The sequence below is a fragment of the Neovison vison genome, chromosome 8, assembly GCF_020171115.1.
Source record: "Neovison vison isolate M4711 chromosome 8, ASM_NN_V1, whole genome shotgun sequence".
Lineage (NCBI taxonomy): Eukaryota > Metazoa > Chordata > Mammalia > Carnivora > Mustelidae > Neogale > Neogale vison.
Window position 1 is genome coordinate 27,175,480 of NC_058098.1, and position 121,828 is coordinate 27,297,307.

General features: G+C 45.3%; 2 protein-coding genes across 3 annotated transcripts; both read right to left on the reverse strand.

The window, feature by feature from the left end:
• Window positions 1-441: 441 nt before the first annotated feature.
• Window positions 442-55,942, reverse strand: CSNK2A1 (casein kinase 2 alpha 1). Of its 2 annotated transcripts, none has more exons than XM_044263304.1 (13): window positions 55,823-55,942; window positions 25,496-25,706; window positions 23,169-23,280; window positions 18,437-18,538; window positions 17,872-17,922; window positions 16,487-16,546; window positions 14,865-14,948; window positions 9,777-9,887; window positions 8,773-8,874; window positions 7,287-7,387; window positions 6,352-6,500; window positions 5,313-5,399; window positions 442-3,365 (listed from the first exon to the last, which is right to left on the reverse strand). In XM_044263304.1, the coding sequence occupies exons 2-13, from the start codon at window positions 25,594-25,596 to the stop codon at window positions 3,250-3,252; spliced, it is 1,176 nt and encodes a 391-aa protein (XP_044119239.1). In that variant the 5' UTR covers window positions 25,597-25,706; window positions 55,823-55,942; the 3' UTR covers window positions 442-3,249. The 2 variants fall into 2 exon arrangements, with proteins under 2 accessions (XP_044119239.1, XP_044119240.1); XM_044263305.1 differs by lacking the exon at window positions 55,823-55,942 and adding an exon at window positions 51,393-51,414.
• A 44,921-nt stretch (window positions 55,943-100,863) lies between these two features.
• On the reverse strand, window positions 100,864-106,422 carry TCF15 (transcription factor 15). Its single transcript, XM_044262361.1, has 2 exons — window positions 105,862-106,422; window positions 100,864-101,324 (listed from the first exon to the last, which is right to left on the reverse strand). The coding sequence occupies exons 1-2, from the start codon at window positions 106,393-106,395 to the stop codon at window positions 101,250-101,252; spliced, it is 609 nt and encodes a 202-aa protein (XP_044118296.1). The 5' UTR covers window positions 106,396-106,422; the 3' UTR covers window positions 100,864-101,249.
• Between the last annotated feature and the right edge of the window lie 15,406 nt (window positions 106,423-121,828).

Below are 121,828 nucleotides of genomic sequence, written 5' to 3' on the forward strand. Positions count from 1 at the left end.
CAGAGGAAGGATCGTACTGTGAATCACTTGCGAAGTCCGGGCCCAGAACCAATCCTCCAAACCAGGGGGCCTGGGGAATCAGGGTTATCAACAGCATAGCAGGTGCCTGATACTTGACATTTACTCTCAATTATTCAATCCCAAGAAAGCAGTGGCCCCATTTTATAGATGATGAAACAGATTCACAAGTTAAGTAACTTGCCAAGTAGCCAAGTAAGTGACAGGGCAGGAATGAAACCAATCCTGTTTAGCAACACCACCATGCTTTCTTCACTGACTCTTGAGGTCAAAAACTTTCACTTCAGTGCTCCTCAACCAATCTGAATCCATCCCACGTCACATCTCCATCAACCCAATATTAAATTCAGAGCACATGAGAACTAAGCCATCTATCACACACGGTGTCGGTTGGAGAAGCATACTGCTCAGGCTGCAGGGACATTTCATTTGTTTAAATGTTTTTATTTAAAAAAAATTAAAGACCTTCATGGCACAACTTCTTCCCAGCACAGTTATGTTTATGTTATACCAATTACAATACAATTACAACCAATAAATCAAGGGGGCGAAGGGGAACTTCTGACTTCAAACTTAAAAAAAAGGGGGGGGGACCACTTCAAACAAAATTAAAAAATACTTAAAAAACCTTTCAGAGTAATTGCCAACACAACTGTCTTATATTGGCATTCCATTTCCTGCCATCTCATCAACGCAGACACAGGTAGTGCTGAGAAATAAAGTGTCCCAATACAAGGTATACAGATGAGGTAATTTACAACAACACAGAAGTTGTTACTCTGTAAACCCTTGCCCCCCCCCACCCGCCCAACTGGGTCTTCTTTTTTTCATGCTTCTGCAGTGACTCCTTAAGTAGCATTTTTAAAACTTCTATTTATTTTAAAAGGCTCCCGGGTGGCATTTCAGAGTCCTCTGCATTCACCTTCCATCTCCCGCAAGGTCTGATGCGTGTTTAGGAGGTTCAGCTGTCTGCAGCTCCCCACATCAGCCTCAGCCACAACTAGATTCTCTGAGCTATAAGGGTGGGATGTGAAGTCCCGATTTACAACCCTCCTCCCCACCTCGAAAGGAAGAATTCATTAGTCGTAAGTGTCCTGTTCAAATCACAATCCAGTGCAAACGTATCACAAACTGCATCTCTGGCACATCTGGTGCTTTTAGCTTCTGCACAAATTCAATATGGTAACCCCCACAGCATTCCAGGGCATAAAAGGGTCAAGAACAATAAATATCCACTGTTAAGTGGCCACAAGAAAGAAAATCACCCTGCCACACAGAATGTTTTCCCTATGGTTGAGAAGCATTGTAAAAGGAGGCTTTAGCTTCCTCTAAAGTTTACCATTATATTCACAAAAGCCACCACCTTGATCAAGTTACTAGAGCCAAGATGGGTTATAAAGTTAGATTAGTTCATTAAATTCAACTCGTGAAACAATTACGCTTGTCTATGGCGCCCAGGCGAGAAAGGCTTATGATCTATAAAGGTAGGAGAAAAGGGAACTAAGACTTTAGGCCTTCAAATATGTTGGAAGAATTTTTCCTAGTTCCCACAAGCAGCTACTGTAATGAAAGAACAGGAGAAAATACAGAGCTGATGGTTTTGCTATTGTGCTTAAAAAACTAGGCTTCCTCAGTGAAGCACCTGATAAACTTAGGTGGTTGGATTACAGTGGAAAATCCACTTTACATACACACAAACACACAAAAACTGGCGACTTTTCCATCCCCAATCCCTGCACTGCTGAGACACAAAATGAGTTTTATGGCAAAGGATCCTTAATCCCCAGAGACGCTTTGGCTTGTGGTGCTTTTTTAAGGCCTCTCTGCCCTGCCCGGTACCATGGGTCGAATGAGGGGTGTATAAAAATGGGGGCCTTGGGAAGCCTCCACGGTACAGGGCTGCAGGCCCCTCGGATGTGAACGTGAGACACCCACCCAGCGAGACCTTTACACAGGGAACTTAAATCTAACCTTGATAAATAAAACCAAACGTTTATTTACACCAAAGAATTCCAACACTGGATCTTTCACATATGAAGGACAAAGTATTATATATATACACACAGCAAGGGGTGGCAGGGCTGTAACAAGAGAGTTCATAGTTTTCCCACAATTACAGGTCTACCATTTCAGGTTCACTGGAGATAGTGGCTCTGCTCCTACCTCTCAGATACATTTACAAGACTGAGGGGCAGGTCTTCTCACTGGATGACATGTGAAGGAAGGGGAATAAAGAAGAAAAGAAGGTAGAAAGCTTAAGATGAAACCTGGTGTGGCCACACCTTCCATTAGCTCTTAAAGAGTTGCTAGCATGAAACCTATACAGACAACGTTTTTCTTTTGTAAAAAGCAATAAGTTAAGCCCAGTAAGTAAGTGAATTCAAAATGGCCAAGTCAAAGAAAACTGGAAAAGATTTTTCCTTCCCCTCCCACCAGCTACAGAGCATGTGGGGAGATGAAAGAGGAGAGGACCAAGGTAAGGAGCCCGGGAGGGAAGGTATTAACAGAACCGAAAGTAAAAGCAGAAGTGAGCTGGATTTAGGGTTAGGTCAGTAAGACATGATTCATATTGAACAGAAGTTTTTAGGACCTGTCTGCACTTTGGGGAGATTTTCAGCATCTCAATGAAACAAAGACATATTTCCACTAAATTCACCAGGACAACCCCACTGAAGCACTTGGAGTAAAGTGAGGAAAAGTGACCAGCAGTACACTGCTCTTGTAGCTTGGCCTTAAGCTTGGGCTTCCTCCTTCCTTCCCACCTCCCTTGAAGAAGCTACATTTTTGTAATCTCTGGAGAAGAGCATGAGATATTAACCCCCCATAGTGTGGGATGGTGGGGGAGCAGTGGTGGACCTGGAAAAATATCTCCACCCAAATGCAGCAGCCGGGATTGAGGCTGGTTCATCTTTGTTCTTTAGTGATGAGAAACTGAATTTGAAAGGAGGGAAAATTTTTGTCCGTGAAATATTCCACCTGCAGGTAATTTTTCAGGGAATCCCCTGAGTTATGAAAAGTTCGAGTTTAAAAAAAAAAAAAAAAAAAGGAAAAAAAAAGAAAATCAGCCTATTATAATTTTTTTTTTATGACTGAACTACTATAAATCCACAAGCAACGGTTCAGACACGGTGCTTCTGAAGTATTTCACCCCTCCCCGCCAGGCGCAAGCTGCATCAAGGAGAGCGCAGACTCCCCCACCTCTGCTTAGGCATCAGGAGACAGAAGGGGCCGTTACTGCTGAGCGCCAGCGGCAGCTGGAACAGGCATCCCAAGGGGGTTGGCAGCAGCAATCACTGGTGAGCCTGCCAGAGGTCCAAGGGGTGAAGGGGTTGGCACTGAAGAAATCCCTGAAAGAAAACAGCTAACCATGAGCCAGATACTAACCACAGAAATCTCAGTCACCAGTTTTACATAGTACCTATTTCCAAAGTGACACATCAGTTATTTTCTCTCTTTCTTTGTAATCTCTACACCCCAGGTTGGGCCCCATAGGGCTAAAACTTAAAATCCCAAAGATCAAGAATCACACACTCTTCTGAGTGAGACAGCCATGCACCCCAGTAATTCTCTGAAGGCCTCTACTCACCCGGATTTCTACAAAGTAAAACTAATTTCAAATTAAAATTAATTTCTAATCAATTTAAAAGAAAAAAAATTTTTTTTAAAGAAATCCAAACTTGGAGAGTTTAAGAAGTCTGTACAAAGCACACAGTTAGTAAGTGGCAAACATGTCTGAATTAAAACTGATGCCTGTCTAGGCATCTATCCACCCAAATTTTCTGCTCTGTAACCTTTGTTAATACAGTGGTCACTACCCATGGGTGGCTACTGAGAACTTGCAATGTCGCACCAAGGAACCCTGCTTTAAATTTCATTCTATTTTAATTAATTTAAATAGTCACATATGGCGAGTCATGGCCCTACTGAACAGCACAAGGCTAAAGCCAGAGCTCACGTGTTCTTGTATCATGCTGCCTAGTTAGCTGGAAGCTTTCAAAATTACCAAAAGTCATCTTCAGTGAGGAAATGCTAAAACTGTGTTTTAGAATTTATTGCCATTTGGTTTCTTGTACTCATCTGAATTACCTATTAGACTGCCCTCTTCAATCAACCAGTTAATTTTCAAATTGTTATATATGTATTTTTAAAAATAGGTAATATATTCACATGGTACAAAATATCAAAGGTTCAGAAGAGTATATAGTAAAAAATTTCTCTTGCCCTTTTGCTTGTATCCTTCCTGAAATATTTTATGTGTAAACATGAATATAATTGTGTAACACTGTGCATATAAAAGTCATATATAAGGAATGTGGTTATAGAGTTATCTATTCTTGTCCACTCCTGGTCTTGGACATGGTTCTGCATTTTGCTCTTTTCATTTCACATTATTCTGCAGTTGGAGCTAAAAAAGAACATGAGATACTTACTCATTCTTTTCTCTGGCTATAGAGCTTTCCACTGAATGGATGTCCTAAAACTGATTTAACCAGTTCCTTACTGGGAGCTGTTTTCAATGCTTTGGTGTTATAAATAAGGCTACAATTAGCAGCCCTGGATATATAAAATTTTGCCCATAGGTAAGATAGCTAGAGGGTAAGTCCTAGAAGGTAGCTAGTTCTTAAAAAACAAAAAACCAATTGTGACAACAATTTAGTGAGGGTGTGTCAGTAAAATGTCCTCACTACCACAAGCACACCCACATGGATGTTGCCCACATGTATAATTCTTAGGGGATGAGCCTATAGTTTCTTTTAGAAAACTGTGTATTCTGTACACTCACTCACTCTTGATTCATGATGACTCAACAATAGTAAAAATTAATTGCATACAAGCCTTTACAAATTTACTAGGGACACTATAGGCGCTCTGGAGAACCATTCTTAGACACATTGTATAAACCCCATGCCGATGTATAAACCCCACCTTTATCTCCACCCCTAATTTCTTAATCTTGCTTGTGAGGATCATACAACCATGGTCATTCTAAAATAAAAGATAAAAAGATCTCTTTTTACTCTCCATGGGGACTTTGAAGTCCCTCTGGGAGAAATTTTTGGGACTCTGGCCTAGAAGAGACTGCTCATGCCCTCCTCAGTGTCACTAAGTACACCGGGTGTGAAACAGCACGCTGAAAGCTGGTGAGGAGACTGCACAGCGAAGTGCTGCCAAGAAGATAATCACTACGGAAAGGAGAAGGGCCACAAGAAATCAGGCCACAAAGAGAGAGCAAAACTAAGAATAATTACTGACTTCTACTTTTGTCCCCGCAGGGAAGTTACCAGTGAACTGACCTGACATCATATTGGCGCTGCTGACAGGCGTACTGCCCCCCGGCATGCTAGACGAGCCCATTCGAGCCTGGTCCTTCACAACAGTATCTAGAAAAGACAAAAAGGGTTAGGCTCTTCTATTCCAGAAGAACGTTAAGGTGGCAAGAGCCTTCACCATGAATTCAGACAAGTAATACAAAATAGGACTATCTTTCTTGTCAAACTGTGGTAGAGGCCAACTCTTAAACCAAATGGGAGGAAGGTGTGGTAAGTATCCACAGCAGAGCTAATTTAAAACAAAATGATTTTGTTAGGTTTTAATGAGACAATACAACCTAACCTGGCCAAGACAATAATATATTATCAGAGCGAATTGCTTTTATTGCAGTCCACAGCTCAGTTGGTCAAGCATGGTGCACAACTGGCCAAAGCTACAGGTTTTATGCAGGTTGATGCTATGATCAGATTTCACGCTCCATTTCAATTGGCCTGTCAGTTTGCTTTAGGTCTGAAGATTAGGTAGGATTATAATCAGTTTACTACAAAACCATCTCACCACTCCCCAGGAAGCAACTCAACATTGAAGCTAATGTCACAGTGAGGATAGTGTGGGACTAAGTGGCATTTTCACCCAGGACAGCAGTTAGTTGTGGTCACAGACCTAGGTTAAGCTGTTCATACAGTAGATGTTCAAGCCTCCTCGGTTTTCTCCAATGAATGAGTCCCAGACAAGGTCAGATGAAGGGCTGCTATGCTAATCCAACTACTCCAGACTCAAGAAGCATCACCCACACAGGAAGAAAAGCAGTTTACTCAGGAATGATCATGCGGCAGGCACACTGTTAGAAAACTACAGTCCTCCGAACAATTCTGTAAAACAGCTGCCATCACTATCTCCATGTGGAGAAACCAAGGCTCACTAACTTGACGGCCAGCTAAGGGAAGCTGGGATTTCAATTCTGCTGGGCCCAGAGCTTTCTTCACAACACATATTCTCCCCTGCCTTGTAGAGTCGGCTAGGTGGGCCTGCACAATCGGTGGATTGGACAGTTGGACTCACAGAAATAGGGGTGCTCCATGGCCTCTCTTGCCGTGAGCCGTGACTGGTGGTCGTATCGCAGCAGCTTGTCCAAGAAATCCAAGGCCTCAGGGCTGACAAGGTGCTGGTTTTCACTGTGGACAAAGCGTTCCCATCGCTTACGGGAGTGTCTGTAGAGCCAAATGGGGAATGAGAAATGGACCAATGGGCACAGAAGCCCAACATTTTACTTCTACATCTTTACTTCTAGGAGCCCAGCCACTAGCAAAGAGAGATCAAAACTCAAGAGGGTAGGTCTTCTACCACTCTGCCACTAGGAAGACAACAAAACTGAATGGAGAGACTAGAAATAGCAGTGTTGCAGAGAAGAGAAATCTGGACCCCCATGATTCTACAAAACATAATTCAGGTTACTATAGGACTAAGTGCTCCTGTGTAGCAAAGAGGTCAGGTGCTGGGTTAATCAGATCTTTCCTACCCCCACATAAAATTCGGACAACTCTGCAATTTGACCAGCAAAAGGCTTTTTGTCAGGCAAATCACCTAGTTAAGTGGTTGATGAATTTGTCTTTTGTCTAGTTCCTATTGTCAGAGTAGACTGCAAGTAAGTCTTGAAGAATGCATTTACTTTTCCTATTACTCTTAGGGTTGTGTCATTTGCTAAATCAAGAGATTTTGAGTTTTGACTCAACTGTAATCCTTCTCCTGAAACCTACAATTCATTCACTGACAGAATCTGCCATCCATATTCTCCACACTCAGAATGCTGGTAAGTGAATCTGGAAAATGGACCTTTCAGTTCAGTGCTTTTGCCACAAGCCAACCCATGCAACACTCTGCCTCACCAGACCACCGAGACACTTGCAGTGTTGGCAAAGAGAATGTAACTATTTTGAGGATCCAAAGTACCTGTTCACATCCAAGGCACAGAAGCACAATTTTGTTTTATGACTTACCTCCCTAAGATATCGTTGAAACGTGGATCTAATTCAATGTTGTATTTGTCAATATAGTCATATAAGTCTTCTGTCCCCAGAACCTTGGCTATCCTCACCAACTAGGATCAAAAAGAGACAAAAACCCACACCCCAAACACATTACATAATTCAGTCAACCAGCCATAAGTGAATTAACAGAAAAGGGTCACTATGGCTGAAGTTATGAATGTGAACTCCTCACAATTTATTTAAAATTTCTGGGTGCCACGGTGGCTCAGTTGGTTAAGCGTCTGCCTTTGGCTCAGGTCATGATCCCAGAGTCCTAGGATGGAGTTTTACATCAGGCTCCCTGCTTGGTGGGGAGTCTGCTTCTTCCTCTACCCCTCTCACCTGCTTGTGATCCCTCTCTCAAATAAATAAATAAAATCTAAAAAAAAAAAGTTTCTGTGCATGGCAGGAAGGGATTTCCATACAGAATTTCCTAATTATTACTCAATATGATGGTGTCAGGAAAAAGCAAAATGGTCTTATAACCTGGTTCCTTCCCCTTGAAACGTCTCCCTGGTCAAACTTTATTTCCTGCCTTCACAACCCAACTGAAGATGTCACTTCTTTTAGGAATATGCTCTTGTACTCAGACCACTCACTCCCACTAACTGCCTTTTGTAACTGGTCTACTCTGACATTTACGACTGCAACTTATTTCCTGGTATGTTCTGCTCCCTTACTGGATAGACTATGAACTATTTGAGAGAAGGGACTATTTTTTTCTACCCCCCACCCCATATTCTTCAATCCTGCATGGTCCTAACAATAGTTACTGATTTTAACTGAATTCAGGTGCTATTCTTTGACCCATTTAAAATGACCATTGTGCTCAAACAAGGTAACAGTACCTTCCATAAGGTCCTAGAATCATTCCAGATTCTTTTGAATGAAATGGCCCCTTGATCTTCAAGGGGAAGGGGAGCTAGTATAAAAAAACACCATCCATATTTTTACTGACAAACACCAACTTAATCCATAAAAAGAGACAAAAGGATCATAGAAATACCATATATAAATCAGTATGTTGGAGGAAACATTCCCAGCATGTTGGGGGAAACAACTCTAATGAAAGCTAACCACTTAGGAGATTCCAAGGTAATGTCCCATTTCTTAAACTACCGTTCTTTTATTTGTATGTATGTTTTATAAAATATTTTACATGTATATTTCACAATAAAACAAGCACATTAAAAAGGCTAGGAGGAAAATTCTGATTTCAAAAAGCTAAACTGGTAGCTCTCAAAACACCAATCTGAAAATCAATGTTGGTTTGGCTGAACAAGTGATAAACTGTAAAATATTTTAGGGGTCCACCCTAAGAGATTCTGAATCAAAAGGTCTTAAGTGGGGGCTGGTCATCTGTATTTTAGCAAGATCCATAGTTTCTAGTGGGTAGGCAGATCTGGCCAGCACTAAGTTAGCCCACTGGGTTCCTTAATGGGAACAACATTATCACCTGATCATAATTATCGTGTCCATGGAAAAATGGCTCCTTCCGGAAGATCATACTTGCCAGCATACAACCCAAGCTCCACATATCCAAACTATAATCATACATCTGCATTAAAGTAAAAAAGTCAGTTATCATACATAAGAATAAAATATTTTAAAATAAAAATTGCTCTTTATTTAAAAAAACAAACATATATATCGCTCCATTGACTCAAAATCTGAAAACCAGTAAAACATTCATGTATTTTCTGTTTTTTTTCTATGACCCCACCACATTTCAAAACAATCCATATTACTATCTGGAATTACTTTTTCCACTTACCTTAGAAGGTCCCAAAATGTTACAGCCCATGGGAAACTTTTAATGTATAGCATTTTTTTATTGAATAAATGTTTAAGACAGTGTTTTGTTTTTCATCACCATTATAAATAATGTTGTGAAGAATATTTTTATGCACAAGATGTTTTCTGAATTCAGGTTTATAGCCTCAGGATTCCAGAAAAGCAGTTTCTAGGACAGAGTCTGAACTTTCTATCTGATAACAACACCTGGGAGGACCAGGCATGAAAGGTACTTCTTCCAAGGACTTTGTTTCTGTGAGGAGAAAGAGGACTTTTTCCCTCCCCGCCCACCTCTGGCACACGGAAGGTCTTTAGAGTACAATTTAGGAAAATCACAAAAGAACATTTTTGAGTTTACCTTAACGTTGGTTAAACCTAGCACACAATTCTCAAACTAGCTCTGGAATTTCTGATTAGAGAAAGTATCTTTGGTGTGTCTTCTCTTCAGTTAGAGCAAATGCAGATCTATTCTGATTCTCCTGACATTATGATGATAAAAACAACATAAGTTATGATGGAGGAACAGAAGTGACTCATACTTTACACTCGAATGAAAGGGACAGCCATGTTGTGCATAAATAGCCTACTCAAAAGCACAAAACGGCATTTTTCACAAATTAAGTGAAAAATACAGGACTGAAATTTTATCTGCCCTTCTTTTCTCACCTGATAGTCTACAAGTAGCTCAGGACCTTTGAAGTATCGGGAAGCAACTCTGACATTATATTCTTGGCCAGGATGGTAAAACTCAGCCAAACCCCAGTCTATTAGTCGTAGCTGAAAGAAAAAAAGAGAATAAATCATGAGCAATTTTATTTTTCAAGCTACCCCTCAAACTGCCATCAGAGTATTCTTAAAAATACCAGCCATGTTACTCTTTTTTAAAAATTTTACTTATTTATTTGACAGAGAGAGAAAGATTACAAGTAGGCAGAGAGGCAGACAGAGAGAGGGGGGAAGCAGGCTCCCTGCTGAGCAGAAGGACTAATGTGGGGCTTGATCCCAGGACCCTGAGATCATGATCTGAGCCAAAGGCAGAGGCTTAACCCACTGAGCCACCCAGGCTCCTCGCCATGTCACTCTCTTTTAATTAAATACTTCCAGTAGACCACTTAAGTGTATTTAGGATGAAAATCAACCTTCTTGGGGTGCTTAACGGCTAAGTGTTAAGTGTCTGCCTTCCGCTCAGGTCATGATCCCAGGGTCCTGGGATTGAGTCCCACATTGGGCTCCTTGCTCAGTGGGGAGCCTGTTTCTCCCTCTACTTATGCTCATGCTCTAATAAAATCTTAAAAAAAAAAAAAAAAATCAAACTTCTTGGTTTGGCATACAGGGTTCTCCATGACCTAGCTCCTGTGCTCCAGTGAGATTTACAGTTCCTGAAAAACACCATCTCATTTTGTAAATCTGCACAATTTCTTGAATTGCTCCTCTGACTAGAAAGAATGCCTTCCATTGTCCAACCTAGACTAACTGAACATATCCCCATCTTTTGAGATATTAAAATTAGCCCTTCAATGAAGTCTTTTCTGATTATCTAAGTAGAATTAACCCTTGTCTTTAGCTTCCTGGACCTCAAATATATTTCTTTAACAGAATCTACAACTCTTTATTGTGTATTTGTTTTCTACCTTTCTTTTTCTTTTTTCTTTTTTTAAAGATTTTATTTATTCATTTGACAGAGACACAGCGAGAGAGGGAGCACAAGCAGGGGGAGTGGGAGAGGGAAAAGCAGGCTTCCCACTGAGCAGGAAGCCGATGGGAGGCTTAATCCCAGGACTCTGGGATCATGACCTGAGCCAAAGGCATAGGCTTAATGACTGAGCCACCCAGGTGACCCTTTACCTTCCTTTTTCAAATTTTGCACTATAAGCTCCTTGAGGGAAGAGACTATGTAATTCACTTCTCCAATTTTTAGAATTAACACAATGCCAGTACACAGAGGAAAAGTATTTGTGGGGTGCCTTGGTAGCTCAGTAGGCTGGGCATCCAACTCTTGATTTTGGCTCGGGTCATGGTCTCAGGTGTAGGATCTGGCCTTACATAAGGCTCCATGCTCAGAACAGAGTCTACTTGTCCCTCTCCTTCAGCTCCTCCCCCAGCTCTCTCTCTCTCATAAATCAATGAATGAATAAATAAAATCCTAAGAAAAAGAGTTTGCTGAGTGAATGAAGGGAAAAACCACACAAACCATTCTTATCAAAATATATTCACAAAATCAAAAGGAAGTAGGCAAGCCCAAGAGACACCCTTATTTGCCTACTTTGCCAAGCACAACAATGATCTGAAGTAGGAGTAGGAGGACCTGCTTGGTGCCATCACTCTGGCACCATCTTTCCAAGTTCACTGCTAACTAGGTACAGTGTTTTCCTTGTTTCAGTAATGAAGGAAAATGTAACAAAAGCAAGCATAGCCTTCGTATGCTTTTTCTTTTTACCCCCTTAACATTAATGCTTCAGAGTCTTCTTTGACCTTCTTATCAACAAGCTGTGGCTTCACAGAGAGCACCTCAGTCTTTTCCACCCATACTCGCTGGCCCACGTCTCCTACCAGCTGACTCTTGTAATCACCTAATAGACATATCAAAACTAAACATTTTTTTTCCCTAAGGTTTTTTTTTTTAAAAAGATTTTATTTATTTATTTGACAGATCACAAGTAGGCAGAGAAAGAGGCATATTCAGGTCAAAATTTTCACCCTGGATTCTTGTTTCCCTTACACTGCACTACAACTGCCAACTGTCTGTCAACTGACTATAGCATATTCTAACCAAAGTTATCACATCCACTGCCATCCCCACCTCTCGTCTGACTTACTGCAATAGCCCTTTTTCCTAACTGGTCTCCTTGCTTTCACTCCTGTCCTTTACCTCTATTCTCTACAGAGCAAAAAGCTTTCATTTAAAAATGTTTATAAAGTCACACAAAGTTGGAGATGCTCTGTATATCCTTCACCCAATTTCCCCTAAGGGTAACATCTTGCATAACTACAGTACAATATAAAAACATACTGGCACAATTCAGACAGATCTTATTTTCCAGTTTTACAGGCATGCAGGCATATAGTTCTTTGCAACTTTATCAATGCGCAGACTCACAGAACTTCCAGAAGATACAGAGCTGTTTCATCACCACAGGTGTCCCTTGTGCTATCCCTTCCCCCTCACTTCCTAACCCCTGGGGAAACCCCTGTTCTCAAGCTCCATTTTCGTTGTTTTGAAAATGGACTCATTAGCTTAACTTTTTGACTGCTTTTCCCTCCTCAGCATGAAATCTACCAAGTTGTTCATTATCACTAGGTTCTATCCTCTTTTTCTCTTTAAAGATTAGAGAAAGAGAGACACAGAGAGAGACAGAGCTCGTGCATGCATGAGTTGGGGGGGAAGGGTAGAGGGAGGAGAAGCAGACTCCAGGATGACTGGCTTGATCCCAGGATGCGGATATCATGACCTGAGTTGAAAGCAGACACGCAACCAACTGAGCTACCCAGGTGACCCAATCTGGCATTTTTCAAAATGGCTGTACCAATCCATGTTCCCACCAGCAATGCATGAGACTGACTTTTTCTGCATCCTTGCCAGTATGTGGTATTGCCATTTTAAAATTTTACTTGTTCCAATAGATATGTAATGAATGTTTTTAAAATGTTAAGTGAGAATATGTTAACCTTCTGCTTAAACCCTGCAAAAAAGCTCTGCATCTTCAGAGAAAAGGACTGACAACTATCTTTACAGTTTTACATGATCTGGTTCTCTCTACCTCTTTGATCTCATTTTGATCCGCTCCCACCTGTTCATTCTTTTTTTTTTTTCTTTCAAGATTTTATTTATTTATTTGACATAGAGAGATCACAAGTAGGCAGAGAGAGGGCAAAGCAGGCTCCCTGTTGAGTAGACAGTCCAATGCAGGGCTTGATTCCAGGACCCTGAGACCATGACCTAAGCTGAAGACAGAGGCTTAACCCACTGAGCCACCCAGGTGCCCCTCACCTGTTCATTCTATCTAGCTCTATCGGTTTCAACATGCCAGGCACATTCTTGCCTCAAGGCCTTTGCACCTGTGATTTCTTCCATCTGGGACACATTTATTTCTGTGATTACATGACTGGTTCCCTCCAAGTGTTGAAATGTCAACTTCCCAATGAAACTTTCCCTTTATAACCTTATTTAAAACTGCAATACCCTCCACTGTTCCCTATTCAGGATTTATTTCTCTTCCACATCACTGTTTTAACTTTTTTAGTATTTTTTTTTTAAAAAGATTTTATTATTTGACACAGATAGAGACAGACAGACAGACAGACAGACACACACACACACACGCACACACAGAGCCAAGAGAGGGAACACAAGCAGTGGGGAGTGGGAGAGGGAGAAGCAGGCTTTCTGCCAAGCAGGGAGCCTGATTCAGGGCTGGATCCCAGGACCCTGGGATTATGACCCAAGCCGAAGGCAGATGCTTAACAACTGAGCCACCCAGGCACCCCCACATCACTTCAAAAAAAAAAAAAAAAAAAAAAAAAAGTGTATGTGCAAGAAAGCATGCACACACACAGAAGTTGGGGAGGGGGAGAGAGAAAGGGGAAGCAAACGCCCCACTGAGCATGGAGCCTGAAATGGGGTTTGATTCTAGGACCCTGGAATCATGACCTGAGCCAAAGGCAGATGCTTAACTGACCAAGCAAGCCACCCAGGCGTCCTTCTTCCACTTCACTTTTAACCTTTCTATCCCATCATCCTCCCTCAAATGCAAGTTTCCTATAGACAAAAATTTTTTTTGTCTATTTGTCTCATGCCTGCATCTCCAGCCTCTAGAACAATACCTATTACATAGCGTGAGTCTAAAAGAATTATTAGCTGGTGAATAAATCAACTATGTCCCCAAAGTCTACAATGGATAGTCATCACTGCCTATAAAAGGTGGGCTTAAAGGTCACCTTAAAAAAAACACTATAAAGCTATCTGGTCAGTGCAGCTGTATTAAAACATCTGTAGAGCTCAGGGACCTCAAGACACTTGCTAATAAGCAGCTGCATTTTCTGAATATTTTATCTATATTACAACGGTGTATACTTCTCACAATAACCTGGTGACACACAAACCAAGTATTAGTATACCCATTTTACAAGTAAGAAAAGGGAAGCAAATGAGAAAGGAGTTTCCCCCAAGAGACTAGTTATTTAATGAATGGAACCAGAAGCCAGCTTCCCTGCCGAAAGCTAATGTTTTGTACACTAATTGGTTTCCTTCCTTTTTTTTTTTTTCCTCAAAGTAATCTCTATGCCCAACATGGGGCTTGAACTCAACCCCGAGATCAACAGCTGCATGTGTTACTGAGTCACCCAGCGCCCCAAATCTGTTTCCTTCTTCTTCTTTTTTTTCTTTTTAAAGATTTTTACCTATTTATTTCACAGAGAGAGATCACAAGTAGTTAGAGAGGCAGGCAGGGGGGCGGTGGGGAAGCAGGCCGCCCCACTAAGCGGAGCCCGATGCGGAACTCAATCCCAGAACTTCGAGATCATGACCTGAGCGGAAGGCAGAGGCTCAACCCACTGAGCTACCCAGGTGCCCAAATCTGTTTCCTTCTTCATAGTATTCGTAGGAATATGAATATTGATTTCAATATTCTGTTAACGAGTTCACTTACTAAACATTTATCAAGTGCTTAGTAGTTACCAGTGAATGGACAGATGTTGAAGATGGGCTGATTAACTCTATCATACAAATAAGTAACACTTGGTAGTCTATCACATTACCTTTCTGTGCTCATGATCAATCATGACATTATGGGGCTTCACATCTCTGTGCATAATTCCCATGCTGTGACAATAATCCAGGGCCTGTACGAGGAACAGGTAAGAAGGAAAGAGTTAGCTTGCTGAAAAGTGACTTTCTTAGGTCTTCTCTAACTTTTTCCTCCATAGTTTTCCTTCTAGCCTCAGCCCTAGGAGTCAAGATTAGGACAATCACTCCCACGTTACTCTTCAGACACCTGTACAAGATCCCACAGTCAGGCAAACTCACAGCCTCTGAACTTCAAGTTCTGTTCCTACACTGTTGTTTCAACTTCCTTTTTGTTCAAAAACACCCAAAGTGTATACCAACTGCATTACTTTCAATCTCTCCCTCTTGCCCAAAGGCTGGATCATTTTCACAAACATAAGCCCCTCAGAAGAAAACTGGTCTGTACCACAAACCTCTCATTCAAAGAACAATAATTCTTTAGCAGCTAGGAGTCCACAACAGAAGTTGGCAAACCACTGCCCATGGGCCAAATATGGCCTGCTGCCTGTTTTTGTGAGTAATGTTTTAGTGGAACACAGCCATACCTATTCGTTTGCATATCACCTCTGGCTGCTTCTGTGTTACCATAGCAGATATAAGTAGTGTGATAAAGACCCTATGGCTCACAAAGACAAAAATTTTACTGTTTGTCCCTGTACCTGATTTATGACATCAAATCTGATTTGAAAACCATGTCCAATCTGAAATTAAGGTGAAATGAATGGCATAACCTTTGGGGTTTGCTAATCCCAACCTTCAAGTCAGCTGATGTCACTGGCCAAATTCTTGTCCTTCCTGAAGGGCAACCTGGGCTCTTATGGTTCCCAGGGCTAGACAAGTATACCCTTAACTTTTGAGGTCCTGCTTGCCACAGTACTGCATAAACCAATGAAAAGATCAAATATCTCTGCTGGCATGGTTTCTTTATGGCACTACCAAGGCTCAAATGCAGGCTTTATAGCAACCCTCATTTGGTTAAGAAACTTTAGCCACCTCTTAGCAATTTTCTCATCTATAAAGCTGATCTTAATGCTGATTAGGAGCAAGATAATTGGTGATCCCACTTTATGAAATCAAAGTCCACTCTAAGTCAGCAATCTCTTAAGAAGAGATTTACATAATCCTTAGGACAATGATCCTGTGAGGACTGAGTTAGTTTACTGTTTTACTTGTTGAATTTTAAGTAAAATAAAGTATACCAGAAGCAAGCATACGAGAAATTATTTTTGTAAGTTTTAACAGTTTAATTGTAACTTTCCTAAGGGCATGACAGAGATAACCTATTTTTTTTTTTAAAGGGGCCCCAGCTCACTTCTAAATGCTGTTTCCAAAGCATTCTAAATTACATTCCTACTGGATTCTATTCCATAATGTTTATTACCACACTGGTTCTGATGCTATTAACTTACTAAAATTTTATATGAGGAGGCCCCTTCTTTCAACATACTTTTCAAAGCCAAGTCACAGACTTTTTCACAGTTAACTGGACTATTTAACAAACTATAGAAATGATCCCTGAAAGTATAGTCTTAACTGGACTATTTAACAAAAGGAAGATCAAACTAAAGATATTTAGTATTCCAGGTTCCCTTACCTTCAGAATCTCATACATGTAAAATCGAATATCATAGTCTGTTAACGTCTGGTACAATTGCTGTTAAAGACAAATGCAACAATTGAGCTCTGATAGGAAGGCAATTTCTCTTCTTTGTAGTAATTCAAACCAAGGCTTGGCTCATTTGCTACTGTTCCAAGATCTGTTTACTGGTCTCTACTTCTCCAACAGAAAATGTGCTTTTTAAAGGAGATACTTTGGGTCTTTAACACTGTATATAAAAATGAAGACTTACTTAAACTTGTATTGCTAAAGCTATACCCCACTGTTGGGAACATACCAATTTATATATGCAACATGTATTGATGTTATATATCTGCGATTTAGTCTGCTTTTCATTTATCTCCAGACCTTCTCATACAAGGCATTTTGGCATATACACGCCTCCTTAGCAGGGAACTAACCCATTTTTTGCTTACATAGTTATAGGCACTGTGGATTACCAATGGGTATGCAAGATGGCTTGCTGACAAATCCGTTAATTTAAAAGAACTATTCCTGTCCCAATTTAAAAGTAAACTCCAAATAACTTTCCAGGTTCCAAAAAGTTGCAGATTTTTTTTTACATCTACATATCATAAATGGTTAGTGATATCCTCTGACAGTTTTCCTTGAAGTTATCATTCTGATTCTGAAATAGGTTTTTTCTGTTTTTCCTCCTCTTAGCAAAGGATTCAACCATTTATTGATATGTAACATTCTTAATACTAGACCGGTGCAAAGGCCAAGTCAAAAACCTTTACAGCTTGTAACCCAAGAGAGTGTCCATATTCCTGTGCTGCACTGGAACTAGCAGTATTTATAATAGGCAAGCCACTGGATGGGATGCAAATCAGAGATCTATTGTAGAGGTTTGTATCATATCAATTTACACCACCCTTCTCTATCCACCCCTTTTTAATATCTACACCCGAGAGCTTCAGAGGAATCCCAAGGTATAAGCAGACCTTGCTTTACATATAAAATACATTCCTTCTTGAATATGGTTGTTTTAAACTGAAATGCCTTAAAACCAGATCCTGACTGAACATGTGCTATGGTCTTTTATTACGTTTGATATCTGAAGAAATAGTCAAATGAATGGTAAATGTGGTGAGAAGTAAATGTACTGGTAATTGAAAAGAGCACAAAACAAATATAAGAGCAAAATACCAAGATGTAGAAAGTGGACACTGCTTGTATAGGAGTTTCTCTACCTTAAAATTTAGCATGGTAAGGATGAAAAGCTCTTTTAAGCAAGTCAGAAGGAAGCTCTTCTTCTTTTTTTTTTTTAGAAGGAAGCTCTTCTAACAGTAACATCACTAAAAGCCTTTCTATGTGGTCTAAAAACCCAACACTTTGAAATGGTTGGTTATATATTATACCTTGAAGTCTGTGTTGTTTACGTGTTCAAAAACCAAGGCAGGGGTTCGTGACTAGGGGAGAGAAAAAGAAAACACACATTAGCAAGAGCCCCGGCAGTTTTAGTGGGCACAATGTTTGCGGATACTACGTGGTGAATTTGGTAGTCCTCGCCTTAGTAGCAGGAAACCCTCTACTGCTACAAGCCCTCCCCACTCTCATCATCACCACAATTAGGTCATTTTTGGGATGGATTTCAAACAGAAGACATGGAGCTGAAGTCTCACCAGGCTCTAGGCAGCCCGACAATGCGCCCATCGCCCATCGGCATCGGACCTGAGTTTGCAAAATGGATTAACACATTTCAGTTTCCAGTGCTATCAGTCTCTTAGCCTAGAAGAATAAGAAATAGTCTGTGGGTGGAGGTCTCTTTGAAAGAAAGACCCAAGCTAGTTAAATGGTATAGCTGATTAAGCACTTTTAAAGCAGGACTTAACGGTAGAGGGGGGAAAATAAAGAGGCCAGTTGTACTCTGGGTCAAACACCAGCTCAGCCCTAACGGGCCTTGCCAGCGCCTACTATACTCACCACAGGGTCTTTTACAATGTCTGCCAGTGTGATGATGTTGGGACCGCCTCGTAAATTCTCCAAAATCTTTATTTCACGCTTGATTTTCTTCTTCTTTACTGGCTAAAAGGGTAAAAATGTATTAGTGAAATTACTTCAGAGTATTTCAATACGTAACGTAATACATAAACGGCTTTCATATGAACGCTTTCAAGGATGGACATGTTTCAGTCTCATCTCTGAATCCCCTTATTCTAGCCCTGTGCCACGTATTCTGCATCCCAAAGACCAGATCCTCTGTAGAACTATAATTTAATTCCAGTTGTCAGTCTTAGCATGTCAACTTTTGAAAACTATACAAACTAGGAATGCAAATGGAAACACTAAGATATATCTTATAAAAATCTCCTTGTCAGTTAGGATGAAACATGGACTCTTTCCATTCCTTCCTCTAAGTCTATAAACACCCTAGGGGCACCTGAGTGGCTCAGCTGGTTGAACCTCTTGGTTTGGACTCAGGTCAGGATCTCAGTCGTGAGATTGAGCCCCATGCTGGGCTCTGTGCTCAAGGCAGTCTGCTCAGATTCTGTCTCTCTCCCTCTGCCTGTCCCTTGTGCACACTCTCTCCGCCTCTAAAATATGATAAATAAATAAATAAAATCTTAAAATAAGTCAGGACCAACAGCAAGGATGGCCAAACCATCTTTGTGTAGCGTAACTCTGTGGGTTAAATGCTGGCCTTGTAGTCAGACTGTATAAGGTGAATCGTACTTTCATTACCTGCCTGCTGTGTGCCAACAGCAAATTACACAAGTTCTCTAAGCCTCTCTTATGGGTAAAAATGATCAATAAGAATACATATATTTCAATATGGCTGGGACACAACCCATAATATCTGTCTAGCTTTATTGCCAATATTCCTATAAATGAATCCCTCCCTCCCTTTTAAAAACACCACTCTGCAGAGTCCTTTGAGTGTGTCTTCCATCTTCCTTCGCCTCCACCCATCATTTTTATATCCGTTCTCATACAGAAATTCCTTTCATTTTTCTGAGGAGGGCTTTGGTCCCAACTGCACTCCCTCCACAAAGCCTTCTTTCTAAATAGTCTCAAGTAGTGCTAGTCCAAAAGAAATACAATGCATGTATTTAAAGTACTTGTGTGTTTTAAATGTTCCAGTTACCACATTAAAAAAGTGGAAACAGAAAAAATTTTCAGTATCTTCTACAAAAATATATCCCAAATCTTATTCCAACATGTAAATCAATACAAAAATTACTGATAAGCACTTTTATATGTATTTTTTGTATTATACCTTTGAAATCGAGTGTATTTTATCTTCACAGCACATCTCAATTTGCACTAGTCACATTTCAAATACTAAGCAGCCACATGTGGCCCATGCCTGCTACCACGGACCATGCAGATAGGTCTTTCTGAGGGTGTCAGTCACCTCAGACTACTGATACAATGCATATGATTCTTAGAAATTATTCTGAATATGTATCTCTTCATCAACAAATCAGTGGTTACCTCATGATCAACAGTCACCTGGATTTTTAAATACATAGTTTCCCAGGCTCGACCTAGAACTGGTGAATCAGAATCTTGAGAATGGAGCTCGAGTGCAATTCTTAGGTACTTCCTAGGTTGATAACTCCAGGTCTAGGAACTACCAAATTGTACTGTAAACTTTTGTAACCTTGTCCTAAGACCTAAGCACATGGTATAGACATAAGCAAGCAAGTCTTCCATACAGACCATCCTCAAAATCTGGCTTTATAGCTCTGCAGCTTTGGGAAAAGCACTTAAATGTTTCTGAATTTACACTTGCCTTGAAGAGCTTTTGTAATGTAAATACCACAGTTAGAACGGGGGCCAATTCAAAGTAGACCATAAATGGAAACAGTTACTAATAGAGACTCCCACAGTCCACATTTAATTCAATCCACAGGGTTTAGGCTTGATATTAGAACTCAGTATAGGGGCGCCTGGGTGGCTCAGTGGGTTAAGCCACTGCCTTCGGCTCAGGTCATGATCCCAGGGTCCTGGGATCAAGTCCCGCATCGGGCTCTCTGCTCAGCAGGGAACCTACTTCCTCCTCTCTCTCTCTGCCTGCCTCTCTGCCTACTTGTGATCTCTCTCTGTCAAATAAATTAATAAATTCTTTAAAAAAAAAAAAAAAAAGAACTCAGTATACTCTGACTAGGAAGCAGGCTGATTAGAAGTTCTCTCTTTTTGCTCCAACTATCAGATCTTTGCAATCTGCTACAGTATCTGGGAGATCTTTCTACCCTCCAGGGACTAACTCATCAATCTAACCCATTTTCTATTAAATCACTATTTCCCAACTGCCAGTTTATAGCAAAAAGCTACTGGTTTATGAGAAGTTTCTTCTACAGAATCCTTAAAATCTATGAACTTACAAAGCTGGTTTGTGATAGACCAGGCAGATGACTTAAACCCTAATTTAATGTGACCAATGCAACTATTCTGTTTTAATAAACAGGTGGGAGAGATTAAAAATTTTAAATATAGTTTATGAATGAACTTCATCTACACTTATAACCATCTATATAATTACAGTAAAATATACAGTACAGTTAGGAAAAGACTGAGCTGAAATAGGTCTTTTCAACCCCCTCCCCATACTCAAAATACAATGACTCCCAACAACCTAGAAGAGATAAAAATCACATAACTTTTAACACTGGAAGGAAATGCAGAGATGGTATTTTCTAGGTGGCCACCAATTTAATCTCCATTCCCAAATACACATCTTCCATGTGAAACATTTCTCACTTGTTTCTTCCTCTTATGTTGTGCATTCTAAATTACACTTGCTCCTTCTCCACTCCCACAAACACCTATCCAAATCCTCCTCCTATTTAGGATCTGAAAACAGTTCCTGGGAGCTTTTCCTAACTGCTACCTTCTTCTGAACTGTGAAACCTACTATTTGTGCCTTTTATATGACTCTAGATAACCTATCACTTTATCATATCCTTATCCATATATCATCCTACAGTTACACAGTAGTTCAGCCTCCAAAAGTGTACTTCTATATGTAATTTTTTATTTGATCCTCATATCAATTCTGAGAAAGACAAAGCAAGATTATCTCATTTGCACAGATGAGCAAACATCTTAGATAGGTTAGAAGTACTACCAAGGTTAATTACTTTTAGAGTTTGGATTAGAACCCACACGTTTAGATTTCTAGCCTACTTCTCTTTCTATTTGTGATAAGACAGACATAAATACTCAAACTTTCTGGTTCCCAAAAGGTGTGCCATGACACCCTAGCAAATTCATAGGGTCTCTGTGAAATTTTTAATTTTTGAGGGAAATACCGATCAACATCCAGTATCTGCCAGATACAGAGTATACCACCAGCCTGAGGTAGTTCATAATTTCAGCATTAGATTGAACTACATTCTTTTTGATGGTGTATTTTTATGAAGCTGGGTTTTCACCCGTTGCTGTGATAAAAAGCAAATGCTGTACAAAAATCAATGTTGAGGGGTGCCTGGATGGCTCAGCGGGTTAGAGCACTTGTCTTCTGCTCAGGTCATGATCCCAGGGTCCTGGCACTGAGCCCCACATTGGGCTCTCTGCTCAGCAGGGAGCCTGCTTCCCCTGACCTCCTGCCTGCCTCTCTGCCTACTTGTGATCTCTGTCTGTCAAATAAATAAATAAAATCTTTTAAATAAAATGTTGAGAAGGAAATGAAGCTATCAGTGGCCAACTTATTCCAACATTTGAGAAGCTGTGCAGTGATTGACAAGTGTACGTACATATCCTAAAATTAATCAATTAAGGTTACATTAAGAATTATATCTTTCTTTCAATTTATGTATAGAACATTTTAAATGGCACCTAACCTAAATTAAACACTTTTTTTTTGTTATTTGGACTTAACTACTTAAAAGTTACTGACACAATATGGGTGGTTATAAATTGAGAAAGTCTGGGAACTTCTGCTTCTCAGTGTCAAATATATTAAAGTTCCTATGGCAAGAAATTATATGCTAAGTTCCCTGGCATATGATACTGCACAGTACAGTTGGAACTAACTTACAAGTTGCATATCGGTAGCCCATTGGCCAAACCAGGCCTACCTACAGAACATTTTTAAAAACTCTTGAGCCAACATTTAACCATCAGGATAATTCATATATAAATATAAATTTCTACTTCCATTTTGCAAAAGAGTATCAAGCAACATTAGACTTGCACTACTACAAACCAATTTTTAGCCATGGATGGAGCACATGCAGCAGTACCCATCACTCACATCCTCCAGTCATGGGCACTTCTACAGACTAGCTGCACTGATGGCATCTGCCTGCCATTTAAAGGCCTGCATTTCTGACTCTTCATCTTTAAACAGCAGAGGCAACAACTTCTTGAAAACAAAAGGATGGACTGTTAACTAAAAATCTAGGAAATCAGAATTAGGCAAAGTCCTAGGAGAGAGAAGACTGAATCTTTATTCCCTTCTCTACCACAATCTAGTTGTAGGACTCAAATCAAATCACTTCTCTTGCTTCAGTTTTCTGATCTGTCAAATAATCTCTTCTAACAACTTCACAGGATACAATAAAATAAAGGTGTTAAAACACTCCAAAAGCCCTTTCTGATGCTACTTTTAAAAAAGGTATTTAAAAAATAATTTAAAGTACTATTACCTAGAAAAAAAATCTAAATTCCAAATATCTCTGAAATTATAATCTTGCTCTTCTATACTCACCTTGAGAATTTTAACAACAACTTTTTCATTATTTGTGATGTTGATGGCTTCAAATACTTCACTGTATTTACCCCGGCCTAATTTTCGAACCAGCTGGTAGTCATCTTGATTACTGTAAACAGAAAGACTCAAAGTCACAATGATTTTAAAATTTCAAACCACTGGGCACTAATTAACTTTAAAAACTCTACTACCAGAGGAGTAAAAGAAATAAAAGGTATTTCAAATAATTTTTGTATTTTAAAAATTGGGCTATTAATTAAAAATGTGTGTTCCAAGTCCTGGAATTAGAAAAATTTAAGCCTTTCAATTATTCTTTCAAATACCAAATTGTTTGTATTTCTACTGGCATACCACACATAGCCAGCTTATATTAGGGTTTGTTGTGTGTGTTTGTGTCCAACAACAAACAGCTTTCCCTTGGAGAATAATTTTATATATTCCTATCCTCTCATGCCTGGCCCAGCAGAAAACACATATTATAGGAATATTTCAATTCAGATGCACTTTGGAGGCAGCTGATTTTTAATGGGCCTTTTTACAGGTAAGTGGCTTTCAATATATAGCCCTGACTTCCCACTTGCCCTCCAAGGCAAACCCTGAGAACAGTCCATACAGTGGAGTTTGCAAATCATGCCACAGATCAGGGGTCCCTTCCTCACTTTTATCCATATTCCATGACCACTAGCATCAGCAGATGTAAAAAAATAATAATAATAATAAAATAAGGGAAATGCCAACATTTTCTCCCTGTCTCTGATTACAACTTAGATGACTTTGCTTTAGAGAATGACAAACACGGTCCTTTTAATAGGCCTAAATTCTATTTACTCCTGCTGGAGACACTGAAAATCCAATTAACAAATTAGCTATGCAATTTCCTCAAGCAGCTAAAAACAAAGTGAATGAACAGATAAGGTAAAATATACTAAGGACAATGGACAATGAATTAAGGGAGGTCCAGGGAAGGAAGCTTTTAGGTTAGTTGAATTCTCCTGTGGGACGGGCACAGAAAACAAATGCAAGCAAGCAAACAGGACCATGCCAAAAACTCAGAAGGGCTGTTTATAGTGTTTTTTAAGCAAAACTAAGTGCAAAGCACTCAATCTGAACAGAGTGGTTGAAATTTCCTTAGCAAAACACAGGTATTCCTGGAGTCCAAAGCCTGTGATATGAAGGGAACTGTCAGAGTATCAATAATGATAGGTTCTTGATGGTATCTTTGAAGCACACTGTACCTCTTTGTGCAGAGGCAATAAACTTACTGGTAAAAATCATGGTCTCAGCAGGATGACAATATGCCCTTGTGCCAATTCTGGGAGATTACCTTCAACCACTTATAGGTTATGTACACCACATGTGAACAGACATAAAATGTAGCACATGGGAGCTGTAGCTTTATGTGCTTTCAAATACTTTCTTTTTTTTGTTTTTCTCAAGGTTTTTTTTTTTAAAGGATTTTATTTATTTCTTTGATAGACAGAGATCACAAGTAGGCAGAGAGGCAGGCAGAGAGAAAGAGGGGAAGCAGGCTCCCTGCTGAGCAGAGAGCCCGATGCAGGGCTTGATCCCAGGACCCTGGGATCATGACCCGAGCTGAAGGCAGAGGCTTTAACCCACTGAGCCACCCAGGTGCCCCTCAAATACTTTCCTTTGTAGTTGGTGTCCAAAGCCTTTTACCACAGTAAATATGACCTCATCAATTAACTACATACATGTTAGAGGAGAACAGATGCAAATATCCAAAAGAGACTGCATAGAAAATGAGGGGCAAACACAGCTGTTCAGGTAGACTGTAACTGTTCAAAATAGAATTTGGGCTGAATTCATGTTACACATGGCTAAACTCATGATAAGGGCAAATACTGATACAGGTTTAATTTTGCTTCTATCAGAAAGAGGACATCTTTTTGGAGAACTGTTTCATCCTTCAGTATCATCATGGGACAACATTCTCTGACCTCAAAAATATTTTATATAAGAGTCTGGTGTTTTTAAAGTCTCTCAAGTATTAATTCTCACCTAGCTGTGAAGCCTGTAGCTGAGATAAGCTGACAGGTAACTCTATGTTACCGGCCTTTCATCCAGAGTATGTGAGTACAAGGAAAGAGTAAGAGACAGAAATAATTTTTACATGATAAGCCAATCAAAACTCTTAATTTGCAAAGCAATACCTTGTTTCTCCACTGCAGAAGTAAACACAAATCAGGTTTCAATCTTGAGGTTTATAAATGTAGTCAGGAAGGATTCCTGATACAAATTACTCAACAAATCCATAAGAGTCAGCCCTTTTCAGTGTGCACAGTGAAGTAAAAAGAAACAATTACCCCCACTCCACCACGTGTGACTCATAATCCCAGTACTCTCGGGGTCTGTGCGTATTAACATCTGTGTAAACTCTGGCCCTGCTTGGCACGGGTCCCGACATGTCAGACAGGTTGGCGAACGAAGGTGGACTTGATGTTTGGAGATCTGGTGGTCACGGTGTTCAGAAGCAGCTGGGGGATAAGACCTTGTTTCAGACCTGTTTTCTTTAAACTGCGAATACAAAGTGCATAAAGGCCAAGGAATTATTTTCTTAAAAGCATATGGAGAAAAAAAATAAATCATCTTACAATAATGGCCTCAAATTAAAAAAAAAAAAAAACCCCACAAAAAAACAAAACCAATAATGTTCTCAAATATACCTCTGATTCTTCTACCTGTTAACAAATGACTAGATCCCCAATGTGTTAACCATAGTGTTTCCTGTAACTTGGGACAGAAAATAGTAATCATCATCATCATAGTAAACCCAGGAAACATAGTTTAAACTGATCCTAATCCAACTCTGCAGTTGCTTATTACCTCCTCATCTAAAGTCTGGATGTTCTTTATAAGATAGCCTGGAAGGGAAAAAATGGCATCAAGGATAGACCCATCTACATTACTACCATTTATACAATCCACAGAAATTACTGACAAGAACAGCTTTCTATAGCTCACTCTACAGTGTTAAAAGGCTCTAGAACAGTGGCAAAGCCAGGAGTATAAACCATCAGCCTGACTGTTCCTGGTTGATGAAACCAGGAAGGGAATAAAGACTTGTTCTCATACTTTGAAGTTCAATGTCTTTTTATATTGGTCTAAATCATTTAGGGAACCTTGCATAATAACTCAGTAGATCCTTAATTATCTCTTGAAGGCTCAAGTCATTAAATTTAAAAACAGAAATTTCCTTTTTTTAAAAAAAGATTTTATTTATTTATTTGACAGAGAGAGAGAGAAAGAGATATCTGAAGTAGGCAGAGAAGCAGGCAGAGAGAGGGGGAAGCAGGCTCCCCGCTGAGCAGACAGCCTGATGTGGGGCTCGATCCCAGGACCCTGAGATTATGAGCTGAAGGCAGAGGCTTACCCACTGAGCAACTCAGGCACTCCTAGAAATTTCCTCTTGATTTATTTAATATAGGAGCAAGCTTAATAAAAACTGGGAGAAGACAGTTATATTGCCTCAAATAATGCAAAATTTGATATAGAAGGAAAAGTGGTGGATTTTAGAAACATGCTTTCTACCAAATCGGTAAACTAAGTCTACCTATTGGTTAACTGTGATGTCTTCCCTGACCATTCCAATCTATTTATCTTCTTTTAAAAATTCCTGTAGCATTTGCTGATTCCCTTTACTCTGCATTGATTAAAAATGTACTAAGTCTCCAGATTTCATAACCCGAGAACACATCACCTATGCAGTCTTCTGGCCCAGACTGTATAATCTCAATTTAGTTACAAGGAAACACTGGACAAAGAGAAAACAAAGAAGTTTCTATAAGGGGGGGGAAGATACACTGTACTAAAAAATATCAGTATTATAAAACATAAAAAAGGCAGGCAGGATAGAGGAGACAGGACTATACACAGTGTCCTGTCCCTAGACTATATTCTCTACTGGAGCAGGGTAAATGATGTAAATAACAATACTATCATACCCATTGTCCCATGGCGGTCAGCCTCTCCTCTTCTGTCCTGCCTGCTGCTCCCTTCCAGTGTATTCAATAAACTTCTATCTCCTTTAGGGGTACATGGGTGGCTCAGTGCCTCTGCCTTCGGCTCAGGTCATGATCTCAGGGTCCTGGGAGAGAGCCCCATGCTGGGATCCTTGCTCAGCGGGGAGTCTGCTTCTCCCTCTCCCTGTCCCTCCCCAGCTCCTGCTATCTGTTTCAAATAAATGAATAAAATCTTTTTTAAAAAATTACAACAGGTAAATTCGAGTAAAGAGTTTACAGATGTTCCTTGTACCACTCTTTTGTTGAAACATGTTATTCATAAAAACTGTGGTAAAACATAAAATTTACCAATTTAACCATATTTTCTTGAAATAAATACAAAAATAATAGGAGCTGTAGCTAACTCCCAGCCTTAGAGGGACAATTCATGGGTGAACATGACATCACAAAATAAGACTTCATTTTTTCCTGGAAATCACCCGAGTCACATGGAAAACATTCCCCAACTCTCATTTACTAGTCTGTGTATCTCTCAGTTTTATCACCCAGTGTTCCTCTGCTTTCTTAAGGCCTTGGCATTCTCTGTGAAAAGCAGAGCAAGACTAATTCACTAATGAAACTCTGGAGATTCTCAAGTACTTGTTTGACTGACCCTTGCAGCTTTGTGCCTCATCAGCTGGGACCTAATTTATGAACTGGTGGACTTGATTTCCCACTGGGAGGACTACCAGCGGTTTTGCAGCACCCGAAGAGGTGGTTCACTTTACTAACATGCATACCAAATAATCTGCTTACAGTAAGAGAGTTGTTCGCATGAATGTCAAATGGTTGGCCTTCATTACATAGGGAGAAGAAATGCAAGAGTTCTTCAACTGTACTTCAGTAATCTCAGATAAAGTGGTGCGAAGAGGGATGGGGGAGAGTGTGATAGGCTAGGGATAAAGAGGGGGATGTGAAAAGATATGAAGGGAAAGTAATCAAAGATAAACATTATTATATTCAGAAATAGTATTTCACTTGCAACCTCTGTAAACGTGTATGTATATTCATATACAGCCTAACATGAAAGAAAGCGATGGGCTAAATTTCTCAATTATTGGCTGGTTCTTTCATACATTTCTTCTTTTGTCCATCCCTTAAATACATGAGCATCTACTATGAAAAAAATACTATGTCAGGCCTTGGGAATAAAAGGCAGAACAAATGTGAGACAAATACGCCTTTAAAAAGATTTTATCGGGCGCCTGGGTGGCTCAGTGGGTTAAGCCACTGCCTTCGGCTCAGGTCATGATCTCAGGGTCCTGGGATGGAGGCCCGCATCGGGCTCTCCGCTCGGCAGGGAGCCTGCTTCCTCCTCTCTCTCTGCCTGCCTCTCTGCCTGCTTGTGATCTCTCTCTGTCAAATAAATAAATAAATAAATAAAATCTTTAAAAAAAAAAAAAAAAAAAAGATTTTATCTGGGCGCCTCGGTGGCTCAGTGGGTTAGGCCACTGCCTTCAGTTCAGGTTATGATCTCAAGGTCCTGGTACTGAGGCTTTCTGCTCAGTGGGGAGCCTGCCTCCCTCTCTCTGTCTCTGCCTGCCTCTCTGCTTCCTTGTGATCTCTGTCTGTCAAATAAATAAATACATACATAAAATCTTTACAAAAATTTATCTGCAGCTAAGGATATGGAAACTCACTGAAGAGGTTTTTTTTTTTGTTGTTTTGTTTTGTTTTAAAAAGATTTTATTTATTTATTTGACAGAGAGATCAGGAGTAGGCAGACAGAGGAGGAAGCGGGCTCCCCACCAAGCAGAAAGCCCAACTGGGGGCTCGATCCCAGGACCCTGAGATCATGACCCGAGCTGTAGGCAGAGGCTTTAACCCACTGAGCCACCCAGGTGCCCCTCACTGAAGAGTTTTTTTTTTTTTTTTTAAAGATTTTTAAAAAATTTATTTGACAGAGTTCACAAGTAGGCAGAGAGGCAGGCAGAGAGAGAAAGAGGAGGAAGTAGGCTCCCCATGGAGCAGAGAGCCCGATGTGGGGCTCGATCCCAGGACCCCGGGATCATGACTTGAGCCAAAGGCAGAGGCTTAACCCACTGAGCCACCCAGGCACCCCTCACTGAAGAGTTTTAAGCAGAAAAGTGACCCATGTGCACATTCTGAAAAGTTCACTCTGGCTGGGTGTGGGACAAGCAGAGGAATAGACTTCGATAGAAAGGCTGTTAGAGTAGCTTATGCAAGAATGATGATGAAAGCTTGACCTATGGTGGTAGCAACGGAGGCAAGTGCAAAAATCTGAACAACGAAATTTATGGTATAAAATCAGTAACTCTGGATGTACTAGATAATGGGTTAAGAAGTGGGAGGTGGGGAACGCCTGGGTGGCTCAGTTGGTTAAGCAGCTGCCTTCGGCTCAGGTCATGATCCCAGCGTCCTGGGATAGAGTCCCACATCGGGCTCCTTGCTCGGCAGGGAGCCTGCTTCTCCCTCTGCCTGCCTCTCTGTCTGCCTGTGCTCGCTCTCTCTCCCTCTCTCTCTGACAAATAAATAAATAAAATCTTTAAAAAAAAAAAAAAAGAAGTGGGAGGTGACTTTCAGATTTCTGGCTAGAGATATTTTTAAAAAAGTTTTATTTTAGAGAGTGTGTATGCAAGAACAAGTAAGCATGAGAGCAGGGAGAGGGGGTAGAGAGAGAGAGAGAAGCAGATTGCCCCATGCAGAACTCGAGCCCACAACCCTGAGATCATGACTTCAACAAAAAAATCAAGAGTTGGACACTTAACCAACTGAGCCACCCAGGCACCCCAAAAGTACCTTAAAAAAAAAAAAAAGATTTTACTCATTTATTTGGCAGAGTCAGTGAGAGAGGGTATACAAGCGGGGAAGTGCGAGAGGGAGAAGCAGGCTTCCCGCTGAGCAGGAGCCCAACACAGGGCTTGATCCTATGATCCTGGGATCATGACCTGAGCCAAAGGCAGGAGCCCAATGACTGAGCCACCCAGGTGCCCCAGAAGTACTTTTGATATCACTTATGGGGGACAGAAAACTTCTGGAAGAGACCGCATAGGTCAGGTTTTGGACTAGGTTAAAATGGATGAGACATTAAAATGGATACTGAATAAGCAGTCTGGAGCTAAAAGAGCCTTCCCAAGCTTTAAATAGCTAACCCTCCCAGTTCTACGGTTAGACATTTCCTTCCCTTATCTACAAATAAGAAAACAGCCTAAATAAGTTCAGTTGCTTGGCCATGAATATCCAGGAGAGATTTGGGATTCAAAGCTTAGGTGGCTGGCCAATAAAGTTTTAAAAAACCTTAATTTCCTTATTAGGCACTTAGCTCTCTGAGGTCAAGATCCATGTCTGATTTATCCTTTGAATTTACAGAACACAGTTCAAGGCTCTGCACCTTACAGGGTGTTCTCTAAATATTATTTGCTGATGAAATCAAGGTTTGTTTACCCCCCGCCAAATGAAATGAAAATGAAGTTTACTTCCAGAAGATAGGGTGCCCCTATTTTGGCCATGTGGTACACAGCTAGGAGAACCGGAAGACTGACTCAAGGGTTCTGGAGTAGGTATCTCCTTTGCATACACATTCTCTCTCAGTATCACAGATTCCTCTCTTAAATAACAGGGCCATGGTTAAGATTTGTCTTTTTCTCCCCACAAGAGTTAAAACTAAGATAATACTGGCGAAACCTTATTTTAGCAATTTTTACAAAAAGCTTGTTTAGAAACTAGGTAGAATGTCTGAGTCCTAGATACCCTAAAGGTCAATTTTCCCATCTAGTGTTTATAATACAAGCATACCTTAAAAAAATCTGACTTACAGAAAAAGTATTAAATAACTTCCATTTTAAATGACCTAACTTCATCCTTACTGTTTTCACGTAATTGCATAAAAGGAGGTGTAACTTTGGCGTTTAATGATTTCATATGACTACTACCTAAAAAGCTTTCAGACTGATGCTGAAGACAATGGCTATATTTTGTTTAATACTTAGACTAATAGAAGCCAATTAATCAACTGAAAAATTCTGCCAACAAAATTTACCCTACTAAAGTCAGACCACACCTACAACCAAAGCCAGGTATACAGTTCTGTTTGACCTCTTCTTTAATAACATGCAAGGAAAACTCCATGCAACCAGAAGGTTACAATGTGTACTGCCAAAATCATGTTTATCAACATAAATGGAATACAGAACTAATTAATTTCAATAAAAATTCCCCTTGTCCTCAACGAATCTCTCCCTCTAATCTCTTCTACGCCGTATTTCTGTTTTTCAATCTAGCAACTAAAAAGAAAATTAGGGGCTTAGCAAATGATCCAATACCAGAAAACTGCATGTCTGATTAATCATCTGTGCCAATGTATTTTTTTCTAATGTTTCAATAACACTTTATTTACAAAATCAAAAATACATGCTGGATTTGGGCCAGTGAACTATATAGATTGTGCCAATGTATTTTTATAGATAAATTCCCTAATGAACTGGAAAAGATTATTCTCGAACTTTAAATTTTAAAAGTCTGATTTCAAATAATATGGTTTTATCAGTTCTTTAATCCTGATGTTTTTTAGAGTCTCCATCTTAAAAAAACCCACAAAAACCCTCCCATCCCTAGACCAACCACAGTGAATGAACAAGATCTCATAATCATCCAGACAGGGCAAAGATTTCTACAGTAAAGAATGAGGAATGTGCTTACATGGCACTGACTGCATGATTTAAGACTCATTCAGGGGAAAGCAGTTGTATAAGGAAAACAACACCTTCTTAGCACTGTTGCTACAGAGAATGAATTCTTCTTCCTAGTAATCGGGCAACATAAACTGGCAAGAGAAACAGGCTTTGTAGAACACACTCAAGAGAGAACGTAACTATACTTGCACCTGGTAAAAGCAAAGACAAATCATAGAAACTTGGCTTCCCCCGCCTTTCCCTCTTTTTAAACAGATTTTTGTTTTTAAGTAATCTCTACACCCAATATGGGCTCGAACCCACAGCCCCGAGACCAAGATTCACCCACTCCACAGACTGAGCCAGCCAGGCGCCCCACCTTTCACCCTTTCAAAATGGCACTGCTTAGAAGGCCAAATAAACACAAAAAAACAGTAGTTAGTACTACCCAAATTACTTGTTTCATGTATCCATAGTTGTCCTTAATCCCTCATTCTCTCTTCCTTTCAAATTAACAGCATAATGTTCACCCAGTAAGCATTTATTAAACAATTATTATGTACCAGGAAATGTGTGGCAAATGCCAGGAAGAGAGTCTTTCTCCAGGCCCTGGAAAATAAAGGGAAATCATCTCTGCCCTTGACAAAGGGTACAGTCCATCACATCACAAGTGACCAGTGCTTTAAAGAATTAAGTCATGGTGCTCTTGCAGGCATTGAAGGGAATTTAAGTCACCCACCCACCCACTACCATTCATTCAATAAATATTAATGGGGTACCCCCATATTTGGGGAAAGCTGCCAGGAAAAAAATAACATCTAAGCTTAGTTTTGAAGGCTGCATAGAACTATTTAGATGAAAAACAGTAAAACAAGAAAACTGCAAAGCACAAGACTTTAAACAAGTCAAGAATTTTATTTTATTTTATTTTAAAGATTTTATTTATTTATTTAACAGACAGAGATCACAAGTAGGCAGAGAGGCAAGCAGAGAGAGAGGAGGAAGCAGGCTCCCCGCTGAGCAAAGAGCCCAATGCGGGGCTTGATCCCAGGACCCTGGGATCATGACCCCAGCCGAAGGCAGAGGCTTTAACCCACTGAGCCACCCAGGTGCCCCAAGTCAAGAATTTTCAAGACAAGGAACATTATACCCTAAAACATTATACCCTCTGATAAGAGGCTGGCACAACTCATTATGTCCTATAAGAAAGAAGTACATAAGGGACGCCTGGGTGGCTCAGTTGGTTGAGCGGCTGCCTTCGGCTCAGGTCATGATCCCAGCATCCTGGGATCGAGTCCCGCATCGGGCTCCTTGCCTGGCAGGGAGCCTGCTTCTCCCTCTGCCTCTGCTTGCCACTCTGTTTGCCTATGCTTGCTCTTGCTTCTCTCTCTATGACAAATAAATAAAATAAAATCTTAAAAAAAAAAAAAAAAGAAAAGAAAAGAAAAAAAAGAAAGAAGTACATCAGACTAGCAAGACCCTTTAATATTGAATTTGGATAACACTGGAACATTCTGTTCCAGTAATTGTTACTAATGTGTGCCTTAAAAAAATGATTAACTTGGGGTACCTGGGATCAAGCCCCGCATCAGGATCTCTGCTCAGTGGGGAGCTTGCTTCCTCCTCTCTCTCTCTGCCTGCCTCTCTGCCTACTTGTGATCTGTCTGTCAAATAAATAAATAAATGAATCTTTAAAAAAAAATTATTAACTCATAACCATTGCAATTCAGATCTCGTTCTCTTCCTTTCTCTACTCATACAGATAAGTTCTACTACAGAGGTCACAAAGCAAATGCCTAGAAAGGACAAAGAGCTAGGGGGTTTAGATCCATGAGAGTGTAACTAGTGCTTCTCAGTTTTCAAAGAAACCAAGATTGTAGAAGGCAATTTTCCTGTTTTCAGTAAGGGCGGGCTAGGTTATTTGGGTCAATCTTCCCACTGAGAACAGCTAGAGAACAGATTAAACACACTTACACTCACTCACTCTCACACATACACACATTCTCATTTTCTCACTCTTAAATAAAACAGATAAACAATTATAGCCTACAGCGAAGAGAAAATGAGAACCCAGAGAAGGAAGGAAGTCCAAAGGGTCTTTGTTGATCCCTGAAAATTAGAATTTTGTCCTGATGGAAAGCACAGGGCCCTCACAAGGGGAGGAGTCTCAAAGGAGACCTTCATAATAAGCTGACTTCAGAGGGTTACAACCACAGGGTAAGACTAAATAGGAAGTGGAAGAGCCAGGGAAGAATTACATCCTTATGGAATACGGATGTAAGATACGAAGCTTGCTTTAAGGTGGTCCTTGGACCTGTAATGTCCAGATACCTCACATGAGTAAGCTCTCTGGGGGAGTGGGGAACCTTGCTATTAGGGGCCTCAAATGATTCCTACAAATTATTTTTCAAATATAATATGCAACCTGTAATCAAAGATAACTAGTTACTGAAGGAAAAGACTACAAGAATAAGAACTGGCAAAAAAAAAAAAAAAAGAACACAAAAGTCCCACAGAGACTTCTGATCTCATCAAACGCAAACTCCAAACAACCAGGCTGACTATGCTTATAGAAATAAGAGACAAGCTTCAGAATATATGAAGCAACAAGATACTACAGGTTTCAAGAAGTGAAAAGAACACAACAGAAGTTTTAAAAAGAAACTATGGAATGGTTTGGTATACTTTTGATCAGGACTACAAGAAAAAGAAAGAATGGGGGTACCTGGGTGGCTCAGTTAGTTAAGTGACTGCCTTTTGCTCAGGTCATGATCCCAGAGTCCTGGGATCGAGTCCTGCATCAGGCTCCCAGCTCAGCAGGGAGTCTGCTTCTCCCTCTGACTCTCCCCCACTCTTGTGCTCTCTCTCAAATAAATAAATAAAATCTAACAAAAAAAAAAAAAAAAGGAGAAAATGGCACAGGGGAAAGGTAATATTTATAAGAGGTATAATAGCTGAAAATTTCCCAGAAGCAATCAAACACAACCACATTCCAGAAGCCAGTAAATTCCAAAGAGAATAAATAAAAAGAAATCCACAACATACAATAATAAAACAGCAGAAAAATCAAAGCAAAGAAGCTGAAAAGCAAGAAGTCAGACTACATCCAAAGAAGCAACTCAGAACAGCTGATTTTCCAAAAGCAACAATGAAGCTTAAAGACAGTTTAATATCTACAGTGTGCTAAGAAAAAAAAAAAATTGCCAAATTATAATTCTATATCCAGCGAGTATCTCTAAATAAAGAAGATAAAGAACAATAATCCCTTCTGGAAGGTTTGTGTTGAAAGAGCGAAGAGCAAGCAAAATAAAAATGTATGGAAAAGTTCAAGCAAACACTGACCATTAATATCAGACTTTGGTAAATAACGGTTCCAAGTTCCAAGTTATTATCATCTATGATCGTACGACGTATTTCAACAGTAGAAAGGGGGGAAATGAAATGATAAAAAGAACCCCCAAAAAAGGTAAGAAAAAGAGAAAGAACCCCAGAACATAAGAAACAGTGAGAGAAAAGTTAAACTGAAATATGACTAATTATATTCCATAACTGAAATAAATTATCCAGGTAAAGATAAAGACTGTCAGACTAGATTAAAAAAAAAAAGAAGAAGATCCAGGGGCAACCCAGGTGGCTGAGTCGTGTTTAAGCATCTGCCTTTTGGCTTAGGTCATGATCTCAGGGTCCTGGGATTGAGTCCACTGTGCTCCCTGCTCAGCGGGGAGTTTGCATCTCCCTCTTCCTCTGCCTCTACCCAAACTCTCTGTCAAATAAATAAAGTTTTGTTTTTTTTTTAAAGATTTTATTTATTTATTTGACAGAGATCACAAGGAGGCAGAGAAGCAGGCAGAGAGAGAGAAGGATACAGGCTCCCTCTGAGCAGAGAGCCCAATGCTGGGCTCGATCCCAGGACTCTGGGATCATGACCTGAGCCAATGGCAGAGGCTTTAATCCACTGAGCCACCCAGGCGCCCCAAAAACATCTTAAAAAAAAAAAAAAATCCAAATGAACTAGAATAATCAGAACAGTTTTGAAAAAAAAAAATAACGCTGGGGGAATCACATAAATCTTAAGTTATTACAAAGTCACAGTTACTAAAACAGTGTGGTATTGGCAAAGGGCTAGAACAGATCAGTGGAACACAATGGGGAATACAGAGATAGAGCCATACAAATATGGCCTGTTGATTTTTGACAACGGTACAAAGGCAGTTCAATGGAGAAAGGGTAATATTTTCTCTAAGAGGTTTCGGAACATTTGCACATCCATATGCAAAATCATGTACTTCACCCTAAACCTTACACACATTATGTAAGAAGCAATTTATAATGAATGGTAGAACTAAATATAAAACATAACATTTTCAAACCTTTAGAAAAAAATCTTGTGATCTGGGGACCTGGAATTAGGATAAGGCAATGGTCTTAAAACATAATGCCGAAGCATAATCCATAAAAATAAAAATGGATAAACTGGACTTCATCATCAAGTATTAAAGTATTTCTTCTTTGTGAAAGGCACTGCTAAGAGAATGAAAAATAAACCCCAGATAGGGAAAATAAATTTGTAAATCACATATATGATAAAAGACCTAAATGTATAATATAAAAAGAACTCAAAAATAAAAACACAACCCAAATAACAAAGAGACAAGAGATCTATGGATAAAGATGCACAGTATTGTTAATCATTAGGGAAAGTCAAATTAAAATAAAAATGAAGGGATGCCTGGGTGGCTCAGCTGGTTAAGAATCTGCCTTCAGCTCAGGTCATGATTCCAGGGTCCTGACATTGAGCTCCTTGCTCAGCAGGGAGCCTGCTTCTCCCCCTGCCTGACGCTCACCCTGTGTGTGTACGCACGCACGCTCTCTCACAAATAAAATACAGATACACTACAGATCTACTAAAATGGTTAAAATTTAAAAATAAAATAAAATAAAAAGTCAATACCAAAAGCTGGTGAGGATGCAGAGTAACAAATTAATTCATTCCTGATGGGAATGCAACATGGTATGTATAGCCATCTTAGAAAAGTTTGGCAGTTTCTCAAAGTTAAACATATATTAACCGTACAACCTAGCAATTCCCACTCTTAGGTATTTTTTTCAAGTGAACTGAAAACCAATGCTCACACAAAAACCTATACCTGAATGTTGATAGCAGCTTTATATGTTAAGTGCAAAATAACTGAAACAATCAAGATGTACAACACATGAATGGATACACAAATGGTGGTACAAGCACACAGTGGAAAACAACTGATCTGAAGAACATGAAGAACAACTGATCTGAAGAACAGAACAATCTTAAATATATTTCTCTAAGTGAAGAAGCCAGATCCAAAAATCTACATACTGGGCGGCCTGGCTGGTTCAGCTGGTAAAGCATATGACTCTTGATCTTGAGGTTTTAAGTTCAAGCCCCATGCTGGATGTAGAGATGACTTAAAATCTTTAAAAAAGACAAGCTACATATTGCATACTTCCATTTATAGGACATTCTAGAAAAGGCGAACCATAAAGAGAGAACAGATGAGTGATTGCCCCATTACAATGAAATGTTCTGTATAACATTGTAGAGGTGGATTTGTTACTCAAAGCATTGTCAAAACCCACAGAATTGTACACAACAAAGTATTACTGAATGCAAATTCCTAGCTCTGTCCACTGAGAGCTACTAGAAATAGTGTCAAGGAGTAGCAATGACAGTTAATTAGTGCCCACATCTTGGTTTCTCAATAATTTTCTCTAATAAAAGGAATGACCATTCCTTGGAGAAGTGGTGGATTGTAGAATTTGGATTTGTAGTCAAAAATACATGGGAGCCAAATGGAAGTAACATCAACTGCCAAAGCTTGAACAATCTGAGTAATAATGATGGAATTAGATTGTGACCCTAAAGAGTAAAATAAATATCCACGAGTCCACACTAAGTAATTAAATTTTGAAAATCTTCCCTACATAAGAATTCCAACTTACATATACATCCAGAAAGAAAGAGAAAATTTCCATTAGACCAGCAACAGTAATTGCTGTAGTCAAGATCCACTGACAGATGCTAAACTTAGTAAAACTTTTAGGAGAAACAGAATTATCTGCATAGCCTCTAAGAATCTCTTCCAATCCTCATTAATTACTCTGGTGGTTTTAACATAGTCCATAAATCATTTGGTATGTCTCCTTCCAGGAGGTGGAACTTAATGTTCCTCCCCTTGAAATTGTCTTGGACTTAGGAAAGCCCTTCTAATAAATAAGTATGTAAAGGGAGAAATAATAATTCTAGAGTGGATAAACATGGAAGACACAACCTAAACATCACTAAAGATAAATTATATTAACATCACATAACCTTAATGCAATCATCGTGATGAGAAAGACATGTCACCTGCGGTATTCTCCAAAATTCATAACCATAATCTAATTATGAGAAAACATCAGTCAAACCTAAATTGAAAGGCATTCTACAATCTCACCAGTCTTCTCCAGAAGTGTCAGTCTTGCAAATCAAGGAAAGACTGAAAAATTACCACAGACTGAAGGAAACTAAGGAGACATGATGACTAATATAATGTGGTATCCTGGACCAGAGAAAGCACATAACTGGTAAAATCCAAATAAAGTCCATTTTAGTTAATAGTATTGTATTATTGTTTATTTCTTAGGTTTAATCAAGTGTCATGGTCACGTGAAATGTTAACCCTAGGTGAAACTGGGTGAAGAGCATTTGAGGACTCTATCTTCACAACTCTTCTGTAAATCTAAAAATTATTTAAAAATTAAAAGTATAATATTGAGGGACACCTGGGTGGCTCAGTTGGTTAAGCAGCTGCCTTCGGCTCAGGTCATGATCCCAGCATCCTGGGACCGAGTCCCTTGCTCGGCAGGGAGCCTGCTTCTCCCTCTGCCTGTCTGCCAGTGCGTGCGCGCTCTCTCTCTCTCTCTGACAAATAAATAAATATAATCTTAAAAAAAAAAAAAGTAAAATATTGACAATACTTGGTGCTAGAGAGGATGTGGAAAAGCTAACACATACTGATGGGAATGCAACATGGTATAGTTAGTTCTAGAAAACAACTTGGCAGTTACATTTTTCACACAACCCAGCAATCCCCATCACAACTGTGGTCCATCCATACAATGGAACACTACTGCTCAGCAATAAAAAGGAACGAACCATTGATTCAACTTCAATGAATCTCAAAGGCAACATGCTGTTTAAAAAAAGTGAGTTTCAAAATACTATATATTGTCTCATTTCATTTATATAACATTTCTGGAAAGATAAAACCACAGTAACTGAAAACAGAATAGTGACTACCAGAGAACAGGGGTAGGAGGCTGGGTGTGACTACGAGGGTACATGATGGAGGGGATATAATTAATTGCTCTGTCTTCGTTGTTATGGCGGTTACCCAAATCTCTCCATGTGTTAAAATCCACTGAACTGTACACACAAAAAGGAACCAATTTTATTTATATTAATTCTAAAAATAAAAATTTTAAAGAATTTATCATATGCTGTATTCTAAAACATAGGATAACTAAACACAGGATAACACAACCAACTTCATGCCAGTAAATCTGATATTCCTAGAGGAAAGACTTACCAAAACTAACACAAGAAGAAATGAAAACCTGAGTAGTCCCATAACCAGTTCAATCAGTACTGTAACTGAGTATCAGTTTACAACCTCTGCTCTATTCTAATGTCTTAGTTCTACTGTACAGCTTAACATTTCTAACACTTTTAAGAAGTTTTAAACTTTTAAAACATTAAGCAAATGAGTACTGAACATGCTTTTTCCTTCTCTGTGACTTTAATTTTATGACCTCCAATAATGCTTGCTAGGGGAAACTCCACTCACCCTTCAAGAAATCAGCCAGGTCTTACATCCATGATAAAGCCTTTCTATACCTCTCCAAAATGAGCCAAGTGCTCCTCTATGGGACCAAAGCACCCCCATATACTCATTACATTATCAATTGTCTTGTTTATGCAATTCTCTTTTCTAAATAGATTATAAACTCAAGGACTTAAAACATAATTTATTTCTCTTGGTATATGCCCTGTATTTATCACAGTGCCTAGCATGGGGATGTGTTCCATAAATGTTTCACAAACTATTAAGGTAACAATATACAGTATTTTGGCAAAAATCAACCTTGCTTGCACATGGACCTGCTCATGTTCAAAACTAAGAAAAGCAGTTTGGCTCTATGATGGGTATTTTTGATCTGCATCTAATTTTAAAGATGTTCTTTGGTCTTACATGTAAAGCACATCCATCACCAACACGAGTTTTAAAACAGTCATACTATTATTTCCCAATGAGATATGAAACCAGTCAGTATGTGTGAGAAATGTTTCTTTGGAAGCAAAAGCTTTTTTTTTTTTTTTTTTAAATTTGAGAAAGAGAGAGAGAGAGAGAGAGAGGATGAGTGGAGTATAGAGGGTAAGGGAGAAGCAGACTCCCCACTGAGCAGGGAGCCAACATAAGGCTCCATCCCATGACCCAGAGATCATGATTTGAACTTATGGCAGACACTTAACCGACTGAGCCACCCAGGTGCCCCTGGAGCCAAACATTTATGAGGCTATGTGATTTACCCATGTGATCAGCACAGTGTCTGACACTCCATGATAGAGCCACAGAAATTTATTACTGAAAGACATGAACCTTGGATTTATAAGGCACCAAGAGGTTATAGAAAGAATGGGAACACTGGAACCACTGAGAAGAAATACAACCCTGACTCTGTTATTGGATTATAGTGAGGAAACTGCAGAATATAAGGATTAATACCTACTTTTTCCTTTACTGTCATGGAGGTTACATAGGAGACAACCACATACTTCCTGTAGGTGACCAATAAACAGTAAACAACAGGGTGGGTTGTTCTAAACTTGCTAACAATAAAGAACAGGATGGAACTTAGGGCAGCAAACACTGGCTGGCTTCTAACTCTAATGATATATGAAAGCCTATGGAGGGTCAGTTACCGCTTCTTAGGATTTATATTTACTACTTTTAAACCTAACAAGTTGTAGGTAATATCCTCCCCATTTTACAGAAGGCAAACTGGAGTAATAGCTGTAAGGTCACAGAGAGGCAGTGATTTATTGTCTAGATCCACAGCTTATTCATTCTGTTCTACAGCAAACAATATCCCATTTGGCTCACACAGACTTTTTCTTTTCTTTTCTTTGAATAAGAGAGCTGGTTAAGAGACTGCCTTTGGCTCAGGTCATGATCATGGAGTCCCACACTGGGCTCTCTGCTCAGCAGGAGTCTGCTTCTCCCTCTGACCCTCCTCTCTCCTGCTCTCTCTCTCTCAAATAAATAAATAAAATCTTAAATTTAAAAAAAAAAAGGAAAACTCAAAACAAAATCCACACTACATAAAACTCACTTTTAAAGTGCACAATTCAATGGTTTTTAATATATTCACAATGTGCAACCATCATCACTATCTGATTCCAGAACATTTCTATCACATCAAAAAGAAACCAACCCAACACTCCACAGCAGTCATTCCTAATGCTCCACCACCCCTGCTAATTTGTTTCCTATCTCTATGGATTTGCCTATCCTGGACATTCCATACAAACTGAATCAATCACACAATGTGACCTTGTGTGGCTTCTTTCATTTCATTTAGTATGTTTTCAAGGTTCATCCATGTTGCAGTTTCTGTCACAGTAGTTCATTCCTTTATACAGCTGAATCTACTGTAAGCCTATACTACATTTTGTTCATCCATCAGTTGATAAGACATCTGCGCTGCTTCCTCTCTTTGGCCACTATAAACAATGCTGCTATGAAGAACATTCATATACAAGTTTTTCATGTTTTTTCAAAAAGTGAATCAGCTATGGGGGCCCCTGAGTTGCACAGTTGGTTCAGTGTCCAACTCTTGGTTTTGGCTCAGGTCACAATCTCAGGGTTGTGAGATTAAGCCTGCATTGGGCTCCCTGCTCAGCATGGAGTCTGTTTCCCCTGTTTCTCTGCCTCTCCCCCAACTCATGCATGCAAACACGCTCTTGCTCTTAAAAAAAAAAAAAAAAAAAACAAAACCCTTAAAAAAAGTCAATCAGCTATTACATATTATTATATATTACAATATTACATATTATAGTACAAAAGTTAAATTATGTACTAAAAATTTTCATTATAAATATTTAAGTGTGACTTAGCTGCCAACCCCAAAAAACAAAAAATTAACCTTCAATTTCTCAAAAGAAGAAGAAAAAGTAGGTAGGTCTGTTAGATTACGCCCGGATTTACAAAAAAATTCTAATGGTCAAGACCCTTCCTCTGCATTCCAATAGGACTCTTTGTTTACTCCTTCAATCTAGCACAGTCACTGTACTGTCACACATCCGTCTTTCTAGCTAAACAAAATTTCAAGGGCAGAAAATAGTGCCTCTGTACCCTCAGGAGTCTATCACAGAAAGCTGCATATGGTCCAGAAATGTCTGTTGAAAGAGCATAATACCGTGACAAATTATAAAGTCAGGCAAATGTTACAGAACTAAAAATAATAAAAGGGGAAATTATTATTTGGGCTACATAAATTATAGCATTGAAAACAGAGTCCATCCGGGGCGCCTGGGTGGCTCAGTGGGCTAAAGCCTCTCTGCCTTTGGCTCAGGTCATGATCTCAGGGTCCTGGGATCGAGCCCCGCATCAGGCTCCCTGCTCAGCTGGGAGCTTGCTTCCCCCCGCCCCCTCTGCCTGCCTCTCTACCTACTTGTGATCTCTGTCTGTCAAATAAATAAATAAACTCTTAAAAAAAAAAAAAAAAGAAAGAAAGAAAGAAAATGGAGTCCATCAATAGAGATTAGAGGCCCACAAAACTCTCTCCAAGTATATACAAAATGGCCTGTGGGCACCTGGGTGGCTCAGTGGGTTAGGCCTCTGCCTTCGGCTCAGGTCGTGATCTTGGGGTCCTGGGATCGAGTCCCACATCAGGCTCTCAGCTCAGCAGGGAGCCTGCTTCCCTCTCCCTCTCTCTCTGCCTGCCTCTCTGCCTGCTTGTGATCTCTGTCAAATAAATAAATAAAACCTTAAAAAAAAAAAAAAAGGCCTGTGCAGGTACATTTTTTGAAGGGAAGGTCTGCACTTTCTGTTACAGACTCAGAGGAATCTGTAAACCCCGGCCGAATTAAAAATCCTATTATTAACACTATAAAATTTCCATTTTAAAAGGTTAATTTGATAATTTACATAAATATTAAACAATTAAATTTCTCAAACTAAGTATATCCCATCCTTTCCTGAAAGGATAAGAGGAAGACAATGTATCCTAGGCTTCAATTTATGTTCTAGCATGAGGAGGAAGCTTGACAAATGATTAACAAAATGTCAGCTTCAGAAAAGATACAGTGGCAGAGTCACTGAGGTGAAGACAACAGTTTTAAGCAAGGGTACTCCAGTTTTTGCTTCACTGTATAAAAAAGTAAGAACATGAATTTCTTCACAAGTGTCTAAACTTATAGAATTTATAGTCTTTTTTTTTTTTAAAGATTTTATTTATTGAAAGAGTGAGGGTGTGTAAGTGGGGAGATGGGGGTAGGGAGGGAGAGAGAATCTTAAGCAGACTCCACACCTGCCGAGCACAGACCTACTATGGGGCTCCTCCTCACCACCCTGAGATCATGACCTGAGCTGAAATCAAGAGCTGGACACTTTATGGACCGAGCCACCCACATGCCCCTATAGTTCTTTTTAAAGTATCTCTTTTTTTTTGGGGGGGGGGAGGGATTTTCTTTTCTTTTTAAAAAAGATTTTATTCATTTATTTGACAGAGAAGAGAGACAGCGAGGGAGGGAGCATAAATAAGCCAGAGAAGTGGGAGAGGGAGAAGCAAGCTTCCCGCCAAACAGAGAGCTGGATTTAGGGCTTGATCTCAGGGCCCTGGGATTATGACCCAAGCCGAAGGCAAATGCTTAATGACTGAGCTACCCAGGTGTCCCCAAAAGATTTTATTTTCAAGCAATCTCCATATCCAACGTGGGACTAAATTTACATAATCCTGAGATAAGTTACAGGCTCTACCAAGTAAACCAGCCAGGTGTCCCAAGGTATATCTCCTGAATTGTATGTGGGAAGAGAATTACTTGAGGGTCTGAGAGATACTTTAAAATGGTCTTTTCTAAATTTAAAGTCAAGATTATTTTAAGATTTGTGGCCTTTTGTATCTTAAAACTGTTAAAAAAAAAAAAGAAAAAGAAAAAGTTACCAAATGTTCTCTAACAGTGCTTACTGCCTTTTTAAAGTCAAAACACCAAGGGAAAGTAGTATTTGTATGGCATACTGGGATGAGTGATTGAGACTTTTGGACCCAAGGTCATTGGCTTAGACACCCTGCAGCCTGCATGAATGGCCGGAGGGTTGAGGAGACCAGTACCTCAGCACATCTGTAACTCCTGCTGATGTAGTACATTGGCTGAAAAAATCCTGGTTTAAATGACATATAGAGATCAGAAGCTGAAATTGCCAAAATCCATGCAGTAGGCTGAAAAACCTATTTCGTAAGTCCCCTTGTTTCAAGGGGAATGCATGTAATCATCTTTTGAGCTTTTAGTCCAGATATACCATTAACGAGCAAAAAATTTCTTCTGAGAGACCATCTATTTGGATGGAAATCATTGGCACAAAAACAAACAAAAAACAAAAACAACAAATACAAACTAAACCACGCAACCCTGACTTGGAAGACTAAACCAAAAGAAAACAGGTTAAAGGTAAACTTGAATGTAACATTAAATGAAATTGCCTTTCTCCCTCCACTTTATGATTATTCTACTTTCTTGTCTCAAGGTCATGAACAATAATCTCCCTCACCTATCAAACTAAGCCATGTAAATAGTGGTATTTTTTTTAATTGGGGAAGAATATACAGGTCAAAAGGTTAACAATTAGCTCCTTGACCCCTTAACAGACTCTGACCTAGTGCACACTGAATAAACAGAAAAACTACCCGTTCAAAGCCAACAATGTAAGTTTTCTCTGTCCCTGTTAAAGGTCCAAATTCGGAATATAAATATTCACAATAAACCTGATTAACTCACAAAGTTATCACTTACACAAACCTGAAGGATATTAAAGACATTACAACCCTAACACATTACTGGGCCTTCTGTCTTTATTTCCATCTACAAAATTTACAACATTCCTTTTAAAAGGCAATACACTCAAGCTTTTCCATAAAACAAACAAGGGAGGATGGAGTAACAAAAAACATTACCATTTGGGCTCTCTGTATTTTATTTCTCTACCTTTAAGCCAGAAAAGGAATCAAAGTGTCAATGTTACATAAATAACAGCAACAGTTGGAGGTCTTCCAATGAAGAGAAGCACTGTAAGGAAAGCCAAGCAGTTTGACTTGAATTAACACAGCTCCACCTCAAACACCTGACAGAGTACTGTCTCCAACAATGCAGAATATAGTAAATCGCGGGCAAAGAAGTCTTCATCTGTATATCATTTTATCAGGTACCACAGTCAAAATAAAGTCATAATCTGAAACTTTATTCCACTGGCTAGGACCCTCTGGAACCCAAAGACAGAAAACTTCAACTGAGATCTAGAGCAATCTAAAATATAATCTAAAATATGTAATAACTACTGCTTTCCATTTGAATGCCTCTTATAAACCAGGCATGGGAGGAAATGTAAACTCCCATTTTAGAAACAAACAGGTGTAGGGGCACCTAGGCGGCTCAGCCCATTCATGCTGGACTCTTGATTTCGGCTCAGGTCATGTCTCAGGTCCTAAGACCAAGCCCTGCACCCAGGTGCTTGACATTCTCTCTCTCTCTCTCTCTCCAATTCTCCCTCTGCCCCTCCCCCATCCACATTCTCTCTTTCTCTAAAACAAATCTTTATAAAAAGAAGAAATAATAATAATAATAATTTTAAAAAGCAGGTTCAGAGGTGCCTGGGTGACTCAGCTGGTTAAGTACCCAACTCCTAACTTCAACTCAGGTCATGATCTCAGGGTTGTGAAACTGAGCCCCACAATGGGCATGGAACCTGCATTAACATTCTCCCTCTCCCCTTCCCACCACCCCACACCTTTCACTGTGCAAAAGAAAAGAAAAGAAGGAAGGAAGGAGGGAGAGGAAAGGAAAGGAAGGAGAGGAAAGGAAAGAAAGGAAGGAAGGAGGGAGAGGAAAGGAAAGGAAAGGGAGGAAGGAAAGGGAGGAAGAGAGAGAAAGAGGTTCAGCGGTTAAATGACCTGCCAAAGACCAAAGGACTACTAAATGATGGAGGCCAAATTTGAATCCTAGTATGTTTAGGATTCAAAACCTAAATAGGGGGGCGCCTGGGTGGCTCAGTGGGTTAAGCTGCTGCCTTCGGCTCAGGTCATGATCTCAGGGTCCTGGGATCGAGTCCCACATCGGGCTCTCTGCTCAGCAGGGAGCCTGCTTCCCTCTCTCTCTGCCTGCCTCTCCATCTACTTGTGATTTCTCTCTGTCAAATAAATAAATAAAATCTTTAAAAAAAAAAAAAAACCTAAATAGGTTATTTTCACTAATTCAACACTATTTCCATAATTCGGCACATTAATTTAATTAACAGCCTACCATAAATATTACAACGAAATGGGTTGCTTTAAAGGTGGAGGCAAGGGGTGCCTGGGTGGCTCAGTGGGTTAAAGCCTTTGCCATTTTTTTTTTAAAATATTATTTATTTATTTATTTATTTGACACAGAGAGAGAAAGATCACAAGTAGGCAGAGACACAGGCAGAGAGAGAGGAAGGGAAGCAGTCTCCCTGCTGAGCAGAGAGCCCGATGCGGGGCTCGATCCCAGGATCCTGGGATCATGACCCGAGCCAAAGGCAGAGGCTTTAACCCACTGAGCCACCCAGGTGCCCCTAAAGCCTTTGCCTTTGGCTCAGGTCATGATTCCAGGGTCCTGGGACTGAGACCTGCATTGGGCTCTCTGCTTGGCAGGGAGTCTGCTTCCCCCTCTCTCTCCGCCTACTTGTGATCTCTCTCCCTCTGTCAAATGAATAAATAAAAAAATCTAAAAAAATAAAAAAAAATTAATGTGGAGGCAAGATGAAGGGTGGGGATGTTTCAACAATCAGGAATCTTCATTAGTCTCTTACCTGAATGCGCTGGTTAGCAGGCCACAATGGTATAAAAATTGGGTTTTAAAAGATCGAAGACCGGGTGACTGGGTGGCTCAGTTGTTTAAGGGTCTGCCTTCAGCTCAGGTCATGATCTCAGAGTCTCGGGACAGAGCCCCTCAAGGGCTCCCTGCTCAGTGGGGAGTCAGCTTCTCCCTCTCCGCCCTCACCACCCCCCACAATGGCTTGTGCTCTCTTAAGTAAGACTAAAAAAAGAAATAAAAAAAGAAAAAAAAAAAAAGATGGGAGACCAACTCCAAAGCAGATGGTTATTTGTATTCAATCTATATAGTCAAAAATACACAGAATGCTTTATCACTTTAAAGTACTGATAAAGATAGGTTCATGCTCTGCCTACAGTGTGTGATTTAAGAATACAGAACAAACAGGGCACCTGGGTGGCTCAATTGGTTAAGCAACTGCCTTTGGCTCAGGCCATGATCCTGGAGACCAAGGACAGAGACCTGCGCCTCCGGCTCCCTGATCAGCAGGGAGTCTACTTCTCCCTCTGACCCTCCCCCACCTCATACGTTCTCCCTCTATCAAATAAATAAGTATCTTAAAAAAATACAGAACAAACAAAAAAATTAGTGGGTTACCTGAGAGACTAGGACATAAAGATGTTAATACAGGAATAACTACTCTAAACATATTCCTAACACATAATGCCCAAACCCAAGTAAACTATGATCAAAGAACCACTGGGAATTAAGACCTCTGATCCAGGTCCACAAGTCTCTAAGTGAGCAAACCTTGAACTTTCCCGGAGTCTGAGATGGGAACATTCACTTTGCTATCTAGATGAGAACCCCAGATTCACCAAAACTAGATAACCACTCTGGCAATGTACACTGTACTTGAGCAACTGAGGCAATCTACACTGGGTGTAACTTATATACCGACCCGGCCCTAACCAACACCAATTCAGAAGCTCACACTCACCCAGCAAGACACACCAGAAACAGGAAGTACAGGTCAAAAGTCCTCATTAAAAAATAAGAATTCCTAGCAGCAAAAAATAAAAATAAAGAGTAGCAGCACTGCAATAAACAAACACATTGTCTCCACTGACAGCAAAGAGAAAGAATTCATATTAGTCAGGCACCCAGCATTTTATAAAATAACTCTTTTCACCCTCACAGTAACCCAGAGAACACACTAACTGGTGCTTCAGTTATTAATCCTCACAAGAACACTCTGATGCAAGTACTATTTATATTCCCATTTTACAGATGAAGAAACTGAAGGTTAATAAACTGTCCATGGCAGTTGCTATCCCAATTGGAGAGATGGCAAAATCCAGGTTTAAGAGACCACATTTGGTCACCTCACCCCAAAGTTGGAGTTCTTTCCAACTATCCTCTGTGCCCCCTCCATTAAAATGAGAAATTCTCTGGGGCACCTGGGTGGCTCAGGTTAAGCCTCTGCCTTCAGCCCAGGTCATGATCTCAGGGTCCTGGGATCAAGCCCCACAACGGGCTCTCTGCTCAGCAGGGAGCCTGCTTCCCCCTCTCTCTCTGCCTGCTGCTCTGCCTACTTGTGATCTCTCCCCGTCAAATTAAAAAAAAAAAAAAAAAAGAAAGAGAGAGAGAGAGAGAGAGAATGAAATTCTCAATCCCTCCACTACGATTTCTGTAGCTGTTTCAGAAACCATACCCTCCCCCCAACAAAGATAAAAAGCCAATAGGAATTTTCATAAGAAAACATCTCAAAAAGCTACTACACTGTGAAAGCTACTAAGCTGTGGAATGATACATGCACTATTACAGAATGTCATTCAGTTGTAAGGTTGGGGACAGGGACTATCTAGAGATCCTTAGCACAGCACCTACGAGATATGTAACAGGCATTCCGCGGTTTGCTGAAGTAATAACATCTTCTGACCAGTTAGAAATTCAATTTTTTAACAAAAATAATTTATCCATTCATTTTTAACAGGGTTGCTTTCTTAAAATTTATAGCACATTAATGAGATACCTAAATTGAGAAATGGCCATTAGTGTATTAGTCATAACTTCAGAAAAATTCCAAGTGTTCACTTTTCCAAGCAGATTAAAATGTTTCAGCTAATAAAAACCTGTCAGAGAAATCCATGAGGCCAGAAAGTATAAAAAGAAAAGAAAAAAGTGGCCAAAATAAAGGCATTTAAGATGTGACACATATAAGTTATAAGAGATCATTCTTTTTTTTTTTTTAAAGATTTTATTTATTTATTTGACAGAGAGAAATCACAAGTAGATGGAGAGGCAGGCAGAGAGAGAGAGAGAGAGAGAAGCAGGCTCCCTGCCGAGCAGAGAGCCCGATGTGGGACTCGATCCCAGGACCCTGAGATCATGACCCGAGCTGAAGGCAGCGGCCCAACCCACTGAGCCACCCAGGCTCCCATAAGAGATCATTCTAAGTGTAACCTGGTATTTAACCCTAAAACCCTCACATCAGATAACCCAGTATTTTCTATAGATGAAAACATCACCACTAATGTAAAAAAAGCTTGTCCACCATAGCAACTGTGGCTAAGTAGGCGTCTCATATCTAAGGCTGAAAGACACAGGATTTGTAGAAACCAATGAAATACCACTCCCAGCGTGATTGTGAATTCTTTCACTGTAAACTTTTAAAGACTCAACCCGTGATTTCTATGTTGGGGGGAAAACGTGTATTGGTCAGCAACCAGGTCTGCTGAAACCTACCCCTGAGAATACCAAAAAAAAATTTTTTTTAAACTACCAATTATCTATAGCCTAATGTAAATATATCCCTTGTTACAATGACAGCAGTTCCTTTTCCTTAATCCTGGAGTAATTTCTTTGTCTGAAAGGCTAGCTGGCCCAGATTTCTAAGCAACAACTAAATGATATACCACTTTTGAAATTACCAATTTTAGGAGTTCAAAGACATTTAGGTGTACAAACGCACTAATTTTCTTGGGAAACAAACTTGGCCCAGGTCATCCAATGAATTGTGATATCAAAGATTAAATCCATTTCTCATTTTTTAAAAAAGATTTTATTTTTAAGTAATCTATACCCAACCTGGGGCTGAAACTCACAACCCTGTGATTAAGAGCTGCAAGCTCCCCTGACTGAGCCAGCCAGGTGCCCCAATCAGTTTCTCATTTTAAATCAAATATCACAAACATTATTACCTTAAAGTGCTAAGACTTTACCTTACACCTAACCCAATGCCAAGTCCCATCATGTGTCAGTTTCTGAACTAATACAAATTGACTGTATTATGCAGAGGTTGTCATAGAGTTGCCAAAACAATGACCATAAATGTTGTAACAGTTAACATCTATCTCTGGAGCACTTCATATGGTTGCTAAATATGTTACATTCACTGTGGCAATTCTCACAATGACTCCATGAGGAAAGTGAGGCACAGAGAGACAATCTGTCCAAGGTAAAACCTAGAAAAAGGGTAAGGCAGGGGTACACAGGGAATATGGTTCAAAAGCCATGTATCTCCATTGCCTGGACCAGGATTCTAGGCCAGCTCTAGAGCTGATACTTGCTTGAGCCACTTAACCTTCATGTGGCCCAATTTCCTTTATTCTAAACCCTACAGTCAAACACATAGTCTCAAAAGTCCTTCATACCCTGAAATGTTCTAATTTTATAATCATCTTTCTATTCAGGTAACGAACTCAAAAAGAATTGGGACTTCTTTCCTCCAACTTCTGAAGTCCTCACTGAAGTTGAGAGTCCACATTTTATCAATCTAATCAACAGGATACCACTGCCAAACAAAAACAAACAGCCTTTCTTAAAAGCTAGAGCACTCCATTCTGCAATTATAATTCCCCAATCTGACACCAATGATAACGATAATGACAAATGACAAATGATAACCTCAAATGATAATGACAGGGAGAAAAGACCTTACCATTATGGGTTGGGGTAGACGTAAAAAGAACGGACTACTGTACACGGGTGGTTATCAATTCACAAAAAAGGACCACCCATTTCCATCTCCTCTAAAAAGCTGGAAATAAGTCTTTAAAGGGCTCTAATATAAACTTACTCCTTCATTCAACCAATAAAAGGTAATGAAGAAATTATGTCACTAATCCAAGATATTTATTACAGGCATGGAAAAATCACCAATTTATAGGATAAATCCTACCAAAATGGGTTAGAGCTCTAGAATCGACATTTTACCAAGCTAGTCATCTAACCAATTCAAATTGCATTTAAGGACAATGACAGGATATTTAAACACCAAAGAAAAAAGGCATAGGTTCCACTTAATGTAATTACTATACGAAGTCTTCTAGGACCAAATCACTTCGCAAAATAATCCTTGGTACTTTTGTTCTTTAGAAAATCCCCCAATTCTTAAATAAAATCACCCCCCTCCCGGTTAGTTTTCTACTGTTGCTATAACAAATTACCACAAATATAAAACAACACAAATTTATTATCTCACAGTTTCTATAGGCCAGAAGTCAGGTGGGCTTGGCTGGGTCTTCTACTTAGGGTCCTACAAGACCAAAATCAAGATGTCCACTTTGCTCTGTTCCTTGCTGGAAAACTCCAGGGGAAAATCTGCTTTCAAGATCATTTAGATTGTTAGGTAAGTTTAGTTTCTTATGGTTGTATGACTGATGCCCCCATTTCCTTGCTGGCTGTCAGGCAGGGCTGCCCACATGCTTTCCATGAGGTCCCCTCCAGTAATGGTAGGCTGAGTCCCTCTCATGTTTTGAATCTCCAACTTGTTCTGCCCATTTCTCTGACTCCAGCTGGAGAAAGTTCTCTGCCTTCATGTTAGATTGGATCCACTCAGAAAATCCAGGGTAATCTTCCTATCTTAAGATACTTAAACCATAATTATATTTGCAAAGTTCCTTTTGCCACATAACGTTAATATATTCAGATTCCAGGGATTAGGGGAGGGGGACAGGGTATCATTTCATCTACCACAGCCTACCCTCTGACCTCCAGAGATTCACATCTCTCCCAAACGCAAAATACATTCCTCCCACATTCTGAGGTCTCATTCCATTATAGTATTAACTCGAAAGTCCAAAAAACTCACCTAAACCTGATCAATTAAAAAGTCCCAAATCTCATCTTTTAAATCAGGTGTGGATGAGGCCCTGGGCATAATACAATTAAGTACAACTCATGAGGCACAATTCCTGAAAACAAAAAAGTTATCTGCTCCCAACATACAATGGTGGGACAGACACAGGGCAACAGTTAAAGACATTCCAGTTCCAGCAAGAAAAATGGAAGACAAAACAGATCCACTGGTCCAAAGCAGTTTCAAAATCTGGACTAACTTTGCTCCTTTTCAAAGTTAAGGGGAAAATCCTCTATAGCTTTCAGCTCTACTTCTCTGCGCACTTGGTTCCACCCTCCGAGTCACCCACTTTTATTAATGAAAAGCAGCATACTCACGCTTGCGCTTTATCAGCCTGTTTCCTGCCTAGAACTTGGGGGTTTTAACAGCCTTCTTTAACTTTCTACTGTCTTTTTCAATCCAAGCTGGCATTGTTTCTGATAGTGTAAAATCCTCAAGGACCTCAGTGGCTTTCTATAAATTTCACAGGGGTTCACTCCATTAGTCAGACTCACATCCACAAACACACCAGACTGCACCTTCAACACTTGGCTTGGAAATCTCCTCTGCTGGATAGCCAGTTTCATCATTTGTCTACTATATTTACCAGTTCTCTTTTCCACATAACCAAAGGATACAATTCTAAACTTTTTTGGCCACTATGTAGCAAAGATCTTCTTTCCTCCAGTTTCCAAAGCCTACTTCATTGCCACCTGAGCCCTAGTTTGCAGTCAACACCCGTATTTCCACAATCTCTTCGAGGCCTTTTCTATTATATGCCTCAAAATTTTTCTGGCTTTCATCCATTTCCACGTTTTTAGGTAACAGTACCTCACTCTAGGTACCAAAAATCTATACTAGTGTTCTACTGCTGCCATAACAAATTACAGGAGTGGCTTAAAACAATAGAAATTTGTTCCAGTTTCTGTAGGTCAGAAGTTAGTTGGATGTGGCTATGTCTTCTGCTTAGGGTCCCACAAGGCTAAAATCAAGGAATATTCCCTGCTAGAAACTCTGGGCAAGAATCCACTTCCAAAGGGCGCCTGGGTGGCTCAGTCGGTTAAGTGGCTGCCTTCAGCTCAGGTCACGGTCCCAGAGTCCTGGGATCGAGCCCCACATTGGGCTCCTTGATCAGTGGAGAGCCTGCTTCTCCCTCTGCCTCCTGCTCTGCCTACTTGTGCTCTCTGTCAATAAATAAATAAATAAACTCTTTAAAGGGAAGAAACAGGGGGTTAAAAAAAACAATCCACTTCCAAGCTCATTCAGGTTGTTGGTCAGTTTCTCATGGTTGTAGGACTGAGGTCTCCATTTCCTTGCTGGTTGTCAGCTAGGGCTGGTCTTTGCTACTAAAGGCTGCTCGTATTCCTTCTCATGCTTCCCTGTGGCCCCCTCTAGCAACAGCAAATGGAATCCCTCTCATGATTGGAATCTCTGATTTCACCCTTTTGCCCTCTCTTGACTCCCAGGTGGAGAGACTTCTCTGCTTTTAAAGCCTCATGTGATTAGCCTGGGCCTACCCATGAAATGCAGACAGTCTTCCTATTTTAAGATTCCTAACCCTCGGGGCGCCTGGGTGGCTCAGTGGGTTAAGCCCCTGCCTTCGGCTCAGGTCATGATCTCAGAGTCCTGGGATGGAGTCCCGCATCGGGCTCTCTGCTCAGCAGGGAGCCTGCTTCCCTCTCTCTCTCTCTGCCTGCCTCTCTGCCTACTTGTGATTTCTCTCTGTCAAATAAATAAATAAAATTAAAAAAAAAAAAAAAAAGATTCCTAACCCTCATTAGACCTGTAAAGTCCCTTTTACCATGTAATATATTTATAGAACCTGGGAATTAAAGTACAGACATCTTTCTGGGGAGGGGTGGCATTCTGTCTACTATAAACACAAACCCCACGTAGGGCTTTAAACTCAGTTCCTGAAGAAAATTCCCCCTCTCTCCAAAAGACTGTGAAGTAAAGGTGTCTGTTCTGAGTAAAATCAAAGATTCACCCTGTAAGAGTGGCTAGGCAACAGGAGAACTAAAAATATACTGTGGGAAAGAAGCCGCCACTTGTTTCATCCCCAGACAGCAAGGCAATAAACCCTTTACGTAGAAATAACCCAATGTTCCCCTTAAATATATGCTTCTCTTCCTTACTTTATTCCATACAAGAGAACATAACTGGGCATGTTTTTGTTTTAACAAAAGTTGTGCCAGGGTGACCTAACTTTGTAATCAGTTGATAAATCAATCTAAGCCAACTTCAAATCTTTTCATTCTTTCTTGAAATCATGCACCCTCCCCCAATGGCACATGATAGTAAGTATTTCAAAGTCACAGAAGGGTAAACCTGTCCAGATAAAACAGCAGGTGAAGTTTTTCTAAATGACTTGGGAAAGACTGAGTTATTGGTACTAGTCTTTCAGTCAAAGGTCCACCAAGCCAATTAAGTCAACTGACTTACAACAAAAGAAAAAACTGCAACAATTACTACAAAAGTAACATTCTGAAGTCTTGCCTACTGTTAAATTGTTGACCACAAATTTTACCTAGAACAGAGAAAGCCCAAATATACCAGCTAGTCCCTTTAATCTATCAAGCACTTACTACCTGTCAGGCACTGTGATAAACACTTGACAAAAATTATCTTATTTATTGCTCACCATAACTGTATGATCTAGGAAATACTACCCCCACTTTACAGATAGGAAAACCAAGGATTACAAAGATTAGGGCACACAGCTAAGCATTAATGGCACTGATATTTGAGAACCCAAGCACTCTGGTTCTTTACCACTAGCCTGTATTGCCACTCCTTAGATGTAATGCAGTCTCCCAACTCCTAGAAAAATCGTCCCTTTCTAGTTTTCTTTTCCTGTCCTCTCCCCATGCCCTTCTCACAGAACTCAGTAGGAAAGGTAATCAAGTCTTTCCAAATTAATTTACCACCTTCTTTTCAGAACTCTTCCCTTCCCACAATAGCAAAAGTCAAGAAGCGACTTCTTCCGACCCTGACTTTGCTTTCCAAAAACAAACTACTGAAGCTCCACCCATCACCTGCCTAGACTAGTAACGTTCCAACGCTGCAAAATAACAAATAACAAAATAACCAAAACGAAAATAAAAGTCGTACTCTTTCAAAAGGTCACAAACTTAACATGTATACTGTTGGCCAAGCTTGCATTCTACATACTTCTCTTCCACCTAGGCTCCCAACTAACCTTTAACTCCAACTCCACCCATTCTGCCCCACTTCGTGGTCCCCTCCCCCTTTCTCCCCAGAGACCTCGCCCGGGGTTCCGTCCCCTCTGCACCCCAGTCTGCAGGTGGGAAGCCCAGCCTGGCCCAGAGGGACCCTTAGAAGGCCCCTACTCCAGCTGCTCCGCTCCACGGGAGGGTTCACCCCACCCTACCCAGCAGGCACCACTCCCCTAGGCACCCTCCTCCAGCATCCCCTAGTGGCCCCACCCCTCAAGCTCCCTTCCCCCTCCAGCAACCCCCTCTTCCAAGTTGCCCCCCTAGTCCCCGCCCCAGTCCAGCCCTCTCCCCAACAATTAGCGGGAGTCCCGAAAGCCAGTTCCCACCCTCACATCAGCCTCTGCCCCCTAAGCCTCGCTCCCTGTCCTGGAGGGTGGCCCCAGGCCTCCCCGATGGGCTGCAGGGGCCTCGGCTGATGTGTGCGGGAGGGGGGGGGGCAGGGGACGGCGACGGGCCGCTCCGGAGTCCGCTGGGAGCGCGAGGGGAGACCGCGCCCCGTTGTCCCATCCTGGGCCCACCTCCACACCCAAAGACCTCGCCTGGCGGCTCCCACCGTACCTGTGGTGGAAGCGGCAGCGGCGGTGGCCGCTCTCCCCTCTCCTCACACAGACAATATGGCGGCGGCGGAGGAGGAGACACACGGCTCGGCCGCCAGCCGCAGGGACCAGAGCGAGGCTGCGGCCGCCGCTGCCGGAAGCGGAAACCCCCTTCCTACCGGGGGGGGGCGGGATCTCTTCCGACTCCACCCCCAGCGGAATCCGCCTGAATGCGGCCATGCTGGGACGTGCTATTGTATCTCTGCAGTTGTGGTTCCGAAGTGGAGGACAAAATGGAAGACATTCTCAATGTAAAGCATAATAAACAGATTTGCAATAATTAAGCGCATTTTATTTCACTACTTGTGAAGAACTGACGAGGCAAAGAAGAAGAACCTCCCGTAGGTGTACAATTGGTTTGTCCCAAGCTAAGATGGCGGTCCCTATGTTTCCTGCACTTCACCCAGCTGACGGGTCGACAAGCCGGCAGGCCTTTCTTGAAGCATGCGCGACCCGCGGGGCTGTTCAGCGAAGCATTTTGGGAGTTGTAGTCTCTTGCTCGGACCCCTCGACTAGGGTTAGGGTTCCAGCAGCACATTTGCTCTGCTCAAACTTTGAGTTCGTGACAAACGAACGAAAACAGTTGAACCCTCGGAGTGGTGCGACGCTGGAGTCGAGGGAGTGATGATCCAAGCCCTATAGAGACTTGAGACCCAATTCCTGCCTCCTGCAGGAGTCCTATTTAGAACTGCCCACTAAAATAAAGGCTTTTCTTCCCGTCGGTTTGCCCTTCCTCCCCCTCCCCCGGCCCAGATAACTTCCCCAAAGCAGCCACGGGGCACTTTATATCTTGCAAACCTGATCATGGTGTCCTCATGGATAAAAATCTTCCAAGGCTCTCCTTTGTGCACCGAAGATAGCCTAAATTCTTCTCTTCACATCCAAATTCCTAGATAAATTGGACAGCCCACTCACTCCCCTTTCTGGCCTCCTATTGTGCCCCTCCCCTGTCATATTTCTGACGCTTCTACCCACTAAAACTGCCAGCTATTCCCCGAGCTTATCTGTGTTGCCTCCCTCCCTTTGTCGCTGGCGGTTACTTCTGTTACTGTTATCCCCTGAACTAGCTAACTTCCGTATGTCCATTGGATTAATTCAGGGATCCTTTCGTCTGGGGTTCTTCCCTGCCTTGAGCTTCCCCAGACGTTTGCACCATCATTCAGAAGCCTGACTGTTTCCTAACCTGTCTCCTCCATCAGACTCTGAGCCCCCAGTGGACAGGGCTGGGTCTGATGATCACTGTCCTCTCTGCAGGCCCTGCAAAAAACTGGTGTGTTACTTAGAGGAATTCAAGTATTAGCCTCACCTCCAGTGGGGCAGGGGTGTGAGGGCTGGAACAAGGGTGAGGAGGCTGGGTTATTTTGGTACCAGCTATTATCCCTGTGCTGCCTCAGAATAGCTGCCTGGCCCAGGAATGGGCCCTCCCACCCTCTCCAGCCCTCCTTTCACAGTTTGTCAGCTCACTGGCACCTCTGCTCCCAGAGGAGAGACAATCACCTCCCCTATAGAATGGGGATGGGCGCAACTGCAGACATGCAGCAATGATCGCCAGGAGGTGACCGTGACCTTTTCTGGGCTTATCTGCCAGACAGGTCTGCAGCATTTGACCCCAGGGGCTGAGAATCTACAGTAATGGCTTTCTGGGTGCTGGAAGGTGGGTCGATCCTCTTCTCTAGGCCTGTTTCTCCACCTGTGGACTGAGAAGTTTCAACAAAATGATCCCAAAGTTTTTATGAAGACCTTCCTAAGGAAATGACTGGCCTTCCACTTGGCTCATGGATCTTGTCTGTTTGTCTATCTGTTGAGCCAGCTGTCATGGATCCTTTGTTCATATCTATTCAGTTCACAGCTATTAGTTACTTGCTATGAGCCAGACACAGTGCTAAGTGCTGGGGTTGGGGTAAGAGCAAGACAGACACCAATTCCGTGTGGAGCTCACTTTCTAAAGTGAGAAACAATACATGGGTAAGCAAAGAAATAAACAACATAGTTTCCAGTAGCAGTGAATGCTATGAAGGAAAAAGATAAGTAGCTATGGAAAAGACTAAAAGGGGGAGCACTTTAGCTTGAGTGGTTTAGAAGTTCCCTCTGAGAAGGGAGCAGTGAGTACAAAGGTCCCGAGACAGGGAAGAGTTGGGTAAGTTTGAGAAGGAGACCAGGGTGGCTGAACCACTGTGAGTGAGGGAGAGAGGGTAAGGAATCCGATGGGAGAAGTGGGCAGGAAACTCGGGCCATGGTAAGGAGTCTGGGATTTCATGTGAGAAGAGTGGGGATATTGCTCAAGGCTTAGCCCTCCCACCTTCCTGTGGTCTCAGCCCCTCTTACAATGTCAGTTCTTCATTCTTCCACCCAGTTCTAGCGTCCATCCATGACCTCATTCAGAGAGTTCACACAGGCATACACATATAATCCTTCCCATTAAAGAGGACAGAAATGAGCCCCAACCCCTGCCATCTGCCTGGCCGCCTGGTATAGATCTCTTGTCCCAAGAAGTTCCCATTCTCCAATGTTCACCCAGTTAGGGAGGGTCCAAAAGATCAGCTCAGTTTTCTTTATTACTTATTCTTCCTGACACCCCACATTACAACTCTCAGTTGAGACTTCCTTCAAACAACAGTAGCAGTGATCCCATTTAAGAGCTAAAGCACTTGCCCTGGGCCTCACAGTGAATGTTCACCATCTCATTTAACACTGACATCAGCCTGATGAGGTAGGAACTAAAAGTAGCCTACTGCACAGACAAGGAAACTGAGACTAAGAGAGATTATGAGATATGACCCAGGGGACATGCAGTGACAGACCTTGCATTCCAACCTGGGTCATCCTCTCTGCACCAAACCCAAATGTATCAGCTTTCTACTGCTGCTTAACAAAGCACCCCAAGTACAGAGGGGCTTAAACCAACAATTATTTATTTGCTTCTGCTGGTGTGGATTGGTGGTTTGGACATTCTCAGCTAGGACAGTTTTCTTCTGCTGTGCATGATCTTACTCCCACATCTGTGGTCAGTGAGCATGATGACAAGCTGACTGGCTTCATTTACGTGTCTGCCCGCTGCCTGGGTCTGTTGGCTTGAGTGCCTGGGTTCTCCCTCACGTGGCTGCTTCAGCAGCTAGCTCAGGCTTCCTCACATCATGGCCTCCAAAAGGCAAGGAACAAAAGCAGCAAGGCCTCCCAAGGCCTAGGCTCAAAAGGGCTGGCACATCCCTCTCACTGCGTTTTATTGAGCAAAGCCTGTCCCATGGCCAGCTCAGGTTTAAGGAGGTTAGAAAGAGCGTTCATCTTTTGAAGAGAAAAACACCAAAGTCATCCTGCGAAGAGTCGTGTGTACCAGGATGGCCAGAACTGTTGTGGCTGACTTTGTGAACGCACCACACGAAGTGATCATATGTCTGGACCTGGTTAGATAAGTTATCATGTAGCTAAATGTGGAGCTGTGAACTACCAGAGCTAATATTTTGGGAGCACTTAGTATTCGTCAGACTCTATGCAAGAGGCCTTATGTGCATGAGCTCTTTTAATCCTCTTGACAGCTCTTGGTGGCAACAACATTTTTATCCCCATTCAGAGATGAAGCCCACCCAAGATTCAGAGAGGTTAAGCAACCTGCACAGGGTCACACAGCTAGTCAGTGGCAAAGCTGTTAAAAAGAATGACAATATACTATCCTGTCGTGGAAAGCTGGCTCTGTCACACTGTTATGTGATGAAAAGCAAGAGATGAAACAAAAGTTTGGTCAGAACACATTTAAAAACACATTTAAAAGTGGGTAAGATGTATATGAATTACAGAGTTTTAGACAACGTTCAGGAAGGTTTTACCACAGACTATTAATGGAGCTTATCTCAGAAGAGAGGAAGAGGAGGCAACTTGACTATAAACACTTCCGTCTGCATTGTGCAAATTTTTTATGTTTGAATTTTTTTTTGGGTAACAAACATGAATCCTTATTTCAACCCTCCATAAAGGAAAAAGATTTTTTAAAATGTCCTTTCGTTGGACTCTCACCTCTGTCTTCTTCTATTTGGTTTTTACGTTTACTGTTTCTTCCCCCTTTTTTTGACACTGCTCTGGTCCCTCCCGTATCAGTTCTGGCCTGAAGTTTTGTAACTACCTCCGGCAGCCCCTCCCCTCTCCCTCTCCGACGCATCCTGCACACACGCACACACACACACACACACACACACACACACACTGCCACTGGAGGAAAGTTTATTAACCACTATGTTCCTCTCTTGCTCAAGAGTTTTCAGTGGCATTTCATTGCCTTCATGGAAAGTCCAAATCCCTTGGCTTGGTGTCCATGACATTTGTAAATTTGATTCTAACTTGATTGGATTCCAGCTCTGTCATCTACTAGTAGCATAACCTTGTCACTTATTTGATCTTTCTGAGCCCTAGTTTACTTGTCTGCTTAAGAAAAAAAGAAAGAGGGTGCCTGGGTGGCTCAGTCAGTTAAGCATCTGACCAGTTTGGGTCAAGATCTTGGGGTCCTGGCATCAGGCCCTCCTTTGCTTCTCCCTCTCCCTCTCCCTCCCCTGCCAACCACCTGCTGGTGCACTTTCTCTCTCTCTCTCAGACAGAAAAATAAAATTTTTCAGAAGGGAAGAAAGAGAGGAAGAAAGAAAGAAAGAAAGAAAGAAAAGAAAGATAAAAAGAAAGGAAGAAAGAAAAGAAGAAGGAAGGAAGGAAGGAAAGAGGGCAGGAAGGAAAGAAACAAGAGAGGATGTAGCATGAAATATCTTGTGGCAGATTAGGTTACTACTTAGTGACTGACTGTCCTGTTCTTCCCCAGCCAGGGCTGATTATATACTCCTTACTCCACTGATCTTAAGCTCCGCCTAGGGGATGTGCTTTGGTGTGAAATGTAGATGAAAGTGACAATGTGTGAATTCCATCCTAAGCCTAAAGAGGTCTCCTGTTTTCTGTATCTCCCTGGGAGTTTCCTCCTCCACCATAAAGATGGGACTGTCATTGGTACATTGCGTCTTTTGAAACAGAGTTCAAGTCGAAGTTTCTGTAGGAAGGTACAGGTGAAGAAAGTTTTGTGTTTTGGTGTTGAGTTTGTATTAAACTTTAGAATGTATGTTTTCATGACCTCTATCCCTTTTGTGTGACAGAAGGCTAAACAGCTAGGAGGAGAATGTTCTATGTCTGTTTAGGGAACCTAGAGCTTCCCTCCAAAGCCCCAGCATCAAACAGTTTGGTGTCAAAGAGTGGAAGAAACACACAGCAAACATGACGTGGAGCCAAGCCCTGCAGAGCACAGCTGAGATCAGCCAAACCCCAAAAGACTGCAGATGAGAGAGGGAGAAATCAATATTTGCTGCTCTAAACCACAGACTTTGGGAGTGGTTTGTTGTGCAACATTATTATAGTAATGGCTAACTGGTAGACCCAGTTCATAGGGCTCTTGTCAGGATGAAATGACTGAATACAGTAAAATGCTTAAAAATATGCTGGCACCCAGCAAGGGTGCAATCAATGTGAGTCTTTATGATGGGGGTGTTACTGTGAACAAAATGAGGTCCCCGCTTTCACGACCTCACCATCCATGGAGAGACGGATGGCGTATCAGATGGCCATGAGCTCTGTGGAGAAAATAAGACAGGGAAGGGAGAGAGGAGTGCTGTGGTACAGCTTCGTATAAGTGGTCCATGGAAGGCTCACTGGGAAGGTGGTCCTTGAGCAAACAGCTGGAAGAGGTGAGGCAGGGAGGCTCGAGGGTATGTGGGAGAAGATTGTTCTAGGCATAGGCAACCGTATGGGCAAAGGCTGTGGAGGGGGCTTGTGTCTGGTGAGCAAAGGGACGGCCTGTGGATAGGGTGGCTGAGCTGAGCAAGTAAAGGGAAGATGACGTCAGGGAGACCCCGCCCCGGGGGCTGGACCATGCACAGCCTTGTGCATCACGGTCAGAACTCTGGCTTCTGCTCTGAGGGACGTGGGGTATAGCGCAGGGTTTTGACCAGAGGGAGGACAACCCCAGCTTTGTATTTCTACAGGATCTCACAGGCAGCGGGGGTGTAGAATAAACAGAACGAGAGTGAGGGCTGAAGCAGGGAGATCAGGTAAGAGGCCAAGGCCACAATCCAGACAAAAGATGGCTATGGTTTGAATCAAAGTTGGGCTCTGGGTTTATTTTGAAAGTAAAGCTGAAAGGACACGTTGGGGATGGGGTTGTGAGATAGAAAGGAATTGAGGGGGATCCCAAGGCTTTGGGTCAGAAGAATTGAAAGAAGGAATTTGCCACTCGCTGAGATGCGGAAGGCTACAGGAGAACTTTTTCAGGTAGGGAAAGGAGGGAGGGATTAGCAGTTCCATTGGAGACTTACTCCGTTGGAGGCACCATGAGCCCTCTAAGTGGAGAAGCCTAGTTCAAAGTTACATGCATGGCCCTGAGCGCAGGAGAGAAGTCCAGGCTGGAGATGTAATTTTGGCAGTTGTTATGGACTGAATTGTGTCTCCTCAAAATGCATATGTTGAAGCCCTAACCCCCAATGTACTGTATTTGGTGATAAAGCCTTTAGGAAGGTAATTAAGGTTTACTGAGGCCAGAAGGGTGGGGCCCTCATCCGGCAGGACTGGTGTCCTTGTAAGGAGAGAAAGAGACCTCAGAGCTCATTCTGTCTCTCTCTCTTTCTCTGTCTCTCTCTTCCTAGCTCTCTCTCTCTCTGTGTCTCTGAGTGTGTACAGAGGAAAGGCCATGTGAGGACACAAGGAAAAGGCAACCAGCCAGCAAGAGAGTTCTCACCAGAAACCAACCCTGCTGACACCTTGAGCTTCCAGAACCAGGAGAAATAAAAAATAAATTTCTTTTTTTTCTTTTAAGATTTTATTTATTTATCTGACAGACAAGAGATCACAAGTAGGCAGAGAGACTGGCAGAGACAGAGAGGGGGAAGCAGGCTCCCTGCTGAGCAGAGAGCCCGATGTGGGGCTCGATTCTAGGACCCTGAGATCATGACCTGAGCCAAAGGCAGAGGCTTAACCCACTGAGACACCCAGGCATCCCTAAAATATATTTCTGTTGTTAAGCCACTCAGTCTGTAGTCTCATGTTCTGGCAGCCCAAGTAGACTAATACAGGAGTCCTCATTGTAGAAATAGCTTTGAAAGCCATAAGACTGGGTGAGATCTCCAAGGAAGTGAACAGAGAGAGAAGAGGATGGAGGACTGAGCCTCGGGGCATCTGACATTAAGGGGAAGGGAAATTGAGGGAGAAGCCAGGGACAGACATCCTGAAAGCCAAGTCAGGAAAACATTTCAAGGCGGGGAGAATTGTTGGTCTGTCTCAAATCCTGTTGAGAAGTCAAGGAAGATGAGAACCCAGAGCTGATTTAGGAAAGTAGAGGGCATTGTGACTGGGACAGGAAAGAGTTTGTGTAGAATGGTAGGAGTCCAATGGAGTGGAATTTAGAGGGAGAAGAAGAAAATTTAAATGCATACGTCCAGGAAGACAGAAAGATAGGAAGAAAGGAAGGGAGGGAGGGAGGGAGGGAAAGCTCTTAAAAAAGAAAACAAAGATTTTATTTTTTAAAAATATTTTATTTATTTCTTTGGTAGAGAGAGAGAGAGAGATCACAAGTAGGCAGAGAGGCAGGCAGAGAGAGGGGGGGGGGAAGCAGGCTCCCTGCTGAGCAGAGTGCCCAACATGGGGCTCTATCCCAGGACCCTGAGATCATGACCTGAGCTGAAGGCAACGGCTTAATCCACTGAGCCACCCAGGCACCCCACAAAGATTTTATTTTTAAGTAATCTCTACACCCAACGTGGGGCTCAAACTCACAACCCCCAGAGCAAGAGTTGCATGCTCCACCGACTGAGCCAGCCAGGGGCCATCAGATAAGTAAGGGGAACCCAGTGCCCATGCTGCCTTCCATGCTGCATTCTCCAGCCACATTCCACTGCAGGGAAACAACCACAGAGGGAAAGAGCATTGGCATCCATCTGGGGGATATTTAACCAGAGAGGGACAGAGGCACCTTGGGGGGGGGTACAGTGCATGGGAATAAAGATGCCCATGGTCTTTAGCTGGCAAGAAAGGAAGTGAGGACATGAGGGAAAAGGTGGTAGGCTCCATGGGATCGGAGGTCCCACTGGGACGGAAGGATTTCTGGGGTTGGGCTACCAGAGGGATGAGCTGGAAGGATAGGAGGCGATCGTAATCCAGCTGGCTGCCTGAAATTGAAATACTGGAACGAATGCAGGTAACAAATGTAACAGGCCCACTGCCCTGGACCACCACGGACCACCATGGTGGAGAGGCCACATGTTGGTGCCCCCGGCCAAGAGGAAGCCACCGGAGCTTCAAATAACCACAGGCCTGACCAGCATTTGCCTGCAACGAAGCAGGAAGTGTTCAGTTGTTCCTTTCCCAAATTCCTGCCTCACGACGGCAAGGGAAAAAATAGTTGCGTGAAGCTGCTAAATTCTGGAGTGTTTCGTGCTGTAGCAAGAGCAACCGGACTGAGCCACTGGTTCTGCTGGAGTTCCAACAGCGTGTTGAGTCCTAATGTCCCACGATTTGGGTTTTCTGTGATGAAGTCACTTGTCCACCTCTCCCACTTGGTAGTTGGGGACATGAAGGTTCGGAGAGGTTTAGTGACTGCCTAACCTAACAGAGCTTTATTCTGTACTAGCCTAGCATACGAATGCTGTCCCCAGTGCATAGCCCGGTGTGTGGCACATGTAGGCTCATGCTGAACAGTGAATTGAATTGTGCCTGGGATCCCCTCTGCCTTCCACTTTCCCCCTTCAGGCTTGGATGTCTTGGATGTCTTCGTCCACTTGGTGGAGGAGACGAGCCATTCCCTCTCCTACGAGTGGCCGTTCCTGCCTGCAGTCCGCCATTCACCAGGTTTCCCGAGCACCTCTTCTGGGACAGAGACTTCTGGGTTCTCAGCACACAGCAGGAAACAGGTCAGTGTCCCTGGTCGGGTGGAGCTCAATCAAGTGGAGAGAAGATAATCAGACAAATCTGTTACAGCAAGCTGGGAGTCCTGCCAGGGGAGATGAGAGGGCTAGGCCAGAGGGTGGCATGGGAAGGAAAACTGTCATGTTGGAGGGAAGGAGAAAGGGAGGAAGGGTTTGCTCGGTGAAGGCAAGGACAGGGCTGCGTATGGGTTGATCAAGGAGGAGGAAGAATATGGGCACCGGTCCCAAGATAGGAACATGGCTAGTGTGTTAAAGGCACATGGAGGAGGCCAGTATGCCCTGAATGTACACGAGGCAGGTGGGAAAGTGGAGGGTGCATTCTGGGAAACGAGATGAGTGAAGTAGGTGAGGTCCCGGGCACTGTGTAGCAGCATTTGGCTTAGGAACAATAGGGAGCCGTGGAAGGTTTAAGCAATAGAGTAACTTCATATGATTTTACATTTATAAAAGATCTCCTTGGCTGCTGGGTGGGGAGTGAGGAGAAGGGAGGCAGAAGGTGATTATGGCCTAGACTTATATGGCAGCAGTAGGAGAGATGTAGAAGAATGGATTGATCTGGGATCTGTTTCAGAGCTGAAGTCCAGCACAGGGAAACTGGGGCACTGCTTTTGAGGACAGCATTTTCCAGCCCTCCTGGCCCATTGGGGGCTTTCAGATATTTCTTCCCTATGGGAGTCACATGGGGATGGATGGAATGAGAAATGACAAATGACCCCTAATCTTTGCCTACTGATCTGTGAATCTCAAATTGGGCTTTGAAGGAGTCTTGGGGAACTTACCGGGCAAAGGAGTGTGTCCTTACCTTCAAGGACCATTTCATACTCTTCCCTCCATTTCGCATAGGGTATGTCACTTCCCCTCTATGAGCCATTGTTTCCACACTGGTAACACGGAAAGGGACGGTACCTCCCACACTTTGGTGACCCATTTTACAGATGAGACCACCAAGCTTCAAAGATGGGGAATGTCTGTCCCAGGTTCACACGTGACACTGGCCCAGATTGGAACCCAGGACAGAACCTGTGCCCTTGACCACTCTTCTCCCCTTTGTAGCTCTCCACCCCTTCCTGGGGCCTTCTGATGCTCAGCTCACCCAACATGGTCTTTCCAGAAGGCCCAGAAAATCCAGGGCTGGATGCTGGATAATGGGGAGCATATGTTTGGATTCAATTTCCAGCTCTATCCAAGGGACTTTTTCTGTCTGAACCTCAGTCTCTCCCTCCGTAAAGTGGGATTGCCCCGAACATTGGGTAACACCTGGCGGAGGGACTGTTTGGAGGTGCTGATTCTCAGGTAAGTTGGTAAGTTGCTTAGCCAGCATGGTGACTTTTGAGGGGCTGAGGCTCCTGCCCCTGCGACCGTCCTACAGAGGAACCCTGGGCTGACCCCTGTGGGGGCCAGTGGTCCTCTTAACAGTTGCAAGGCTTCTTTTCTTCTCTCAGATGACATTCATGAATGACATAACCTACTGACGTATAACTTTAAACAAAGAAGACCATAATTGTAATATACAAGAAAACAAAATGAAAATAATTTAGAGTAAATTAATACGTAAATATTCAGTCACAATATATTTTAAAAAATCACATGGCTGAAGGTGGAATCACCTTGAATCTGGGACTGAATCAGGAGCTCTGGCAACTCAAACACAGCGACTGCGCGATGGTCCTGAATGTTTAGCAGTTTGAAGTGAAGTTCAGACTCAAGCACAACCTGGCCTGTTCCCAACTTAGGCGGAGGTCGCTTTCCTGGCAGATTCACTGTGTACTAAAACCAAGCATGCTATTTGCAATGACGTGGATGGAACTAGAGGCTATTATGCTAAGGGAAATAAGTCAATCAGAGAAGGACAAGTATCATATGATCTCACTGATCTGAGGAATTTGAGAAACAAGACAGAGGATCACAGGGGAAGGGGGGGAATTAAACAAGACGAAACCAGAGAGAGAAACAAACCATAAGAGACTCTTAATCTCAGGAAACAAACTGAGAGTTGCTGGAAGGGAGAGGGGGTGGGAGGAAAGGGGTAGCTAGGTGATGGACACTGGGGAGGGTGTGTGCTATGGTGAGTGCTGTGAATTGCATAAGAATGAATCACAGGGGCGCCTGGGTGGCTCAGTGGGTTAAAGCCTCTGCCTTTGGCTCAGGTCATGATCCCAGGGTCTTGGGATCGAGCCCCGCATCAGGCTCTCTGCTCAGCAGAAAGCCTGCTTCCTCCTCTCTTTCTGCCTGCCTCTCTGCTTACTTGTGATCTGTCAAATAAATAAATAAAGTCTTTAAAAAAAAAAAACTAATGAATCACAGACATGTACCCCTGAAACAAATAATACATTATATGTTAATTTAAAAAAAAAACTAAAAAAAAAACAAAAAAAACCACCAAACCAAGCAAAGACACACTGTGCTGGAGTGTCTGTGTGGCTCAGTTTGTCAAGCATCTGACTCTTGGTTTTGGTCATGATTGGGTCATGATCTCAGGGTCATGAGATTGAGCCCCGTGTTGGGCTCCATGCTCAGCGAGTTGTCTGCTGGGGATTCTGTCCATCTCCCTCTGCCCATTTTCCCCCCTCCCTCCCCCATTCACACTCACTCTCTCTCTCTCTCTCTCTCAAAAATAAATAAATAAAATCTTAAAAAAAGAATGCACCAATATCGGTTCAGTTGTAATGAATGCATCGCACTAATGCAAAGTGTTAATCAGGGGAGAAACTGTGGGTGTTGAGCAAAGGAAGTATAAGACTATTCTGAAATTTATGTACAATTTTTCTGCAAACCTAAAACTGTTCTAAAAAAACTAAGTCCATGAAAAATTAGTAAAGACCTAACAAACCCCCTAGACATCGTGTTTGCATACGAAACAGAATTTGGTCATGGGCTCAGATAATTAAAAACAGGATTTTCACCTGTGCTAATTACCAGAGAGATCTGAACACCTCAAAGGACTTAGTACCCATTGCAGATGTCTGCGTCCATGCTCCACTCCTGCTGTATACCCAGGTACCCCCTATTTGCTGGGAATTGCCCCACGCTCATGGAGGTGCCGTCCCACTTAGGATTTCAGCACAGGATTCTTGCCCTCTGTTTCTTTACCTTGACAAACATCCTTCAAACCTCACAACCTGCTTGCTGATCTTTTGTGATGGAAACATGGCAGCCTGGTCGAAAAGTCTTCCCAGCCTCAGGAACCCCAAGTCACACTTCAGCTTCCAAAACTTCTACTTCAAATCTAGATCCGAGCCACTTCTTCATTGTATGAACTTGAGGGAGTCCCATTGCATTGCTGAGCCTCAGTTTCCCCATTGGTGGGAAAGAGGGTGATAATACCTGCCTTATAGAGTATATTCATTCGGTATATATCTATCGAACACCCACTGTTTGTGCTGGGGATAGAGCAGCGAACGGAACAAACTATCATTCTTGTCTCATTGGAATTCCCAGTCTCATAAGAAAGATAGACAAAAGTCAAATAAATATGTGAACTAATGTCAGGGATGAAGAAAAAGAAGACAGGGTCATCGTCAGGGAGTAGGGCTGGAGCTCCTGAGTGTAGTCATGGAAAACTTCCCAGAGGAGGTGGCATTTGAACAGAGATCTGAGTGAAGTGAAGAAGCTAGCCATGCAAATCTGGAGGGAAGAGCATTACAAGCAGAGGGAAGAGCAATTGCCAAAGTTCTGAGAAACAGCAAGGAAGCTAGTGTGGCTGGCAGGGAGAGTGAGAAGGAAAGGAGAGAGGGAGAAAGAGCAGACTATAAGAAATCTGGTTTTATCCCAAGTGTAGCAAGAAGAAAACCTGAAGTTAATCACTGGGGAAGCCCTCCTATGTTGTGTGTCCTTGCGTGTGAGAAAAGCGGACAGGCGCACTCTAAAGCCACCCTCCTGTCCAAGACCCTAAAATGTGTCCTGCTGCCATCAAAAAGGGCTAGTTGTGGAAATAGTGTTCAGGATGTAGTTCCCAAGAAATACCACCAGGTGGCAACTCTGGGTCACGTTTCTAACTTGCAGATTATTGGAATGCAGAGCCCTGGTTCCCAACGTGGGCATCCTCAGCCTCACCTGGAGGGCTTGAAAAAACACAGATCGCTGAGTCCCACCCTCAGAGCATCTGATCTGCAGGTCTGGGATGGGGCCCAGGTCTGGACAAGTTCCAGATGATGCTGATACTGCTGGTTCCTGGACCACACTGTGAAAACCCCTGGTTGGAGCCCTGAGACATTGAAAGCAGGACCTTCCTTTCAGAGGTGGGGATAATGGAGGTATCTGACCAAAACATTTCATATCTTCCTATTATATTTATATTAATTTATATATTATATTATATTTATATTATATATGAAATCTGGGTCTTCTGCCAGATCTTCCTCTACCCCCACCACCCTCACCACCATTCAGGTCCTGCTGACTTTGCTCACATCATCTCCTGCCACTCTCTGAACAATGGCCACACTATTGCTCTCTCTTCCCTAAAGCCTGTTCCTGCACCAGGGCCTTTGCACACACTGTACCTAAGATGCCTTTCCTGCAAGTTTTCCATTGACTGGTATGCTCTCATTCCTCATGTCTGAGCTTGAATGTCCCCTCTCTTTAGGGAGGCTTTCCTCTCCTGGCGAGGAAGCTGGTGATTTGTAATGAGTTAACCTCTACCTTGGTTAATTTTCTGTCTTCTGTCTAGATCCTAGGCCCTCGAAGGCAGGGACTGGTCTATCTTATTTTCTGCTTCAACCCCAGTGCCCAGGACAGTGTGTGGCAGTGAGTAGGCCCCCAGGAAATCATTGTTGTGTAAATGAAACTAGAAAGACTTGTCCAGGCTGTCCCAGAGGGTCAGCAGGTGAGTGGGGGCTCTGTCTAAAGGACACTTCTGGATTGTGTGTGTCCAGCAGGGCTACACCCCAGTACTAGCCTTGCTGATCAGAGTGTTCTGGAAGGACTTAAAGATGAATAAGAAATAATTTGCGTCTATGCTACACAAATGAGCCAAGAGGCATTCAGCACTCTAAAATTTATCAGTTCCTCTTACTTCCATTATCTCACTACATTCTCGTGTTTAAAAAAAAAAAAAAAAGTGTGCCAAACTTGCAAATAATTCCAGAGAAGGGTCACCTGTCCTTTTAGCAACATGCTGGAATATTGTCCAACAGCCCTGCCTAATGGGTAGCTAACTCTCTGTGGGAAGAGAGATCTTTGTTTCACCTGTCATACACTAATTTTTAGGGTCCACACTTGGGGAAGTTGTATGTTCCCCTTGTAGATCATTTTTCTCTGGTAGAAAAAACCATGCTGAGGGTTATAGTTGTTCTGTCATGTATGACATTAGTCAGTCTCACAATCTTTTCTTTTTTCTAAGATTTGTTTCTTTATTTGAGAGAGAGAGAGAATAGAAGCAGGAGGGGCAGAAAAAGAGGGAGAGAATCTCAAGCAGAGTCTCTGCTGACCGTGGAGCCTGATTCGGGCCTTGATCTCATGACTCTGAGACCATGAGATCATGACCAGAGCTGGACACTTAGCCAATTGCGGCATTCAGGCGCCCCAACCAGTCTCATGATCTTACCTCCATGTTGTCTTCCATTGGCTATCGACATTCCAGCCTCTGTTAAATGTTTTGAATCAGCTTCACCGTTCTGCTGATGAGTTCATACTAATAAATTACATGATTTGGGCATAGGCCCACTTTTTTATTTGGATGCGAGTCATGGTTTTAACTTCTAAAAAAGTAAGGTTTGGGGGCCAGCACCATCTTTGTGAGAGGGGCTGATCGCCCCTGTTTTCCAGATGAGTTTAGTGAGGATCAGAGAGATGCAGAGTAATTGTCTCCATGAGCAAAAAGGGCAAAGTTGTCCCTTGGGCCTGGGTTGGCCTGAGCTCAGAGCCCCTAGTCCCTCAGTGATGCCTCACCTGTGTGCCCACTGTTGTTCTGGGCATTTTATAAACCGATGCAACATAATTCTCCCAGCTCAACAAATCTCATGAAGTGTGCTCTTTTCTTTTTTTTTTTTTAAAGATTTTATTCATTTATTTGACAGAGAGAGATCACAAGTAGACAGAGAGGCAGGCAGAGAGAGAGAGGGAAGCAGGCTCCCCGCTGAGCAGAGAGCCCGATGCGGGACTCGATCCCAGGACCCTGAGATCACGACCTAAGCGGAAGGCAGTGGCCCAACCCACTGAACCACCCAGGCGCCCCTGAAGTGTGCTCTTTTCATTTGAGAGAGGAAGAGACTGAGGAGTAGGGCTGGGAATGAAGTCACCCAACGTCAGAGCTCTTTGAAAGCACTCTGAAGTCAGACAGACCCGAGTCTCATCTCTTGCTTGCATTCCCCCTAGCTATGTGACCTTGTGTGAGTTGTTCATTTAGTTGCTCTGAGTCTCACTTGAAGATGGGAATAAGAGCCCAACCCGTGCGGTAGCAGTTGATAATATTTATGAACTAATCTAGACCTAGGGCTCCCCTCCCCCTCCCGAGGCTCTCTTGTTCTGGAATAAGGAGGGAAAGGGAAGTTGATCTGGCATTGGCCGTTCCCAGCCTGGATGGAATCAGAAGGCCCCTGGAAGGGTAGGCAAATGCCTGGGGAGAACGAGGGAGAGGAGATGCTGAGCAGGAGTTGCTGGGATGCTCAGATGGGCACAGGTATGGTGGGCTGGACAGGGACCCCGGCCTGTCAGCCAGGGACAGCAACTGGAGCCCAGGCTTTGGCTGGGTCAGGCACCTGAAGCTCTCTGGTTTCCAGCTTTTGAATCTTTAAACTGGAATAATAATGAAACTTCCCTGTGTTGCATTATGGCGAGGTGCCCTGGAGGATAGTGGGCTTAGCTGGAGGGGTGTTGTTCTAGAATGTTCTCTGAGACCTTACCCTTCTCTCAAAGGAGATGGACTTTGATGATGGCCTTTCTCAAACCTGAGGATGCTATCCAGGCTGTAACGATAAAGATAATGATGGTAGAGAACCCCTGGGATAGATTACGGGTCACTGGGAGGTTCTCCCTCAGAGTTCTGGGTTTGTTGGGTCAGAAACCCGGCATGAATCCACAGCCAAGTGTGCTTTAGGGCTTTGTAATTTACAAAGCTGGTCCACAGCATTGCATTGCATCCTCAAGTTAAGACCAGTTCTGACACACAGAGGGGTTAGTGATTTGCCTAAGGTTCTACAGCCAGCAAGCAGCACAGTGGAGACTGCAGCACAGGGCGCCTAGCTCCCTAGCTGGCCTCTGAGTGGAGAGATGGGTCACATGGCAAGGCAGGGGCTGAAAGATCTGTTGAGGCACCCAGCACTTCTGCCTGATCCCTGTTCCCGGACCTGTCCCCTGGAGGTGCCTGGAGGGGAAGGGAGGGGAGGAGTAGGGTGCTGAGCCTGAAGGGGAGGCTTTCAGGCCCAGGCCAGGAGGGCGGGGAAGGAGAAGATGGAGGGAGTTCCTTCTACCCACCCACCCACCCACCCCCAGCAGCTGAGGGGGAATATGAAGGCCAGAGGAGGCTCAGGCCAGAGGAAGAGGAGAGGAAGAGGTCTGGAACAGCTGCAGGGAGAGGAAGCAAAATCTGGAGTCCCAGGGGAGAGAGCTAGGGATGGGGTGGGAGCAGGCCAGGCCCTTGTCCCAGGCCCTCCTGCCACTGCAGACTCCTCAGGTAGCATGATCCTGAACCGGGGAGAGGTCTCCCTTCAACAGATGCCTCCATCATTCCTGTGCCAGGGGGTACTGGGGCCAGTGGGGAGCCCAGGGTTCCTGCCCTTCATGACTCACACAGGCTGGGCCCAGCTAAGTGACCCCATGAACACAGTCCTTGGCATGTAGTCACTCATTGATTTATTCATTCAAAAAGACTTATGGTGGGCTTACTGTGTGGCGGATTGGGCTCCCAGCAGGAAACAAGTCCCTCTGAAGAGAAAGAAAGGCTCCTATCTCATGGAGGGATGGACAAAACACAGAAAACAAGTCAGTGTACAATATCACATCAGACTGTGCAGTCAGTGAGGATATGATGAGCGGTTGGAGCAGAGCAATTTTATGAGAATGGTCAGGGAGGGCCTCTCTGAGGAGGTGACATTTGGGCAAAGACCCGAAGGAGGCAGAGCAGGGGAAGAACATTGTAGGCAAAAAGAACAGCCAGTGCAAAGGCCCTGGGGCAGGAGCATACCTGGCATAGGGGGAAGAGTTAAAGGCAAGGAAGCCAGTGTGGGTGGAGACTGGTGAGTGAAAGAAGTGATGGAAGATGAAAGCAGGCAGGAGGTGTTAGAGACAGAGCAGACAGGGCCTCAGCTCTTTCTCCCATGACATGGGGCAATGTTGGAGAGTTGGGTAATAGGATTCTCCACCACTGTGGATTCTCTTGGGTAATAGGATTCTCCACCACTGTGGCTGCCACTGGGGAGAAGATGAGGAGGTGGGGGCCGGTAAGGGCTGGAGCAGGGTCCCAGGAGGAGGCTGATGCTGCTGCCTGGTCATGGAGGATGGCAGCTTTGCCAACGACCAGGAGCACTGAATAGTAACAGAAATAAAAATGTATTGCCTCCTTACGATGGGTCAGGCACTCTGCTAAGTGCTTGACATTTACTGCTTTTTAAATCCTCACTCTACCTTTTAGGAAGATAGCTTTTTCCTTAATGCATGTGTCCATTTATATCTACATAGATGATCTCCTTTCCCCCCCTTTTCCTTTTTTATTGAGGTGAAATTCATATAACATGACATTAACCGTTTAAAGTGTACCTTTCCGTGGCATTTAGCACGTTCACATCGTTGCACAACTGCCACTCTTTCCCTGGTTCCAAAACATTTTAATCAGTGAAAGAAAACCCTGTATCCATTAAGGGTAACCAGTATTTTTTTTTCTTTTTTTTTTAGTAGGCTTCACATCCAATGTGGGGCTTAAACTCATGACCCCAAGATCAAGAGTCCTATGCTCTGACGCCCCAGGTGCCCCATGGGGTGAGCAGTATTTTTAATCCTTACTTTACAGATAAGCAGGCGGAGACACCGGCGGGTAGGGGCACCTGCCCCAGGTCACACAGCCAGGAAATGGAACCAGCCAAACTGGCTGCAGGTGTTGGGTGGAACGCCTCCAGAAACTCCGTCCAAGGACTCAGACCTCCTCGGGCTCCTCAGTGTAACAGCACCAAACTGCCTTCTAAGGAGGGTGTGCCTGTGCCCCTGCTGGTCTTTTGTTTTGAGGAAGGGGTGGGGAACCTTGGAGGCCAGGAAAGAGGGGACCCCTGGGAAGGCTGTCCAGGGGTTCCAGCACCCCCTCTCATGGGGCAGACTCCCACTTGCCAGTGATGCTCTCTTGAGCAAGAACCGCCCTCCTCGCCATACTCTGTTCTGTGAAGTGGGGATAAGAGCACCCTCGTTACTGTCACTGGGTGTTTAGGGGAAGGTGAGTTCCCCCCTTTGGAGAGCTCAGCGCTGCCCACGGTAGGTGCTCAGCACACAGGAGCCTGTGTTCACTTCGCTGCGCTGTTTGCTCCCCGAAACCAGAGAGGCAGGTGCCTACAGGCAACCTCAGGGCTGGGTCTTTGAACCCTCTGGGAAGTGGCACCCTCTAAGACTAGGGAAAAAAATGCAGTCTGACTCATAAGCAATCATAAATTCTCAGGGTTGGCAGGATGGTGCCAATTGTGTAGAAGAAGTGTATCAGGATGTCATTAACATAAAATCAGAGGTGCCCAAGGTTATCCATTTTAAGTGTATCTTTCCGTGAATTTTGACAAATGTATATATACCCCGGGTAACCACCACCTAATCAAGATGCAGAAAATTTCTGTCACCCCCCAAAAGCTCTCTTGGGTCCCTCACCCATCAATTCCACCTCCTGGCCCTCGGCCACCACTAATTGGGCTTCTGTCACTCTGTCTGTTTTGGCTCTTCTAGAATTTCTTGTAAGTGGAATCAGACAGCATGTACTCTTTGTGCCTGGCTTCTTTCCCTCCTCTTGATGTCTCTGGGGTTCCTCTATATTGCTGCACTGCTCACAGTCTCTTTCTTTTCATTGCCGAGCTGTGTCCTACCAAGCAGTGCTTGAACATCTCCAGTGGGTCGCTTTTCATTCTGTGCAGAGCCTCCCCTCAAGCAGGTCCAGAAACCCTATGCTTTCCCCTCCAGCTTCACCCCATGTGAAGGAGAGACCATCTCCGCAATCCCTCCCTCCCTCTTCATCTTTCTGCTGGACTGCTACGGCATGGAGACGCCAGTTTCGGACTTGAGAGCTGGTGGCCGGGGAGGATGAGGGGAGCAGATATGAGCTTGTAATGACACAGCTGGAGGCCCTCGGTCTAGACAGGGGTGCTGCCCAGGCTGTTCCTCACCGTGTGGTCTTCAGCCAGAGATCTTGGGTCCTTCCCTCATCTGCTTTCTTCTCCCTCCAGTGGGAGGAGTGTGTCCGCTTTGCTGGGCAATTGAGAAGTTCCCAGAAGATGACTTTGTTCATGGTGTGGGGAGGAGAAGCCTCCAGCAGGAGGCAAGGATTTTACTCCATAGGTATTTACTGAGCACTTACTACATGTCAGGCATTATGCTTCCGGGGGATGTGATGGCAGTCAAGAATGTCACTGTCCTTGTTGTCAGAGCTGTAATGATGGTAGGAGAATGGGGAGGCTGAGGGGGGCATCGCTGGCGGGGGACATGGTGAGGAGGCGTCACTGGAGTTCACTCAGTGGTGGCTGGCAGTGTAGAAATGGGGAGGGGGAGAAACAGTCTCCAACCCTAAGCTCTGGGAGAACATGTGAGAACCTCAGAAATCAAGTTCAGGTCATCTTGCCCAGAAAAGTGGGAACCCCTTTTGTATAGAGGGAAGGAAGGAGCTCTCCCTGCTTGGCTAGGGGGGCATCACCTGATCATGTCACATAACAGCTCTCGACTGGGACCCCCAGCCTTAGGCTGGGACCCTCCCCACCAGTGACCCACCTCCCCAACAGGCAAGGACCCTGACAGAATGTCTGGGGTGCTTATGACAACATGTCTCACCTGGACCCCCAAATGAATTCCTGCTTGGCCTCAGGGGGTGGCAGGAATCTCACCTTGTTGAGTCCCTAGGAGCCAGTTCTCTGCCTCTAAGGCTGGAGATGAGGGTCTGCCCTGCTTAAGAGTTAAAAAAGACCTGTGTGTGAGTGTGTGTGTGTGTGTGTGTGTGTGAGTGAACGCGTGAGCGCACACGTTCGTGTGAGTGGATGCGTGTGCGAGTATAAAGCATGAATGATTGCTTCTGCCCAGGGCCCAGCAGCTCGGCTAATAGTCCATTTCCCCCTGGTCTGGAGGCCTCCTCTGGGCCCCCAGCTGCCCTGATGGGCCAGGTTAGCCCCCCTCCACGGGAGCCCCCAGCCACTCCCCACTAGGCTTTCCTTGTATTGTGCACGGCCTGGTTCCTCGAGGAAATGGGGCGGCTGCTGGGTGCGGGGGCGGCCGCCAGCGGCCCCACCTCCTTCCCCCCATTGTCACTCCTGACTTTGGCCCCTAGCCCCTGCTGTGGACACTAAAAATAGTCCTGTTCACATTGAGACAGGCCGCACCCCTGAGCGGGCCTCCAGGCTGAGTGTGAGGTCCGGGTTGCCAGGATAGGGCTCTCCCCAGGGGGTAAGGTAGCTCCACCAAGTGACCTGGGTAAAAAACCACGTAAGAGCTGTGTGACCTCAGGTGGCCTTCTTCCCCTCTCTGGGCCTCTGTTTCCTCATCTGTAAAATGGGGGAAAACGACACCTACCTTCCGGGTTGCTCCTGAGAGTCAACAGTCCTAGTGTTCTGTTTTTGTCCTGCCTGGGTATTGGTTCTGCCTGAGTATCTGGAGGGCCAGGGACAAGAGGGCATAACACACCCCATTTACCCCATTTATCCTCACTCCTACCTGTAATGGCTCCCAAGGGGTCCCCAAACAGAGGAGCTTCTGAGCTGGAAGAGTCCACCTGAGAGTCCAGAAGCATCTACAGGCCTACCGAGTGAGACCTGGCAGGTTCTTTCTGTCCGAGATCATTGAAAGCTCACACTGTGAACCAAGTGGCTAGGCTGGGACTTGAACCCCCATCCCCAGCCTCCGAGGACTGTGTTTTTTCCGCTTTAAGGGGCTGCCTCCATGCTGATGACTATAAGCACTTCCTGTCTGGGTTAACCCTGCCTTTCAGTCCACAAACACATGATTCATGCAGAAGGAAGATGCTGGGCTGTGGATGTTGAAGTCTGAGCTGGGGGCTGGGCAGTTCCCCTCGAGCCTGAGTGGGTGGACAGCTGCCCTCAGATGCCCCCAGGGCCACAGAGCTGGGACTGCAAAGGAGTTTGCCGGAGTCAGCCTACAAGGTGCTCTCTCTCCCTCTTTTGTCTTCTTCTAATTCTTCTTCTTCTTTTTTTTTTTTAAAAGATTTTATTTATTTATTTGACAGACAGAGATCACAAGTAGGCAGCCAGGCAGGCAGAGAGAGTGGAGGGGTAGAAGCAGGCTCCCTGCTGAGCAGAGAGCCTGATGCAGGGCTTGATCCCAGGACCCTGGGATCATGACCTGAGCCAAAGGCAGAGACTTTAACCCACTGAGCCACCCAGGCACCCCTCATCTTCTTTTTTTAACCATGAGATATTTTAAACTTTCAAAAACTGTGTTTCCACCAGAGCCACAGCCATCTTTCCAGAATCCAAACTCTTTCTGAATATACATGGATATGAAAAAATAAAAAAAATTTAAAAAAGAAGGACTCGGGCGCCTGGGTGGCTCAGTGGGTTAAGCCGCTGTCTTCGGCTCAGGTCATGATCTCAGGGTCCTGGGATCGAGTGCCGCATCGGGCTCCCTGCTCAGCAGGGAGCCTGCTTCCTCCTCTCTCTCTCTGCCTGTCTCTCTGCCTATTTGTGATCTCTCTCTGTCAAATAAATAAATAAAATCTTTAAAAAAAAAAAAAAAAAAAGAAGGACTCGAAGTGTTGAGTGACAGGTCTCCCTCAAGTGCCAGAGATGACCACTGTGACCTATGTAGGGCCGCTTCTAGGCATTTGACGGCCATCGAGCAAATGTACATGGTACATGCCCAGTCTGGTTCGTACACGGACACTGGTGTATCCTGCTTTTTGTACTGCACTTAGCGTTGTGTTTTGACAATGTTCCAAGTCAGTATACAGAGGACTTCCCCATTTAAAAATAAAAATGGCCTCATATAAGGCAGGGGTTTTTCGCTTTTTGTACCATGAATTGCTTTAGTATCTGGGGAGGCAATGGACCCATTTTCATCACCATTTAAAAAAATTTTTTTTAATTTAAATTTAAATTTTTATTTTTCAAAGAATTTACTTATTTATTTGACAGAGAGAGAGGGAGAGCACAAGCAGGGGGAGTGGGAGAGGGAGAAGCAGGCTCCCCGCTGAGCAGGGAGCCTGATGATGCTGGGCTTGATCCCACGACCCTGGGATTGCAACCTGAGCTGAAAGCAAACGTTTAACTGGCTGAGCTGCCCAGTTGTCCTAATCACGTTTTTTTTTTTCCCATTTTTTTTTAAGTGCATAAAATAAAATACATAGGATCACAAAAGAACCCAGTTATCCTGAGATGCTATCACCACGGGAGTCACAATGGTCTGTGATATGGTAAGACATAGGTTTCTTTATTAGCACCTTTAATCAAATATGTGGATGCCCGTGTCAGGTCATGAGGAACATGAACCATTGGGGAGGCTGTCTGCATCCACTGCTTTAGTCAGACCAAAGTGCCTTGACCCCCTGTTGTGACAAGGTCACTGCTTAACTTTGCCATAGCTTGCGGTCCACGCTCACACTTGAAGGAAGTGTGGCACTGTAGACAGAGGCTAGTGAATACAACATTGTGAACTCTTTTCCCATTCAACTTCACAGAGTCTCTGAGTCTTGGACCCCAAATGAAGAACTAAAAAGTGTGACAGTTCCTCCCTTCATTCAACCCGTCTCCTAATGATAAGTCACCAGAAGTCAGCATTTCTTGAAATCTTGCCATTATACAGATGGGGACACTGAGACCCCAGCGGGAGAATGGGCTGGGGTGGCAGAGCCCAGTGTCCAGAATCCTGGCCCAGGCTCTTGCCCAGCTCCTACCCAAACAGGCTGGTGGCAGAGAGCCCATCCACCCGCCAGGAGCAGGTTGGCAGCTGGTGTTCTGTCCCCAGAGTGACCCGGCTCCGCCCGCGCCCTGCGCCCTGCCCTGGTCAGCACAGCTGTGGATGGACAGGAGGCTTGGCTCCGATTCACCCAGGCACATTCCTGGCCCAGCCACTATTTTTTTTTTTTTTTTTTTTTTGGTGACTCTTTCTCCCACACCACTCACCCTCACCCCCCTTTTCCTCAAAAATGCTCTGTCTCTCCCCAGAGGTTCCCTTTGGGCGGCGGCTCCTGGAGGGAAATGTGGCCTGGATTTCCTGGAACATGCGGAGCTGGAGTCCCAGCACTGGGAGGAGGGGAGCAGCTGGCGGCACAGCAACACCCCTGTGGCCAGCGTAGCTGGGGTCTCCTGAGCAAGGGGGTGAGCTGGGACCCCAGCAGTCCCGTGACTGTGCCCCCTGTGCCCTTTGAGCAGAGGTGCCTCCCACGGCAGTGATGGGCTGCTGAAGTGGAGGAGTGGGGGGTAAGACGCCCCCCAGGGAATCGGGGCACTGTGACCCTCAAGGCTCTATGACTTCACTGACCTCTGATTTCTTTGCTCCTGAGAGTGGGGTCTGTGGTCAGGACCTGCCAAGCCTGGTGGACAGTCCAGTGAGGTGATGGCCAGGGGTGGGCTTTCCCATACCTGAAAGCCAGGCACCAGCCAGGAAGGTCTTTGGGGGATGCCATGAGGGTGGAGGATTGGGGGCAGGGGACTGGAGATCTTTGGTCCTTCCTTCATTTGTTGTGTGACCAATGTTTGCTGTGCACTTGCTGTTCTGAGCACTAGGACTCAGTGGTAAACAGAAGGGACCAAGTGCCAGTTGTCCATGAAATGACCAGCCTGGGGGTCCTACAGGAGAAGCCTCTGTAGGGGCTGGGCTTTGAGGCCGACCAGCTGGGAACCCGGCCACAGTCCCCTCTGGGCTCTGCCAGAATGGGCAACGTGTTTTTCCTCCTTAAGCCTCAGTTTCATCCTCAGTAAAGCTCTTAGCATTTTACATGGTTAAGCATTTTAGCATTTTACATGGTTAAGAAGAAGTACCACAAAAGTCCACGATGGGTGCTGATCTTTCCTGGGTCTCCAAGGAGTGAAGCCACTCCCTTGGAGCCGAAGGCTGGCCTCGAACCCGGGTGTGGGTGCAGCTTTAAAGGAAGCTGCTCAGCTCTTAGGGACACGTGGGGTCATAACCTGGAATGGGGCTATCCCTGCATCATCTGTGGCTCTTCTTCTCTTCTGGGTATAGAGCTGGATTTAGGGGAGCCTTTGGGGTGAGAGGAGAGGAGGCAAGGAACCCGAGAGGCATGGGGGGAAAAGGAGGCCGGGGTCCCCCTGAGTTTCTCCCAGTCTTGGGTGCCCTTCCAACTACTACCCCTCTCTAGAAGGGATGGGGACCCACCTGGTGTGCTCTGTCTACTTTCCTCTCTCCCCTGCCCCGAGCCTCCGTTTCCTCATCTGTGAGATGCAACAAGTCCCAACTCTGACAGTGATGAGGAGGTTTGGGAAAGCAGTGGTTTGTCACTCATGAGGGGCTTGGACAGGACCCCACCGTCGAGAGGGGGGAAACCCGCTGCCAGGCACAGTGCCAAGCACTTTCATGCATTAGCTGTAAGCCGATGGGCTCATGTCCCTCCTCCTGCCATGGCTTCCCTTTGCTCTCTAGATAAAGGATAAACTCTTGTTCCAGGTGCACAGGCCTCCTGTCTCTTCTTAATGCCAACTTCTTCAGGCATCTGGACCTTTGCACGGCTCCCTGGACACCTTCCCCTTGGCCTAGTAAATGTCCACTCCCTGTTCAGCGCCATGTAACTGCCTCTTCGTAGAGGAAGGCCACCCTGACCTGTAGACCAGCTGGAGTCCGGTGTTGCAGAATCTCTCTCTCTCTTGTTTTTAGATTTTATTTATTTATTTGAGGGGGATGCAGAGAGAGAGGGAGAGAGAATCTGAAGCAGACTCCTTGCTGAGCAGGGAGGCCGGTGTGGGGCTTGATCCCACGACCCTGAGATCATGACCTGAACCAAAACCAAGAGTCAGATGCTCAACCAACTGAGCCACCCAGGTACCCCCAGTGTTCCACAGTCTTAATGGTGCTGCTTTCTCTCCCAGTAACCCCCGTCACTGTTGGAATGTTATGTCCTGGTACACTCACCTGGTTATTGACTCTCTCCATGTTAAGACTGTAGGTTCCATGAAGGCAGGAACACGGTCTCCTTTCCAGCTGTATCCCCAGCATCCAGCATAGTGCCCCGTAAATGCCTGCTGGCTGAATGGAGGGGTGGAATCCTCCTGACCACCAGAGGAGGGAGGTGGTGTTATTCCCCTTTTATAAAGACTCAAAAGCACAGAGAGGTTAAGTAACATGCCCTGAGGTCACACAGCAAGAAAACAGCCAGAATCAGATGGTGTCCATCTGGGGATGCTTTCCTGCCAGCAGAGCCCAGAAGGTGGGCAGATGGGGTGGTGTAGAAAGGAGCTGGGACCATCTAGACAGGGAAGGGGTGTTGGGGGAGCCCCACCCATCCGTGTTTTCTCTTCAGTGATGGTAGTTTGTGGCTGTTTTCCTCAAGAAGGACTCAGGTGACCTTCAGGTTGGGGCCTGCAGCAGTCCCAGGGGCCAGCTGGGTGGAGGGCCCGGTCTGGCCGGGTTGCTTTTCTCGCCCCTTTGCCCGCCCTCTGGCTTCACGCACAGATTACAACTTCCCCTCCTCGGCTGTCTTACGCAGGCCACCTCCGGAGGGCCATTGTCTCATTGTTTGCCGAGGGAAGCTCCAGGAGGAAATTAACCTGCTGCTCACCCCAAGCAGGGAGTTGCACCCCCAGTCCCCACTGGGAATGCCTGGGGGCCTGGCAGGAGGGGGGCAGAGATGCTAGTAGACAATACAACAGGCAACCTTGAAAGGGGTGAGATCCCAGGCAGAAAAAAATGCAAGCAGAGGCTACATTTACAGGCGAAGTTTATTAGGGCCCTATCATGGGTCAGGGACCTAGAGATGCAGATATGAATCAGAGATCTTAAGGATCCTGTCACTGATGTGGAGCCCTCCAAGCCAAATGCCTCTGGGCAGGTGACAGAAATCTAAAGGCATGTGGGCAATGGGGGTGGTGGGGCATTCGGCAAAATGAAGACGGCATGAGTCCCCTACAGGCCTTTAGATTCCACCTTCATTTTAAAAAAGTGCTGATGAAATGAATCCCCCAGACTCATGCAGCTTGTAGACTCCCAATCCAGATCTTTAGAAGGGAGTTTTTGTTCGGAGTACAATTGGATCAATCGTTGTTATCTGTGTCCCATACCTTATCCCTTCAGCCTACCACTGACTTTAGCCATAGCAGCAGTGCCCCCCACCTCGCCCCGCTGCCGCCAGCACAATGACAGCATCCCATTTCAAGGGCCCGTCATTAGGTTTCTCTGAAGACTTGGCACTTCTCTCAACCAGGACCTGGGAAGAGTCTGATGTTCCCAGGGGCAACGGGCCTTGGTGGGTAAATATCTCAGCCTCCTATCCATTGGAGGTGATTCTCCTTGGTGGCTCAGAAGATCAGGCACTAGTTGCCCATACTGGAAACTAGCACAATAGCTTACCTTCTGTTGGTTTTCCTCCCTTCTCTGTCTCTTTCAGATCCCTCTGGGCTTCCTGGACTAGTGGCACCACAATCCTTGCCTCAGGCTCTTCTTTCAGGGCCATCCAAACTAAGACAATCTAATGTTCTTTCTGAACACAGTTTATGATCCTAGTCTTTTGTGCTTCTAAAATTGAATGGCTTTAACTCTGTGATGTAAGTTCTCATTAGTTAAGCCATCTGTGATTCCAGAAAAATGTCATACTAGTATGGCCAAAACACACCTATCAGTCATGTTATACTGGTAATGTAACACCCCATTTTCTAACCATTAATTAATTAATTAAGTAAGTAAGTAAGTAATCTCTACACCCAACATGAGGTTTGAACTCATGACCCTGAGATCAAGAATCAGATGCTCTACCAATTAAGCCAGCCAGTCACCCCAACACCCCGTTTTATAACTGAATTTTGCTTCACCTGAGTACCTATTTTCCCTGATGCCAGAAAATGTAGATGTCAGTCACATCTAGACAAAAACCAGTCATTTCACATTTGAACACAATTGAGTCAAGCTTCCTCCCCACTTCCTCCTTTTTTTCCTGAGTTGATTTAAGTCCGGGATGGGTGGGGGCATCTTGACATAGGTTGGGAGTCGAGGTGTGTGTGGGGGGTATTTCTCAAGATGTAGCAGCCCATCTGGCCCGCCAGCATGCCTCCCCCTTGGTGTCCACTGGGAACGCTCCACCTGCACTGACAATTTAACATCTACCATCAAAGAAGCATGGTTCTTCCTAGGCCACTAACTCTAAGTAGTTACATCACCTGGGGGAAAAATGTGAAAATTTTCTGCACCTCGTGCAACCCTGGTACACAGTCTCATCACTTAATCAAATGTGTTTGCTGAGCATTTGTGTTGGGCATTGTGCCAAGCACTGGGGATGCAAAGATGAAAGGACGTATATGGTTCCTTCCCTCATATCATTCAGAAGCCAGATAAAGTGTATAGATTTATAGGTTACATATTATGAAGTCTGTTATAAAGGAGACTAAAAGGGTGGGCTGAAAATGTCTCTTTGCAGAGTTGTCACTTAAGCTAAGACTAAGAATATAGGATCAGGAGGAGCTACCAAAAGACTGAGCAGGAAAGGAAGAGGTCTGAGTTGTATCCATAGCTGAAAGATATTTTGTAATACTGACAACATCTCCTGCATTTCTCTGTACTAAGGTTTTGTTGGTGACCTCCGTCACCTTAGAGAAGGGATTATGAGGCAGAAATGGAAGAAATATTTTCTGAGTCTCAAAGGTCAAAGCTTTTGATTTGCAAGAGTCATGGACATTTAGTCAAAACCCTGAGTAATTCGAGGGTATATAATTTATGTCATAACTAAAAAGGTGAGGAAAATAGATGAGTCAAAATTGGTTTTCCTGTTTAGAAAATGAGATAAAGACTATCTGGGAGTGGGGAGGAAGTATGGCAGATATAGTCAGTGATCACGCAGGTCACGCAGTGATCTGACTTTTTCTCCTGGAGCTCCAGATGGCCACACAGCTCAAAACTACATTTCCCATTCTCCCTTGCAGGTAGGTGTGGCCACATGACTGGGCTCTGACAGGGTCTGTAAGCCTAGTGCTGTGTGCAACTTCTGTGTCATGTATTTAAAGAATAAAGGGACTTTCTCTTGGCCTTCCTCTTCTTTTGTTCCTGCCAACTAGAATCTGATACCGTGGTAGCAACTGCAGCACCCATCTTAGGTCACAGGATGGAAGCCACATATGAAGAAGGTCAGAGCAACAAAGTGGAAGGAGCCAGGGTCTCTGATGCCATGGGACTCCATGTCAGCCTGGACTGCTGATGGAGAAATCAACCTCAGTCGTAGGACACAGTTAGTTTGGACTGTGTTACATTAGCTGAATTAGCATCCCCAGTTAATACAGAGGGTTAGATAGAGGAAGCCATGATGAGGGGAGATACTGGTGTGTGACCCTGTAAAAGAACTCAGAGATGTGGGGTAATCGTGAGGGATTGGAGGGCAAGACCCAGGGCCTCAATCCTGAGTCAACGTCAGGAAGTCACACACCCAGAAGTCTGAGTGGGTGTGTAGGCCCCATGGACCAGGACCCTTTCTGCACAAATGAAAAACTGAAAAAAGATACCCAGGATTGATTAAGTTTCTACCACCCAGTGGAATGGAGGGTATGGACTGAGAGTGATATCTGCTTCACATTTTTTTCACTTTATTTATTTATTTGCTTCATATTATTACTATTACTACTACTACTACTACTTCTTGCTGTCACATCACTTCTCTGAGCCCAGGTGATCTCACTGGGCACATAAAGGAGTTGAACTTCAGAATGTCCAACATCATTGCTCTTTCTGCAATGATGTTCTGTGGTTCTTCTCTGTGTCTGACACTGAAGGAGTTTCAGGATATGTGTGATGAAGAGTCTCTGGTCCAATCCGTGGAGAGAGAAGACGCAAACACATGGGCATACACACACACACACACACACACACACACACACACAGACATGGATAGTCACACACGACAGTAGCCAAGAGGAAATACAGCATTAAGGTTTAAGACACAGGCTTTGGTATCGAACTAAGCAGAGTTACACCATTATCTTCATCAATAACTAGCTGGTGACTTTGGGCAAGTCACTGCACTTCTCTGAGTCTTGGCTGTGTCATATTTAAAATGAGATTAACAGTATCTACCTTTAGAGCTCTCATGGAAATAAAATGAGTTAATATATGTGGAGCTGCAAGACCAGTGCTGAGCACATGGTGGGTGTTCAGTAAATGGTCATGATGAAGATTGTGAATCATGGTAGGAACCAAATGAAAGGTAAAGAAAGGCAGAGGTAGGAGGTCTAGATCATACAAGAGAGAGATCCCTGAGGGCAAGGTTGTGGGGAGGCTGTTGGAGGAGGAAAGCCATGAACAGTGCAGGGATGTGTGAAATGGTTAGCAGAGGGGGATGTGGTACCACTGGCAATGTTGTCACAATGATTACTGGAGATGACATAAGTCAAGCACCCATGAAGATGCCTGGATCATGGAAGCTTATCAAATATCAGTTTCATTTCTGATGGAGTCATGAAATATCAAGGCTAGAAGGACTCACAAAATATCGGGGCTCAAAGAATATCTGTGGTAACACACACTTGAACTGTTTGTATATCATCCATCAATCTATCCAATGATCATTTATCCATTTCTCATATATCCATTAAAATGCGAACAATTCATTCATCACCTACTCACCATCCATCTAGCCAAATGTCCATTCATCCTTCACCCACCATCTATTTCTTATCCATCATCATGAATTATCCACTATCCATCTACCTATCCTCCATTCCATACCCATCAATCTATTTATCATCCATACATCTATTCCACCAGCCAGCAAGCTATTGTTATTCCATCTGTCTGTCCACTTACCATATATCCATCACTCATCTGTCCACCATTCACCAGTCACTAATAGCCATCCACCATCTCTCATGCATTCATCAGTTCTTCGTCCATCCATTATCTATGCATCTATTCATCTATTTATTCCTCACCCATCCACCCATTACTCCATTCATCATTTATCTACTCACCATCTCTCATGCATTGAGTATCCATCTAACGTATGTTCCTCATCCATTCCTTCGTCTCTACTTATCATTCACAAGCCAATCGTGAACTCATCAACCTATTCTTCATCCATTCCCCTTTCATTCCCCATCTATCCTTCATTCACTCTTTCACTAAATATATACTATTTATTAGCCACATCTATCATCATCCATGCATCTGACAATGATATAACCATGGGTAATTCATCTAATCACTTCATCACCCACCTGTATCTACTCATCCAGTCATCCATCCATTTATGTTTCATTTTCTGTATCACCTGCCAGCTAATCTGTACTAGGGATAGAGACTACATAAGCTGAAATCTGTCCTCAAGGGGCTCTGTCTAGTAGTGATAGTGATAGTGGAATGATAGAAATGGACATGGGGGGCAACTCTGCCACAGATGAGAAGACGACGTGTGAGCACCAGTATCCTCCACTGCGTGAAGGGTCCATAGGGAAAGACATCATCTCTCCCACTAGGCCCTGAGGGGGGCTATTTTAATCACCCTGATGTTTCTGGCAGCTTCTAGCACACACTGAAGGAAGATGACCTCTCAGATCCTGGATAGAAATTTGATGATTTGATGGCATCAGAACAAGTGGGTTAGAGGGTTTTTGCCTGGTGATGATCAAGGTGGGGAAGACTAAAGGTCAGGCCAGGCGCCTGAGAGGCAGCCAGCAACCACAGAGCAACACAGGAAGGTGACTTGCAAGGGGGCTGGATTGGGCGAAGGGGCAGAGAAGAGTCTGGAAAGGAGGAGGCAGTGTGGCTGGAGGGAGGGATGACTCAGTAATCACGGCTCTTCCTCAGTAGAATGCTCAGCAGTCTGCCTGGCATGTTGGCCTCTGTTACCTCATTGGTGAGGACAGGTGGTGCCTGAAGCTGGGGGTCGGGTGGGGGATGGGGGGCAGCTTCAGTACTCCTGCCTGCCCATTCTGTCAGAGGGAACCATTGCAGGTTTCCTTCTTCCTTTCCGTCCTTTTTCCCACCCTCTCTCTCCCTTTCTTTCTTTCCTCCTTCGTTTATTAAACTCGCCCCAGAAATTCGAATCCTTCTTCCAGAAAGGATTCCATTGTATACTGGGAGCTTCAAAGAGGTGTCCAGTCTGTTCTTAATGGGGCAGAACACAACCCATCCTATGTGTGTGTATACATAAACATAAACGCTAATATACCTGTGTATTTACACATGTACCCACATACATACACAGGCATGCCTAACCACTGGCATGTGTCAGGACGTACCATGTTGGTCTCTGAGAGACACAGTGGCGAGCAGGTCAGACAAGGTCCTTGCCTTCATGGAGCTTCATGGAGCTCATGGAGATAGGGAATACAAAAATAATTATTAAATTAGTACTACAGGAGGTACAGAATGCTATGAAAGCACATTTACTAATAATCCCAGCGTTGATTATACAAATATTTAACAAGAGAGATTATATGTGTTAGAGGATCATTTTTACAAGAGAATAAAATTATGCCTCTCATTCAAATATAATATGAACATGTTTCAAAGTTCTGATTTAAATCATTAATTTATGAGGGAACCAATGTTAAGAACCAGTTCAAAGGAGAATCCAGAGAGAAGACACGCACACATACATACACACACACGTAAATGAAGGAGGCTGAAATTAACTGGCTGAAGATGTAAAATTATTTTCTTCCAAGAGGGCTGGGAGGGATCCAGGTCAATTGTGTCTTGAGCAGATAAAATCTGTTTGCGCCTCTTTGGACAAGAAATACTTTTGTTACTATCAGTCTTGTTACAACGTACAGAGCTATATGACAGCTCAAAGATAGTGACAGGCAGAGACCACTGTAGAATCAGTTAACCCGAAATGAGGTGAAGACAATGCAAAATATTCCATAGGACATCCAGTAATCTTTAAAAAAAATTTTTTTTATACCATTTCAGACTCTCATAATTTTCCCTGATATGAGTCAGACCTGTGGTAATACAGAGGTGAGCCATACACACCCAGAACCTCTCAGGGGTTATACTATTCCTTTCTGTTCTAATTGTGGGCTAGAGGGCTGGGGGGCTGGGGAACAGACAGCATCTGGAAGCCAAACTGGGTCTTTCCCATTTTTTCTAACAGTCAGATTATAGAAGCACTTTGTAGGCTGAGAACTACCAGACCCCTCTGTCTAGTTCTAAATCCCCTAATAACCAAAGCCTGAGCCTTTCCTGTAAGTTACTGACTCTTTAACAAAACAACTTCATTTCTTACTTCTGCAAAACTCTGTCTGAAAAGATGTGATTACGCTTGCAGATATAATAATCAGGAGAGAAAATTGCTCTTTTGTCTACTTTGGACAGACTGACTCTTGGTAATTTGTTTTCCCTCAAAAAATCTGTTGTATTTTTTATTTGGTGGTTTATGGTTCTAAAAGCTGGAACTTCTTGTAAAGCTCCTTTTCTTGAGGTAACAATTGATCACACACACACACACACACACACGACAACTGAGGTAATTACAGATTGTTGTAATATGCGTCTCAATGTGAAGTAGATAAGTGGGGCGGTACAGCAGAGATGCATGTGGGAAGAGGGAAGGAGTGCTTTGGATCAGGGGTCAGCAAACTTTTTCTTTTTTTTTAAGATTTTCTTTTTTTTTTTTGACAGACAGAGATCACAAGCAGGCAGAGAAGCAGGCAGAGAGAGAGGGAGGAAGCAGGCTTTCTGCTGAGCAGAGAGCCCGATATGGGGCTCGATCCCAGGACCCTGGGATCATGACCTGAGCCGAAGGCAGAGGCTTAACCCACTGAGCCACCCAGGTGCCCCCAGCAAACTTTTTCTGTAAAGGACAAAATAGTAAATATTTTGGGCTTTGAAGGGTGTCCAGTCTTTGTGAGAGCTCTTGGCTCTGCCACTGTAGTGGGAAAGCAACCATAGACCTTGTGTATGGAAATGTGCATGGTTGTGTTCCAATAAAACTTTATTTACAACAATAGGTGGTGGGCCAGATTTGGAATGTGGGCCATTGTTCGCCAATCCCTGCTTTAAATAAGGAGGTCATGTAAGGCTTTCCTGAGAAGATGATATTTAAGATGAAACCTGAAGTATAAGAAGCTGGCATTCTAAGCAGAGAGGACAGGATGCACAAAGGCCCTGAGGTAGGAAAGACTGGTGTATCTGAGGAACAGTAAAGGGGCCAGTGGCCGAAGTGCAGTGACAGAGGGAGAGCGTGGTAGAAGACGAGGTCAGTGAGTTGGCAGAAGCTGGGACAAGATGGAGGGGTGAAGCTAGCAAGGAGGTGATAGTGGTCATTTGGGCAAGAGAGGAAAGCAGAAAGCAAAGATGGCACTGGAAATGAGGAGGACGGGTTCTAGTATTTTTGTAGGGTGGCAGGGATTCATCTCAGCCTCAGAGACAATCTCTCCTCCCATTTCCTGTTGCCTAATGGCTGAGCTCTGCTCCTGGTGGCTGGACATTAATGAGGGGACCCCCATAACCCCTCTGGCCTCATTCTCCCTGCTCCTGCCTTTGTCTCCCTTCCCCCCATCCCACCCAGGAGAACATGCCAAGGTCCTGAAGTGGCGCCCCGACAATCTGTTGTCTCCCACCTTTGCACAAGTTGTGCTTACTGTCTGGTCTCTTGGCAGACTGCTTGTCTGTCAGGCCACCTGCTTCCCCTCTAAACCATGATCTTTTTGAGGGCAGGACTAACCAACAGAGTCACACAGTCCTGATGAACATCTGCTGCCTGAATGAACAAATAAACCCATAGTGCCTAGCGTAGGGCTCTCGAGCCGCAGTTTGTGCTAATCCTCATGGAATTGATTGCTTTATAAAAGAGTGAATGGGGCGCTCGGGTGGCTCAGTCGGTTAAGGTCCGACTCTCAGTTTCGGCTCAGGTCATGATCTCAGGGTCATGGGATTGAGCCCCACCTGGGGCTTCCCACTCAGCACGGAGTCTGCTTGGGTTGCTCTCTCTCCCTCTCCTTCTGCACCTCCACCTGCTTGCACTGTTGCTCACTCTCTTAATAAATAAGTAAATAAATAAATGAATGAGTGACCGACTGACAGAATGAATGAATTCACGATGCCTAGCATCAAGTTGTGCTTACAGACCAGGTGCTAATAAATATTTGTTTTCATTATTCAAAATTTGAGGAAGTAATATATTAGTAAGTTTCAAAAATATAAAAAGGGTGAAGAACGTCCTTCCCACTGTGTTTCCTATCTGTTTGGGTCCTACCGTGTTTATTCATTTCTCTTCTTTTCAGAGGCTCTTCATGCAAATGTATGGAAATGAAAATACATGCTGTATTCCCCTCCATGGGGTGGGACAGCCAGGTCCACTACTTCCTGAGAGTGGGTTAGGTGTGACAGGTCCCACCTGAATGGTGGCTCGTTGGAGTCACACCTCACAAAAGCCACAAAAGCCCAGAGCAAGAACCTTCCTCCTTTTCCAGTTTTCCTGCAACTTGTTATTAAGAAGAAAGTCTCAGTGTTGCATGCTGGTGTGTTTTTAACACCTCTCTTAACACTTACTTCCCTTTTTAACAGAAACCAAGCCTCTACCTCCAAGCCTTCGGCAGGCAGCCGGATCTGGCAAGAATTTAATGACATTGTTTTGTTTTCATTGTACTTATTTTTATGGTTACCTTCTATTTATGGCACAAGAGACTGGTTTTCCATTTATGGAGGGATCTAAAGTTCCCTTTTGAAATGAATATATTTATGTACTTTAAAGAGGATCCATTTAAAGAAAAAAAAATATTATGTAACTGGCAGCACAGGTGGTACCCAGACACGGAAAAAATTATAAAGATGGACATGATGGGCTGGAAAGGAGAATATGCGTCTCAGGTCAGATGCCTCTCCCAGCCCCTATTTAACCGGAGGGACCACTGAGGTTTGGCAGGATTGGGGTGGGGCAGGGAACCATCCAGACTTTCTCAAGGTCACACCAAAGGCATGGATCAAGAATTGGACCTCCTGATTCACCCGTGGTGGGGACAGGGTGTGCCAGAATGGTAGGGCAGGGCCAAGTCACAGATAGAGGGCAAAAAAGCCTCTATGTCCTGAAGGAGAGGAAGGAAGCACGGACGTGTTCATCCAGAGCCGTCCATGCACTAGACCCCACACTGGCGGCTGGACTTTGCCTCAAGGGAACTCACAGATTCAGAGGGAAGACACATCCTACAAAAATAACTCAAGTTCCTGGCGGCAGTGGGGCAAATGCTCCAACACAGGCGTTGCTTGTGACATCTGAGGCTCTTGCCTGCCGAGGGCCATTCCCCCATTTTCTTTTAGGAAACTGCCCCTCCTCCACTCTTGGTCCTTGCAACTCAGGCCAGGCAAAGCTGCAGCCACTTCAGAGGTGAGCACGTGACCAGGCCTGGCCAGTCAGAATGCTTCATCCCTCTGGCTACAGGGATTGACACCAGGTGGGCCAAGTAACCCAAGGTCCAAGCCAGTGGGAGCCTTCCCAGGACCTTTCGATGGAACTGCTGGGGACAGGGCCCAATCCAAAGGCATTTCTACAAGGGTAAGTCGTGATCAGGAATCCCTGGGGAAGACCCTGGGATCACGACCCGAGCCGAAGACAAATGCTTAACCGACTGAGCCACCCAGGTGTCCTTGTCCCTATCACTCCTGAAGGGCTGGTGAGAGACCAGCGGACAACACAGGCCAAGTCCCTGCCCTCCTTGTAGCTTCTATTCTAGCTGAAGGAGGTGGACAGTAAACCTGAGGCATACGTAAATAAATGTCATAGTGTCAGGTAGCAATAACTTGTGAAGAAAAACTAAGAGAAGTCAAGGGGATAAAGATGGGTAAAGAGTTCTTCAGAATGATGAAAAAGTTTGCAATGTTTCTGGTGATGATGCGCAACGTTGTGACTATACCACTGAATTATACATTTAAACCTGATGAAAATGGTGAATTTTTATGTTATATATATTTTACCACAATAAAAATAAAACAGACTGGTGGAGGCGTGCTATTGTAGCTAGGGTGGTCAAGGCAGGCCTCCTGGAGGAGGTGGCATTTGAGAAGAGATCCAAATGAAGGGAATTAGTAAGCCCTGAGGATATAGTGGGAAGAGCACTCTAGGCAGAGGGAAGAAGAAGCAAAGGCCATGAGCCTGGAGTGTTCTAAGGACTGAAAGGACACTGGTGTGCCTGGGGCCCAGAGAGCAAGCTGGGAGAGGGAGGGAAATGAGTCTGCTGGTGGGGGGGGGGTGGCAGCAGCTGGCACGTCAGAGAGAATTGGTTTATAAGGGCAGTGGGAAGAAGTTGGGCGGGGGAGGAACCTGAATTTTCCCAAGGCCCTACAACTCAGAAACAGCCGAGCTGGCAGTCCACAATACCCAGTCCCAAGCCATGAGCACACAACATCCAGGAGAGATGTCTAGGAGTCCCTGGACCCCACATGATGCTCGGTTGTCATGAGGGTTTTTGGAGGAGCGTAGGTTCATCATTGCTTTCATCACAATCCCAGAGGGGTTCTTTATAATCCCTACATTGAAGGTGACCTTGTGCTTACAAAGGAAAAAGATAGGGAGTTTTTGAATATTGGACCAATGAGGTCCAAGCTATGCTTTTAGAAAAATTACTTTGGCTATTCATCACGACATTATTCATACAGGAAAATATTGGAAGCATCCTTAATGTTCACCACGAGTGGCCACATTAATTATATTACGGCACAACTGTCCATAGAAGGGAATACGATGCAGCTATAAAGACGAAAAAGGGATCTCTTTATGCTCTAGTATGGAACGGGTCCAAGATACATTTTTAAGTAAATGAAGCGACATGCAGACCAGGCTGCATAATAAGCTTCTATTTGTGCTTTTTTAAAAGGGAGGAGGCAAGATTATAGATCTGGGTTTGCTTCTCTATGCACAGAATATCTTTGGCAACATTTGCAAGAAAATAGCCAATGGAAACCTTACCTCATATGGGTTTTATGAAGATGAAATGAGTTAATATTACATAATTGCGCTGAAGAGTGCCTGGTACATAATAGGCACTCAAGGAGATTTTGTTGGATAAAATAAGAGAGGGGCTGCCTCAGGGGACGGAAGGAGTGACTCAGTTTGGGAAAGGCGCTTACTTTTCACCCAATGCTCTTAGGCACCTTTTGAATTGGGTACTACAGGCAAACATTGCAATATATTTTTTTCATTGTTAAAATTAAACATATCTCGATAGATAAAAGATAATCTGAGGGGGTCAGAGACTGGAAGGAGGTCCCACCCAGCATCCCCGGGAATTAGCTGGAATTGGTCAAAGGCTACATTGTGTGGTGTGAAAATCAGGATGGGAGGAAAAAGGGGAGGGGGGGACACCAAAACACCCACGCCCCAGGGCCCACTATAAAAAGCACATTTAAAAACACCAGACTGGAAACGTTTTTTTTTTTTTATTATTATTATTATTATTATTTTTTTTTAAATAGCCAAAGCACGTCCCCCCAGGAGGCGTGTTGCAGCTGCGGGCCTGGGCCTCAGCGGTTCCCAGGTGATGTCAGTCCTGGCCAGGCGCCAGCCCCGGCCCCTTGGAGACGGTCTTGGTGGGTTCAGCTTGACTGTTTTTCCTTCCTGAGACTTGAGGACACCTTCCTGTCTCAAAGAAAGCAGCCTTTCCAGGGCTTTCTGAGAGCCGGGGCTGGGGGTGCGTTGGGGGGGGGCGGTGGGTCTGGGCTGAAGGGGAGGGAGAAGCAGGGGGAGGGGGGACAAGGGTTGGGGGGTGCTGTCTCCAGGATCGCAGTGAATAGTGAGAGCCAAAGACAGGCCTAGCACAGTGGCTCCTTACCCATCCCACAGGGGGCAGAAGGGGATGTGCTCCTTGGGAATCCAAGGCCCGCCTCTCTGACCCCATCCTCCCCATGCCCTGGTTGCTGCCTGGGGGACCAGCTAGGGTGGGGTGGGGTTGGGGGGCAAGAGATGTTCCCACGGAGTTCCCAGCTGGTCAGCGCCTTTCCTCCTCCCTAAGCTCTGGGCCCATCCTGTCTCCTTTTTGGTTAAAGGCTTGTTGCCAGTATCTTCTGAGCTTCCAGGCCGCGTGGGTTTTCTGCAGACCGGATGAGCCACAGATCTGGGTTCGAGGCATGACTGCACCCCTAGCTGGGTGACCTGAGGCTGTCCGCTACTTCCTTATGAGCATCATCTGTGACATGGGTATAACAGACCTTGCAGTGCGGTGTATAGACTGAGACAGTGGGATGCCCCTGGGTCCCTCTGTAGGTGTCTGCTGAGCAGCCCCTTCGTGCTGGCCCTGTGTCTCGCACTGGGGGTGCTGCGCGCAATGCGGTGCAGCCCAGGGGGCTGGTGGGCAGGGGCTCTGGCCTGGCTTTGGGGCCTTTTTTCAAGGCCTTTTGCCTTGAAAGCTCAGCTGTTAGTTAGCCTCTGGGCAGGAAAGAAAGGAGGCGAAGAGGGCAGGCTCTGTACCCTGTGTGACCTGGGGGAGCCATGAGGATGCTAAAAGCCCCTGGCTCGCTGGGGTGGGGAGCAGTAAGTGGGTTCCCTGGCCTCTGCCCACTGTAGCTCGGGACGTGTTTGGCTGCTTCACAGAGTTGCTCCTGAGGCATTGGGAGATTGTCAGTTATTTTCAGGGGGGCCCTGGGACCCGCAGACGCCCCATTGTTCCTCTGGCGCAGGGTGGGCTAGACAATTTTGCAGAGCTTTTCATACTCAGCAAAGCCTTCTCTGGCTTCGAGCATCAGCCCTGTTTCCTGTATTCTCTCCCAGAACCTCCTCCCCACCATGCCTTGGAAGCACCTGTCACATTTTTATTTGCTCGGAGCCTGCTTTTTTGATAGTCTGTGGCCTCTACGAGCCCAGGTACGACATCTGTCTTATTCTCTGATCATCCCTAGAGCCTTGCATGGTCCACAGAGCAGCTTGACACGTGTTTGTTGACTGACTGAGTGACTGACTGACTGAAAGTCCAAGCCACCTACCTGCAGCTGGTCTATGGTGTTAAATTCTATCCAATGCCTCCTGATGAATTTTCCCTCCTCTCTGTGGCTCAGGCCATGGGAGCTGGGGCCAGACCCTCTGGATTCACATCACGGCTATGCCATCACCTGGCTGGGTGGCCTTGGACTTGGTTTTCTAGACTGTGAAATGAGGGCGATGAGAGAACCTAGATAGGCAGGCTGTGGCCTAGATTATGTGCAGCCATGTGTGTAAGGCTCTTGGAGCAGTGCCTCTGACTGGGGAGCCCCAACAAGGTCACTTCCTCTCATGCATATCTCTGCTTTGGAATGTGTCACCAGGCAATGAAAACAGTGACTGCGACACATGGAATCTGGTTCTGGCTCATCTCTGATTCACTGTGACATTGGGGATGTGCCTTGCCTGCTCTGGGCCTCAGTTTCCCCATTGGTCACCTGAAGGGCTCCAGAGGCCATTCCACTGAGAGCCTCCAGGAGTCTGTGTTTGAGCCTCTCCAAGTCTGGTAGCATCGGTAAGGCCAGGGAGCCCATGGAAGATGTGGGTTCTGGGGCCCACCCCCCAGACTCCGAATTCCTCCATTCAGGCTGGGCCCTGGACTCCTCTGGGCACACTGAGGCAGAGGTGCAACCTGGGCTGTGCAATGCCGGAAGCTCAGGTTCACTTGGGGTCCTCTGGGACCAGACACACACCTGATGATGCTGTGTGGTTGAGCCAGGACACCTGGTTCAAAGGCACTCGCTCACCAGCTTCCCTGTGACCTTGAGCAGATTCTTTAACCTCCCTGTACCCTAGTTTCTTATCTACAAAATAGGGCAATAGGAACATCTGGGTGGCTCAGTTGGTTAAGCATCTGCCTTTAGCTCAGGTCATGATCCCGGGGTACTGAGATCAAGTCCTGGGTCAGACTCCCTGCTCAGTGGGGAGCCTGCTTCTCCCGCTACCTGCCTCTCCTCCTGCTTGTGTGCTCGCTCTCTCTCTCTTGGACAAATAAATAAACACAATATTTATTTTAAAATGGAGCAATAATGGTACAGACTTGTCGAGTAGGCTATATGGATTAACTTATGGAAAGTGCATGGACCAAGGATTGACACATAGCAGATTTTCAAAAAGTGAGGCATTTTTCCAAGCTTAGAGGCTCTGGGCATTAAGAAACAACAACTCTTAAATTCTATTAGCCTTCCCTCCTACGAGGCCAGTCTGCCCTGTCTTTGAAGCCCCCAGGTCCACCGTGAGCAGACTGCTGAGATGAGGAAAACCAACACCCAGAGAGGGGAAGATACCCAGCTCAGGTCACACAGGAGCAGCAGCCAACAAGCCAACCCAGGCCAGGGCTCCTGCTTTCCAGCCTGTTCACCCTCAACACCTCCCCAGTTTCCAGGCCCTGCTGGCCTGCCCTCTGACCCTGGCCCCCTGGGAGCCTGATCCCAGGCCCGTGGGGTCTCCAAGTCTGTTCTGGATTAGATACGCTGAGAAGCAAACGTTGCCCCTCCCCACCCCAGCAGGCTGCCGGGCGGGACCGGTGCACACAGCTGTTGAGGCTCACAGAGACATAAATCATGGTGGCAGGAGGCTCGGGGACTGGGACCACCCTAGCCTCCCAAAGGGCGTGGGGGCCTGGGAGTCATGGACAGGGACGCCTGAGTCTACCAGGGTTTTCTCTGTCCTCAGTTGGAGCAGCTGAAGTGAGGGCGAGTCAGAGGGGGCCAGGAGACCCATCTGGCAGGCCTTACATCCTCACGAGCCAAAGTCTCGACTTTGTTCTAACTTTTCATTCTGCAATCGTTTCCAAACATCCAGAGAAGTAAAAAGTGGTGCAGAGAACTCCAATATGCCCTTTACCTGGATTCCCAAAGTTTGAGCCGTTTGCCACATCGGCAGGATCCTTCCCTTGCCCACATGTGTTTTTCCAGCGTAGGGCTCCTCTACCCCTCCATGATACCCAGGGGCGTTATTTCTTAAGCACAAGGATATCCTCTTACATAACCATACTGTTAGCAAATTCGGAAAATGGAACGTTGCTCCAGTACTTTTATCCAAACTATTGTTCTTATTCTGACTTTGTCATCTGTCTTCTCTAGCATATCCCCCTCTCCCCTGCCGTACCAGGGGCTTGCGGACCCAGTTCAGGGTCGTGTCCTGCATTTTGTTTTCCGGGTCTCAACTCTGGAAACCATATCCACATGAGGTAAAACACACGGCAGAAGGAGATGCAGACATTTAACTTAACCTTTATGTCTTGTAAATTGATAGTTTTGTATATTTATATTTTATATATTTATATTTTGTATATTTATATATATATATATATTTTTTAAGATTTTATTTATTTATTTGATAGACAGAGATCACAAGTAGGCAGAGAGGCAGGCAGAGAGAGAGGAGGAAGCAGGCTCCCTGAGAAGCAGAGAGCCCGATGCGGGGCTCGATCCCAGGACCCTGAGATCATGACCTGAGCTGAAGGCAGAGGCTTAACCCACTGAGCCACCCAGGCGCCCCTATATATTTTTTTAAAAGGTCTTATTTGAGAGAGCAAGAAAGAGAGGGTATGAGCAGGGGGAGAGGCAGAGGGAGAAGCAGACTCCCCACTGAGCTGGGAGCCTGATGTGGGACTTGATCTTAGGATCTGGGGACCATGACCTGAGCCAAAGGCAGACGCTTCACCCAGTGCCCCTGTAAATCCTCTATTTGATATTCTCACGATAATGCTTTGTATTTGTGACTGTGTGTGGATGCTTAAGAGTTAACCTGCTAAATCTACCACACATTTTTGGAATTTTGTTTTGTGGTGTTTTTTAATCTAACAGGAGCCTCATAAAATGGAGCACCAGTGAGGGGAGTTTAGGCAGTAGAGGAGCCCTGCCTGGAGGAAGGGGTGCTGCCTTCTCAGTCCTGCTCCGATCCCAAAATTGCACAACGGTGGCCCACTGGTGTTCTTCTCTGGGCTTTGGCATCCCTCATTGCCACGGGCAACCTCTGAGGTCTTCCACCTGCGGTTATGAAATTTGGGAAGAGAGCCCTGTGGGTCATGGGGGCTACCCGGGTTCCTAGGGACCCAGGAGGGCCAGGGACTCACTGGGAGACCCGAGGGAGGCTGCTTCCTCTGGATTGACTCAGTCCCTTCATTGTGAAATGGGGGCCTCGGAGACCATTTTCACGTCGGTGTTCCTAGTGTCTAAGAAGTTTTGGGTAGAGATTGCAACCAGAAATCTAAGCCTCCCCTTTAGGGTCTCAGGTGGCCTGGCTGGGCCGAGGCTCAGGGGTGCCTGTAAGCGGCAAAGTGCATGAGATGGCGAACTGTGCAGCCGTGACCAAGTCTGAAGGGGCTTTCTTTTTTAGTGCGAAACAGTGTGTGTGCAAGGCCGCCGCTCATGTGGGAAAACAATGTCTGCGTGGCTTGCCTATAGAGGCAAAGCCTGTTCCTGCAGGAATCCCCGAGACCCTGATGAAGAGTAATTGTCTCCCAGAACAGGAACTCAGTGGCTGGGCAGGAGGGAGACGTGTGGCTGCTTTATTCTCTTTGGTATCTTTTAGCCGCGGGCTCTGTAAGTGTATCCATTTCACAGGAAATACAGTGGGAAGAACCTGGTGTGAACAGAAGTGCAAGAGAGGCTCCTGGATGCTCTCACAGCCACTTCCTGGTCTGCACACGGGGTACACGAGTGTGTGCAGCTTGTGAAAACTCACTGAGCTGCACACTTACTGGCAGGTGCACTTTCTTGCATGTGAGTTGTACTTCAGGGGAAAGCTGTAACGGAGTACGCTGTAAATGCTTGTTTCAGTGTCCCGTTTTACAAAAACTCTGCAGGATGACAGCGCTAACTGCGGTGATCTTTGGGATGGGTGCTATTTCTAGGGTCTTGCAGCACTGAAATGTTTTACAGTGAAAACAGAAGCAGAGAAAACTATGGCTGCTTTTTCAGAACCAGAGATCAGGAGAGAGCACTTTTGGAAGGACACACAGGAAAGGACTTCCAGCCACTGCCTTTGGGAGGAGCCGGAGGGAGGTATGGGATTACTTACCCCATGCAGAAATGGTCTATTAAAAACTATTTAACAAGGCAAAACAAATGCTTATCATTCTGTCCCAGCTATTCTTGCTGGTGACGGACTGGCCTGGGGAGGCCTGGGACGGAGGTCGTGCGATTTCTCTGGGGTCACCCAGCAAATCTGGTGGCAGAAGTGGGCCTCCAGCCCCCAGCACCCAAGTGTCTGCTCTGTCCCCGCTCCCGGGTTTCCTGCCATTGACAAGTCACAGTCCTTTCCTATGGCTTTGCCAGGGGCTGCCTGGCCCTGGGCAGACACAGGGAGCACAATGTTCTTTCCCAATTAGCTCCCCCAGGGGGAAGCATGACTACACTGGGACAGGATAGGCAAGCCCCATGTCCCTGGAACACACGGGACATGGGGTAGAGGGTGCGTGGAAAGATCTCCCAGGCTGGACCTCAGCCCCTTGGGGCCCTCCTTCCTCTACTTCTCACCAAAGAGGTTAAATGTGGTGGTTTCATGGCCACTCCAACCTGGACTGACCCCCTTGTTCTCCTGGGGCCTCGGTTTTCGTCTGTGAGGCAGATAGGGGTGGGTCTGGCTCTCCGCTGTGGGGTCTGGCATGGAGACCAAGCTCAGTATCTGTTAGTGTGCGAAACGGGCAGCCCCATCTCGGGCTCAGTCAAAAGGTCAAACGCAGAGCAGAGTGGATACAAGCATGGACTCTGGCCAGGCGTCTGTCAGTAAACACTCATTAAAAGTGTGTGTTAAATTCATTTTTCAAATAGGCATGAGTGTACCCAGAGGCAAGGGTGGCTGCCCGGCTTGGCCACCTTTCCTTCCCTCCAGCCTCCTGAGCCTCTCTGATTCTGGCCTCGAAGGGACTGTTCCAGCCAGAGAGCCAAAGGCACTTGGCTGTACCGCCCAGCTGTCCCCATCACCATCGTGACTGAATCTGCAAGATGGGGAAACACCAGCCCTCACCTTGCAGGCTTGCTAGAGAAGCGTCGGGGCCCTGGGGGGCTGGCACTCTAGTGGGGCATCTCCAGGGCCGGGGAAGGCTTTAGGGGTGGACAGACCTCACCTCATCATCCTGCCATATGCCTTGGGGGGTCACACTGCTCCTCCAAATCATCTCAGCTAAAACAGGGGTAAGAACATCCCATTAGTGCATTCACTTGCATGTGTGGGAGCTGCGTGCCTACACGGCCCCGTCTGCAAAAACACGGACAAGGGAGAGGTTACAGTATAGAATATTCATCAGGCGGAACACACAGTTACTAAACGGACAAGGCCATCCTTTACCTTTGCGTGCTGACTTGGGATGACAGCCGACCTAGGTCAGGGAGAGCAGTGCAAGGTGCAGAAAGCACGGACAACCCACTATTGTTTGTGTAAAGAGTGGGAGAAAGTTAACATATACATATATTTCTGTCCTTGCTTGGCTATTCATAGGGAATGGGACAAGATCTGGGAATGGGACCGATCACAAAATGTGGTGGCCAAGGCTGCCTGAAGGGAGAGCTGGTGGCTGGAAGGCACAAAGAAGGGAAGCTTCCCTGTATTTCCTCTCGTACCTCTTGAAGTCTGTACCATGCGGATCAATAGATTCCTTACTCAAAAACAAATCAGATTAAGATTTCTTGACCAACCGCCACAGACAGCTAAGGGCTGTTCAAGAAGACTGTGAAGTCTGGTTATCTTGACTTCTGGAGACGGTCCTCCTGCCTCCCCCCACCGCCCCCCGACTACCGTCCCACAGCCCCACCCCCTTCAGGGCGGAGGGCAGCACCTGTGACATCTGGGCCTCTGCCAAGTCTAGGAGAGGGGCCGCCTCTGACCTCTGATGTCCCTAGTCCTCACCCAACCCCCCATCACCATTCTTTAGCTGGGAACATCTTTTATTTAAAAATACTTTTTTATTTTAAACCCACCAATTCTCTCTCTCTCTTACACACACACACACACACACATCCCCACACTCATTCACAGATATGCACACATCCTCTGTCACCAACAGTCTTTGTTTTTCCAAAAGTTCAGCCTTGTCTCTGACCAGCCAGGGCTGGGGCTGGCTGGCTGGCTGGGTCCTCATAGCTCTCTGGGGTGCAGTGGAGATGTCCCAGGGAGCCTGCCCACAGGGTCATGGGCCCAGACCATTGCCCCCTGGTCCCAACACGAAAGAGGTTTGCATTGGGCTCCTGGGGTCTTCTCCCCTGTTTAACCAGTGGCTGGCCTCTGGCCTTCTTCTCCAGGGTCCTGCTTGGAACAAATGCCACAGGGGTCTAGGCTCATCTCCGCGGCACTCGGAGGGGGGTCACCCCCCTCACCTTCAAGCAGCTGCTCCCCAGGTCACGACGGCCGCCCTTCAAGAGGAAAGAGAAAGTTCGGTCAGGTCACCGTGAACACTGGAACTAACCTGTGTGTCCAGCAACAGGGGACTTGATAAATAAATCATGGCGCACAATGAAGTTCTCCACAGCAGAACGCCAAAGGGAGTCTTTGTGACTGATAGGGAATGATGGAGAGATAACTGCATTTAAGGACAAAGGCAAGAACTGAGTGAATGTTCCTGTGTGCTGAGACGTCTGGAGAGAAGGGCACATGGGAAATTGCTAACAGGTTTCCTCAGAGGACAGGGATTTCATGGGGAACAAGGCATGATGGGAGGGAAGGAGGTTTTCTCTCTTTCGTTCTTTCTTTTTAATGCTATGTACTTTTTTACCCTTTTTGTTTCTTGTAATTTCATTTTATGTAATTTGTTGCTTTTCTTTTTTAAAACCCAATACATTTAAAATAATATTAAATGGTAAAACAAGTGAACTCCACAGTGGTCCTCCTAACTGCCTGATTGTATGCTTACGCATCAACCTTCAAAAGTAGACTGTGGATTTCTAGCCTCCCTGCCTTCATTCAGGGCGTTCTCTCTGCCAGGAATACGCACTCTGGTCCTGTCTCCCTGGGAAGGTTTCTCTATTCCTGCCATTACCCAGCACTTCTGGGAATACTTCACTGGGAGAAACTTGGAAGGGGAAGACAGAGTTTCTTTTTGTTCCCACCTCAGGCTGGGAGCTGAGGGAGGAGTAGGGAAAACGTCCTCTCTCCATAATCCTGGTTGTAGCCCTGAGCCCAACATGAGTGGGTGCCAACTACTGCCCCTTGAATCCGTGCTGCTCACTGGGAGATGAGCTCATGGTGGCACCCCTGAAGCCACCTGTCCCTCAGCCCGCAGGGACCATCCCTATCTGGTGGTCTGAGGTCTGATGTGGGGCTATCGTCCTCTCTGTAAGTCAGCGAGGTCCCAGGCATTAGAGCACCCCTCTGTTGAGGCCTCCAGCCGCTTAAGGCCAAGCCCAGAGGCACCCAGCCAGTTGGTTAAAAAAAAGCTGGGCTAGAAATTCGAGTTGTCCTGCAGTTCTGCCTCCAGGACCTGCTGGTGTCTGAAATCCCACCGTCAATGCTCACCCCACCGAGCCTGGCTAGGAGATGGGGGGACAGGCCTCCTTCTTAGCCATCTAGAGAAATAGCCAACCATCTGGGAGCTCTGCCCCCTGCCCCCTCCGTCCTGGGCCCAGGTTGGGGCAGATCCATCCAGATGTGAGCCCAGCCTCCCTTGAGGCTCTCTGGGCCCAGGGACAACGTGTTCATTCACAGGCAGGGCTATTTTGAGGGCTGAGGCCACAGTCCCAGCAGAGCCCAGGGCTTAGGCTTCTCAGACAAATCTGGCAGGAGTGGCTGAGAAGGGGGGACAGGCGTGGGGGGGAGGGGGTGTAGTGTTGGGGGATTAAAAAACCCGCCTCCCACTCTTTCAAGATGACCTCAGGGACAGGGGGAGCCACCTCTCAGCCAAGTCTGGCAGTCATCAGGAGACCCCAGTCTCATGCTAATGCTGGGAGCGTTGGCCTCCCTGAGATTGTGTCCTCATCTACAAAATGGGGTTGAAATGATTCTGCTGCCATCCCAGGGTGCAGGCTATTGCAGATGCAGCTGTGAAAGAGGCTTCCAGACAGCCAAAAGCACTTAGTAGGGACCCTGACCAGGACCCCACTTCCCTGTCCCTGAGGAAGTCAGTGCCCAGGGCTCTGGGAAGCTGAGTCGGGCTTGAGTGAAATGGATCCAGGCTTCGATCCCTGCTCTGCCATGGACTACCCATCGGACTCGGGCAGGTGACTTCACCGTACTGAGCCTGTCTCCCCGTGTGTAAAGCAAAGTCACGGTGACGATCATACGCATTCAGCTAGTTAAAGCCCTTAGTACCGCGTCAGACACACAGATAAAGCATTCAAGTAGATATTCACAAGTATCATTATCGGCATCAGCCAGTGAGGGTACCTCCTTGCCTCCCCCCCACCCTCTGTGCCCCTCTCTGTGCCTGAACTGTGTACACCAGCTGGGCGGTGGGGTTGCTTTCCAAGATGATCCTATCCACCCCCAACTCCGGGTGACAAAGGGGGAAACAGTAGAAACAAGAACCCTCCCTCCGTCTCCCACTTGCTATTTCTAAAGAACCACACTTGACCCCTCCTTAGACAGAAAGATCCTACAGAGAGCCTGGTGGTCCCTTGTGACCCCGTCCTCAGACTAGCCATGTGGGAGGGAGGGGGTGGCTCAGAGTTAAGCAGCAGAATCTGGGCCTTGGAGCTCTCTGGCCCCCTGAGCTCAGAAGGGGGACCCTGCAGTGGCTCCATGAGAGTCATTTTCTTTCAGCTGAGCCTTTGAGGGGCCAGAGCTGGCCAGGATCGACCCTCTCGCCTATTCCCAGAGGAGCCTGTGGGGGAAAGCATGGCTTCTGCAGCCAAATTTGGCTAGGTTCTTGGTCCTGCAGACAGATTACGGGGAAACAGCCAGACCCAGGCGAATAAATCCCTGTGATCCACAGGACAGGCTGAACCCAGCAGAGAAGGCCCCCCACCCTGCCCCGCTGTGGGTGTGGGTGCATAGCAGATGTGACTTCTCCCCCAGGCCTGCAGTTATAACTCGCCAGCCCCCTGTCCTCCCTCAGCAATAACCTTTCCCACTTCCCAATCAGGCAGGCTTGAGTTCAAACCCTCACTCCATCATGGACAGCGTCTCTAAGCAGGTGGGGGCCACCAGAGCACCTCTGCCACTAAGGGGTTTTAACCAGAATGGGTGACGAGTGCTTAGCCCAGGAAATCAGTGCCCATCATGACTGCCTCCCCTCTGTGCTCTGCCACCTTCAACGTCTTTCCCCTTCCTTCTCTATATCGTGTTTTCTGACGCCAACTCTTGGGGTGCCCTGCTCCTAGAACACTTTTCCCTATCCACTCATCTGCCTGCCTGTTCCCAAGCATGTGTCAGGAATTCAGCCCCTAGCTGGGGGCTTCCTCTGGGCTCCCACAGTCTCTTGGTGCTCTGCCTTCCCACCAGGAGACTGTGGCCTCCCTGTATTCATCCCCATTCCCTGGCCCTGGCCCTGGGAGTTCATGACTGTGGGTGGGGTCCCACGACCTGCTTCTCTGGGAATGTTCTCAGAGCCAACAAAAGGCAGCCATTGGGTAGATAAGGTTGGCTGAACTGAAGGAACAGGTGAAGGGCAGTCCAAGGGTTATCACCAAGGGCCCAGTCAGCCCTCTGCATCCCAGGCCAGATACATGAAAGCCCACCTGGCTTTCCCACACCACCTGGAACACCAGCCGGGGCCCACAGCTGGGAGTTGGCAGGGTACAAGTCAGGCAGAGCCTGAGACGACTGACTCAGGGAATCTGAAGCAGCCATGGGGGTGAGAGGCCAGGCTGGGAGTCTGATGAGTCAGAAGAAGACAGTCTGGGGCCAGGACACATGGGCTTCCCCGGGACAGAGTGAAGCAGGGGGCCTAGAGCGCTATAAGAACCAAAGAGTGGGGGACTCAGACACTGACTGTAATCCTCCATGCCCTTTCACTTTCCAAAAGGCTGTGGGCCAGTCAGGGGATCCCCCAGTCTCACTACCTCCATATGTAAATGCTAGCTGCTGGAATCCAAAGCTATCACGCAGACCAGCTTCCCTACTGTAGGAGAAGGCTAGGACAAGAGAGGGAAAGGTAGGGGATGAAGCAGGCTCCTTGAGGCCTAAGCAGGAGGAGAAACGGTTTCCAACCAGGAGAGCCCCCTTTCAACCTCTGCAGTTACTCAGCCCCCTCCACCCCCTACCAGGCTTGTTCTCATCCTTATGTGGGGGGACACACCACAGGAGCTCAGCTCCAGCTCCATCCAGCTGACTCAACGGTGACCTCGCCCCCACTCTCTATCCCTTTTGTGAAGACCCCCTTCTTCACTCCTACTGCTCATTAGCTGGCCATCTCAGATTTTTAGTTGGAGATACGTGTCTCCTCTTCTCAGTCTCCTGCCTTTGGGTCAAGTCTTAGGATGGCGGACAATTATTTTACTGGTGGGGGAAGTTCATGGCAAACGTGGACCAGCAAGCAACAAAACCTGCGTTGTGGCTTCCCAGGTGAGCAAATGCGGGCATGCGATCACACCCCCCAGAGCCTCAGATCCTCATCTGTGATAAAATGGGCAGAATAACTACCTGCCTGGGAGTTCTTGTGAGGGTCAAAGAGGAGGAGGAATGCAGCTCGCACCTGGGAAGCGCTTAATAAAATGATGGCCTTTCTAACTACTTCTCACGCTCTTTCCCCAGCACACCTTCAGTTAAAGGGGTGTCCTTCAAGGAGCCATCTCCGTTTTCTGGGCTTTCCCGCACCACTTCTGTTTGGGGGACTTTGAGCGAGTGGTTCTGTTCCACATCAAACCCTGGGCTTGGAGCGCCGCAGCCCCCGACAAACTTCCTGTCGCTTCCCTCTCTCTTCGTTGGGGTCTCCGCTCCTCTTCTGCTTCCCTAGGAGGCCCCGTCCCCCGCTAACCCCCGACCCGCGGCTATAGTCCTGGGGCTCCGCGCACTCACCCCTTTGCGCTGGTTGCTGAGGCAGAAGGTGCAGATGGAGCGCGGCTGGCGGCCGCCGTCGGAGGCGGCGGGGACCGCGCTCTTGGCACTGCCGGCCGCACGGAAGCACGGCTGCCCGTCGTCTGCAGCGTCGCCCAGCAGCAGCACGTTGGCCAGGTGCGCGATGTAGCTGGACGCCAGGCGTAGCGTCTCGATCTTGGACAGCTTGCGGTCCACCGGCTCGGTGGGGATGAGCGTGCGCAGCGCTGTGAAGGCCGTGTTCACGCTCTGTGTGCGGTCCCGCTCCCGCGCGTTGGCCGCCTGTCGCTGTCGCACCACCACCACAGGACCCGCGCCGCCGCCGCCGCCGCCGCCGCTCGCCCGCCGCCCACCCCCGGGGCCCGGGCCGCGCCGCGCCGCCTCCAGGCCCTCGCAGCAGCCAAACGACTGGTCGGACGCGTCGCTCTCGCTGCGGTTCTCCTCGTCCTCGCTCAGCAGCCGCACGTCCGGGTACAGCACGTGCGCGCCGACGGGGCGCAGCAGCGCGAACGCCATCGGCGCGGGGCCGCGTCTCTCCGTGCGCCGCGTCCCAGCGTCTGCCGCGCCCCGCCGTGCGCTCCCGCGCGCTCCCACGGCCCCGCCGGCCGCGCCTTATAGCCGGGGAGGGGCCAATCACGAGGCCGCCCCGGCGGGGGCGGAGGCCGCCGCCCTGGCCAATGGGGAGGCGCCCTTCGCGCCCCGGCCAATGGCGAAGCGCCCGCCGCCCCCGTTCCCCAGGTTGAAAGCAGCCCGGGAGCTAAGCCGCCCGCCCTGAAGGCTCCAGGCAGCGCAGTCGAGCCGGGCAAGTGTCTGGGGAGTTTTGGGGGGGCGGGGGGGGGTCTGGGTGGCTGGGATGGGGGTGTGCCCAGGTCTGGACTCTTTATCTTCGGTCTAGACCCGCAGGGAGACTCTCAAGGCTTGTTTCCTCGGTAAGAGGGTTGCCGAGAAACCAGCTCGGGGTTTTCCCGCCCCCACGTTCTGATACTGTGGTTCTGCAGCTTTCTTGTGTGTAAGAACTGGGGAAGGGGGCTGTTGGCATGACAGATTCCCGGGTTCCTCCCGTTCTGATTCAGCAGGTTTGGAACGGAACCAAACCCAGGAATCTGCATTAGGATGGTGTCCATGGAGAGCACTTAAGAGAAACACTAATCTTTCCAAATAAGGATTACACAGTGTCACATCCTCAACGGCAAACTTAAAAAAAAAAGCGGGGGTGGGGGACAAGAACAGCACACACAAACCAGTACTTCATTCATTCATTTATTCATCCAACAAATATTTCTTGGGTCCCTGCGTTGTCAGGAATGGTTTTAGGTCTGCGAATACAAAGGTGACAAACTCTTTGCCCTCATGGAAATCGACATTTTGGTTGAGGCCTTACTGTGTGCCGGCCACCATGCTGAGGGCTATACTGATCTTTACTACTCCTTGTTGACGTTGTGGGGGCGTATCCCCGATTTACAGATCAGAGAGCTCTAGCCATCAGTCTTACAAGAGATGAGTGGAGGCTTTAGCCACAGCCTGTTTGACTTCACCATCACCCGTGGCCTACTAACCCTCACCACCAATAAAACACAGATTACTTTCCTGTAATCTCCACAATCCCACTCTGGCTCCAAATCCATGCCTCTCTCTTTCCTCGGAATGGCACCGAGAGAGAGAGAGAGAAAGGTATGACTGTCTTTCCTCGTTGCCTTCCTTCCTTTCTTCCTTCCTTAGGGAAACCTTAGATTGTTGAGTCTGACATGTTCTCCTTCTTGGGGGCCCTGGGAAGAATTACTGAGCTGTTGATGGCAGCCGGTGTCTCCACGCTGTGCCCCCTCCCAGCTCCATCCTGGGGAATGGTCCAACCTGTATCCCTAGGATTTGAAAATAACCCTCTTCAACCTGAATGCATCTATGTGGTAGAAAGGGCACAGGGAGTGAAGGCAAAGGGTTTCTAGATGGGTTTTTGGCTTGTTTTCCTTTCTGGGCCTCAGGTTTTTTGAAGATGACTCCCAGTTCTGCCACACACACTCCTTTCCTGGCTTCTCCTACCCAGGGCAGAATGGGGGAAGGGAGCTAGAGGGTTTCCCTTGGCTGTCGGGAGAGCAGCCCCTGATGTCTTCAAGCCCTAGGTCTGTGGGAATTTCTGTTCCCACACCTGGCTCCCCCACCCCTCCCCATTTGACCGTGACCCCAGCCAGGCTGGGCTTTGGGGAAGAGGAGAAGGAGCCTGCGCAGGCCCCCTCCCCACAGGGCTAGTCCCACACGCAGCCCCAGGCCAGGCTGCTGCTTCCTGAGCCGATGAGTTATTACCGGGAGATTTCCTTCCCTGTCGGCGCCTCCTCACAGGGGCTCCGGGCTCCCTTCACTTTCGCTTTCTCCCCCTTCTCCCCCTCTCTTCTGCTCTCAGTCCTCAGGCAGCTTGAAATTCCTCTGTCCGGCCCCCTCCTCATTCCAGCTCCAGGTTGGAGAAACCAAACAGGGCATGAACTGGGCCCGGAAGCCGGGGAGGGCTTACTTGCTAGGCTCATTCATTCACTCGCTCCTCAGGCAGGCTTTGACTCTGGGGACCCTGGGAGTAAAATAAAACCATGAATGAGACCGAGTTGGGCCTTCAGAAAGCGAGCTGTAAACAAAGAACTCCAGGACAATGTGATGGGAGCCATAAGCCTGCCTCCTAGAGCCCGGGTCCAGCCCAGGGGTAGCTGCCTCGTGGAGTTCGGTTTCCTGCTCTGAAAACTGGGGATAATAATAGCACCCTAGGGCTAGTTATGGTTCCAAGAGTGCATGCTGGTTAAGCCTTGGCCTGGCACCTATCGAGAACTCAACACATAAGAGGCGTTTGTGCTGAATCTCTTAGAGGCTGGCTGCAGGTGGAGGAGAGAGCCATGGCCAGCAAAGACTAAGCAGCTTTGACTCTGTTCCCAGTCGCATCTCTGGGAGTGGGCATGGGGCTCCTTGCCACATTCTTAGCTCACCCACGCGAGGGGCTCAACTCCTTCCATCTCCTGTCCTCTGTCTCTGCTCCAGTCACACTGCTTCCTCACTGCCTGTGGAGCCCACATCTGCTGTGCACCCACCTGGATACCCCCTAGCTTAGTCCCTCACTTTCTTCCTGTCTTCCCTTAAATCTCACCTCCTCAGGGAGGCCTTCCCCCACCACGGCCCCTACCCCCTCATCCCTGCCAGCACCCCCACAGCTCTCCCTCTCCACTTCATCTTGCTTTCCTTCTTTCCATGCACCTTTAACTGCTTCTCTTCCTTCATCTGCAAATATTAATTGAGCACCTACTATGTGCCAGGCACAGTTCTGGGTCTGGGGCATACAGCAGCGAACATACTACATAATTAGCTGGCTCCCTCCACTGGAACATAAGCGTCATGGGGCAAGGGCATGGTATTTTGCTCATCTCATCTCTCTATCACAACCTTCCAAGGTAGGCATCGTTATTATTCCCAATTTACAGATGAAGACCCCCAAGGTCCTAAGAGCGGGGAGTGACTTTTTTGATTGAGGTTGCACTGTGGGCCAGGGGGAACTCAGGTCGGTCATACTCTTCCCCAGCCACAGGGCCTCTCTGGAAGCCCAGAGGTGTGGGAGGTCTGAGAAGGAGTCTGTCTGGTAAGAGGAGGAGAGTCTTTTTTTTTTTTTTTTTTTTTTTAAGATTTTATTTATTTATTTGACAGAGAGATAGAAAGTACAAGTAGGCAGAGAGGCAGGCAGAGGAGAGGGAGAAACAGTCTCCCCGATCATCAGGGGTCCCAACATGTGCCTGGTTCCCAGGACCCCAGGATCACAATCCCAGGTAGCCTCTTAACTGACTGAGGCACCCAGACATCCCTAAGTACAGCTTCATGGTGAAGCCCGCTTTGCTGCTCTCCTGCCTTGGTGCAATCTGGCTTGTTGATCACACTGTATTCTGACTTCTCTCCCTTTGTCCCTGATTCCTCACTCTCCTTTCCTTCCCCACACAGGACACCCACTCTAATATATTTTTTTAAAGACTTCATTTTTTTTTAAAAAGAGCAGTATTAGGTTTACAACAGAATTGAGAAGGCACAGAGCTTTCCCCTCTTCCCTTTGCCCTGCCGCAAATAACCTCCCCATTATCAGTGCCACTTGCCAGAGTGGTGCATCTGTGACAATTAATGAACCTACATTGACCTATCCTTATCATCCAGAGTCCATAGGTGACTTTTGGATTCGCTCCTGCTATTGTACAGTCTGTGGGTTTGGGCAAATGTTTATAATGACATCATTATCTTACCATCATTATGGTCTCATACTGACCATTTTCATTGTCCTAAAAATCCTCTGTACCCTGCCTGTTCATCTATATCCCATGCCTGCCACTGCTGATCTTTTAATCATCTCTATAGTTTTGCCTTTTCTAGAATGTCATATAGTTGGGATCATACAGTACATAGCTGTGTCAGATTGACTTCTTTCTCTTAGAAATATGCATTTAAGTTTCCTCCATGTCTTTTTGTGGCTTGAAGATGCATTTTTTAAGCATTGAATAATATTCCATTGTCTGGACGTATCACACTTATTTGGCCATCCACCTACTGAAGAAATCTTGGCTGCTTCCAAAGTTTGGCTATTATGAATAAGGCTGCTGTAAGCATTGTGTGCAGGTTTTTGTGCAAACATAAATTTTCCACTCCTTTGGAGCATGATTGTTGGATTGTATGATTTGCTTTCTTATTGTTGAATTTTAAGAGTTCTTTGAATATGTTGGATAACAGTCCTTAATTGGATGTGTCTTTTGCAAATATTTTCTTCCAGTCTGGGGCATGTCTTGTCATTCTCTTGACAATGTATTCCATAGAGAAGAAGCTTTTGATTTTAATGAAGTCCAGCTTCGAAGAACTTTCCAGTTCTTTCTTTGATGGATCTTGTCTTTGGGGTTGGATCTAAAAGTCTTTACCACATACAAGGTCATCTAGGATTTCTCCTATGCTGTCTTCTAGGTATTTTATAGTCTTGTGTTTTACATTTAGGTCTGTGATCCATTTTGAGTTAAATTTTGTGAAAAGTGTAAGGTCTGTGTCTAGATTCATGTTTTTGCTTATGGATGCCCAGAGTCCAGTTGTTCCAACAACATTTGTTGAAGGGACTATCTTTACTTTATCATATTGCCTTTGATCCTTGTCCAAGGTCAGTTGACTATAATTATGAGGGTCTATTTCTGGGCTCTCCATTCTGTTCAGTTGATCTTTTTGTCGATTATGCTGCCATTACAATGCTGTGTTGATAACTGTAGTTTTCTCGTAAGTCTTGAAGTTGGATAGAATCAGTCTCCAGCTTTGTTCTTCTCCTTCAATATTGTGTTGGCTCCTCTGGGTCCACTAAATATTGGTGATGTGTGTCTTGAATATGCCTATGTCCTCATAAACTATGTGGGGCTGATTCATGTGAGTGGGTTATTAATGAACACAAATGGTAGTTTCTATAGATCTGTTTGGTAGGTTGGTTTGTTTACTTGACACTGTGCTGTGTGTGCTGACTCTAACTCAAGTGCACTCCTTTTAACTGCTGCTTAGTATGTATAGTGTACATGCACCTACCAGGCCTCCTTTTCCATTGCCTTTAGTGATGGATCCCATGGCCGCCTCTGACTTGTGCCTCCCTAAGCACAGCTGTGATGTACCTCTGGTGCATGACTCTCACAGACTCCTGTGTGTGTTTCTCTGGGATAGACACCCAAGGACAGGATTTTGGGGGCAGAGATAATATGCACACTTAGCATAAGCTCTGTCTGACTGTGCTCTGGGATGGCTGCTTCAGTCCACATGCCCAGTGTGCTTGAGGCACCCTCAGCCTTGTGTCATCCCTGGCACTTGAAATGATCTGATTTCCTGTTTTAATCTGCATTTCTCTATGATAACAGAGAAATGGGTTGTTTTCCATCTCATTATGCTTGCCTCCTCCACTAGACTGTGAGTTCTCCAGGGCATGGGATGGAGCCTAGTATCCTAGGCCAGAGCTTGGCACACTGTGGGCAATGAGGAATACTTGTTGAGTGAATGAAGACATGAAAAGGCTGGTCCCCAACCTCCCACCCCTACTTTGTACCTAGATGGTATGGAGTACCATCTGTCTCTATCTTGTATAATATATATATATATATATATATATATATATATATACACACACACATACATATCTTGGGCATAGATAAGGGACACAGCAGAAGGACAAAGTCCTACACATTAATCTGCTTGGAGAAGAAGACTCATGAAAGTATTTATTGAGGGCCTTGTTTGGGTCAAGAACTCATCGATCTATTACTTGCCATCTCAAGTTCAGTCAGGCGAGATGAAAATATATTTCTCTGTCACATTCAAAGTGTTTGCAGATCTTGCACTCTGTGCTGTGGTATCTGGGCTCGAAGAGGGCCCACCATGACCCTTGTCTCTCGGTATTTGCACCCTTGTGCAGACCCTTCCCCCAACAAATCACTTCTGGCTTGTGTGACCAAAAGAACCTGACAGAAGAGATAGTAGCTGATAAAAGCATTGAGCTTCTGCCTCCATCTCTTGAATCACCCACTCCGGGGACAGCAACCACGCCGTGATGAGGATATACTGGTTATCCTGTGGAGAGGTCCCCCAGCTTGAAGGCAGCACCCGCTGGCCAGCCCTGGGTGAGCCTCCTTGGGTGTGGGTCCTGAATTCCCGACCCAAAGGAACTCTTTGGAAGAGCAAAGATAATAAAGAAAGGCAGAGATAGATAAAGATAATGAATAATGATTGATGTCGTAAGCCCCTAAGTTTAGTGTCTTTGGTTGTGTCACCTTAGACAACTAAAGCAGGTGGTGTCAGGGACCCAGGCTCTGTCTATCTTTTGGTTCCATCGTATGTGGCCTCTACCCTCTAAGTTGTCTCAGACCAAAATGGCTGCAGGGGCGGTTCTGTTGGCAAAAAGGAGAAAGAAGAGGAAGAAGGAAAGGCATGCTTCACCCTTTAAGGACACTTGTCAGGGAGTTATTATCACACTTCTACTTTTGTTCCCTTGACCAGACCTTGTTATGGGCCCTTATGCTACTGAAAGGGAGGCTGGGAAATGTAGTCTTCACTGTAGGTGGCCACACACCCACTGAATACTGGGTTTCTATTAGGGGAAAAGAGTGGAAGACTGGATACCAGGAAACAACCAGGAATGTCTGCCATCATGTGGTTGAGTCTGCAGACAGGGAGCCTGACTGCCTGGGTTTACCTCTGCTGCTTTCCAAAGCTGTATGACCCTGAATATTTGACTGAGTTTCTCTGTGCCTCAGTTTCCTCATCTGTAAAACAAGGATCCCCCTAGAGTCTGTCTGCGGAGGGTGGCTGTGAGGAAAGGGGAGCCATCCTGGCACACAGTGTGTGGTGTGTAAGTGCTAACTGTTATCATTAGTTCATCTTTACAAGTGTTTTCCCAAGGTTACACGGTCACTAAGTGAGGGAGGCAGAATTTGGTGTGATAGCAATTGACCCCAAGATCCAGGTCAGTACCTGGCATGTAACAAGCATCCAGAAATATCTGTTGCATGAGTGTGTTAAACATTTAGACTGCCCTTAAATAGGTTTTGTTCTGTTGTTCTGTTCAGGCTAATGAGAAAGTTCCATTGACCTCAGTCATGGGGTTCCTCTGGCTGGTTTCTTCAATTCCACTACCAGAACTCAGTCCCTCAAGGACCCTCCAGGCCATCATTTTCAAGAGAGAATTCCTGGGAGCTATTGTTCTGGAATGTGCCCAGTATTCCATGGTTTAAAAGTCTGGGGAGCTGCATTTTGCATCCCCCTTCTAGAGAGTTGTAGCACTTTTACATGTTAAAGGCTCTGAGAAATCCTGCAGTGAATCAGCTTATCAGTCTGCATTCTAATCTTCATTTTCTAGGCTCATTTGACCATAGACCCTCCTCCCCCACCCCAAGCCAGATGCCTAATAGAGAATATAGTTTGGCAGACACTTCTCCAGGCTGTTATCGGTGATATCCACTGCAGTGTGAGTAGGTATCCTCCTCTTTCTTGAGAGCATGTCTCCTAGGAGCAAGGGGGTAGTGAATAGGGGGCACTGGTTACCAGGCAGAGCGGAGTTAAGAGGGGGACCTCCAGGCATTTTCCCGGAGCCCTACTCTCTAAGGGACACTAAAATGTTATTAGAAATATAACATGTTGGGGAGAAAAAATGTGTTTCCTGCCACTTCTGTAAAGGGAAGTGTAGTGAAAATTGAAACATAATAATAATTATTATTTTTGTTGTTGGATTGCTATATGCCAGGCACACTCTTCTAAGTACTTGGGTGCATTTTCTGTCTCCATTCTTTTTAAGGAGTGGGGGAAGAGGAAGAGGGAGAGAGAAAACCTCAAGCAGACTCCACACCCAGTGCAGAGCCTAACACAGAGCTCAATCTCATAACTCTGAGATCACGACCTGAGCCAAAATCAAGAGTCAGACACTGAACAAACGAGCCACCCAGGTGCCCCGTTTTCTCATTTAACCCCCAGAACAGTTCCATGCACCAAGTATTATGAATATTCCTATTTTACAATGGGGTAGACTAAGGAACAGAGACGTTAAGGAACTTGCCTAAGGCCACACAGCTAAGGAGTGGACAGGAATTTTTTGATAAGTTGCTTGTGGTGAGAATGAGGAGGGAAGAGCTGCACTTCAGGATAGTTTAAGCCCAAATGCTCCCAAAACTCTGTTCTAGGGAGAAAGGACCTGCGCTGAGCTACTCTGATTTTGTTGAGTAGGGGATGCAGGTTTGGGGCCAGAATGAATTGTTCAATAATCGAAGGGAAGCTGATGCATCATGTGTGCCCTCCTTCAGTTCCATCCCTCCAAAGAAATGTTGGACAGATGCTTAAAGACCATGAGATTGAAGGAAGTGCTGAATAATTTAGCTTTCCCAGGTCCCTACAGGCTGAGGTTGGCCCTCACACCTGTGCCAGGTGACAGTCCCCAAGACATGTCAAAGAGCAAGATGATGCTAAAAGAAACCAGCATTTAAGGAGTCTTTTGAAAATTCAAGGAGGGCTGTTGAAGATCCTTAAGGCCAGGTGTTGGGGGCAGGGGCTGCATCCAAAAGCAGTAGCTGACTGTGCCCTTGGCAATTCTCCTCCCCTCTGCAAGCGAGATAGTGGGGGAGGGACAAGTTGGAGAGTGACACTGGTCGATCATATTACCCCCATTCTAGGTTTGGTTGCTCAGCCCAGACAATAGGATTTCATAGAAGAACAAGATCAGAAACCTAGAGCAGGCTGGAAAGCCTTCCTGGATCAAGCCGAGGGGGTCTTGGCTACCTTACATGGAGACCCCATGATGATGTGTTTTGGTCCATCCTCAGTGGTCAGTGGTGATGCTTGCACAGCAGGTGCATTTGCAGGATGCTCTCCTAGGTTGACATGCAAACACTGCTATATGCTTATACGATATCCAACTCCTCCCTCCATCCCTCAGCAGAACCCTCATTTGTCCAGGAAAGCAGTGGGTCTAGCTATAAATATTCCCCTTCTTCGCCTTCCATGCAGCTGGGACAGCCATGTGGCTCATTCTGGCCAATGAGATAAAGATAAAAGTTCTGAGGGAAAGGTCTTTTTCCTTACATGAAATTACAGATTGTTCTGAGAAGGTTGGCCGGTTACCTTCAGTCTCTTCCTGCCTGGAATGGAGATGCGATTCCTGGAGGTAGAGCAGCCAACTTGGTGCCATAAGGACAAGAGTCACATGCTAAAGATGGCAGAATGGCTGAGTCCTTGATGATTCTTTTGAGAAGCTACACTAGTCCCTAACTTCTTGAAAAATAATAATTTAAAAATCACTCTTATTTGGTGAAGCCCCTATATACTGGTTTTTGTTTTTGTTTTTGTTTTGTTACATGCAGCCAAATACATAATCAACACACCCAGATCTCATAAGAAATAATGTCCGTAACACTACGATCTATAGTGCACTGTGTGCCAGGTGCTGAACAAAGTGCTCCAGACCCCTTGTTTCATTTCATCCTCACCATCCTACAAGCAGGGGGCTATAACTGGCAGCATGTTACAGGAAGGGACATAAGGGCTCCGAGGAATTAAGAAACTTGCCTCAAGATGGCCCAGTTAGGGGAGCAGCAGGCTCAAGAACTGGACCTGAGTCTCTAATTTTCTGAAGTCTGTGTTAATAGCTATAGTGGCTTAAAAATACAACCTCCAATCTTCCCATCAGGATCTGGGGTCTACGTCCTCTCTCCTTGAGTCTAGGCAGGCTTGTGACTGCTTCGACCTGTTGAACTTGGCAGAAGTGACTTTCGAAGTGACCTGGGACTTCTGAAGCTGGGTCATACAAGGTGATGCACTGGAACCCACTTTTGCTTGGCGCTCAGAGTTGCCATGTGACAAGTTCAAATGCCCTGAGACCACCATGCCATGAGGAAGCCCAGGCCACATGGAGGGCTACACAAAGGTGCCTCTGATGGCTTGTACTCTTCTTCCCATCCTCCCAGCCCAGGGGAGAGATATGTGAGGAAAGATGCTTTCATAGGACCCCAGCCCCAGCGGTGAGTCTTCCCAAGTTGAAGTGCAGTGCACTTCAGGAAGCAGAGACAAGTCTTTCCTGCTGTGCCCATTATGACGAATCCTGAATTACAGAATCCATAAGCATAAGAAAATGGTTGTTTTAAGACACCAAGCTGTAGGGTAAATTGTCCCACAGCAATACTAGTTGTAACTGTAGCTTACCGCAGCGCCTTCCAAATATCTTCACATCTGAAAATACCCAAAGCCTGAAAGTACAGTCGATTTTTGATTATCTGCCGTAATTATATTCTGTAAAGTCACCGCAAAGACTGAATTAGCAGTTAATGGAATGACAGCTCCTAAGGGGAAATACAGGGTGAGGATCCTTTGAGCCTCAGGTCATGATATTTTCTCAATTGATCAATACTTCCCCTGGTTTATGTGTGTTTCTGTTGAAGGACACCTTGTTTAATATATACCGTTGATTCATTAACCTTGAATCCTGGACAACAGGTAACTCATGCCTGAGCAAAGCTTATTTAACACATGTCTTTTCTTCCTAAGGCGCGTTACAGCTTTCTGGAGCTTATGAAACACTAGGCAGCGTTTCAGGACTATTACTGGGGACATTTTAGATAGCAAAATCTCCAAAAAAAAGCCCATGGATGTGTAAAGTGGGGCACTAAATAGGCCACAGAAACGGACCCTCGTTTACAAGTATGAGAGTGGACATAAGAAGACAGAACAACAGTTTGACCCACCTCAGCTGGGAACATGTATCCAGAGGCTCAGGGAAAGAATGGAAGCACTGGGAGTATTTGTTTGTGAATTACACATACATTTCAGTGAGTAGGCAGATTCCTTAATACAGAGTCTTTGAATAATAAGGGTTAACGGTATTATTTAAAACGTTCAGGGCTTGCAATCCTGGTTAATAACCAGAGGAAGTGAGAGGCATGGAGCAGATAAAGGGGGCACCCCAAGTGCCTTGCTTTTGTCATTTGTGAAATGTGAGTGATGACTCCTACCCCATCCGGTTTGCGGAGGGAGGGAGTGATAGCAATAACATTGGCTATTACTTATGGAGGGCTCCATGCTGAACACTTGACATGCTTGTTCTCATTAACTCCTCACCACAGTCCTTATGAGACAGATCCCACTATTAAGCCCATTTTACAGATGAGGAAACGCAACCCCAGCCAGGTCAAGGGACTTTGCCCCACATTTTACAAACTAGACCAGATGAAGCTGGATCCCATTTCTGTCTGGGTCCCACGCGCATGTCCTTTCCCACACTGCTCCAGACTGCGCCAGAGCCCCTGTTTACAAGACACCTGGCATAGAGTGTGTTCAAAGTATGTGGAAACGCTTTGCTTATGACCCTAAACTGGGATCTGGGGCCTTTGAGGCAGTTCTGTAAAGGGAGGGGGGAGGCCGAGCCCTAGGCAGGGTTGGTGGGGGGCAGAGTAGGAGCCATGGGGAAGGAAGGAGCCTGTGTGGTAGCAAGGCAGGGCAAGGGGCTAGGAAGATCTTGAATCAGACCCCGTGCTCCCCTCCCACAGAGGGTTAAAGCAGCCCAGGCTCCTTCCGGCTGAGCGGAAATCAGATTTTGAGAGCTGAGCAGAGCTCCAGAGGGATGTTTTTCTTCTCCATTTGTCTGCTGTGGCTGGCCCATAAAATCTACCGGAACTCCATGCTGAACTGAGGAATTCCTGCTGAACGGCAACATGGAGAAAGCAGGCAGGAGGTGAGGGGGGGGGGGAGCTCTTATCAGTGGCAGAGACCACTCCATCTTCAAGGCTCCACCTCTGGGTCAAGGGATCCCCTCTGGAGGCCTCACAGGCTTTCAAGGAAGAAGGACATCCCTTCCCCCCAAGTGAACTTGGAAGGTAAGGAGTGAGTCCAGGCAGGGAGAGGTCTGGCCATGGCAGGTCAGTCAGTAGGGTACAGTTCAGATCTTCTCCTTCTACACTTGGTGAGGCTGGCCAAGTCTCTTCCCGTTTCCTCCTCTGAGAGCCCAGGGGGCTGAAATGAGATGACCACCATCTGTAATTTCCTAGTCAGAGCTGACTGACAGTTTGAGGCTTTTTTCTATCTAGCAGCTCCCTTGCATGCACTTCCTCCCCTGAAGGCAGAGCCATTATCACCACTCCGATTTTACAGTAAACTGAGGCACAGAGAGGTGAGGTGGCTACCCCAATGTTGCTCACTCTGAAGGGGCAGGGCAGGCTTCAAACCCAGACAGCTGGTGCCAGAACCCATCTCTCAAGTGTTCGTCCTTCCTCCTCCCAACGGGAGTGACCCCAGTTCTCCTTGTCCTCAGGTGCCCTCTCCCGTTTCTCTTGGTTGATCCCTCATTCTTTAAGACTCAGCTCACGCAATTTTTCCTCCAGGAAGCCTGTCCTGAGCAGCCAAGCCTGACTGGGTCTCCTCTCTGGCTGTACATGCCTGGAAGGTGACTGTTTTGGTTAGTGGGCTGTGAGCCCCAGGTGACCAGAACCACTTCTAATCCTTCCCTGGGCCTCCTGCATCAGCCAACAAGGGAAACTTTGTATTTGCCTTGAAGATCCTAGGTGCTGGGAACAGTTTTGAAATGTGGCCCCACTGAGAGGCAGGGTCCACGTGCCTTCCACTTGAGTCTGGGTGGACTTGGGACCGTGTTTATCACGGGAGGTTGGCGGAAGTGATTCTGCGTGACTTCCGGTGCTGGGTGGTAACAGGTGGTGCAGCTTCACCTTGTTCCCCGGAACACCTGTTCTTGGAGCCCTGAGATCCTGTGAAAGAAGTCCAAGCACTCTGAGACCACCATCCTGTGAGGAAGTCCAGGCCACCCCGACAGGTCCCAGGTGATCCTAGTCCAGCAGTCTCCAGAGGATTCCCGTTCGTGGCTATTGATTCACATCTAGCCTTGGAGTCTTCCAACCGAGGCTCAGGACCCTGAGCCTGAGTAGACCCTGACCCTGAGCCCTGAGTAGAGACCAGCCATCCCCACTACACTTGGTCTGAAGTCATGAGCATCATAAAATAGTTGTTGCATTAAGTTGCTGAGTTTTAAGGTAGTTTGTTACACAGCCACACTAACTGGAACACTACTACCACCCAGGGCAGATCACCTTCAGGATTATTGCAGCGGCCTCCTCACAGGGCTCCTTGATCTCTCCGTCTCCTCTCATCTCAATCTCCTGGTTCCTCCACAGCGTGTCCTTTGACCCAGCAGTTAGAAAAGTCTTGCAATGCACAGATCAGACAATGTCCTTCTTCTGGACCAAACCCTCCCTTGGCTCCCAGTTCACTCTGAGTAAAAGCCAGATCCTTATGATGACCCACATAGGACCTGCCCTCTCAGCCACCCCATCACCCCTCTGTCCTCTCTCCCGCCCTCTCCCCTTACTGACTCCTCTCCAGCCACACTGGTCTTGCTACTCTTCATACACCAGACACTCTGCCTCAGGACCCTTGCACTTGCTGTGGATGGAACACTCTTCCTCTTGGTATTGCCTAGTTCACTGCCTCATTTTGTTCCAGTTCCTGCTTGGATATCACCTTCTCAGTGCCCTGTTTAACCCCATGAGCCCTCCTCCTCACTCTCAAACCACTTGCCTTGCTTTATTTTTAATTTTGCCATGGCCCTTATTACTGTCTAACACCCTATGTACTTTACTTAGTGTATTTATTATTTATTGTCCCTTCCCTGCTGCAGAGTAGCAACACTGCAGGGCAGGGATCACTGTTTATTCTCAAATGTAACCCCAAGTGCCTAAAATAGCACCTGACATTCAATGATGCTTTGCTGAATGAATGAGCTACAGGAGCCCAAATGTGGGGATGTCCAGGTGGGGAGGCAGATGGGGGTCAGGAAAGAGCAGGAGTGGAGAGGCTGGGTTGAGCCAGTGCACCAGGGCTGGAGGACATTCCATGGAAGTGACAGCTTGCTCACCACCAACCCCACCCTCCTCCCAGGGAACCCTGAGGATGGGAGAGCAAGGGGGCAAGGCTTTGAAGATACAAACATGGGGCGTCTCCCCGGGCTTTCCTCCTGGGTCTTGTGTGCCTCCGGCACACAAGATCCAGTAAACAGGATCTCTGGGCAACTGCCTGAGAACACTGCCCATTGCCCCAGAGGCCTTGACTTGCTCCTTCCTGTGCTATAAATCAGGCCCCTTCCATCTGTGACATCCTGGATGCTTCTGGAGGAGGTAAGGCAGGGCAGATTTGTGGCAAAGAACTGTGTGTGGCCCTGAGCAGCACACTGCACCTCAGTTTTCTTGTCAGCAAAATGGGAATACTAGGAGGATGGATTTCAAGACAGGACCATGAAGTTGAATGAGATAATGAATGAAAGTCCTTGGGAAATGGAGGTGTTCCATGGACCCATTAGGAGGTAAAGACACAAGGAACAAATCCTAGCTCAGTCTCATTGCCTGCAAAATGGGGTGAATGTGAGTCACTGATGTCCTAGGATTGTTGAGAGATTCAAAATGCAAATGAAATTCTTAGCATGCAGTAAACATGCAACAGTTGTTTGTTTTTATTAATGGAAATTATTCCAATAATGGTAGAGAATAAAATCTTCTTGAGAAGTCATCTGGGAACCCAGGAGCCTCAGTTTACAGCCCAGAGGGAACCATGACCATGGACTCCACACAGCACAACTTCAACCCTGTTTCTTTTGTGTACATTTGGTCCTAGAGACTCTTTCCCATGGACAAGGTCACCTCCTCCCATTGCCCTCAGCAACCTATACCCATGAGCACACTTCTTCCCTAAAATATGCCACAAGAGTAACTAGCCTGCTTTGAAGCCAGCCTCAGAGTGGGTGTGTTGGGAGTTCAAATCTGGGCCCCACCACTCCCAGGCTATGGAAACTAAGACATGCTAATTGCTCTGTGCCTCAGTTTCCTTTACTGAGAAAGGAGAATAATAATAGCTCCAGCCTCTTACAGTTGCCATGAGGGTTGTGTGAATTAAAATGTGTCCAGGGCCTGGTCCTGTGCCTGGCATTTAGCAAGTAGCTTGCGTATCATATGGAAGAGTGTAACTATCTTCGTTCCACCAATAGGTAAACTGAGGCTTAGCCAGGGGAAAGAACTTGGTTCAAGTTATCAGTTTTTATGTTTATTGTCCCAGAGCTGGATTGGTTTCATTACACCAGTAGAAGCCTCATCCAGTGAACGTGAACTCAGTATGAGAGACCTCCTTTTTCCTCTAAGTGGTTTTTTTGTTTGTTTTTGTTTTTGGTTTTTTTTTTTTGTTGTTGTTGTTTTTGTTGTGGTATGGAGTCCCTGCCAATAAGGTTAGACTAATGGATAAGGGGAAAAACTTAACATTGGGGAAATCTCATGCATGAACTTCTTTTCAGGAAGCTGGGGAAACACTTAGCTTTGAAGGCTCTTGAGCAGGAGAACCATGAACTTGAAGGATAGGAATCTGGCAGTGTCTTTGGTTTCATTTATGTTACTGAGGTCTGGATATG

Coding starts and splice junctions, on each gene's coding strand:
- CSNK2A1 (XM_044263304.1), bottom strand. CDS start 25,596: ATGTCGGGACCCGTGCCAAGCAGGGCCAGAGTTTACACAGATGTTAAT. Junction 9,888..14,864: donor TTGATCATGAGCACAGAAAG/GTAATGTGATAG, acceptor TTTTTCTTTCAG/CTACGACTAATAGACTGGGG. Junction 5,400..6,351: donor CATGGAGCACCCCTATTTCT/GTGAGTCCAACT, acceptor TGTCTTTTCTAG/ATACTGTTGTGAAGGACCAG.
- TCF15 (XM_044262361.1), bottom strand. CDS start 106,395: ATGGCGTTCGCGCTGCTGCGCCCCGTCGGCGCGCACGTGCTGTACCCG. Junction 101,325..105,861: donor TCAGCAACCAGCGCAAAGGG/GTGAGTGCGCGG, acceptor TTCCTCTTGAAG/GGCGGCCGTCGTGACCTGGG.